At 38.3% G+C, this 144,179-nt stretch overlaps 1 protein-coding gene across 6 annotated transcripts; it reads right to left on the reverse strand.

Moving 5' to 3' along the window:
• Positions 1 to 57,126: 57,126 nt before the first annotated feature.
• On the reverse strand, positions 57,127 to 108,212 carry PTBP2 (polypyrimidine tract binding protein 2). 6 transcript variants are annotated; one of them, XM_018081747.2, is made up of 14 exons: positions 108,179 to 108,212; positions 106,572 to 106,602; positions 93,993 to 94,068; positions 82,863 to 83,035; positions 82,323 to 82,466; positions 78,603 to 78,767; positions 78,416 to 78,526; positions 69,363 to 69,558; positions 63,438 to 63,577; positions 61,955 to 61,988; positions 61,419 to 61,511; positions 60,828 to 61,044; positions 60,648 to 60,725; positions 57,127 to 60,508 (listed from the first exon to the last, which is right to left on the reverse strand). In XM_018081747.2, exons 1-14 carry the CDS (start codon positions 108,184 to 108,186, stop codon positions 60,379 to 60,381), a joined length of 1,596 nt encoding a protein of 531 aa, XP_017937236.1. In that variant the 5' UTR covers positions 108,187 to 108,212; the 3' UTR covers positions 57,127 to 60,378. The 6 variants fall into 6 exon arrangements, with proteins under 6 accessions (XP_017937236.1, XP_017937235.1, XP_017937233.1 ...); XM_018081746.2 differs by having other exon boundaries at positions 57,127 to 60,511; XM_018081744.2 differs by having other exon boundaries at positions 63,438 to 63,592.
• Between the last annotated feature and the right edge of the window lie 35,967 nt (positions 108,213 to 144,179).

Here is a 144,179-nt window from a genome sequence, read left to right on the forward strand (position 1 = left end):
AGGCTGCAGACAGTTACAGAGAGGAGATTTGCTTGGTGACACTGCTCTGAGCAGCCCCTGTAGCATGTTCCATGGTTGCTGCAAGGAGTAAGGATGAACAGCACCCAGTGAGCCCAGCCTTTGGTTTCTGTCATGGAATACAGACTTCTTTTAAGCTCAAGTCGCTCCTGGACTTGAGCTGGGATGACTGCCTCACTGCTAGGAGGGCTGTAACTCATCTGTGACTCACTTAGAGCCATGAATTAGGGACTGCCACTCAGGGTAGCCTACTGACACTCTTCAGGCAGAGCCCACACCAGCCATTTGTGGCAGGGCAGGAGGCCCACACCAGCTACCTCCTCTGGCCCAGCCACCCCACCACCTGGAGGGCTCTGCCTGTCCTGACTGGCAATTCAGCCAAAGCCTTTGGTATTTTCTGTGCTCACTGCTTACTAGACTGAACTATAGCAATCCAGAGTGTGTGGCACAAGTCACAAGAGAAGAAGAAAGCATCAAAGAAGGCTTCCTTCTTCATTTTATTTGTTAATTGAAAAATATCACTTTGATGCAATAACAGCATACGTAGAATGAACATAAGAAGCTGGCAGTAACAGAGTGGTGAAGCCACTCTGTCACTTCTGCTTTAGCATTTTGGATTCAAATGACTGTGTTGTCAAACGACTTCTTTATAGTATTTATCAAAACAAGCTTGCAGAAAGGCTGAGGCACCAGTGTAACGTGGCATGTCAAGGCCATAGAGAGTGTGAATGCCAAGGACTGCAGCAGCAGGGTGGAGAAGACACCAGCTGTGATAGCACAGGGAGAGGATGCTCCCGAAGGAAGGAACTAAGGCACACGCCAACCATTTGAGAATTTCTCCTGACAGCCAGCTGAAAAGATGCAGAACTTATTTCCCAGACATGAGTGCTGTAGATTTGTTGAGAGCTAGCAAGTTTTAATGTTTACAGATGGCTTAATTTGACAGTCATAATCATTATAGGAGCTACTAATCCAATGGGACTTAAAGACTGCCAGAAGAAAAGTATGACAATTAGAACAACACCCCATTCCATGAGTGCTCATAACTTAGTACCATTACAAACACCATCAGGTGCCCTAATGCATAAGCATCAGGTGTTTGGTTAATTGCACTGCAGTTAAAGCAAGCACCAACACAAAGGAATAAATGGACAGTGAAAATCACACCTTCCTCTCTCCCTCCCCACCCAGCTCCTTGGCCACACAGCTGGCATGACATCAGGCTCAATTGCTTTTAATCCATAGGAAGAAAGCAACACATGAAATAAAATCAGTAGTGAAACACAACACAGCAGAACATGCCACGTGAAGAAATATTCACAGTGTGCATTTAAAGCTTTTCATTATTCCACATCTTCAAAACCCATAACACCTGTGTCACCCAGGGCATAGTCACAGGATTAAGCCTATTACTAAGTCAAGGAAATACGCCCAAACTAACCTGCATTGCCTGGCATTTGCTAAAGATGTGCCTGTGTCCAGCTGCAGAGAATCATCTGATGTGCAGTACCTGCTGTTCTCTAAAAACTCCTGCAGGGGTGCAAAGCCCAAGAAGCAAGAGTACACACACAGATGCACATGCAAACCACCCCATTCCTTGCTGTTTACTGTTTGACTGTTCCTCAGCTAGTACACTTGCTGCCTGTTTTCTTTTTCCAGAGGCTCTGCACTGCTGGATATACTCATTTTGAAAGCAGCTTCAGAAATCCTGTATTGTCCATATTACAAGGAAGTTGTATTTTTCTTTGACGTAGCCCTGTCATTATCTGTTATTCCCGCTCTTAAAATCCCACCTACAAGGTCTGCTGCAGAAACTCCTGCTGTCATGAGAAATGCTGACTGCTAGGTCACTTAGTAAGGTGGTTGAAGGCCAGGCAAAATACTGCTGCTGGGATGATGCTGGACATGCTGGACTGGGACATTTTCAGGGAACTGATTTTGCTGGGGCAAAATCCTATTTTGCTGAAGAACCTTTCTGAGGTTCAAGAGGGGTTTTTTGGAAGAAAGAAAAATACAGTCTGCATTTCTCTCACAAGTGTCCTGAAAACATCTGTTAAGGATGGAGATGAATCAAATTCAAGTCAAGAGCAATGTATCTCACTGCAACAATGAGCTGGTTCCTCTTTGGGGGGAAATGTTGTCTTTTAGTCTCTCCTGCTATTCTTACTTCTCTGTACCAGGAAGAATCATAGCTCAGCTTAGGCTCAGCAGTCACATAAGAAGTGAGAGACCTTGATGTCTCTTTGCCAATTAATAGTTAATTAGTGATAAGGGGAAGAGCTACAGTAGTCTATAATGTGCATGAAATACAGCATTTGGGTGGGTCTCCTCAGAGAGTCAGTATCAGCAAACATATATTTTGAACAGACATTGTCAGGACTCCTCACTTCAACAAGGCACAGTGTAGCCAAAAAGGCTTAATTTCTCTTGCTTTTGCTAGAAGATGTTTCCATCAGCAAAATGGGAAAATAATTCTTAACCACAGACTTCAACATAATAGTGGCAGTAACAAAACAGGCTCCATTATTAAACTAACTCTTGGTAAGAGCCAGATGATTTCTACAGACAATTTTGCATGCAACTGCTAGATGTAATTTGAAGAGTGAGCGCCAAATTGCCATACTAATTATTTCTGGGCTGATGTTCCCTCTGTGACATAGTGGCATTTGGAGAATGGGGACTAACCAACAAGTGAAGTGCTGAAGTGGGAGATCACTAATAGTGTTTCTGAGAAAGAGAAATATAGCAAATACCAATCTTCCTCTTCATATGCTCGCTCTCAATTTGCACTGAGACAATTTAATACGCTGAACAGTTCTGTCTAGTTCATCTATGTTTTTGGCACCCTTCAAAGCAAACGATGCTCACCTGGCCCTGGGCCAAGGGCAGGTACAGCTGAGCGGGGCCCCAGGCGATGCTGGACATCAGGGGATGACCCCGGTGAGGCCTCGCCAGCCCTGAAAATCTCCCAGACGAATTTGTGTCCCTCGCTACATGCCTGATGTGTGACTCACGCACACACGCTGCAGGACGTAGCTTGCTTAATTCTCTGATCTGTAATATGCTGTGGGGGGAGGGCTGGCAAGAAGCTCACTTAATCTGGGTCTGTGAGCAGTTTTGTATCTGCTTTCATGCCTCCTCTCTCACTAGCAGTTTGCTCTGAGTCAGTTTTTCAAATTGGATACTTTTGCACACTGCGTAATGTGAGATGGAAAATAAAAGCCTTCCCGGCATACTATGAGTTTTTTTGCTTTACGTTCATTTCTCTGTCATATTTTCCTTTTTTGTTGTTGATGCAGTATTTTATCAAGTTTAAGCAGCATAATTTTAGTCTGGCACTACATACATTGTGTTTAGTGAAAAGCAAAAGGAAAAGAAAAGAGTAGGTTGGCTTCAAAGATTTTTAGGTCATATTTTCTTCTGTTAAAAGAAAATTTAAATGTGTTAAAAAGATTAATTACTGAAAGTAGAAAAACTATTTTGTATTTGATTGGAAAAAAAATTACCAAATTTGTTTAGATTTTGAATATCAAAAGTTGATGGATGACAGTGAGATTTGGCCAAGGAAATAAAGGGTCAAAGTGGCAGGAATATAAATTATGTTTGCTAAAATGATGATCATTTGCCATTGCCTTGTGTATTACTGTAGCAGAGACTTCAGGCTAAGGGAGACATTTGGGCTATTCCTAGCAGAACAGACTGGATGGATAACACTGAGCTGGCATGAACCCACCACCAGATCAGTTCTGCATTGGAACAGCTCTACATGGACAGATTTTAATTTAATTGACACCAACATAAGACCACAGAGATCTAATGGATGGTTTAAGTGTATGGGAGGTCAGAGTCAGTGACTTAGATTACATCAGCAAATACAAGCATGTCTGAGGCTGGGGCTGCATAGTGCATGTCCAGCTCTGCCCAGTGGTACTGTGCCTCCAGTGGGAACACCCCACATCTACCCTGCAGAGGTTTGGGCCTGCTCTCCTAAATCCCTGTTTGGGTTTATGCCTTTTGGTGCTGTTTTCTATGTGAGGCCCCTCTAGAGAAGCCGTATGCAACACACTGAGAAAATGATGTGGCAACGCAGGACTATTCCTCTGAAGAGGACTGCCCTTTTTTTTTTCCCTGTGCATTTTCACTTAAACTCATAACTAATTTAATCCATCCCAGATAAAAAGTCTGCTTGTTCAAGGACAGCACAAACACATGCTGTCAGGTGTCTTGTTCCAGCTGCGTTATATTTAAGGCTGCATTAATTCCCTTCCTTGCCCCACAATGACATTTGTTTCATGTACCTCCAGCCAATACCCCCTCGGGAGGCTGCAGGTCAGTGCCTGACACCCTTGGGTCACAGGGGTTCTACACACCCTGCCCCATCTCCTGCTCCTTACGGGCAAAACACAAAGCTCCCACCTCTCTCCACTCGTGCCCCACCACCCAGCAAAGGGAGCAGCTGGTGACAAACCTCCCATTTCTGGGCACAATACATGGCATCTCACAAATATTTCCAGCTGTAACTGCACTCAGTTTTCACCAGAGATGATCCTTTGAAGCTCATTACATCCATTTGCATGATATGCCTACAATGATGTACATTACTTGCAGCCACACGTTACCTGCAACAGCTGTCTTTCCATCCAAGGAGAAGCCACTATTTCCCAGAACGCCTGAGACAGCCAGCACCACTTCAGATCCTCTCTAGTGCTACAATTGCTTAAGGATTTCCTCAGACCAAGATGAACTCATCAGTGGTTTAGTCTGTCCAAGGCTAATCTCATTACAGATAATCTTATTTACCACATGTACTGGCCATAAAACAATGTTAGCTGTTAGCTCTTGCTCTCCCCACAAGCCAGCCTGATAGAGGCACAACCAGGCTAGTGCCTGTACTCATACAGAACATCATCTCCATTCCTAACTCTCACATCCTGACATCATATCTCAGTGACAGGTTGTCAACATCTTCACTACCAGTGTGGATGCCTTTTGTGATTAAGGTTAACCCTGCTAGGCTCAACGTAGCCTCATATGAAAGGAGGACACAAAACTTTTCCCCACTGACATCTTAAAAATGAACCTAAAACCCACCTCCCAATTGCCTTCTTCACTTTGCTTCCACAGATTGATGCAATTATTTTAATGTGAAATTCCTGTGTCACCCACCTTCTCCCCGCTGTGGAGCAGCTGTTCCGAGACCTTTGCCCACAGCCGGCAGCACCAATCACAGGGACGGTGTCACCCTCTTCCCTAGCAGCTTTCAGTGTGGCATGGCCTTCCCTCCAAACCAGCACCCTGTTCAGTTATTGCAGGCAGGGAAGAGAAAGTAATGGTCTGGTGATTTCTCTTTGAACTCTGGAAATAAATGTTCCCAGGCTACGCGAATACCAGCACCCTCACTGCTGCCTTGCCATGGATTTGTCCATGCCCTCAGCCACTACTAGCAAGTATTTCATAAATATTCCACAAGACAACCTGCTGCCTTCTGCACTGTTTCCAGAGACAGTACGGTAAGTTAATTTCCATCCATAGTATTTGAAAATACCTTAATTATGAACTTAGCAAGTCTGCTTGCTAATGCAGTTTTCCCTAAATTATTTCGTGGTTGAGTGAGAATTCAGTCATTAAAAAATAGTAATGAACACATAGAGTGAAACAAAGTTGAGACCTTTGGAAGTCTGCCTTGCAGAGTAATGGAAGGAGGGAAAGCTCCTGTCTCTTTAGGACAAGGTCTGATCTTAAGCTATACATCTGGTATTTCTAACATTGTCTATAAATAAGAAACTCTGTCTCTCCCTAGCTCCAATCTGCTCTACTGCTGGTCCCTGAGCACTGCACAGATCTTACAAGCACTCTGCACTGGGGATTGCCACCAGACTTAATGCCATGCAGGATATTACACACTGCAGCATCAGGAGCTGGAAGGACATACATAATCCAGAGCACCAAGAACCGCAACTGAGCAATTTGTGCTGTGGGGCTAATGCCCAGGGCTGGGGCAGTGGCCTCTCACACAGTGCCATACACTTGTCCCACCTCTCTAGACCTCTCCTCAGGACAGCCCCCTACCCTCCTTTCCACATTTGGATGTTTTGTCTAGGATAAGTCCCAAGGGTGGTAGTCCCACTCCTTCCTGTACAACCCATCAGCTCTCCTTCATGTCTGTAGTTGCTGGATTAGCAAGATCTTCATGTGTACTAGCTGGGTCTCATACTATCTTTCTCAAGCCCTTCCCTCTCCCCGATCAAAGTTACAGGTAACATTAAAGGGCAGAACACGAAATGTCACATATTAGACTGTGGTCTCTGGTTGTGGTGGGGATGTTACAGGGAAGAAAGTGGTATTCACATACACAGGTCCACGCTTCAGGCCTGCTCATCATCAAGTCTGCATCATTTGATGCAGACCTGTAGTTCTCTCCAAACAGCTGTAAGCAAGATATGTCCCGAGTGTAAGCACGGCCAGAGGTCAAATCCACAGACCAAATCCCACCAATCTGTATGAATTAGTGATGGAAGTTTAGCTGTAAAGCCATCCTACAGAACTTGCAGATTGAAATTTAAAGATAGTTTGGCAAATGCTGTTGTCTTTGAAGAATGGAGACATCATTCTTTATACTCTGTTTTATGCCTTTGTATGCATCAGATAGTAACATATTTTATATATTTTTAAGATGTCATTCTAAAGGAAGATCAGACTCAAGGATGTATCTATGAGATACCTTGGGGATCAACTGTAAGGTATTGAATAAATTGACAAAAAATGTTTTGGTTTGTATATAAAGGATGAAAGGATGCTACTGCTACTGTTCTAATCATCCATCCAACGGAGACAGGAGACAAGGTTCAAAATTCCCTCAAAACATCTGTAAATTCAGCGATAATTTTAAGTTCTGGAGACCTTTTTTGCAGGAGAAAAGCATTTAACAAGCCCTGTGCATATGTCAAAAAAGTTATTTTCTCTATAACAAATGCATTGAATTGAATTTGTCCCCATTTCTTTCCTTCAGCTCCAGCAAGGAACTTAGATCTGCACAGAACTAGAATCAGTAATTCCTGTCAAATATCAGTTAGAAAACACCAGCATTTTTCTTTTCCCATATTAGCTTTATCTATAGTTTTACATATATCTTGGTCTCCACTGACAGATTTGAAAAAAAATCTGGGTATTTAAAGCAATAACACTGGGAACTACTATGCCTTTTCTCTGCAAGTGTTACCTCCCTCATTCACTCCTCGTTTGTTAGCTATTCCGAAGTAAGCAGTCAACAAACAATAACAGAACTGGCTCTGGCAAGTTGCAGATGAGCTCAGTACTTAGCACTCACCACACCGATGCCTTCCCCAGGTGGAATGGGAAATGAAGAGGGAGTGATGGACTTGATTGATGAGTAGGGCAAGGGAGAGGATAGGGCTTGCTACACACAACATTTTCCTTTTAGAAATTAAGAAACATTTCTGCACACTGACCATTCCAGCCCTGCCACGTGGTATGAAATGACAGTTTAGAGACTACCAAGTGAGAACAATTTTCAATCTTAAAAGGACTAAACACAGACAGGGAAAAATTATCTACTATACATCACTACCCTGGTATCCCTCATTCATAAATGCTTGGCCATGGACTGTTCTTCTCTCAAGATGCCTGGTCAGCATTGCAGCCCTGAAGAAAAATGTGTGAGAAACTACAGGAGTAAACCTGGAACTGATGGCAGAGTCAGGGAGTAAAAACGGGTGAAATAAAAGAGACCATGGTGAGATTCAAAATGTAGGCCAAGCCTATTCAGCTCTTGCAATCAAGTGTTTACTGTCTGCTGCAGCATCATCTGTTCCCATCCTCTTCCCTTTTCTTCTGAACAATGCAGCGTTTCAATCTTCTTTAAATTCAAGGACACCAAGTCCCCGAGTGCCCTGCTCACGAGCACTGAATAGGAAAACAAACCTGCCTGGCCTTAACAGCATCTTCGCTTACGTCAGTGATGCAGAACATATTGCTTCAAATGCATACTCTTCTAGGGGTGCCATCCATCCACGCTGACAAGAAATAGAGCGTTCCCTCCCTTTATCATGTCTGAGAGAAGGGAATGTGTGAAGCAAAGCTAAATGTGTGAAATGCAAATGTAAGTTGCTACATTCTAGTAATACATTTCCTATATTGTCTAGGAGAATTGCAGGGCTCCAGCTCGGGGATGCTGATCTCCCCAACAGATGGCACATCGTCCCTACCTACGTGGAAGAGACAGGCTCCTGAAAAAGCAAAGAGGCGGGAGCAACGTGAAGCATGTGAGGGGGGCAGAGCCATTGCTCCTATCCTCAGTGTTGCATGTCCAGGCTGGAGATCACAATGAAAGCTAATGGAGCTCTATCACAGGTGTTCTATCAAAGAAGATACAGGCTGTAGGGTTAAAAAAAAAAAAAAAAAAAAAAAAAAAGAGATTCTTGAGATTTTTTTAATCTGCAAAAAACTTTTTTTTATTTTTTTTTTTTTATTTTTAGTAGAATGTGGAGATCTGCATCCACATTTGCTTTACACCCAAACACTTCTGTGTGTATGTATAAGATAAATCTCATATACAAGAAAAGCTTGCACCTTACACCTAGGCTTACACCTAGGCAAGGCAGAAACACACAAGTACAGCTGGTGCCAAAACAGTTCTATTCGGATATCTTGTTTTCAGCCAATCTTGCTATTTCTCAATAATAAATAAGACCTAATTGAGCCCTATTCTTCCTTAAATACATGCCTTGGGCATGGCATCACTGCATCTATTTAAAGCAAACAAACAAATCACGACTGAACTGAACCAGTGATAAAAACTTGGGAGCTTACAGAAGGCCTAATCTGAACCAGTTGTACTTTCTAGAGGTTTCCAGCTGATGACATTATTATAATGCATTCTCTCTTCCCCAAAAGAATTGAAAACCCTATTGAAGTACTGTGTATGACTTCAGTACTGCGGGCCTTTACAAAGACATCCTTAGCCACCTGAGAAGGCATCACAGAAGAACAGCCTGGACTCCTTGCTTGGGCCAGCTCATGTGTATCCAGAAAAATGCTTAGTGAGGCAATACCAGCCTCAAGAGGTAGCCACGTGGACATGGTCTATTCTTCTGGAAGTCAATAAGGTCTCTTTGGAAAACAGGTTTTCATGTGTGAACGAGTCATTCTGGGAGTGGCAGGAGCAGTGCATGGAGTTCACACCTTATCCCCGGGTGCTGTGGTGCCTCACACAGCTCGCGCTCCAGCCAGAGCCTTTCCCAGGGCTGGAGCGTCACCTGTCCCCCTTCCACATGTCCTGCTGCTGCAGGGTAACTGTAAAACCCCCCGTCCCTAAGTGATGGCATTGAAGATCACCACAGAGCCTGTGGTAATTTGGTATTTTTGAGGTATTTATACTGTCACACTTACTTGAAGTTGGTTGGTATAGTTGAAAAGTCCAAAAAGAAGAAAAGCTGTGAGTTTACATATCTGTAGCATGAATGCATAGATTGAGTTTCCTTGGGAAACTCAGTAGTAGTACCACTATGATCCCTGAAGAAATTGTATGAGGATAACATTTATTTTAAGGTATTTGGGAATTCAAGAATTCTGCTGGTGGCAACTTGAGAAATGTCAGTAATTTTATCCAGTGGACAATACTGTATTTAGTTGGTGAATGAAAAAAAAAATTAATGACACTGTCAGTTCTTTGTGAAATTTTTCTGTGATATGTTTACACTACTTAGTGCACATATGTTTAAACTACTTAGAGCCAAAAAATCCTGGTGCAACCTTGCAATCTATAAACAACTGGTAAGAAACAACAGATGTAATGGCCAGCCCTGCTAGAAGCTCAAGAACCTTCTGACAGAGTCGACTTGATTCATTTTGCCACAGACAGTTGGTGAGGTCTTTCTTACTAGTTCTTACCCTGACTTGAAAGTATTACAGTGCCAGCGATCTGCTTGTGATGTATTCTCTGCATAGCTGCAGTTTGACCAATCCCAAATGTCCTTCCACAATCTCTCAGGCATACTAAACAAGTATAACACTAATTTTATTACTAAAAGCTACTTTCCTAGTAGATTAAAAAAAAAAACAACAACAAAAACAACAACAGCAAAAAACTCCCCACCAAAAACGAAAATCAAAAACAACACAAAAAAACCCCACTATGATTTTGGTAATCCAAAATGTAAACACTTTTTGATTTCCCAAATGTTGTTAATAGTTATCTTGCATTGGCCAGCTTGTAGCCTTTGGGATGCTGAGCTACAAAAGGGAGGGCCAAGAGGCAGGATACAGCCTTAGAAGCACATTGCAAGTAGAAAAGTGAATGCCAAATTCAAAACTTTAAGGAAAGTTTTTTTTTCATCTACAAGATAAAATGAACAGTACAGGACACTTATCTTCCAAATTTTTACTGATTTGTAACTGCAGTCTGCATCGAAGTTAACCTAGGAAAAAGGGTTGCACTGTCTTGGCTGGATTAGAGCTGTCTATCCCAAACACTTTTATTTATAAACTAAATTTATCCTGTTTTCACAATGAAGTTTATTCCTGAAGTCCAATCAGTATAAAATCAAGGATAATGTGTGGTCTTAAGCCACATCAGAAAAATTAATCATCAGCATCATTAAAATTTGGACTTCCACAATGGTTATAGGCTTCTATTACACCTAAAGACATTCTCCACGAATTCTTGATAAGAGCTGGAAAACACCCACAGATAATATTTGTGCTTTAAATATTGCACTGATCCCCCATCTGCTCTGGACTTACCAGGATTAAACCTGTGTAGCTGTCACTTGACTCCTCCTATTTCACTCCAAAACTCAGGGCCTCCAAACCTCCTTAAGTCACTGAGTAACACTGAAGGTGGCTCCTGAAGTTTCACAACAAAATTTTTAGGCATGAAAAACTGTTTTCTGGGTAAAAAGCCACCCCTGACCTACCAGGTTGTGGAGTAAAACATGTAAAATTCCCAGAATCCACAAACCAGTTTTTCCGCCTGTTCTATTTTGAAGAAAGCTAAAACATGTATTAAGGAAATTCTATACAGAAAACAATTGGCACGTGCCAACCTGCTTACAAGTCTCTTCTGCTGCTCCTAAATGCCATCAGTGTCTCAGCTTCATCCAGTTACTGCACTGCACAGCTTATCAGACTGACTGTTTTCTTTTCCACCTTTTCTTCAGAGCTGAGCCTCATTAAGGGGAAATATGACTTGTCCAGTCAATGTTAAATCCAAACTCTTCGGTTAGTTCTGTGTTTGGAGGCAACTTAGGTTGAGTGAACTTTCATTCAACACAAAAGCAGCCTCCTGCTACTCACACTCTTTAATGGATTTGTACCATTTATAGTAGTTCCATTTGCCATATTGTTTTCCTCCCAGATTTTGTCACTAATGAAGATTAAGATTTATATATGTGTTTGCACATATACATATTTCTGTGAAATGTCTTTCAGCACCCCGGTAAAACACCAGGAAGATATTTTTCAATGGATTGAAAAGATTTCTGTTTTTTTTTTCACTCTGCTACTCCAAAATGTCAGAAATATCAATGTAGTGATGCTCTAGCTGAAAATGCAGCAGTGTCCTATCTTTAAGCTTGAATCATTCCAGACAGAGGTCCTATTCCTTTAAATACTTCCTGCCCTTCAGTTTTAACTCTCTTGTGCAGCCTCTCAGACATATAACAGGAAATAAGCTATAGTTTTATTTCTCTACAAAAGTATTTAAGAAAAATTAGTACTTTCGCTCCTCTGGGTCAGAACATTCCTCTGTAACATGTCAGCATAAACATAGAGCAATGGCTTACATATTAATTTAACTCCTTGTTTGAGATGTAAAAGACTTGCACAAGCAATGCACTTGGCATATGTCAAATCTCTAGTGAAGCCCAGCACTCACTGCCTTGACCACGGCACTTTGCTGTGCTTCTCCGCAGGGAAGCCCTCTCCATGCCTGCCCCGCCAGCACCCCACTGCTATGGCAGATCCTGCCTCTGCTCAATGGGGCTTTATTCACCATCATTGCCTTTCATAGCCATCCCATACACCCATCTGTCTCCTAGCTTTTTCCTGATTTCAAAAAGTTTCAGTTTTCACTAGAAACCTGCTAACTGGTTTTAACTGAGATTAGGATATAGAAAATCACAACTTTTCTGGTCCCGGTGAGACCACTTCTAAAATTCCTCTTGAGCCAGGAGCTCATTTAGCCCAGAATGAGTAAAAGCAAAGCAATGAGCTGTAGGACCTCAGAATCATTGAGCTTGATCCCCCAGGCGGGGGCTGAGCATCCACACTGCTCTTGGGTGCTGGTACCAATGCTTGAAGGAGACCCTCCTAGCTCAGCCCTGCAGCTCCAGCTGCCTTCTTTTAACGAGGCACATGCAGAGCACACACAAACACACACACCCTGCTCTCTAGGAGCCTTTCCCTAAATTTTGAGACAAGCAAAACATAATTTCCAGCACTACAAGAGAAAGGGATCTGGCCACATACCCTTGCAGAGGGGCTTGCCAAGGCAGAGCAAAGTGTGACTCTCCTCAGGGAGGTGTGGTAGACCTTCTGTCCTTTATACCTATGAGAATCTTTCCTTCTATGATGAGGCATAGAAGCTAAACTGGGCACTGCTTTATCACAGGTACTGCTACTCAAGAGCAAACGCAACAACAGGAAAAATAACACACACAGAAAAAGAAAGAGGCTGAGCTTTTCCCACTCACTAGTTTTCATTTCAAAGCAAGCAGCCAAACAAACAAGCACCTGACAGCATGGGCACTGTGGCATGCCAGCTCTGAGAGGACCCCAAGGTGCACTCGGACAACATCTCCACACACCCCATGCTGTGCTGCTCTCTGTGAGGCAGCCTCACACAAAATGTTACCGTAACTTCCACAGCAGCCACTGCTTAATGAACCATGGCTTAATCCATCAATGGAGCTGAGCCAAAACGAGTACAGTCGTGCTCAGGGCACATTTGTCCATTTTCTGGTGTCTCATGAATCCCAGCTGGGGGAGGACAGAGCAAAGCAGTTCTTTGACAGTGGATTCAGCCTTGTTCAGGCTGCAAAAAACCAAAGTCACATTACAATTAGCAATTGCACAAACCTTTCAGGAGGTGTGCATCAATTTGCAAAGTGTGCAGAGAACCTCTCCATACTCCATCCTAATTGCTGTCTTCCTTCAAAAAAATAAAGCCAAAGAAGTTAATACCAAAGTTCACCAACACTGGCACGAGCCTTGGCCTACCAGTTTATATATCCTGAGTAAAGAGAAGGGTTCATTTCAGAAGAACCAGAAAAGCCACAGTCTTTTATGGGCACTAGATTCACTTCCTAAAAGGAGCTCCAAGGCCCACCATGACTTGTGTGAGGCAAACTCCAGAAGCAAATCCCAGGGCAGAACACCTGAGTGCAGGGAGGTGATGCCACTTGAGAAGAGAACAGTCCTCATTGTAAGGGACTGATGATGCTCCCTGGGCTCAGCCTCTCATTTTTCTTCTCAGGGCTGTGTTTGGCAGCATTGGCCACTCTTCTTGCTACACCTGTGCCAGCTCAGAAGTCTGCTCCCTCTACCGCTCACTGCCCATGGCCAGCCCTTGCCCACATGGCTATTGGCTGCCCTGCCCTCTACCAGAGCAGCCAGCACAGAGCCTGGAGCCTGGCACTCACAAAAGATGCTGTGCTGTTCCCTGACTCCTCACCATGCCTTATGCAGGGATCAAAGTTTCTGGTAAGAAACTGCCCTGTACTCCCAATATCAGGTGCACCAGTGCACCCCTCAGTGCAGCAATGACATGGGTAATACCTTCGGCTTTGTCCATTGACAGGATGGCTGGATGGAAGGAATTTCTGGGCAGTACACAGACTTTCTCTGAGTTACTGCTGAGCTGATTAAACCTATAGCATGGCCATCATGCTGGCATTACCCCACACTCACCGCATACATGGAGCACAGCACCTTCCTGAAGCCAGCACAGCCACAAGGTGTCTAAAATAATAAAATTAATTCAAATAAAGCTATAACTAATAAATATTGTGATCCAGAGTTGGGCTTTTCCTTGTCCCTGGGAACAGCAACACAGGAAGGAACTAAGGAGCTCTTCAGGAGTCATTGTGTGGCTGGATAGGCTGATTAGCCTTGGCAGAGATCCAGCAATGCCAGATCCAGCATAATTTTCTATACAAATGGAAACACAATGCAGGAAGCCACAACCCATCTGTATGAAAAGTTAGGCCTGCAGAGTTTATTAGTCTGGGCTTCTGGCCACAAGAAAATACCTAATTTGCTTCTGGACTGCAGCTAGCCCTGGAAACCACACGGGATGTTTTTGCTGGGCTATGTGTAAGCAGCGAGTAGGTTTCACCTTGATTATCCTCTGTTATATATATATATACCTTTGAGGAGGACAGGCTATTTTGTACCAGTAGCTATCATGATGTATAATTACTGCAAAGAAATACAGGATGAGGTGTACAAGTCTATTTTATATTTATTCTTACATAGATGAGCTGTAACTTCAACTGTAATCCATGAAAAAAGACTTGTGTCCAGTCAGACAAATAGCTGGATCTCATGGCTCCCTAGGCTGGGCAGCCCACATCAGGCTGAAGTGGAGGTGCATGGGGTGCTCAATGGGACCAGGGACAGAGGAGGCCAAGCTGCTGTTACCATGTGTGGGCTGGAGCAACCCACACCAGGAGCAGAGGGAGCCCACACTAGCAACAGCCACACTGGTGCACAGGTCAGGGAGATGTCCTCTCTTTTATACAGCCTTGAAATTAGCTGCAAAAAGGCAAAGGAGGGATTATTCAACATCCTGCCACAATTCTGGGAAAGACAGCACAATTCAGGTTTGCTCCTCCCTTCCATTAGTATGCTGGGAAGGTGGAGAAAGGATTCAGAGCAGTCTGGTCTTGAAGGGATGAGACCCAGATTTTGCTGTCATGGAACATTAAGGAATTGGGTTCCTGTTACAGGTGAAGGAACAAGTTAGGTAGCACACTGCTCAGCCCTGACAGGACTGTGGCACTTCTAAACATGACCAGAAGCAAGATTTCAGACACCATGGGAGCTTCAATGTCAGAAGTGCAGGTGCCTACTAATTAAGGCTCATCAAGGGTTGAGCATCCGCTCAGTGTGTTTTTAGAGGAGCACAGTTTGATGGAGGTGCTCAAAGCGGGACTGAGGTGTACAGGAAATCCGGCAGTACATTTGCAAGCTTCACCTTCGTGCACGTCACTTACCTGAAGTTCATTTTTAAGCTCAAACACTCCAGTTTCTCCCTGTGGTAGAATTTGAATGATGTAATAGCAATAAAAATCACACAAAGCAAACTAAATCAACCAAACAAAAAAATCCCAACAAAAAAACCTCAACACATGCACTGCAAAAATGTGCATTCTGCTTTTTGTGAATTTATATGTTCCACCCAGCTATGCAACAGAAGTGCCAGCAGACATACAAACTCTAGCTTTGCAGTCTGGGCATTTGCTATCCAGTAGCAGCAGCAATCTGGAAGTGGGGCAGTGGCAAGTTTGCACCACTGATGGTATTCAGAAAATGTGCTTATCAGACAACTTTTTAAAATCTTTCTTCTAGTTACTGCTTTGTTTCTTACCAGTGTGCCCAGTGCAGTCTGTGCCATCACTGTGGTGCTGCATATCACAGCACTGATCCTGCAAGGGCCAGAGCTCCCAGGGAAGGTGGACAGCTTGCAGGGTGAGCTGTACCATCTATTGCCGCTCTAGACAGCCTTTTGCACCCTGAGTTGCCTGTATTTCCCAAGCTGCTGATCTCTGTTCACAGCCTTGTATGTGACTCCAGGCTGCTGGGGGCAGAACAGTCACAGCTTTCCTACAGAAACTAGTGCAAGACTTTTTTTTCCACCAGAGAAATTTTGCCGCTCTTTTACACTCTGCTTCTAAGGGAAAGCATGCTTAAAGCTGTGGAGAGTGTTAAGCACTATCCCAGATTACCTTTAAACAGGAGAGCATCACCCTCCTCTTACACCCTTCTCTTACTCTTACACTCCTTAGGAGACCTAAAATTACTGCTGTTTGTTGTGTAGCAAGGCAGAAAAGCTGTGTCTCACATAGTGATGGACTAGATTACTCCGCTGACTTTTACCTTCAGCAACAGGCTCCATGTATATCAGGATACAGTTTAAAAGGAATGATCATCTTTTTAATAGATCACATACTGAGTCACAAGCTACATATTCAACAGAAAATCAAGCTAATTGCTCACTTCTTCTAAGATATCCCTGAAGGATAATCGGCGTCTGCAGAGCTGTTTCTTAGTTGGAAACTAAATAATTAAGCTGAAGAAATGCATTTCTCTTTCAAGTTTTTCTCTGTATTTTCTTTTATTCTTCTTTGTACCAAATACATCAACATGAACATAAGCTATTGACTTTAATTAAAAATTAAAATTAGCTCTAGTTTTGTTTTGTTAAACTCACAGCTGAAAAACAAAAGAGACTGTCAAGACAGGAAAAGAAAACATTTCAACCTTCCTGCCAGTTCTCATCCCTACCCAACATACCCAGCAAATCATAAACACGCCGTGCATCATCTTCTTCCTGCATGTAACTCAAGAGTCTTCAGGAGGATTTACTGCACTTGGACTTCAGCTTACAACTGCAACTGTGTGGAATATAAATAAAGAAATGGACAGTACCATAACATGATAGATTTGTGAATTCCCAAAATTTGATAGGAATCTTCTTTATTAATTTAATCTATTACTGGCTAATTGCTTATGTACTGTAAACCTGCAAAGGTCAATCACCAAACCATAAGAAGGTATGAAACACTAACAAGTCCTAATACAATAAGAATGTAAATCAATAGTCTAAATGAAGCCTTGTATTGCCAATGATGCATGAAAATGTATTATTGTTAGGGACTACAAGCATGGGTTTCACTGAAAGCAATAAAAAAAAAGCCATGCCTTTTGAGAGAAATACACTCTAAGCAGCACCTGTAAATACTGACCGTACAGTGAACTTTTTCAAAAGGGCAACTTCAAGGAATAAGCCATTTCACTGAAAGATACTTTCTTGCACAAAAAGTAAAAGGAAAAAAGTGCTGATGCAATAAAGAAATACTTGACAAAGGCTAATTCTGAACTATATGGATGTAACTGAAGAACAAGTTTATATATACATTAAATATTGCATTTTAAACATATGTAAATAAATATTTCTATACATTAAACTTTCATAGACTTGCTTATAAACCTGCAGCCTCATCCCAGACAGAATCCTATAGCTAATTCCATTCAGCCAGTTGTGCAAAGAGGACAGTTACTGCAGATGTTCACAGCTGTAGGAGGAAGCAGATTCCTTACCTGGAGCCTCTCTCCACTGTCTTGCTTTATGCCCATTTAGAAAATTCCTGCCTTCCTGAGTTTCTAACTGGTTCAGATGAATGTTAACGAAAAAGGCTATTTTTAAACCATCTCCGAATTCTAAAAGGCTGCAGAATACTGTTCTGTTTGTAGGAGCAATTTAGCTTTAAAAAGCAGCATGACATGGACTAAGTGAGGTAAGATAAGCCTTGTGCAGTGTGTTGCAGCGGTCAGCAGCAGCAGAAACCAATCAGTCTAGAACCTGATTACTGAGCTGCACTGGCACGCTGCAAGGAAAGGTGTTACACACACATCCACCAAACTAGACATCCCATTTCACCTCTCCTATTACTGAAGAAATTTCTCACAGCAGCAGAGGTTTGGCAAATGTACTTCTCAAAATATTTTTGTGTTCCTCCATTTTCATTAAACCTCTATGCCAAACTGTCAGTTGTGAAAGCTGTTTCACTTGCGTGGCATTGTTAGAATATATTTCACAAGCAATGTAGACAGCACTTACTGTGAAATCTGTATTTCTTATTTTCCTGCTGGTAGGAAAATAGAATACTTAAAATCAGTTGGGAATCTAAAGAGTTAGATGTGCTACAGGCAGGTCTAAATTGCTATTATAAAGAGGTCCATTAGCAGGTTTGATCTGAGCAAGGAGGGTGTGCTAGTTTACCATATTAGTCTGATTTCTTCCCAACTAAATTCTGCTCATGAATTGTAGCAGTATTGAATTAAAGGAGTCTGGTTTTAAGGCCAGGCATGGATACTGGAAACAGTCATATAATAATCTACTCTTATGGTTCAGGCAGAAAAAAAAAGGAAGCATTATTCTTTCAGAACATTTCCTTCCTCTTTAAATCTTCAGATACTCTGCTTTTGCTAAGGTCATTGCATGAATTTAAGATACACCATTCTGGAAACTAAATTAGTCCTCATTTACTGGGAAGTTGAATGCAGCCAGACTAATGGTGGTGCAAATATAATTGGTTCCCAACATGTGTCAGTGTGTATACTCCTCAAGCCACGGAAAAGATGCATTATGGGACTAATTTTTAAATGTTAATGGATATTGGATGTTTGCCAGACACCCAGCTGTGCACAAAACATTGAGATGGTAAATAGCTCTTGATCTGTTTAGAAACAAATTATAATGGCTGTTTGGATTCCACATGACTGAAGGCATGGTAACCAGCACAGGCTCACAGACTGACCCTATTAACTGCACTAAGGGGAACGAGCTGATTTTTAAAATCAAAATAAGAGACATAAAACAAGGCTATTAAGATGCCATTTAAATTATTTTAGATTAATATTAGGCAAACAAAATCTCAGCAGCAACCCATAGCACCTGTTACCATTCCCTACATAAGCGAACTTATTTAAGGGACTTACTTTTTGCTAGGTTTCTTTGAGAGGGGGTCAAAAAGAAATGCTTTCATCACACAATTAATTTGATTCTAAAGCTGAGATCTGAGTGAAGAGCTTACCTTATCTGAGTGAAGAGCTTACCTTACTTATAGAATAAAATCTCTCCTGCCTCATATCATCAATGGGTCTCACTGAGATGCATCAGGGAATAAGACCTCTTTTCATTTGATGTGTAGTTCTCATAATTTTAATTTAAAGTATATGAATATCAGTATTTGCAGGAAATCCCCCACTTGAAATGTCTTTCTAATTGTATTCATTTGGTCAGCAAAGCCCAACAGGGAATTTTTAATCAGCTGGATTAGGTGCTTTTGATTACAATACTGTAGCATTAGCAAAAAGCACCATTTTGCAAGTGAAAAGTGTACTAATTGTCAGTAACACAGGAGAGCTCTTTTCCATAAAGCTGTGTGTTCAGCAGTTTGAGACTCCTTTTCAGAAATAGATAAGACAGTCACATGGATATTCAGGAGAGCTTCCCCTTTAGGATTTTGCTGCAGTTTGAGAAATTCTGGGGGGAAAAAAAGCCTCCATGTCTAGGACATGATCAGTCCCTATCAAAATTCCTCCATAAAACCCCACCAAAACAGTAGGCAATTCCAAGCAGAAGAGCACAATGTCGTTGGATCAATGGGGAATGACTCAAGACTGCCTAAGAGCTGACTTTGCAATGTCATTAAAACATAGCCTGTCAATAATGCAAAATTTGTACTCCCCAACTAAGTTTCTGTCTTGAATTTGTGCTTCTTAGCATCTATTCTGTAGGCTGGTTTTTAACTGTGTGCTTTCTGCTAACTTTGGTACCTTACATAGCTTTTTCTCTATGATCGAAAATACACTAATGTATTAGGAAAGGAAGCCTGAGAGTTACTTCTCAGAGTTCTTCAAAATTCTTTTCTCAAAAGAATGTTGCTTTCAGCAAATGTAGGACATCTGTGAAAATAAAAGCATCCTGACCATCAGGATGCTATTCTAAGAGGCACCATTAAAAGATGTCAAAGGATGATTTTTTTCTCTGACAGCTCAAAAGTCTTGATCCATTCTTATAGGGTAAGTATGGAACTTGAAGAAATGTTTTCCTTACTGACAATTTCAAGTGCAAAAAAAAAAAAAGACGACAAAACCCAAAAACAAACCACAGACATCCTGCAAGCTGACAAGCCATGAGACAAAGTCTGGCCCCACAGAGACAAGCCCCAGGCTTTCTGCCACTCCACTGAGGGCAAGAGGGCATTGCTGCCATCCTCAGCCCTGCACAGCCCTGAGTGCATTATTTCAGTGGCATCAGGACACAGCAGAGGAGTTTAGCTCTCCCCAAAGAGTCCAGGCACTTATGGGTTAGGAATCACAACAACAACTTAACCTCCTGCCTGCCAGCAGAATATGAGAAAGTCACAGCACTGTCTGCAGCTACAGGAATACTGGTGAAGAGTCAGGGTTTGGACATCTGAGCTTTGTTGGTGAATTGGTCTCAGAACAGGGAAGCTGAGGTGGTAACCAGATCTCCTCCGAGCTTCAGGAGGGGGGACTTTATGCCTCTGATGCTGTGCTGAGGAGATACGCTGTGCTGCCAGCTCAGGTTTCCTCCACTGATGTCGACAGGCAAATCACAACTAGCTGATGTCCCACAAGAGCAAAAAGGGTAAAAACAAGCTTGTTGTTCATTCCTCATCCTGGACGGGGGTCTAGGAGTGCACCCCCAGCCACGTGTGTTTCACACCTTTATAATGTAATATCGTCCATCCCAGCTGCAAGCAAACAGCTGGGACTCATGTCTCCTAGTAAATCATTGATTCAACATCAGAATTCAGACAGCACAACTACTTCAAGGACCAAGCTATACCTTCAGTTATGTTAGCATAAATCTGAAATAATTCCACTAAGACTGGAGAATTTATTCTTAATTTTCAAAAGCAAATGAGAACAGTCTGACCAGCAGCATTCAGGGTTTAAATGACCTACATACAAAGTGTGTTTTTGCAGACGCAGAGTAATTTCATTAGAGTACCCTGCAAAATCTTTTACTTGCATAACTTGTTTCCATTTCTTTTTAGTGTAATGAGATTTCATGATGAAAGCCAAATACAATCTAGTATAGCAAAAGTGCATGTTACACTGATCCTAATAAGCCCAATGAAAATCAATAATGCTGCTAGTTTCCCTGAAATCAGCCTACATAAGCTCCAAGCGCCGTGTTCTGCCTAAAGCAGAGTATTAGCAGCTTATATAAGACAGATATTTCCTAGTGGAAAATCTCAAAAGAACCACAGTTAAGAAAGAGAAAATAAAGCAAATAGTTGTTACAAATACCAAATGTATTTGTTGCCTCCTGTCCTCGAGGTGTGGCTAAAAGATCAGTTCCCTTCCCTTTTCATCCTGTTGCCAGCTGCTACCAAACCACTGTGTTGACTGCAGCCTGCACAAGGGTGAGTCTCCAGGCCCTGGCTTCTCTGTCCTCTGCAAAAGAAAAACAACGTTGTCCACCCATTTGCTAAACAAGGATGAGAAATTTTGCTCTAAGAAGCCCCATTTTCACTGACATAGAAATGAGGAATATAATAACACTGGGAAAAAAAAAAGTCAAGCACAGTGTATGAAGGAGTGTTATTAAAAATTCAGGCAACCCGATGCAATGAACTTTGCAAGGATGCATGCATCATCTATCATATTTCATTCCTTTTGCTTGCAGCTTGCCCTGCATTCAGATATGGGAAATGCTGAGTTAAGAGGGGAAGAGAGGGCAGGTTTGAAAGCAAAGACAGGAACGCACAAACGTCAGAAGAGAGAAAGCGACAATTCATCTATATGTTTAGGCATATACTGTATATCTGAGAGCAATAGCCAGCCTTATGTAGATTTTTACCCTGCATGTATTTCAAATAAAATCCTTCTTTGAAGTTTGCCTCTTCTTAAACAAGCTAATAAATGTAGGAAGCTTAAAATATAATTTCCATTGCATTAGCAAGCTATTTTTTATTTGCATAAGAAAACATTTCTCTGTAATGATCTACCTTACGAATGACCTGAGGAAATAATTTCAGGTTGCTTTAAAATGCAACCATTTGTTTCTTATTGGTGAGTTCAATTTCACTAAAAGTTATGGAGTGAACAGCAATAGCCTATTTGCAATATTGGATAGCCAAAGGTGCATAATTATTTCCAGTTTACTATTAAAATAATATTTAAATAATTCAGCATGCAGTTGCTTTTTTCTTTTAATGGTGTACTATTAACAGGTTGGCAGATTTGCAAGAGTGAGGCATTTTATGAATTTTTTGAATTAGGAAATTCTTACAGAAGCAAATGTAAGCACAAGCTTTTATTTTTGTGTAACGTTTGCATTGGAAAGTCTTCCCTCAGGACAAGAATAGATTGAATTTCTGCAAGTGTATAACTTCATGTAAGTAGCATATTTGTATTTAGTTACCAAATATAAGTAGGGTAATTCTGAGTAAAAGGATTGTATATATGGACCACACACAGGTAGCATATAGAAATACATGTCACGGATACATGAGAGAGATACTTCTGCCTGTGACAGGGGGATGGAGCACAGCTCATTCTGCCTAGTTCAGAGGTTGTAACAGCTTCTGCCTGTACATCACAGGTATACAGTACTGTTGCTATGGAGACTGGCTCAAACGAGCAGGAAATTTCATTTTGATAAAGTTCTATTCTTGGGCAGAGGAAGAAGGATCTATATTCAGCATCACATATGGCATTTTTTAATGTTTGAGACACATGTTCTATAAACAACAACAGACTTGGAAAAAGCGAGTTGCATTTTCCCCCATGATGCTGGCACCTGCAAATAACACCCTGGAAGCAGGTGGTGAAGTTGGGAACATCCCTGCAATGCGGATCTGCTCTTCACACCACAGAGACCACCAGCACAAGGGGCAGGGGTGCAGGCGGCAGCTCCCGGGCACACACCGACCCCGCAGGACACAGCCCAAGCACTTGCTGCCCAGGGAATCAGTAGCACATGGCTGGCCAAAACCAGAGAAGCTTTATTCAGATGAAAAGTGGAAAATTAATTTCAGATGAAACGGTTCATTAATTTTAACTTATGTAAAAACATTACTATTTGTTAATCAAAGAACTCAGACTTTTTCAGATGGAAGATCTTTCCAACACAATCAAGCAAAACAATGTTTTGAAAGCAGTGAAATTGTATTTTCACTTTTTCCAGTTCTCAACATACCAGGATTTATCAACTCTATTGATTCACTAGGGCTGACAGAAATTTGCTAGGCGATTCTATAGACCAGAACCTGCATTTTTCAGGAGAAAGAGGATTTTACTGAAAGCTGCCACCCAACTCTCCTCACTAAGATCAAAGCAAAGACAATTATCACAGGGCTGGAGAGCATCTGAAGTAGTTGCCTCTTCTTTTCTTTAACCTCCAGCCCTCAGGAGCACCTTCTGCTATCCAGGGACACTGCACCATGTGGTTCCCAGCCAGGGAACACATGGTCACTGCTTTTCCCCAGAGCCTGCCCAAGCCTTGAAGCCTCCTCAGACTGATGTGTGTTCCACCTACAGAAGAAACAAAACCTGCTATTTATGGGCAAAGTCAACAGGGGGATTAAAGCAAGAGTTGGGGACCAACAGAGGTCTGGAGGTGGCACAGGGTTGCTGAAGGGCAATGTAGCCCCTTGCCGGGGGGCTGGGAGAAGACAAGTTCATAGCTCATTTGGCAAACAAGGATCAGGAGGTATTTTTGGTGTGGGAAATTTGTTGTTAGTTTTGATGGTTGGTTTCTGGTTTGTTTTTTTTTTCTTTTCATTTTAAATCACAGTATTTGAAAGCTCTTAGCTGTTTACATCTAGCAGCCTTATGCAAACAGATATTATACAAAGACCTTTTTGGGATCATGGGATTTTTTCTGCACTAATTTGTAATAAAAATAATTTAAATATTAAAGAATTCACTACTACTCTTAGACTTAGTGTAATGCTTGGAAAGTACAGATTATTAAAAGCCTTTTACCTCATAAACACCTTTCCTTAACATAACTAGTGTTTCAATCAGGAAAGCCATGGTGAAATCAATTCTGCTTCTGGCATATATTAAGCACTAGTCAGTGCTGGGAAGGCCTGTTGGCAAAACTGAGCCCTTAGCTATCACATGTCTTTTCCAAAACTATATCTAAATATATCCATAAATATCCAGTGAGGTGGAATCTTCTTTTGCACCTCAGTATTGTGCTCTTTTATTATAAGAAAAATCTCTTTTGTACCATATTAATATCACTTGCCACAATAAAATACAAGAATTTGCTTATCCTTCATCCCCTCCTGAACCAAGCACTTAGACTGCAGTAAGATAAAAAAAAAGCCAAAGAAAAATATCAATAGTTACACTGGTAAATTGAAATACTTACTATCTTGGGGGGAAAACCTGTTATTAAAATAAAAATACCTGAGATAGTGTCAGGCAGTGTGACAATGAAGATGTCATTACTAACCAGAACTCTTTGGTCCCTTAGCTGTCAATAATTAATACATTATTTACACTTGCACATTCTCATTTCCCAGCTTTCAAGATTTCATTTACACTCTGATCCTTTGCTTAGCAGCAAATTTAACATCATTGTGACCTTCTTCTTCCTGGCACTATACACCTATCAAGCAGAGAAAGAGAGTAACATCTAATATGTGCATTTATTAAAGCAGAAAGCATCAGTTACTGGTAGAAGTGACAAATGCCAGTGTTTGCCACAATAAAATGGAAGAGAACCAAATTGTTCCCAAAGAAAAATCAATTAAGAAACCATCTTAATAATACCATTTGTGGGAGCCTCAGCACTTGCATGTTTTAGGGAAATGTAGCTGAAGTGTTTCTAATTAAAACCCAAAGGAATTAGCAAACTTATGAAAGTCAGGCCACAAATTGCAGACAACCTTATGTTAAAGATACACCATTTTGACTATCTGAAATTAAAATATTCTGTTAGGTTGAAATAGCATTTTCCCCATCATGCTGAGGGGATACAGCCATTCCTAGGAGAAACAATGTCAGATGGTCACATGAGACGTAAATCACTGTTACATCACAGTGTACATAAATGTACATATTTATTTAGTATAAGGATATGCAAACTATCAGCATAAAATTTAACATATGTTAAAACTGTGCTGTAAGCAAGGATTGCCAGAACATAGATGACTGGGATAATTCTTTTGAAGTCAGTGCCAAGTTTCATGTTAAAGTTAATTTTTCTGTTTTGGAAAACAAGTATTCTGGACATATCCTGGCACACTGAGGCCAGACACTGGATGATTTTGAACTGAGAAAACCACATAACTTTGTAATTTGGGCTCTCAGGAAATTTTTGTGTTGACTTCAGTGGATTTTGGAGTACATCCTCAGTGCAATTAGAAACTATAATGAGTAAGAGCAGCAATAATCCTGCTTCAGTGGAGGAAGAGCTGGGAAAAGGAGATTACTCAGAGATGCTTTTCCCCATCCAGGCATTCCACCGAACCATTAAAAGAAATGCCAAAGAAGTTACTTCGTAATTTTTTTGGTTGGATTGAGTTTACGGGCATTGTTTAGAAGACCCTCTAAATCTATAGAAATCTAAAGCTCTGATGTTAATTTCTGGTAACTTTGCAGAAGGTGGGTGTATTCTCTTAGCCAAGCAGGTGCTTCCTCCAGCTGGAGTTTGTCTAGCTGCCAAAGTAACAGGGTTGCATTAGGCAGAAGAGATGATTTCTACAGAGTGACAGCTTCAGAGTTAACCATACCATTGACTTTCTTGGTCTCTCCAAGCACCTCCGCAATTGCCACAGTTCTTGCTCTTCTCTGTGGTGGGGATGGCATCCTTGTTAATCACACAGAGCCCTGGCTGGATTTGGCACTTCCTGAAATTTCATCTCAGGAGCTGTATTGAGAGGGAAAACACAGACACACTGGTCAGCTTCTGCAAAATACTGTACCATCTGCCTGACCAAAAGGAGCACTCCAGCCACGAGGAAGCACCGAAGTGATGGGAACATGTAGTCCTATCTAAGGCTGGGCTTTGCCACTGCGTTCAGGCACTGAGGAGATGGAAATCTGTCTGAGAATAAAACTTCAGTTCACCTAGGCATAAACAACACAACAACCAGTCCAACAGTGCCATAAAATAATTGCACTGATAACCAGCTTCCACTTTCTTCTTGTATAGCCAGCATTCAGCTATCACTGTTAAAACCATGTAAAACGGAGAGGTCTGCATTAAAGACATTACTATAACCACCCCAAAGTTAATATCTCATTAATTGATTTACCATTGCATGACATATTGACTCCAGTTTCTACAGCCCTGTCTCTTCCTCTTCATCAGCTGGTGATCTCCAGTTGGCAGTGGAGTGGGCACATGCTGTTATTGCACTGTGGTGCCTGCTGCATTCTACTGTCCCTCTCTTTTCCCAGCCAGATTTAGAACAACTGATTGCTACAATGCTGTAAAGAGAAAAAATAGTTAACATTCGAGGAAAAGGACTTCATGCTTTATTTTGCACTCTGAGAAATTAGTATCATTCGTTGCAAACAAAAATTTCCAGGATGAATTCTTGCATCCCAGTTCTTATCCAGGAGCACAATATATTGGTTGAATTGTGTTTTCTTGTTAGCAATAGAGATTTTATAGCAGAAGTCCTGGCACAGTCTTTATGATGGAGGAGTAAACACTATTGCATCCAATCTGACATTAAAAGTAATAATTTCTGGAAGACTTTAACACAGTGAAAATTCCAGACTGTGTACTGGAGTCAAATTGGTGAATACCCAAAATATGCCCAAATGCCACCCAGTTGCAAGATCTGTTCTGAATTCCTGAGCTATTAGGGGAATACAGTGTTTACAAGACATGCCAGATTGATGGCATCTGCATGTAAATTCTTTTTTGCTTGCCACACAACAAATACACATGGAAATCAAAGAGTAAATTTCCCTCTGTTGTCCCTTTCTGTAAATAACTCCTCGACAAGTAATGGATCAGCTTTATTTAATGGGTTAAGAAAATAGGGTGCTCTCTCAGTACAATTGTTCTTCATTTCTATTTGCTTTCATTTTTATAACTAACAGAAATACTAGTTATTTAAAATGAAGAGTTTTGCAGCATGAGTAATTTGGAAGAAATTTTGTTAACTCGTGGACTACAAGGGGAAAGTCTAGCTCTCCTTTCATTACTATGCACTCCTTTGACTACTGATGGCTTTGTTTTCCCAAATGCTGACCTAGAAGTCAGCCATGCAAAAAAGGACGTGGAAGAGCCCATCACTGACCAGGAAACTTCTTTGTCTTTCATCTTACCTGCCAATACATTAAACATTCCTTAAGTTTGGTAGGAAAAAAATCAGATACAATGTTTACTTCCAATACGGCAAAATCATCCATAGTCCATTCCCTCCAGGATATATTTGTCAAAGGTGGGAGACTGAAAAGCACAAGACAATCAGCACTGCTTACTTCTCATTCCCATAAGGGCAAAGAAGAACAGACCAGAGAAAAAAAAGCAGTTGTGATTTGGTTTTTTTAATTGTTCCAGCATTCTCCACAAGAAAAGGAGGACCTATCTGCTCTGTTCTTCCTGTATCTCATTCCAATTTTACTTTTCATATGTGCACATGGAAGAGACCCTGCTATTTCAGAGACCAGCCAGAGCAAATCCATGCAAAGACAGTTCCAGAGTGGCTGTGCAGATGAGCAGCAAGTGAAATCCTTGGGCAAATGGCAGAGCTGAAAGTAAAGCCTTCACAGGATGCTTTGCATCTCACTGCCCTTCTTGGCTCTCCCCACTAGGACAGCAAGGACAGGGTGAGTGCTGGCACATCCTGGCTACTGAAGGCTGATGCCACTGCAAGAGGACAGTCTTGTAAGTCTAACATGAGATTACTGTTCCAAAGAGTGACCTGAACACATCTGAATCCTCAGCTTCTTAGGCTCAGAGTAGGAGATAATACACCAGACAATTCTGAGGACAGAGGTCTGACTGGCTATGTTTCTGCTTCATAGCATGGGAGTACTACATGCCACAGATGATTTCACATATGATTTGGAGGAGAAATTCATTAATCTGTGAAGTACTGTAAGGACCATGTGGTTGGGACAGCCTGGTTCAATGGAGTAAAGAGAGAAATGGAGAAGCTATTTAAAACAGGGAGGAAGAGAAAACATTGATGAGAACAGAAAGGAAACAAAAGCAGGAGTGTCAGGGAGAGACCAGGAGACACCCAACACCGGGGCAGACAACTGCTCCTCTCATGGGCCCAAAGAGCCCAAAGGACCAGCTATGCCAGAGGCACCTTGACACAACTGTGAGCCCCACTCACAGCCCGGTGTCTGGCAGCTGAGCAGTGTCTGTGACAGGATGGGACTGGGCTGGGCCACTCCCAGGCTGGAAGTGGTCAGGCAGAGCCTGCCAAGAGTGCCCACACCATGGCTCCCCGCTTCCATTCCCACAGCCAACATGTGTGCATGCCCACTCTGCCTGGAAACATGGTACAAAAACACTGCAATAAAGTACACATGTACATACATATGTGGGGTTATGGATTTAGTTAAGCAGAGGTATAAATAGAACTAATTAATAAGAGGGAAGGTCTATTAATGTTCTTCTCCAAGTCATAGGCTCTTTTATCTTTTTTTTTAAAAGGTTTTGTCTTGAAGCAGCTTTGGTTTTATATGATCAGGCTTGTTGGTTTTGATAGTTTTGGAACAGAGTTGCTGATACATTTAGAAAATACAATTTGGCAGTGTCAGCCCACGCTGTGTGTTGGTCTGTCGTGTGGGGGTGGGTATGGACAAGGATCACAATGTGAAATGTGAACTGTGTGTAAAACCACAGTAACTTATCTCCAGAAGAGAAGTTTATGTAAATTACCATTAAAGCCTTTACTCTTGTTTGCTGATAAATTTATAGACATTAGCATCAAGGTAGCAATCAGGATTCATCAGCTTTACTTTTTTATAACCTGTTAGTCTCTGATAACTTCTCTCTTCAAGTGACATACTGTAACGTTGTGCAGTATTAAATGATATGCACAAATAAGTACCTAATGGTAGATTTAAAGATGTTGCAGCAGTCCAAGTTCTTTCATTTTCCTGATTATAATGGCATTTGCATAATGTATGAATTCAAACATTATTGCTGTTAAATAATGCATAAATATTCTCCCAAGCTGAAATACATCTATTTCCTCTCCATGAATTATTTTGAATGTATCATTCAGTTGTTTTTCTATTTAAAAATGTAGTTAGAACTCTGCATATATCAGTATTATGACTGGAAGAAGTATCATCACAAGTAGTTGGCTAACACTCCAAACTGTAAATGAAGTATACATTATTAAATGGGCTATCTCCTTCCTTCTTCAGAAAGCATTATCACCAGAATACAATATTTAGCGTTTCTGAAATGTCAGAAAGAAATGCAGGTACATATTTGATTATCTGGCAGGTCCTAGGAAAGAAAAAAATAAGAACAACATTTTGCTCATCAATCTGAAGGGAATATGAACGTGGTCATATATAAAGAGATAAATCTGTAAGAGAGGATTGTGTGAGTTCTTGAATAGCTCTTTGTGAAACTAAGCACCTTCAACACCCATTGACTTCCAATCCCATATCCCCCAGATGATGGACCCTTTTATTTATATTTGGTTCTATGAAATGCGCCATCCAGCAAACTCTTAGATAAATTCTGTCAACATTGTCACAAGTCAGTTACATCAATGACAGATGACAGGATGAATAAAAGGACTTCAGGATTCAAGTATCTAGAGTTCAGCACAAAAAAAATTTAAGTCTGCACAACATTCAACAGTAAAAATGCCAAAATGAAAATAACATAAAATATATTTCCCTCCTGGGTCTATAGCCCAGATGAAATGGTCAAAGAAGGTAAAGAATGCAATAAAACCCTAAAGACTCAAAAATATCCTGTATATATGCTTACTTAGAAATGTGCAAGTGTACAGATTTGCCTGCTTCTCCCTAGTGTCTTTTTCCCCTGCTTATGCCACTGTATCATCTTTTTCATTAAATATCTGCTTTTTGCAATTGCAGTGTTTAAAGTCAGATTTCAGTATTGACTTGTAATTGTATTGTCTCTCTCTTTTCCCTCCTCTAAAATTTGTGACTTTTTTTTTTAATTACTTTTTACTTACCATGTAGACATGACTTAGTGTTTCAATTTGGACTCTAACTTGCTGGATTCTATTGTCTCAGTCAATTTTCCATTTGGTGAAGGTAGGAAATAATCAAGTCTCCAATAAACATCATCTATTTTTAAAGTGTGTCATCTTTTACAATTTGTCATTATAATGCTAAAATGTGTCTGCATCAGGGCCATCACCATTACTTTACCCATATAAACCCACACACCTATATATACATACATGCAAAGAAACTATTTATTCTGTCAAATAGATTTTCTGTTACTGCTCCTCCCTTTTTTCCTTTACTGCTTTTGATGGTATAGTGGAAATCCACTTTTAAAACCTAATAAACTGATACAGTGGTAAAATGAACATATTTTGCTTACACTTGTTTAAAGTGAGTCTGCATAAAATGGAGAACATTCTGAAATAGATTTGATCGACTTGAAACTATTGCAAATAAAGCACAGAAAATGTCATATCTTAAATTCAATACACTTGTTAACCCAAGTAAAATAACTATGAAAATTCATGTCAGTTTCTAATGCATAGACATCTCAAAAACAAAAAAAAAAAAAAAAGAAAGAAAGAAAAAAGAAAAGTTAATGCACAAATGGTTTACTATAAATAAAATCCTTGATTTACAAGATTGGCTATTATTACGCAGATTGGACCACCTCATAATACCCACCCAGACACTGCCTAGGGAGAATTAACTCTTCCCTTCCCAGCATCTCCCAGGTAGCTGAACATTTGGTTAAATTTACCCAGACTAACAAGTATCACAATTGGGGCTAAGTTTTCAAATCCAGTTAATGAATCTGAGTTACTCTCTCGGAAAGAAACATCCACAAGACTAAGTTGGAATATTCTTTTTTTCACCTGTTGAAACAAATTGTGTCATTTCCCAGCATACAATTAGCAAAAAGCTGACGAGACAAAGGGGCTGCCCAGAGCAAAGCTTCCCTATGTGGTATCTGCTGGACTTCAGCAATTTTTGCAAGTCATAAAGAAAGAACTAGGCAGGTGGAAAGAAATACACTCTAGTTAAAAACACCTTTGTTTGATTCACAAATGAATTAATGAAGTATGAAACTCACCTCCGTATTTTGTTGTGGGTTTGCTGTCAGGAGCAGAGATGTATAGTTCACAACAGTGACAAAAAAGAGCAGCAGTGTACATTTGAAACACTACTTCCCATGGACCCTGTGCCTTTGATTTCTGCCTTTAATACTGATAAGAAGTGACAGCAGTTGGATAAAACAATCAAAATTGGAGTTGAAGAGCTTATAAACCTCCTGACACTTCAATAAGCCAAAAGCCAATATAAACTTTAAAAGAAATCATATCTCCATTTTGACTCTGCAAGGCCACATAAAGCAGAGCTGAAACACACACAGAGGGCTAGAAGTTTACATCCTGATTTATTTTACTCTAATTTCATTAATTTTAATAAAAAATAGATGTGAAATTCTACATGGAGAAGTAAAATCTTTTATAATCTCTTAGACAGTTACTGCCAGTTCTCTGAAGAGCTTTATGCCGGCTGCTAAATATCTACAAATCAATATTTAATATTTTGAAAGATGAAGTCTTAATTATCCATCTCTCCTCTAAACATCAAACCAACTTTCAGTGAAAATACAACCATTCACTGGGCGATGGACTAACTGCTGCTCATTACCACACCTTTTCCTGTAGTTCAGAAGGGAAAGGCTTCCAAGCACATTTCTTGTTTGCATGACTTTAATTTCACCTGATTTTACTCATCTGTAAGTTGATCTCAAATGGTTTCTAAAACTCCTGCAATGGCACCTGCAAGCACATGAATCAGACTTAGCCCCTGACCTGGTCAGAGTTGCTTCTCTCCATAGGCAATAGGGAGCAGAGAGCCTGAATTATATAACCAACATATAGACAGCAGAGACTAAGCAAGAGGCAAACAGTTAATATATGAAATCATGGCTGCATGAAAGTAAACATGAAAATTAGAGAATTATATTATTTAAGTATTTTTTTTATTTGCAGTCCAGACAAATCTTATTGCAGAATATATTTTTCTCATTTGCAAGTAAAATGGTTAAAGGTGTGCTAAATTTATGTAAGAAATTCTGAGGAAGGCAAGAGTTTCAGACATCTGGGCAACTAAGAATTTTGATGCCTCAGCACTCAACCATCCTGTGATTTAAAACCTTGCTCTAAGCACTCTAGGAAGAGATCCACTCACCTTCTGTTTAGTAGAGGTTGCAAGAATGCAAAAAGCACAGAATCCAGCTCACTCTGGATCTGGATCCTTTGAAATTGAGTTACATATCAAACTATTCTACTTTCGATACCCAATTTCCAGTTTAGAATCTCCAAACATGAAGACTTTTAGTGGAGCCAGAAAAGAAGTTCACTGAAACTAATAGGAATCTTTCAGCTGAGTTCAGTGGAACCTGAATAAGCCTAAGAAGCACAAAATCTTTGCAAACTCAAATACATATACTCCAATTAAGTAGAGATTTTGACATGGGAACTATCTGTTCAACTAGAGCTGAAAAAAACATATTTTTCTAATAGATGCTTCTATTTCAGAAAGCCATTTACCTTCTTCTTTGTTCCTTGTGCTTGATCCTGCACTACAGTCCTGGACTGTATCTGTGGCATTACATTTATTTCTCTGGCAACTGATTCTGAGGTCACAAACACAAGAACTGTAACTTCATTGCAGAAGATGAGTATGAAATAAGAGAGCTAAATTTCAACATAAATGAAAAATATATTTCAAATGTCAATATAACACTGAAAACAAAATGTCCTTTAATAAATTTAAAGGTTTGATGTAAATGCAATTTTGTTGCTGTTTTTGAAAGCCCAAGAAAGCATGCTGTATCAGACCAAAGGGTTATTAACACAGCATCCCTCCTCTGACAGTGGTCTATATTTGATGTTTACTGAAGAAATTTCAGGATTAAAAAAAAATACAATTATACCAGCTTCTCCCTGCTGTTAAACACTCCACAGACTGGCAATCAGCACTTTCCCTTTGGAGTATATATTATAGCAATATTGAGAAATATCAGAAGTTGCACTATTTGCATATCCAACATCTGTGTTGTCAAAACACTTAATATTCAGGTAAAAAACCCCCCACAAAACACAACAGAATACCAATGAGCCCACAATATTCTGTTCCATATCCTATTAAATCAAGTGCAGGTCTCCTTGTGTCTGGGCATGTGTGTGTGAATATGCACACTTCTGAACCAATGATGGGCACAACAGGTTACGTCACATGAAGACTTACCAAAGAGTCTGGTACAAGAAAGGAAATCTCAGGTGCCAATATAAATCAGATTAATGATGTGGGCAAATTTTAATCCTGTCACAGAATTTGACTCTTTGGGGTATATATACTGCAATCTCACTTTGCCCACTGCGTTGCCCAAGGAATATTCTGACACCATGGCTCTGTTTCATTTTGAGTAGTATATATTTATAATAGAAACTTCTTTTAGAAGATGACACAATATCCATCAGGAAACCTCTGTTTTGGGTAAGGGTGTTGTTTCAGGTAAACATTATGAATTGAGATTTGCTGTCAGAACCCAGTCCCTCCAAATTAGCACTTAACCACACACTTTTTCTTACATGTGCTTACATGACACTTCCCACAAGCATTTCCCTGCAGATCACCCTTCTAAATGTCCAAGGCTTTTGTATATGAATATGTGGCCTTATGCGGTCAACATGTATTAAGAAAGATTTTATTAAAAAAAAAAAAAAATCCCAACTCAGGGCACTAGTTCAGTCTTGCAACAGAAAGGCACTGAGGATGGGCTTCATGGTGGCATAGCCATGACAGGCAGGCACCCCATTAGAAACACTCAGGTGCAGCTCCCAGCCAGCTCCTCCTACAAAGCAGAGCTGCTCCCTGGACTTACCTTTTGGCAACCTCAGATCCCACTGCCTGCTTCTCTATGCCATGTGGAACACATTCCCCAGCTGTAAGCAGCTGCCTGCAGAAAATGCTGATGCTCTGCCACAAGTGGGAGGCCGTGAGACAGGATGGTGTCCACAGCACCTGGTAAGAACAGAGGCACGTGGTTACTCAAGACCAGCTGGCGAGTGGCATCCTGGCTGCCTTTGAAATGATAACCCCTTGGCAAGGTCTTTCCATGATCAAAAAACATCTGAGACACCTCACAGGGAAGAAGAGGGGAGGATGGAGTCTTCAGGGCATCATGCCTTCAAAGAACCCAGCTGAGCAGCCTGGCAGTCTGCCTAGTGCAGGGACTGTTTCCCTGGCAGTTCTGTGATGTGCATACCTTTAAGTCTCCAGCCAGCTATTTTTGCAGTGGCTTTAGACAACTGGAGAGTATATCGAAGATGCAACTCTTTAGCAATTGTCATTTCTTTGAACAGTTTTGGTGGAGCAGTAACAGCTTTTCACCCTTTCCTATTTCATACTTGTGTTCAGGCATTAAGAGAATTCCATTGCATAATTCAATGACAATCACAGGTGACAGCCATCAGTGCAGCTCTGCTGAATTCAAGAGCCCCATGCTGACTTACTCAACTTTCTGGCCACAAGCTACTTCAGGGGATTTAATTTACTGCACAGAAAATTTCTTCAAAAGAATTTTTTTTCCCCTGGATGGAAACTGTCCTCAATACCATGAGTGCACAGCAGCTGTATCAAACATTTGGTCCACTAATTAAGAGAACTAGAATAATCAGCTTTGAAGCTCTAATACCCATCTCTAAATACCCCTAAATGAATTGAAACTCATTTTTAGACAAGAAGTAGTGTGTGCTACTTCTTATAAAGATGTGTCATATTGGTATAACCTGAAGCACTGTTACTTTTTCTGGTTTTATTTTTTGGGGGGCAATCATTAGTGATCTGATCCTGTCCACTTCAGGTTAAAAAGGAGACTTTTTTCTGGCATGAGTAGAAGCAAGATCAAGCCCTAAATACATGCCTTCCCTAGAGGACCAGGATATGCTGATGTGAGAGATTGCTTCAGCAAGTAGAAAAATGAGCTGGAACTTCTACTTTTGCTTTGTCCTTTGCATTTTTCATACTCTGTATTGACAGCTTCTAGATGTGTAGCATTCTGTGGCTGGTGAACCTTCCCACGCCTATGTACTTTGCTGTCTACAACCCTATTAACCTCAGATTTATTAGCTAGTTTGTCAGCCACTTACACTGTCAACTTCCCAAAAGGCAAATACATCGCTATGTGAAGATGCACCAAAAAGACAGCAATGGGAAAAAGTACAATCCATCTCATCCTTTAAAACTTTAAAAACATTTAAACAAAAAGTCAATATTCTGCATGTATTCAACAAAACTTTTAAATTTAAGTCAAGCTTAAAACACATGTAGCAAACTCCAGTATTCCTCTTACCTTCAGAAACTATAATTTTTTTACTATTCTTTATTGCTTGTGGAGGGAGAAATATGCTGACATACTGAAAAAGATCACAGTGGATATATGATAGGAAAGTAAGATATTAATAATGAAAAAGATATAATAATGAAAAGATAGTTTTGTGTGATTAAGCCTCAGCTATAAAATGTCTCAAAGGGGTGTTATTCTGACTGTTGTGCATGAGACTCCGTACAACAATGTGGTAAAATTTAAATGGTGGGTGCAGTATCTGGTGTATGGACACAGATTTGCTTTATCACCTACACAGGGAGATGGCTGTGACACCAGTGCAACATGTAAGTTCTTGAACCTCATAAAAATCTGGCTCTAAGTGCTAACTGGAGATTGGAAATCAAACCAGCAAGGGTATACAGGAGAGCCTATAAAATATTGAGGTAGAAACACGAAGGTAGTTTTTTTGGCTCACACACACGACAAGCAACGAAACTTTACTAATAGATAACCATCACTTTATAAATTTTCTCTGTGTAAATCATTGAGGACTTATTCTTTTAGGCATGTTTCTGCAGTTAGGATACATTTGAAAAATAGTGAGTTCACCTGGCAACATAATAAAACATCAGTTGCCTAATGTTGCTGAGGCTATTTTTAACAAAACTCCCTCCTCTGTTTTCCCTGATGTGTATCTTGGATATTTAAGTGAGGAAGTGTTTTTATATTACCTTGTGAAAAAAACATGGGAATGCATGTAAACCTGTGTAAAAGGGAGGCAGTGTGAGGAAGGATATACCAAGAATTTCAGAAACTAGTGCTGAGTACCTAGCCATCCTATGTTTTATCTCCTCATGCCATCAAGGACTCAGTGGTATCTATTGCACTAAATCCAAGTTGCGCTTGGGACAAACCAATAATTTGCAATAAGCTTAAATGAAAGAAAGTCAGACAAAATGGATTTTTTTAAGTGGCATGATAAAGTACAGCGAAAAGTTTAGCCAAAATAAAATCCATGATGGATTATTGAAGCAGTCTATTTCACTTATTGAACAAGTCCATTATTTACTGAGAAAATAAAAGGAACAGAAAAGAGAAAGTAGAAATACTGGAAGTTTTACAGTTGTTTACAATGATTGCAGTTTAATTCTAACAGATCTTTTCTCAATCATATATTTTTATCTCAACACAGTTTTTCAAATAAAATGAAAAAAATGCAAACGTGCTTGTATGAAGTAACGGCTATGCTTTCTTTCCTTTTTTTTTTTTTAATTTTTTTGTGAAGATGTTGAATGCACCAAGTCTCATAAAATGCAGAACAGTACAAGCTTCAGAATGTGATAGTTGGTCAAGGGTACCTAAGGTTATTACAATGATGCCTATCAGTAAGTTAGAGTTTGTAAACACAGTCCTCACAAGGAGTTAGGGCAGACATCATGCCCCTTTAGAGACTTAACTGGAGACTTTTGAACTGCAGGACTAATTTGTAGGAGTATATCATTTACGGAGACTGCTCGTTAACACTGTGGTTAAGTGCTGCCAACAGCACTGTGGGTGGGCCAAAGAGGTCTGGTGACGAATAAAAGGTATAACTTCTTTTCTGCACTTGGTCAAGAGAGGCCATATTTTACAATAAACTCTTTGGCCCATCACAGAGTACTACTAGGGTTGTTGACACGCAGGAATGGGAACATAATACTGCTGACACACTGCTCTGGTCTGACCCAGTGCTGCCAGGCTTCCCCTTGGGCTACACTAACAAAGTCCTCATAGACAAATTCAGCTAACACCGCAGTAAATATGGTGGACAAACAAGCACAGCCCCAGAACAGGCTATTTTGATTTCACACCTCAAACTTTGCTTCACTGGAAACTGAAAAGCTGCTAGTTTGGGTCAGAATTACCAGTGGATGAAAAGAGCTTCATAAGCTCTTCAGTTGAGAAAGCTATGGAGAAGGGACTAGCTGGGTAAATTTTTCTGACTTTGGGGAATAAGGGTGAAAATATTTTCAGACAGCATCTTCACAAACTCACAGGTTATCTCTGGATGATATACTGGAGCTCTGTTTCTACAAATGTATTTATATGTAAGGTTTTATGAAGTGTAGAAGACAGAAAACCTGTGCTGGAGAATGCTATTTCTGTAAAATAGCTTCTTAAGACAAGGCGGCCCAAGTGTTCCACATAAGGATGTACACAGGCAGATATTTTTAGGTGCTAATTCTTAAAAGGCTTCTCCCTTTGTTTATAAGGTTTTTAAAATAAGGTATTTAAAAGATTTCATATAGTAAAGTCGAGCCCAGTGTTTTTTCTGCAAGGCAGACAGATGTGCAGGTAGAAGGCAAGACCAGGGGAATTCTGTTACATCACATCCACACATTGTTTTTCTTTTCTTCTACCTATTCTACATAGAAATCTTTCTGATTATAATATGAGTAAAAGTAATTACTTTGATTGGTGCTGTTCCACTTATGAGCCTTTTTGTAAGATTTTACCAGGCTGACTCCTTCATAATAAGGTTGTGATATAAAAGCATTCTTCATTTCAAAAATCAAACACACATTATCAATTCTGCATGTTAATTTGATGGTCAGTGGTGATAACTATGCAAGTATATTCTACTAAAAATAAACAAATGTACTAATCCCAGTGTTGTCAATGTATTTCTAAACACTGTATTTGACATTTGCAGCTACATACTTAAAACCACTTACTCTTCACTATTGTGTTTATTGATTGAAATGCCATTCCTTTTTGTGCAGATAAAAAAGAAATGTGTCCTAGCCTGTTTATTAAGATGTTGCAAGCAGAAATTTCTCTTCATTTTAAAAAGTTCAGATAACAGTTTCCTTGCATTTGCTTCATATACACAGTTGGAAATTCTGAAGAGAATTATTATATAATGCATTCATTTACCTTCCGTTTAGCAGAAACACTTCTATCAGCATAATGGCTTCTGCAACTCCCTTTGCTAGTAGTTATCCAGTTGTTTACATACTGTTTGCACATGTGCATAAACTGTAATATTAGCTTTAACACACCTAAAAGATTAATTGAACAAAAGAGAAACACAAGGAACTCAGGAATGTTAGAAAATTGTAGAATGCAGCTCTTTATTCAAACGAGTTCATCAGGATGTCTAACTTGAAACCAATCACAACCTCTTTAATTGCTAAGGCTAAATAGGATTCATTCTCCTCTAGTGATTGAGAGAGAGGATATAAGACTTCTACTGCTACTAGATAACAAAGCGGATTGAAGTTCCAATTGCATGGCTCATACCCACTGATGACATGTAGTCAAGAGATAATTTTAAAAAATTATGTATTTTAAACATTATAGCAGAACTTCCCCCAAGGAGAAAGTATCATAGTTGTGAATTGATAAACAATTCTCCTGGAATGTCTATATGGATATAGAAAAAGATGGGTTTTGATATGGTGAGGCAAAAGCAGAGGATCAGAGTCACAAAGGTCACCAAAGTTGAAGACAAAACCTACAATCCGATACTGCAAAAAACACAGAAAAATACTGAAATTGGGAAATTATTAGTTGAAACCAATAAGTTTCTGTATTTTTCTACCATGGTAAGATTTTTATGTAGGTTAAAATTATCAGAGGAAGAGAATTTCAGGAGTGGAAACTGAGGGATGCCCACTGCCTCACAATCAAGACCTCCTGATGCAGAAGCAGCAGCATCAGGACTTCAAAGCACTGCCCACAGCACAACCATCCTGTGCACAAACTCAACAAACCAAGCTCTCACAGAAGTAAGCTACTGAAATGACTTTCCCATTACCATAAACTACTAACTTGAAAGGAGCTCTGGTGTATCATGGGATAAATAATACTAAAACAAGAACTATTGGAAATGCTAATATTGCTTTAACTTCAGATGGATTAAGCAATATCCATAACTGAGTTAGAAATGGATCATGCTGTTTATTTGTGTATATCTACAACATTAGCTATTGTGTACCACTAAAAAAGTTTCTTCTTAACCTGCTTTTTGATGCTCAAGTTTAACCACAGTGAATGAGACAAATGATTGTCAAATCCCAATCCTTTGGAAAGTTAAAGTTAGCATAAATCCCTTGAGATCCATCCATGATTTATTAGAAGTTTGGAAATGAGTGGTTGCACATCTCCTTCCTCCATTTGCTATCTTCTGCCAGCTGTGTAAGGACTCAATAAAAGAATCATCCATCCTCTTTTGTCAACCAATAGTTCTCTAGTCTCAAGCTATAAATGAACAGCACAATAAATTAAATGTTTGACAGGGAAGATGTATGGCTTCACAATACTCTCTGATCTATGTTTTTAAGGAGAAAACATTGAAACCCAGAGCTCCAGTTATTCTATTGATTAGTGGAAAAAACATGCTTAAATAAAAAATAAGGAACATCTCTTCTTCACCCAAGCTTGGAAATTATTCCAATTCACAATCAAGAGAAACAATAAAAATAAGAGGAACTGATTCAAAATTATGGCAGCAAATACAGTTTGGTGCTTCAAACAAAGACATTTCTTCATAATTAAAAGGAAGGGTATTGATAGCTGAAATTGAAAAGATACTTTTGGAAAACAGAGTAAAGGATAGACCCTCCCTTGCCTTGCTGTCTAAAGTCACAAAATTAAGTCAGAAACAGTGGAGAAAAACAGTCACCTCCAGAGATGACTTAACCCCTTATCTCTTTTAGAAACCTCTCTTGACACAGGTACCGTTAAGCTGCTTATCTCTGATGACTAATTTAGATACTATGCTAGATGACTGGTTCAGATGAGATGTCTAATATTTAGGCAGCTAAATTTAGGGGAGATGAATCAGACAGAAGAGCTGCTGTTAAAAATCAATAGCAAGATAAATTTTATTTGAGCAGTGCACTACGAACGGCAAACTGGCCATTTTAACAACTCAGTCATGCTACTGTCATGCTGTAACACACCATACCAAAACCCCTAAGTACTGAGCTCTTTGAAACACTGCAAGATGCCTCTAATCTGGGTTAAGCACAGTTTTCTGTATTTATCATCTGGTATAAATTGCAGCCCAGAAAACCACCAATGTGGGCAGTTTCACTGGGTTGTTAGAATGTGTCTCAGACAAGTAAAACAAGGAAAGTTTATGTTTAGTCATCAAAATCACTAAAGCTGTAGAGTCCAACCTGCATTTGGAGGAACCTTTATCCATGATATATGGACCTATTCCTGTGAAACTGGGGTACCTTAACACCACAACTCTGTGGACAAAAAAACAGCAATATCCACAGTGTTTGAGAGAGAGGTGCCAATGGCTGCATTCAGGAATGAGCTATAGTTCCAGGAACTCAGGAAAAGCTGTCCACTGTAGTACTCTGCCAGCCTTTAGGTGGACTTCAACACTGCTGGAAAAAAATCCTGCTCTGCATTTCAATGTCTCAAGGAAGACAGGCCCAGACTGAGTGTAATGTCCTTTTCAGTGAGCATCAGCAAGTCTAAATTAAGCCAAGATCACAGGTGCACGAAAGATAACTACCCCCAGCAGGGCAGCACAGGGATGTCTTTTGTAGATTAAAAAGTCTGTTATTTCCATGTCCATCTTTTCTTGACATATGAACTTTCAGCATCCAGTGCTGTGTGAAATAACTGCAATTTTCCTTCAAGCACCTATTAACAGTGATGAGCTGACAGATGGGAAGCACATGATCAGCCCACTCATCTTTCTGCATACCTGCCAAAACAATGATGCTACAGAATGAAACCTGCCCTCATCTTTAGGTATTTTCTGAGAAGCTGGAGTGAAAACTTTTGGAAAATCTGTAAAGTAATAGGAGAATCAGTAGCAAACAATTTGTGAGGTGTCAGCCTGACATTTGTTTCAGATAGTACCTAAATAATGAAGATAACAGAAAAGTAGATGCTTTCTGCAATTTAAAGTTTATGCAAAGCATAATTTTTTAGAAACTTCCCTCTACCAACAATTCACTAATCTGTCCGTAGGAGGCAATTTTCAAGTACTTCCCACACATAGACACAAAGATTACAGGCCTATCTGACTACTGGAAACCTTAGGCTCCTTTTTATTGAGCACGTTTTTCTTGTAGAAGGAACTACAAGAGACTGAGTAATCCTGTGTTTTAAAAACAGCTTTTTAATCAATTTAGTTATCTGACTGAAAATAGTAACAGAAAAAGAAAACATCTCAGCCTGAGTTAACTTCTCCACCAACCAAAATTTTTTCGGAAGTTCTCTCTGAAACAAGATTCAAGCTCACACCGGACACTCCAGGAGAATACTGAAGTCCTGCAAGAAAGCATGACCAAGTGCATTGGGACAGGATAACCTCAGCCTCACATTCTGCACAATATTTGCAACTGAGCCACTCACTGTGAAATGCTGCCAGATTCAGATCCAGACACAGAATTTGACATCCACTGGACATGGCTGCAAGTGAGGAAGGAGTTAAAAATATCATGGGGAATTAACCACTTAGTTTTCTTCCTTCCAATGCAATTCCTAGTCCAGAGCCATCTATATACCCTGTTTGCACTACAGGTTTGTACCAGCTTTTAAAAAGGCCTAAATACTGTGTTTCTGCATGCTCTCCTATCAAGTGCAACTAGATCCTTTTTACAGTCAGAAACTCAGTGTTCAAGCCTCTACACAAACTTAAGTAGATATATGCCATCCCACAGCCTTCACCATGCTCCCCAAAGTGGAGACCCACCAACCTGATGTATCTGACAGTATTGTTGTGCTCTCTTGGGCCTGCTTGCTCCTACCCTCCTGCAAGAGCTGAGAAAAGACTGCAAGTGCTCCTCTTTTGTTGGTCTCAGCAGCACATGTCGTGTTCAGCTGGGTCAGACCAGGTTACCCAGGTACAGGAACGTGTGCTATGTGAACAATGAAGGTCTTGCTTCTTTCTCGTACTAAATATGAATTAAAATACCTTAGTTTAAGGTCAGTGCAGACCATGCCACCACTAGGTCATGCCACATTTGCACAGGTGGGATCAGGTGGTAGACACAATTCAGTTGCAGTGGACAAGAGCTCTGAGCAAGGTAATTGCCCTGGGCTTAGCTGCATGTTGCTCTTGCAGCTGAAGCAGCCTGGTGAGTGCTCACCTGGGTGTCTTGGTGCCACACTTCAAACTGCAGGGGGAAAGCCCTGAAGCTCACCTCCTCCAGGTTCACCACCTGCATAATTTCTGTTCTCACCCTGCATTACTTAAAGAATTATTGGTTTAGAGTCATTTCAGTCAGAAAGCACTGACGCATCAGCACGAAAATACATTAATCCTCCAGAGTAGCCCTCTCAATGCTCCAAAGGGTTTTTTTTGTAATCAGCTAGCAACACAGGGGACACTCATCTCTGTTCCTACACTGCCCCACAATTCATGCAGTATAGTCCTTGTTCTGAGTTTGGCAAAGATACGATAATTTGCCCCAGGTCCTACCCTCACAAAAGAAATCATAGGCCATGAATAATGTACAGACCACATGCCCATCCCACAGTGCTTGCATGGCCTCAAATGTGTTTGCTGCTCAGCCTTCAGCATCTGGTGCATCTGATGACCTCAAGACACGAGAGCCTACAGTTCGAATGAGGTTCATCCAGTGTCTTCAGACAGCTGGCAATTAAAATGGGGGTTTTTAAACAGTATCTGGTTACCTGTTTAGGTAAACCCTCTCCTCTTATCCTCCTAGAACATGCTGTTCATAACCCAGGTATTCATCAGATCAGGGGTTCATCCAAACAGCACCACTGGGCCTCAGGAACTTGTTTGGTGGTAAGATGACAAACAGTTGGTAGGATATATGTAACAAGAATGATGATAGTGAGATTCCTGGGGAAAAATGTAGAAGATGGTGTTTGCTGCAATCCACGAGTCCACCGCAAGCTGCTGTTGGTATCTCTGCCTGTACTAGTGGGGTTAAGAGCCAGACAGATGTCCCACATGTAGACTGTCCCTGTGCTGTATAAAGGTAACATCAGTGTTTCCAGAAGAATTGAGCACTGCTTAAAAGATAAAGTAACCACCATCTCATGTCCTACAATAGTAACCAAGATATTTTTCCCTGAAGCAGAGCCTAGAAACCACAGTGAAAAGAAAAATCAAGATTTAGAAATGGAACCCTAAAAAATTGCTCCTTTGAAGAGAGCTCAGTAAAGCTCTCTAAATTAGCTTCTGAATAGCTCTAAATTAACTTCCATTCAGGACTAGATTAAGCCAGTCTAGGTTCAAAGGTGCCTTATGAGAGAGAGCCACCAAATGATCCTGCAATCATCCTAATAATCCACCAGGGATAGTCAGAATGACTGAAAGTATAGCTCAGGCCCTTCATCCCTCTCAGGAGCACTGCCCAGGTCTGATCTCTTGTCTGAAGAATGGAAACCTTCATTACCAAGAGGGTAGATTAGTTCTGGTGGGCACATGGGTGAGACCTATGGCACTTCTCCCCCTCTGTCACTCTACAGTCTCTCACTGGTATTCCAAGCTGGTGCTTTGACTCTGGTAGGCACTCTGATACTTTCTGCAGCTTCAGGTTCTGGGGAAGCAGAAGCAGCTCAAGCAATGTCAAGCACAGGCTACATTTCTGATATCTGCTTACTTATTGCTTGAGACATAGCGGCACCATATGCCTTTGCACTGAAAACAAATTTAAAAAAAATATTTGCCTATAATATGGTAATTTCTTAATAGCTTGTTCAAGATTTCCAGAGCATCAGTGCTATTTTTAAGCAGAATTAGTATCACCTACATCTGAACTCTCAAATAATTAGATTACTTTCACTCTAGAATATTCATACTGTGTTCAGCTTCCCAAGTTTTTTTGTTACATCTTGCAGCTCTTATATTTGGAAGCGATTCCTGTAGCCTGCAGTAAAATGGAGAGTTTTGCATACCTTACCATACCTCTTTCCCATTATTTGACCCTGTTTTCTCTGTCTCACCCTCCCACAAAATAAACAACCTGCCTCCAATGACTCTTCCCCTCATTGGTGCCAGTTTTTCTGATTTCTGTGCCCTAGGTTGGTTTTCTGACATATTTTTCTAGGCAATCCCAGCCTGACATGGTATGATTGACAGGGTTACCTAGCTGCTGTTGGCCTTGCCAGACTGTTCCCCAGCAGAGACAGTTTTCAAAGACAGGGCCTGATCCCACTTCCTTGCATCCAGTGACTAATTTCATTATTCAGAAGCAGTGATAAATATATTGAAAAGACATGATAACTGTCAGCTCTTTGAAACAAGATTCACTTTAAAATTGAAGTGGTAATTTCAAGTATCATATCATGTGACTAAGGTTTGACTCAAGGAAACACTGACTAAACACCACACTCTACATTTGCTTCTTCTGCATAAGAAATGGACATCTCTACTGCACAATTGAAATCGTTGAGGACTAACAACGGTAATTAATGACTGATATTAGAAAACCTTCAGCTTTAAAAAGGCATTAAGGCAATAGCTTACCCCCACAGAAAATTACCTTGGCATAAAAAGCATCCTGACTTGTTAATATTTATACATGGATGTGAAAGTTTGAAGGGCTAAATACCATACATGGTCAAAACCTGCAGAAATGCAAACTTTCCATAAATATGGGTGGTTCCAGAAAATTTTGGTTTGTCAATTGACTTTTGCTAAAACCATTTCCTCTTTTGAGTATGAAGAATAAACACAAATGCCTTTTGTCAAAACTCATAACTGTATCATTTATATCTTTCCTTTGAGTATGAGTTTCCTGTTGAGGATAGCAAAAGAGACAAGAAATGGAATTCATGTCTTAGCAGGAACTCCAAAATAAAGAGGTGGGCACCCACGGTTTTTCCTCTTTTTCATACCTTGTATACCTACGCCCTTCATCAGATATTTAGGATGTTCAAGGGCTCCAACAAGACCATAACTGCAGAGCCTATACTCCTTCATTATAAGGTTAAGCATACATAGAGATTTTATTCCTTATCTTAATATTTGGTTTCTGTTTTAATCCTACACAATTAAATAAAAGATATAAAATTGCAAATACTCCTCTTCCATTGCAGAATTTTACAGTACTCCCTGATGACTTCAGAAATGGTAATTCAGTTTGAATTTGAGTGTCTTAAACCAGTGCCATTTGTAGAGCAGAGAATTATAGCACCTTATATAGTTATACCTTACCTCAATCTTCCAAGGGTTTTAAAAGATATAAGTTTCTCATCACAAAGCACAATTGTATTACATAGGAGTAGTGAACTCGTGCTAATCACATTTAACCTCTTATTCCAAATAATGTACAGAACAGATGTGAGCAGGAAAATAGGGTAAGCAATCAACAGGTCTTAAACTTGGCTTCTATGAAATAACCCAGTCACCAGCAGCCCAATGTTAATTTAAAAGACACTAGACATGCCTTATGTGACAAAGGAGGAAAATCTCAGCAAACTTTTAGCTGGGGAGATTAAGAAGGAAAAAGGTCTGCAGAATGGTATTTTTAATTAGCACCTTTTATGTTTCCCAGCCAATGACCTGCCCAAAAGTAATGACAACTTTCATTTACCATGTGCTGATTTATAGGAATCTTGGCCGTAAGGAAAGAGTGAATAACTTCTTCCTTTTACCCTGACACCAGTTGTAAATATCTCAAAGTAAAAAAAATCCCAAAGGAAAGCATCAGGCACTTGGAACTTGTGTTTCTCTCCTGCTCACACAACAATCATCTGAGCCTCTGTGAATTTTCTCCTGTTTCTTGCTCTGCGTTTTTGTTTAATTTTCAACAATTCTTTCTCTGAACCTGAGATCCATACCACTGCAGTTGATTATTCTTTTCAGATGGTTTCCTTCACTAACATCCTGAGACTTAATTCTTGTTACAGTCCTCTCCCTACCCTGAGGAGCAAATTTCCTATTGACCAATACTCAGCTCAATTCTGATTATAATTGTAAAGGCACTGCACTGAGATTAAACCTCCTACTTCCACATCTCATGCACAGCAATCTGAGAGCGTTATTAAAACAGACTCCCTTCTGATCATCTCTGTAGACATTTTAATCTTACATTCAGTGTTTTTATAACCAAACCTCGGTCCTCACACACAGGAGGGAGGGAATTAATTGAATTGAGGGGGAGGTTGATTTTGTGGAGTCCATTGGAACTGAGCAAAAGTATCTCTCATCTATTGAAAAGCATTTACTCTGAATTCTAACAAAATAAGCCCATTTTTAAACTGCTCACTTCAAAGGGAAGAGTGGGAATTGTTTGTGCTCTGTCTTTCCCAGCTAGTGTTTCTATTATCATTTTTCTTAAAAGCAACACAGGCATCTGGGAAAGGATGATACAGCTGCAATGTATGGAGTGGAGCGTGGTTGTTGTTTTTTTTCCCCTGCTAATGTTATTTCTAATACAGAAATGTGAAAGGCCTTTCAGTGGAGTCATGGGGTGAGAATGGACTGAGGGAGACAGTGAGGTAGGCAGTTAACAATACTTCATTTTCTCTCTCTTCTCACTGCATGAAAGCAAACAGCCTGGATCCCTTGCTGATTTTCTCACATCTTCTCGTTTATATGTAAAGGACACAAAAAGCAGCGACAGCCGAAGAAAGCATCTGCCTAAAGCCTCCGCTCAAGACGTTAGGGCACAGTGCAAACTGGAGCTTCCTCCTGTTAGGATTGTGAAACTTCCCATAAACCCCAGCACCTCCCAGAACATAGTGTGCTTTAAAGAACAGACTACAGGGTCTGCTTTGGAAAAGAAGAGGGTCATGAACTCTGAGCACATTGGGTGTGCTGCTAGGTTTACTCTCATGACCCGTCAGCATCTCTGGAGAGATGTGTTCATTAGGAACGAATCAGGATTTGCAAGAGTCAAGGAAACGAGAATGTGTAAGTGTCCCATATGCTGCCCTCACACTGAGGATCTTCAGCAAGAAAGCAGAATATGTGCTGTGAAGGTCAGGGAGAAGGACTAACACTAATATTAAACATAAGGATATTCATGTGTCTGACCCCCAAGTTTTCAGCCAAGGCTCAGAAACAGATCTGTTAAATCCTAACATCCTTTCTACCTCTTTCAATAACCTAAAGCATGACACAATATTACAGTACTTTAACGTAACATGGACACAGTGAGCTCAAAATCTCCTCTGCTTTCCTGGGCCATGTTAGGACTAATTAAATACAAGCCTCTACAGAAAGTCTGGGTACTTGCAATCCAACTAGAAATCCTGGGAGACAAGACCTTATTTTCTGCTAAGCTTCAGTGGTTAGTTCAGTGTGAACGGCATCAAATGCTGAAGCACAAAGAGGCCCTCCAGGAGGAATCAAAGTTCTCTAGCAAGTAACAAGGAGTCACAACTTTGTGTGTAACTTCAGGATCATCAGCAGTTCTGTAGCCTTTTGTTCTTCCTTATGTTAAAGCTCTCCTTACTTTTATTCAACCTTCTCACTATTTTCAATTAATTGCTTTTATTTACCAGATTTTACATCTGTTAATCTGATCAATATCAAATTAACCTCACCTTCAAGGTCATTAGAGAACATGCTGAAAGAAACTGTTTTAAGAAAACCCTTGGAGCGGCACGTACATCTTCTCTGCTCAACACTACCAATCACCCTCTCTCCTGTCAATTGATCCTTTCTCATTACTAGCCCTTCCTTTAGTATATCAGTAGATTTTGTGATCTGAAAAACCCAACCTAACTAGCAATTCTGCCATATCCCATCAGTACCTTGCCTGAAAAACAGGAACAGGCCCAGACAGATGGGAAGGGAGAGGATCAGAACCCCACAAAAGGCCTTATTTTGCTTTGGACATCAATAAAATGGAAAGTTCTGGAGTGTGTTTCTTGAAGTGTTGCTACCAGCATTATAACACTATCCAGCAAGATTTAAGGTCTCATTTCATCCTGTATATACATCCGTAAAAAACACATCCTCAAACATTCCCACCCCTCATTTCAACATGAAGATGGTCCCCATTACCTGGACTCCTTGCTGGTAGATCCTGCGATGTTCTGAACAGACACCAGGTTTTGCTCAAGTCCCCCATCGCACAATTTCTGATGTACTTCTAAGTAAGGTCTCCTGAGGCCAGTACTCCATAAACAGGATGGGAAGGATGAAGATGGTATATCGCAAGGCAGCATTCTCTGCATTCAGCTTTAGATCCATGCAGTCCTCCCAGATTCAGTTTTGGCTGCAGAAGACAAGCAGTTTCTGAAGCTGCTTTAAACCCCCCGAGTTTCCAGCGTGCTGACACCTCCAGATGGCCAACAACAGCATTTGGGTGCTGGGTTTGCCACAGCACCATTACGCCTCCACCAACAAGCAAAAGGAGCCCAAAGCAAGTTCACGGGGATCATTCACAGGGGAAAGATGGTGCACAGAGGACAAGGACGCAGCAAAATCAGGAGAATAAGGTACAGGGATGAAATGTTGGATGGAGAAGAGATCAGGAGAGCAGCTGTCAAAACCAAACAGAATGTAAAAAGTGTAAATGCTCCAAACTTGGGGCAGGTAGGGCAATGACAGGCAGGTGCTAAGATAAAGAAAAAAATTAATTTTATTTAAGGTTTGGTGCATCTAGCTGGATAAGCTCGATGGGAAAGGGAATAGAAGACATGATAGAACAAGGGAGAAAGAGGTGTGCAAAGTTTTGGAAAAGATGTAAACTGAGTCTAGCAGAACTCTTTTTTTTAAACTTAATGTTCAGTCTGCTTCAAGTCTAAAGAACAGAGCTATTAATACACTTCAGAAATTTAGTGCAAAAACTAGTCTACAGCTACCTTTGCAGCATATAATCAGCTGTAAGCATGACACACCACCTTTACTTTGTCATTGGCTATAAACAGAAATATTGTCTATATCTCAAGAATCTCCCTTATTACAGCTTCTTAAAATATTCCCTTAGTACTGAATCAATTTGGTAAAACAGCTTTATTTTTGGCTCATTTTCTATGACATCCAGATCTGTGTTAATATACATGGCAATTATGTTCTAAGTAGAAATGCCACAATATTTTACTTTATTCATTACTACATAAATATGTAGATTTATGTGCATGGCTCGTAAGTAGTAAATATTACCAATATCTGTCACCATAAAAGTAAAAGCCTGGCTCATGAAACACCATTTTTCTGCCTTTCTCCTCTTATACTACAGTGATGAGTCAAAAATCAGAAGTGTTTCTTTGAGAATTCTTATGGTCTTGTCTGACACCTCAAAGTAAAAGAGAACCTTTGCTTTAAGAAACTTAAGGTGTAAATGTCAGCCCAACTCCATAAAATAAAAGCAAACATCATTCTCAGCATGATTAACAAGGAACTAACACACTGTTTCAAGAAAGCATGTCTGGAAAAAGAACAGAAAGTTCCCACTGAGATAATAACCTTGACTTGAAAAGAGCTGTGCCTGGAGAATCCTGCTCGGACCTAGAGCAGCAGTTAACAGAAACACAACAAGAGTGGCATGATAGGCTAAAGGCTGGGGAGAAAAACACAATCCCCCAAAACAACCCATGCAAAATAAACAGCATCCCACAGATCATCCTCATTAATCCACAATTACAAGTATTTTTTCCTGTCTCACTGAAGGAAAAACACATTAAGAATTTAAATAACATTACTTAAGCAAAACATTCCACATAGTCCATGAAGCTGATGCAATCCACTGCTTTGGCAGCGTGAGGCGAACCATTTCATTAGATGTTCTTGTAAAGTGATGTGTTTATTATGTTATGTTACATCTCTGTATAATATATGGTATTTTATTAATTATTAATATCTAGAAACTAAACAGACTGATATGGGCACTTAGGCCAAAACATCACAGTGTGTATTAGCTTAAGTCCTAGAGCTACTTAAAATTTCCACCTGTATCTCAAATACATGCCAGTCTAAGCCTTTAAGGCTGGAACAATTATATCAGCATAAAGTGTTTTCAAGATGAGATTTTGTTACATTTTAGCTGATATTTGACTTTAGCTGATAGCTGAAGCAGGCAGTGTTGTTTTCCCGCTCCTCCCAGGAGTATGCTCCATCCACTGCAGCATTTCTCTAACCATTCAATGACTAGGTTCAGTCCACTAAAGGACAAAAAAACCCTAATACCAAAAAGTGGAGAGGGTAGAAATCAAGTGATAAGTTTGACTTTTTTGGTAAGGATGCTGTCAGTTTAGCAGGTTGAATCATGCAAATTAAGGGCAGGAAGATAGCAGGCATGAGAGCTGGCAGAAGATCCCAGCCAAGAATGGCAGGAGCAGAACTAATCCCTTTAATAGCAGCAAGCCTTAAGAACAGCCCAACTGTAATTTGAAAGCACCTGCTGAATGATTCCTGGCTACTTCTGCAGTGCAAGAGGAGCATTTGAAACACCTTCCTCTCCTTGAAAGCCACATTAACAAAGGGATAGGAGAGAAAAACAGGTTACATTGTTAGTACCAATATATTTAAAGTTATGTACCTATTGTGTATAACTAAGTCTTTCATATAACATTGCATCTTGTACAAGGAATCATGGCAGACTTTAAAATCTAGTTACAATTTTACAAGCATTAAGTAGTTTACTTCTGACTTCTACTTATCAGCTCCTATAATCCCATCAGTTTCACTAGTACAAGATGCACAAACTGGCCATTTTTCAACATTACTGAATCAGCACTTATGAGAACAATGTTTAGAAGTTTCAGGTGATAGCAGTCTGTGACCTTCATATAGATAAGTAAGGGAGAAAACAAGTACTACTTCACTGGATCACTCGTCCTAAAGATCAGTCATAATATACTACATATATTATGCATGAGGAGCCACTGATGTTTTAGTTACTGATAACCTAACATCAGCCTCTAAATACTCAGAATGTGGATATAACACTGCAAGTCTAGGACTGTTACATATCTCCTGGCAATTTTATCAATGATTCATTTCCAGTGATAATAAAGTTAAATTTGATTAATCTATGTCCAGCACAAAGAAATTCACTACAGCAGTGAGGCAATGTTAGGAACTATATTCTAAGTGCAAGCAGCAAAAATGAAATTTAGAACAAAGATGATATCCAAAATATTTGAAACTTGTAACTGTTCCATCTTCATTACTGCTTGAAATGACTGAAAAAGGAGGCGCTTAAACATTTACAAGTGTAAGACATTTTGACACTTCTAAAATTGCCAAACAGAGGGGAAGAATAAGTTGGTAACAAACCTGGTAACTCATACAAACCAAGCACTTTAAAACATCAGCTCTTTATCAGTGGAAGGAGTAGTTAATGTCTCTGAACAACAGAATGATAGTAAATAGGCATGCCGTTACCTGACAGAGAAAGGCAACTTGATGTACAAGTACTTACTCAATAAGGGATTTTGCACAATAGATTATGGCAGCCCAAAGATCAGGGTTCTATTTGTGACAATTACTACTCTGTCAAAGACTTTAATAAAATCAATAGTCTGTGAAGTTTCAGCTAAACTCAGTGTCTTAGATTATTTCCAGTTTTAAGTGAATCACACCTGGCCTCAGTGACATACAGCTCACCTCCACAGTGCTGCTTGACAAATTTAAAACATCTCAAAACACTGCAACTTAAAGATTAGCAAATTCATTTTGAAATTGAAGAAGGAAGAATAATAATTCTTCCAAAAAGGGGTGCAGGGACATAGGCTGAAAACAGCTGAGAAAGTGTACAACTCCAGGACCACACGCCCTGCCACCTTTCACCCAGTGTGTTCAGAGGAAGCTCTCAGCTACTGTCTCATCTCTAGAGCGCTGAAGTTCTTGTATAGCAATTCACTATTTACATAATATTTTCTCAGTTTCCTTTTCTTTGTGTACTCAGTCACTACATCTGGATGAACTTTTTCTTCTCCCTAGGAACATGGTTTTGGCAGGGCAGATATCTGCAAAAGAGAGAATCTCTGCATTCAGTAGTGGTTGCCTAGATACCACCAACTAAATGCCAAAAGCCTAGAGTAAGTTTTTCCAGCACAAAAAAATAATGCCTACTGTTCCAAGTGGTAATCCTACTGCAAGTTCACCAAGTTCTACATTGACTATTGTTAAGTTCTACTAACATAAATGTAAATTACTGACTTCCTGACAGACAACACTGAAAAAAATTACAAAGTAGGGGACAGACAAGTATAACATTCTTGCTTTAATTACTAAAGAATTATTCAGAGCATAACATTCAGTTCCTAAAACATTTCAAAAAACAAGAAGCATTTGAAGAGCTTCTGTCTTAGTGTAACAATGATGTTATTTAGGATTCAAGCAGGTTGCTAAATATTAAGTGAAGCTGAAATGAATATAACTTGTAAGATCCAAGGATTTCTGATGATGGAAGTGTCTCAAAACAGACTGGAGGGCTCCTAGATTTTTCTAGGGCTACTCTTAATCCAAGAGCCTGAAGTGCATATAGCCCTAATTTCACTATACAGCATATACCCTAAAAGTTCCAAAATCATGAATGCAATTTGCTATGGTCATTGAAGGGTCTCAGAGGTGCTGAAGAGTCCTACAGGCCACTGAATCTGCAAGTCTTGAATTCCTAAAAACCTCGCAGCTGCAGCATATAACCAGGTCTGGCTTCAAGTGTGATGTCTCTCTGAACCAAGATTAGCATATAAAATATTGTCCAAATATACCAACCACATTATATTTATTTTCCAGTAAATCTCTCTGGAAGCTTACCAAGCAGTTCTAAGTGTAGAAGGCAGCTGGGTAACTGTTCCCAACATAAGAAGGAGGATCTCTGTACCTTTCTTTAGCTATGAAGGAATATGTCAGGTATGTTGTTTCAAATCACCTTGAAAAAAGATCTGTTTTACACAATTCCCATCTTCAGAAACTGAGGAAGCTGCTATGGACTGACAAAGGATGGGTATTGAGGAGTGTACCACTTCAGATCAGCAAAAATCCAAGTTTTCAATTGGCTCAAAACTTGCAAAAGCTGGAATTAGAAATGAAATGAAATGTGGAATCCCCTTCCTTAGGAGAACCTATTCAGGAGGTCTATGTAAAGCTTATAGATCATAGCCTATACAAACCAACAGTCTACATTCATGTTAAAAAAGTTCTCTTTAACATGTTTGCTTTGATAAGGGAAGTACTTTAACAATTTCCAGGTATCTGTATGAAACTGCAAATAAATGTTAATACTGATCTGTTAGTAACAATACTTGCATTCTAGACTTCAGTTTTACTGAGCAACTCCAGCCACTTGCTAATGATAATGGGTGGTGATGTGGCAATTCTTGCATCGCCACAACTGAGAGCACATCCCTTGGTGGGCCAAACATGCTGCACACCTAAACAAGGTATGCCACATAGAGGGGAAAAAGCTAGAGTTCATCCACAGCAATGCACAAGTGTTTGGTATTATCATTCTCTAATCAAAAGAACAATTTATTCAAAGTACACACATCTCTGTGTAACAAGACAGCATCACAAACACCTCTGTTTTTAAGAACCATTTTGAGTGAAGAGCCATAAGGTCATCCACCATTAACCATATATTCTGAAGTAACTACCCTTGAAAGAAGATGAGGGTTAGATACATCTAACAAAGGAATTTGAAAATAACTGCTTTCTAAAAACCAAAGTGGATTTAAATTGCAGCCAAAGATTCAGGTCAAGAGTCTTTTTTTCTTCTAAGTTCTATTAGTAAGCATGGCAATGCAGTGATACAGACTGACTAAAGAAGTCATGCAGTTTCTGTCATCAGCTTAAACAAGTCGGACGCACTTCTGATCAAAATGGTTAAGGTTTACCAGAATTTGCTTAAGAACTGGAAAATTAAGGTGACTTCTAGTTTTTTTTCTACAAACATCATCAGGAAAATCTATCTCTAAAAAGAGAGGAAAAAAAGAAAGAAAAATGCCCCACACCTTGAAAGACAACCCCTGTTCACAAAAAATTTACTTAACCTTTGAATTGAATATTGAATTCAAGGTAATTTAACGTTTAGGCATCAAAGCACAGCACACTGAAAAGTGTACTTTGTTGACACAGCACCATGACTATTTACTAGCTGAGAACTGTCAATGTTTTAAAGCAGCAGCAAGGCCGGTGCCCCACCATACACTGCAAATCACTGGTGTTTGTCAGACAGAGCTGCCAAGAAACCTTCCTTGCTTCAGAAAAGAACAGACTAGTCTAGCATTATTTCAGCTGAAATCTTCAAAGGGTGTTGATGCTGTCAGAGGTAAGCCCAAGGCATTAAGGAACCAGAGGGGATAGGGTTAGCCCAAAGGATACTGGTGTACCCTTCCATGGAATACAGATGGTTAGAAGTTTTACAGTATACATTTTTTATCAAAAAATGCCAGTGTCACTTGATGACTCTTCTAACAAATCTCTTTCTAGATCTCACTAGCTCACTTTATCTAGCTCTTTGGCAAGCCATCAGTGTCAATCATCCTAAACTACCCTGACATGTAGCCTATCCTAGGGCTAGAGGCTTCAGGCTTTCAGTCTCCCTGGCTTCCAGGAATGATCAGTACTCATCCCCAGGAAAACCAGCTTCCACAGTAATCTGCATGCAATTGCTAAGTTTTGACACCTCTGTACCTGTTGAACTGAAGTGAAAATACATTACATTTACCTCACAACCTGGACCAATTTTGACCAGACTTGCTTGTAAAATAATCCTACAAAATAATTCAACCAATACTTCTCACCTTGTCAACATTTTGTCTATTTATGCGTGAAAACAACTGAAAGAAAGCTCTTGAAACTTCCTCAGTGCTCCTGTGTCCACTACTGATCCTGTTGCAGAACATCCCTTCCCTTCAATTTCCCATGTCCTGTACCCAGTATTCTCAGGCCCTGCCATGTCTGCTACCTCACAAGCTGCCGCTTGTTAGAGAGGGAAAGAACTATGTCCATGCCTGCTTGATAATTCCTGGCAAAAGACAAGGCAGCGGATTTTTTCCTTCCCTTGCCCATAGCACTGAAAGTCAGGACTTTGACCCAGCAAGACAACTAATCATAAGGACAGAAACAGTAACACCTTAGTAAGGGAGACCTTCATCCCCTCTGACAGAAAGCCAGCCAAAGGCAGCAGGAGTGACAAGGAGGAGTCAGGGGTTATCTCAGGAACAGTACATTCACACAGAGACAGTGCAATTACACATGCCTCATTTCCTTATGAAACTGGGATAAAACTCATAAAACATGCAGAACTCTTCAATAATAGGAGTGCTATTTTGAGCTAATTTTTTTGAGACATTTAAGTCAATCTGCATTTAATTCACATTTTCCCAAGGAAGAAAAGTTCTTTGCTTTTCCTTTGCTGCCTGCATGCAGAACTAATGAAGAAAAATATAGATTTTAAACATTACATGCTGTAAAGCTTGAAAGGGAAAAAACAAAGCAACATAATTCTCTTCCAAATTTAGTTCTTGATCGGAGGAAAATTCAGTAAATTCAGAAAGTAACAAAGGTACAGCCAGATGTAAAAATTTTAAGGTGAAGCAGAAACTCACCAATCTCATTTCGTTAACCATCCAGAAGAGACCAAACACATGCACACATATGCACAGATGCACTGGAGAGAATTTCAAAGCTCAAAATACTCAGAATTAGAGTATTCTAAATAAATTCTTACATTAAAGGAAAAAAACAAGTTAAAGAAATTCTCTAAAGCTTCACTACTGTGGAATATAATTCCTCAGCAAGACACTGGTTCTAGCAAGCCAATGGTGGACTAACAGAATAATTCATAATGGATTATCATTCTCTACATTTAGATTACTGCAGTCTACTGATTAACTTTACCAAGGCCCATTAAGTAGAAAACAGCATGCCAAATCCCATCATTTTGGAAAAATCATTCTTTCTCCTTATCCTCTGTGTGGACAAGAACCACACTAGCAGGCTCAGCTCCCCGAGAAACCAGGAAGGTAAGAAATACTGCAGATGTTGCCATACATATTAGCCTTTTTACATACACCAGAACTAAAAGAGATGGGACATTCTACCTAATTATTTAACAGAAAATTTGTTGTTCACCTAAGTGAAACTTTTAAGTTCACGTTGCCTCAGTGTCTGGAACAGAATAAGGACTTCAGCCTCGTCCCCACCTTACACAAACCTTCTGCAGAAGCCTTGCTTACTGAAAAACATTTAATACCAGGACAACCATTTCTTGAGATGCACTAGTGAATTTATATGCTGGTTTGCAGAGAAAAACATAATTTTTTTTCTAATGTTTCAACAGAAGTACATATTCACAAAGCAGAGAATTGGACAAATTATCTGAAGTAGACTAAAGTTTGAAATTGCAGTGCCTTAAATCCTGCAAATAGCTATCTGATTATTCCTGCCACGCTGTAACATACTATAAAACATAAGGAAACTTATAATGAGTCAAAGGAATTGTTTTTGTAAAATGGCTTATAAAGCTGAATATTAATGTAAAACCTTAAAAACGGCAATCTACAAATAATCATATGAGTTGTTATTTCTGCAGGGGAAAAGGTGCCTTTCATATAACATGTTAAATCACAATATACAGAAATACTTCTAAGTGAATTCATTTAACTTCTAAGTTTTGCCACCATTTTTAATCAGAATGCTATCAGGTTTTGGTTTTACTTCATTTACGTGCTGTATTTGTCAGTGGACATTACCTGATCAAAGTACCATTTTTGGACTTCTCCAACCAATTTCATTGCTCCATTAAACAGCTCACAAAGAAAAAAAAAATCAGCAACTATCTTCTGTCAACTACCCAAATTATTTTAAAAATCTGAAACTGAGGAAAATCACCATGTCTACAGTAAAGTTCTACTAACGTAATCTGAAAACTCGCATTCCATTGAGTGTAAGAAGTTATTCATGAACCTTATTTTTAGTAAAATTTTAATGAAAATGATGCTTTCCATTTTCACATTCTGACGAGCTAAAAATACAGAAACTTATTTACATTTTATAACAACAAAAATGTACAAATTACTATACAAAATGCAGTACCATCTCATTAAAAACAAGTTTTTGAAAGTTCTAGCAGTAAGGAGATTATTAAGCCTGTATTTTCTGAAGAGAAAAGACTAAGTATCAATAACTGAACAGTAATTTTCTTCAGGTTAATAAAAAAATGCTTTCATGACAATTATGACTATCAGTACTTTTAATTTTGGCTGATACAAATATAACTCATAATAAAAGCTGCTGAATTTATAACAAGTCAAAGCCAATATATATTCTTTCCCTTGAGGCTTTCGCCACAGAAATTTTCACAAGAAAAGTACAGAAACTTCTTTTTAAGGAAATAAGCTTGGCAAGAAATTAGTAAGTTACAGTTTTACAAAACCTCTGTATCTGTACACACTCACTGCAGATGTTTACAGTTATTTCAAAATGATACATATGGCAATCACTGTATGCTGACACAGATGCTTTAGAGTGGAAATGGTTCAGCACAAGCTGAACCCATGGAATGGCAAATTTCAATTCACACTTCTATTTGAAACACGCAAGCTCATTCTGAGCCACAAAAGGAAATCTCACACACTTTAAAAAACTATGGGCTGTCATATTGCATAGACAAAAAATCTACAAGATCAGCTCAGCCAGACCCTTAACTACTGCTTAAATCGATTGGGATCTAGTCACATCTATGGACTTGAGTGCTTGAGTTGTAAAAGGATGTTGATTCAGTCTTTGTGTATGGATGAATCTGATTCTAACAGCATTTCAGACTGGGTGATCACTGCAATACCTGGAGTAGAACTTAACTCATATATTGGGTGTAATTCTGATAAAACAGGACGAATCAAGTGCATTTTATTTAACATATTAAGACTACTGCAAGCCCTACGTTATACCATGACCTTTAAAAAGCCGATAGCTATTTACTGATTTGAAAGTCAACCCAGAGAACAGACATCAGTTCACAAGGTATTCCAACATCAGTATATCTACAGTGGTTGTACTGGAGAAGTGACAGAAAAATGCTTTGATTTGAACATTGACAGCTTTTACCAAATGCTCCAGGATCATACAGCTACTCTTTAATGGAGACTGCGTAAAATCCTATTTCTAATCGAAGAGAAAAAAACCCACAACAATCAGTTCAAAGTAATATAAAGAAACACTATTGAAGTGTCCAAACTGTTTTCGCATTAATTTGAACCCATGGCTCTGAAAAGGTGAAATATCCTGGTCTCAAATATGTATGGTCCACTAATCTCATGTTAAATTTTGTTACTTTCACCCATGAATGTACCATATGATTAGTAGAAAATCTTTAGCAGACACAAAAAAAATGAAAGATGAAACTTGCAGCAAGAGAGCATGGCAAACCTGAGAGATCTATTAGTGCATAAATTTGCTTAAAAACTAAAAAGATAGAAAGAGAGAGCTAACAAACTACAATAAAAGTTATGTCTTTAAAGCAGTAGGTTATAACAGGGTGGGAAATGTTTAATATGCACATATACCTGCAAAGGGGTCACTATCTTTCTGAAAATAAAGAGCTGATATTTGTCACAGCATCAGATTTATGGTAAAAAGCCATAAAGAGTAGTTTTTAATATTATGCTTTTCCCACCCTGGCAGAGAATAAACATGAATTTAGAAGCACAGTAGAAGTGAAAAACAAAGAAGAGGAGAGATAGAAAGCAGCAGAGAAAGACAGAAAAGGTGAATACAGAGCTACAGAAGTGTTTATTGAGCATGCTACAGAGGTAAGCAGAGTACACACAAAATGAAATTAAACAACCATCAAACCTCCCAACTTTGTTAGAAAATTAATTTTTAATTGTGCCACTTCCAAACTATACTGAATTTTACAATTCTAAAGATGTAAAAACTCAACTAATAGAAAATATACATGACCTTTTTTTCTCTACATAGGTAACAGAATCTATGAATCTTGAAACTAAGTACATCAATTTCAAAAAGTATTGGTCATTTAAACAGAATCAAGATAACAGTTCAGACTGACAGAGAACTGCTTTCAAATTAAGTGGATCTGCAGATTCTGAGCCATGTTTATAGTAAAGTCAGATCAATTTCTAAATACAAAATATTTTGAAGAGATTTATTAAAACTGAATATTACAATGCAAGGTAAATTAAGACTAAAGGCACATAAACTTTGGTCCCACCTGGTTGTCAGTTTTAGGAAACTGCCACAAAATTTCCTGCAAGCATTTGCAGCAAACTTTCTTCATCATTGAAAAATACATGCACCATTTCCTGAACTAGCTTGACCAGTCTGTACATGCTCAGAAATCCACAACCATATTCCATACCTTAATTACAAACTAAAGATGGCAATATATATTGAAATGCACATAAGTCATGTCAACTTCAAAAACATCTACGAAAAATATTCAGCCACAAACAAGACATTACTTAGTGCTGACATTTATATGATACATCCCACAAGAGTGTGTACAAAAAGGTTAAGATTCCACAATGCTTTTCACGTAGGGCTCAAAGTCACAGAAGTCACTTTTTGTCCTTTGAGAAATTAATATTCTGTACCTTGTTAATTTTAACTAATGCCTACATTCATAACTGAATCTAGACCAGAACAATGTAATACAAAAGGCCTTTAAAAAAAAAACACAAAGCAAAAAGTAGCAAAAAATCAAATAATGTAATTTTACTCTGTCAGCATAATGCATCTAATCCAATTAAAAAGAAAAATAAGTGACAAGCTAGTAGATAAAGAAATCAAGCAGGAGAAACAAAAACTTAACCTTTTTACACACCCCTGCCTAAACATATTTAAATTATCATGTAACAATGTGCCCCAGACAACCAAATTTGCTTTTTACTAGCTATGCAATTCCAGCAGTACTAGTTTTCCTTTTTAAGGCACGTACGTCAACTAAGTTGAAAAAATGTGGTATTATCTTGAAATCTTTTAAACAAAACAATGGTTTATCGAAACAACAGTTGACTACAGCAGTTAATATCACTGCTTTTTATTTTTTTAATTTTTTTATTTTTGAAAACAATCAAGGAATGATAACAGCATGAAAAAAAATAAAAAAACAGAAGACAAACTCTGGTCCCCACTTTCCTGAACAGTCAATAGGTGACAACACCAAACAATGCAATACACCTTCATTCTCAATCTGCCTTTTTTAAATAGTTGACTTAGAGAAAGAAACTCTCAGATGGTGACTTTCTCCCAAATTGTAATTGTGAAGATCAATCAAAGCCTGAATAGCTTCTTCTACTGTTGACATCTGAAGAAGTGCCATCTTGTGATCTCTTCTGAAACAAAATAACGGAATTAGGAACTTGAATACCACAGCGGTTGCTTCTAATGTTTGCTATCTGATATGTGCTTTTTCTTAAGATGTGCTGCAAAAACTCTTCTGTTAGAGCTATGTGCAGAAAAGCTACTTACTGAAAAAATTTAAATGCTTTCACAGTGCCTCCAGTGTTAGCAAACAATGTGCGTAGATCCTCTTCCGCTACTGATGGTCTACAGACAGAAAGAAAATAAGCATAAGCAGGGAATCACTAGTCAATTCAGTCTGTTGTGAAGCACATTAATATTACTGGCTTACTGACAGTGGACACTTACGGAATATTGGACAGATGAAGTGTTGCAGAAGGAGGGAATATATTTTGAAAGTTCTTTGAACCAGGTTTCTTGAAGCGATGCAAAGGTGAATTACCGAAATCTTTAGTCAGCCCTTGGTCATCAAGTCCCTCTCGAGGTAGTTGTACTGTGTGATGTTTAGAAAGGGTAACCCGAATAATCTTTCCATACATTTTTTGTCCATTAAGATGGCTCATGGCTGAAAAAGACAAGTTTACTCAATTGAGTGTTACTTCCAATAGCTTGTGGTACATCACACAAGCAAGAAAAACACCCAAGCAAATCAAAAGGTCTGTTATGCTAAAAGACTGAAATCAAGAATTAGGTCTGCAGACGCTTCAAGAATATTCAATTTTATTTAAAGATAATAATGTGATTCAGCTGTTGAATTCATTTAGGATATCGTGCAGACCTTCTGGAACACAAGTGCATGCAATAAGATTTTGGATCTGGTGGGTAACCAGGATAAAAGACAAACTGACGAATATAAACACACTTAGTTCACCTGATCTTAAACAGCCTAGTTTCCAAATACTTAGACTAAAGAGAAAATAAACAGAAAACTAATCTTACCCAGCTGTGACTGGTTTCCATCAGCCATCTGTATAAGAGCACTATCTTTCTTATTGTATAAAATCTTCACGCGCTGCACATCACCATAAACACCTTTTCAAAGTCAAAAGTAACCCAAAAGAAAAAGTTCATTTTAAAGCCAGTCACCTAAGTAATATATTTTGACATATCAATGGAACATTCAGACAGCAACAAGATCACTCACTCAAACTCAACACACTCACAAATGAATAAAGGAGATAAAGATTTCGAATAGTGAATTTTGAAAAGAATAATTTCTGAAAAACCCTCAAAGCTATGTGAATGATATTAAATTAAAGATCATGCAAAATATATTAGCATGCATTAAAAGAAAAACTGTGTCTATGGAGAGTTTTAAACAGCAAAAGAAAAATAGCAAAAGATTTACTATTCAACTTTAAGCCAAAGTGCTAGCTACAAATAAGAATTAAGGTGAAACAAAAAACCAACCAAACAAAAACCATAAAAATCAAAATCAAATCAATAATAAAAGTATAGTGCTAACAATAACATACCGAAGAGGGTAAACAGACTTTGGGGCGTAACCATCTTTAGAAGGAGAGAAGAGCAAGCAGCGTAAGACAAGAAGAGAGAAGAGTCGAGGAAGAGCGGAGATGAACAGATCATCCATAACGAAGGGTGGTTCCCGCAGAATGGTGAGGTGGTCATGGATCATGGTTTCAAGGCGGTTAATTGGGGCAAGTTGGTCCGAGGAACATTTTGTTCAAGCACAGAAGCATGAACATAGGGAATGAAGACAGGGAACACAGACAAAGACGAGGAGAAGGGCAAGACAGGGAAGGGCACGGGGATTTGGGTAAAGACAAGGAACGGGAAGTTGAACACAAAGGGAAAAGGATGAAATGGGGGAGGGAATACAGCAATGCAGAAGAAAAAAAAATAAGGAAGTGGGGAACAAAAAAAAATAAAATATAGGTCAGTACATAGGAAATGCAGGAATTTGGTCAGAAAATGGTTGGTTTATGTACTGTACAAGAAAAACTGAGTAAAATGTAGTCACCCAAGACAAATATGGGTAAAGTACATTCATATTAAGAGTAAACTACAGCATTTCATCTCAACATGAAAATAAATTAAAAAAAGCATGCAATAGAAATTTTAAAATTTAAACTTTAACTGCATAAGCATGGCTGGTTATGAAATGCAGGCAAAAAATCTTTCAAAATGGCACTCTGATCTAAAACATTTTAACATGCAAGACTGTGGATGACAAAATAGTATCAGATGATAAATAAAGCTTCATGATTTACAGTGACAGAGGCCAGTTAAAAATGGAACAGCTAGACTGATACAAACTTCCCACATTTCATACCAGCTTTCACAGCCATCAAAATAAATGTAAAGGACAGTAAAAATGCAAAACTAAATTAATCCCTTTAGATTTCAGAGTTAGCAAGAAAGATATAGTTAAGGTGAAAATGCTTTGCTACCACATTTCTTTTTTAAAGACAAATGAGTAACTGCAAAGAAAAAAAATTACTAAGAGAGACTGGAAGAGTGCCTCGTCAAGATCTTTGGGAGAACCTTCAAAGAAAAATGTGTTAGAGTAGTTTACATAAATTAAGACCTCAAAATGTGAGATAAAAGCATGAAATGAAACAGCAAACAATTAGAAACAAAACAGAAATTCTAGTTTACATGATTATAATTGCAAAAGAAATCACACTTGCTATTTTGTAAAAATAAAGCTTTTGATTCAAATGTCAAACATGCAGTGGAGTTACCACATTTTTCTTAGGAAAAAATAGGTAGCTGACTATGAAAGGATATTTTAAGTTGTTAGCTACCAAGGAAAACAAATGTATTTAACAATAATGGCTTTAAAAGTAACTTTGGGGATTATTAAAAAAAAAAGAACAAAAAATACTTTGAGCTTAAAATCCAAATGTAAGAGGACGAATGCAAAGAAATTATAAAATACTGACAAATGAAGTGTGACTAAAGAGTGGAAAAGAAAAGTAAAATTGTTTTACTGACCTCTTCATTTAAATTGCTAACCAGGAGGACTGTATTGCCACCAGCTGCAACTCCAGGCATTCCTACACGACCAGCAGCAGCAGCTGCAGCTGCAGCAGCAGCATTTGGAATAGCCAAAGGACTCAGAGCCCCTGGAACAGCTGCAACAGGAAGCCCTAATTTTAAAATAAAGCGTATTTTACGAAACACACACAAGTCGTTTAAAAAGAAGTTCCTATATCAACACAAGTGTTGCATACAACACTCTACACAGCAGACGATTCCACTCTTAAAGTAATTCAAATGGTTGTAAAATGGGTTGCTAAATTAACATAAGAAAGAGAAATGTGGTGTTTCTTTAATTCAGATCAAGTCCACAAAGTTATGAGGTGTAAAAATACTTTCTTTTCAAATCAACATTATTGTGCACCAAAACAGTTTCCATTGCACTCCAAAATGCTTCAAGAATCTAGTTTATCAAAGTGGTCTAAAGTAAACGTTGATTAAATCAGTGAGAATAAACACTAATTGTGTTCTCTGCATCATGACATCTTTCTTTTCCATCACCCTTTGAGAGACATTCCTCACTTCCATTTGATGCTTGACTAAATATGCAACACCGCAGGTGGCCACATAAAAAGGTGTATGTATCTCTCACAGCCTCAGCATAAAGGTGAGGAGGAAACCTTCTAAATTCAAGATTCAAGATGCTCCATGGCTTTTGTGATCCAATTCTCTGAAGAAGCACATAACTATTAGCTAAACCTTCAGTTGTGCTTTCATTTTTTATTCTTTCAAGGAAACTCGGACCCTGTAGACACATGTTTGTTTTGTCTGGTCAAGTCCCTGGAGTACCAGACAAGTGTGTCACTCCCAGGATTCATGAAAGGTTCTTGTGATAAATATGCACTATACATAGTTATATAGGAACAGCTTTATCATATTTGATCAACACTGTATTTGCACATCATATACAGTCCAGTAAAGGGGCACTAATTTAGCAAAATATATTTCCAGGACAGTAAGGCACGACATGTCCACCTGAAGGAAAACAACTGATTTTATACTAGGTCAATAGCAGTCACGTAAGTTTTAGAAAATGTCAAGCTACTATGTCCTACTAGAGCATATCAAATCTTCTAGTACGTCTAGGCACCTCTCCCTAGCCTTAGGAAGCTTTAAGCCAGTCCAATATTTTTAGAAATAAAGGAATCTAGAGACGACTAGTGAAGTTTTAACGGTTCTTTCCCTAGCTGGGCACAGCCTGGTTGAGTAATTCATACTTTAAAAGGCAAAATTCTTCATGGAATTCAAATTCTTAATTTTCAGTTAAAACCAAAGATTAATTTAACACTATTCCTACAAAAATATTTTGAATTATTATCCTTCAAAATGATTAGTAAGAATCTTAAAAGGGGCACTAGCTGAAAGTGTTAACAAGGAAAGCCAGAGATGACAGCAAGGGATAAAGATGAACCCTAAGCACAACAACATATTTCCAGCTGTAATATTAAACATATATAAACTGGGGGTAAAGTATTGTTTCTTATCAGTATTTGTGATAAGTAGTTCTTACATAAAATATTTTCTTTTTCATGGTTCAGTATAATACAGCTGTTGTTTATCCGAAGGTTTTTTTATGTAACATCTGTAACTTTTTTGGAGGGAATGAGGAGGGAGAGTATAGATAGATTTTCATATGTGAGGTACAAAACCAGAAAACGAAAAAAACATCGCTTTTGATAATTCACTTGCAACCAGCTCATTTTGTCCACTAGTAATTCTCTCCTTCTTTCAAAAGATAATTAAGACTCATTGAAAAGATGTCCAATTTACAGTCTCAAAGATTTCTGACACCTTATTTCATCACAGCCAAGGATGTAGTAGATGAATGAGTAATGATGCGTGTGGGTTAGGATCATCTATTTGATTGATATGTTTCTAACTGATTACATAGCACACATAGATCTCATCTCTCAGAAAGGTCAGACAAATTACAAAGCCACAGCAAACAATTCTAGTTCTGTAGACTCCACTGCACTCTGATTTGCCATTCTGATTTAAGCAAGTCAAAAAATTTTAATAAATAAGAACAGCTTCTATTATGATTATTAGTCACAATGTAACACACTGTTTAAGATTTGAGGACTTATCTGAAACTACTTAGAAATGTTAGCTACTTTGTCAACATGATCAACCAGTATTAGACATCTTTGTCCCTAGCTTTATTTTAGCTTCCAACAACTATAGATTACAGGTTTTTGTTTTTTTCAATATATTAATGAAAACATACAAATATTATACACCTTTTTCCTCAACGAAGTTGAAATACATGTCACATTATTTATCTCCCCTCAGTTTACCCTTTTGCATTACTTCTGAAATGCAAATTAGTAATGGCATTTTAATAGTAGGCAAATTAAAACTAAACTAAAGATATAGTATGAACTTATGTGAAAACCACAGGAAGTGGTAGTCATATCAATGCAGGTAAGCACAACTGTGACTGAGAACTGGATTTAGTCCCTGGTCCTGTTATGAACCCTTTTTGTGGCTCTATGTCAAGTAACTACCATCTTTTTGTAACAGATTCTCATACTTAGCCTGAGTGGTTTTGAGGAAGATAAAAGGTTCTTTTAAAATCTCTGCATAACAGCTTACGAAGCTGCAAGTGTTACTACACTACATCCTAAAGTTACCTTTACTGAAGAGGAGAGTTAATTCTATCCAGAAGGAAATTGAGATATGTAATGGTTTAGTATTAATGCAGATTTAAACATCAAGAGTAACAAGATTCACATCCTGTCACTAAAACTCAACTCACAAAATTATGTTAAACCTAAATCTCACTTTTGACACGTGAATTACAGTATACTGTTAAAAAGCCAAAAACAAAAAGGCACCCAAGTTTTGTACAAGTCTCCAGCATATATTAGCTTATTACAAGCAAAAGGCAGAAGTGAGTCCTTACCACATTTACTGTTAGTGATCTCATTATATACATAGAACAGCTACAGCAAGCATTTTTACAAGAATGCCACAGGTTCAACTCATGGTATTCATTTTGAGCATGCAGAAGAACCTGAAGAGCATCACATTAAACTCAAAACAGAGCTTGGCTCTCTCATGGGGGAACACGCCCTCCGGGAATCACATATGAATAGGGCATGGCAGACACTGAGTATACACTGAAGACATCTTTATCAGCATTATAGAAAGAAATTCAACATTAAGATAAAAAAAGATGAGGAGGAAGGTCGCTGCTATCTTTCTGCCACATTTCACATACCATAGTTCACCAACCTCCATCTTTTATGACTCTTTAAAGTCTTCCCACCCTTCTCCTTTTGAGATCTGAACAAAAACACAGCTATAATTTCTACGCACAAGCATATATTTTCAGGTTTTGAGTTTTTCTATCCTTTGTCCTCTTATTTACATCACTTACATTTTGTGCCTTTTTACACAGTGAGCAGCCCAGAATGAGAACCCTGTTCTTCCATATTCAAACTGGGCCATTCCCATTCTAACAACTATCCTAAATTACTAAGGCACCAACAGTATTGTGGAGTCTTTTTGTGAAGTTTTTCAGCTGCAGAGCTCAAATTCTGTAAAACCAGCAAAAAATGCCATCTAAAAAAATTCCTCTAATAGCTATCCCCATTTGACAGAGGATGAAGAGTTAATACACCAAGCTCAGTCAACTGGCAAGGAGCAGTTAGAAAATGTACCCAGCTCCCTTAAGTCTCTTTCAAAACAATGAATGCTTTTATAGAAGAAAAAGTCAACCATGATATATAATCTCCACTACCCATCAAAATAAACATGACTGACTTCACTGATGATCTGAAAACGGTTCACAGCTGCAATGAAAGTTACTCATGTCATGTACCTTTTATTTTCCTGCTGCTTGGAAAAACAGTACATTTAAAGAGGTGCATCCAGAGAGTAAGAAATAAAATATTTAATTAGTTATTATGACTGTCATATTCATAATTTTACTAGAAACTACCTTTAATATACACAAAAGAATGAGTGATTAAAATCAAAAGGTTAGAGAACTTGTGTAGTTTTGCAGACAATCACAAAAGCATCTAGGTGACTTTCAGGCCTAAACCACTAAAAAATAAAATCTGCTAAAGTCACTTGGATAACTGGAGAAAGTACAATAAGCCCAGCTAAACATATCTAGAGTAATGCAATGATCCGAGCATCCTCTGAGTGTGATTTCACTATGCCAAGTAAATTAAACCTGTTAATTTGATGCATACTGTAAGTATTATATACAAAGAAACATGTAAGTAAGTCTGAGGCTAGAAAGCAACTTCTCGGGATTCAGGAAAATGTCAGAATTAAGAGTTACATAAGTAGTGCTGCATTTGGCACTGTTTTATAACTCACGAATCTTTACTCTCTCCTCTCCTAAATCAGTGCCTTACAACACCTAGTATTACAGGTCTCATTTAATAAGCATCTTTATTTTGCTTTTGTCCTCTTACTACTCATACTGCAGCCCCATGCCTACGTTCTAGTCATTATGCGCTGACAAAAGAATTACTAACTGCCTCAAGGGTTTTTCTACAGCACTCATCTCTATAGTGTCAAACTTCCTCACAAACACTCATCTGCTTTCCCTACTGAACCATGAAATGAGAGATTTTAATATTTAAACTATGGGAAGTTAAAAGAGAAAAAAAAGAAAATAAACTTTAGCTACATGTTTTTCTGAGACTTTGGATTCCTAAGATATTTTTTTACTTTCCAGAACTTTTGCTGTAGCTGCAAGTGATACATTTTGCTAGTCATACTGGAGATGTGAACTCGAGCACTTTGAAATTTGTGGGAAGTGGGTTTGTAGGTACTTTACAACTAGATATGAAAAGTATCCTTCAGGTAAATCTGATTTCAGAAAAGGGGAAAATACAGCACAGCATTCAGTAGCCCTAACTATAATATTCATCCTCTTCCTGGGCTTACATCATTCACTAAGCGTCTTCTACCTTTTGCAACATACCGAGAACAGAGGCCCCTCTTTTCTACATTAACTCAGACTTACTTGAATTTGGCCCAGCCTATACAAAAAACTATGAAATCTATGTTATTCTGATGTTTTCTTCAGAATAAAAATGGGAAATTACAAAAGAAAAAAAAAGAAAAAGACTAAGTGGGAAGAACAATGATCACAACATACTCAATCAGCTTTTATGGAAGTAATGATTCTTTATCTGAGTACTATTACATTTTAAAAAAGTGAAACGTGTTCTCACCAAAAAACAGCAATTTAACAGAAGTAGGAGTATGCATTGATTATTTTGGTAATAGTCAGAAGATAAGATACATCTGTATTTTTCCCAGATCATTTCACCAAGTTATGATGAACTCAAAGGCTTACAGAATATTAGAACTCAAGTACCATAGCACTAGAAGTGCAACTACAGATTTTTTCCTTTTATTCACAAAATCCACAGATTTAGCACCATAGTGTTTGGGTTTTTTAACCAAAGAGCATAATCTTTCCTTATTGAAGGTAACCAACAAAATCTTATTTTCATAATCTGATATTACAAACATTTGCATGAAGGAATCACACAAATCATGTTAAGTCTCTCTAACAAAGTTGGTGGGAGAGTGAGCAAGGTGGCCAGTAGCAACTGACAGGAACATACGAAAGAAGGACAGACAGATTTGGGACTAAAGTTGTACTACTTTGACTTTTCCTAATACTTTTTGCATTTCTCATTTTGTAATGCATTCTCCCATTCATTTTTGCAGAACTTCTAAGACAATATAATTTCTTACTATAATTCAGACTGCAATATAGACTGAACCCTGAGTGGGCCTTTGGATACTATTGCAATTTAAGATCTTTAGTTGTTAGAAGGATTAATAAACATTTTCATCAAGTGGCTTTGCAATACAGAAGAACAATAAATGTCAGCATCGTACCTAGAAGAGAGGTCTCCTTTGCAAATGCTGCAGCAATAGCTGGGTCCAGTGTTGGCTGTCCATCACCAGATGGAAGGTCAGGACGAGTGTAGTCCCTGCTTTTGTCGTTGTTGTACTTGACATTCAAATTCACCAATTTGGAAAAATCAATCCGTAGGGTACAGCAAGCATTATAAATATTTTGACCATCTAAGGCCTGTAAAAAGGATCACAATTTATTTAAAAGACACACAATACAGGTTGGTTGCACAACATTTTTTTTTTTAAACAGGGTGAGTGTATAGATGTTTATCCATCTTGCTGTCTAGTTTAAGACCGATTAAAACACATTAACCTCTCAAAATGATTCCAGGAAGGTCGATGTTTACCTCTTTTACCTAGAAACTGATTATGCACCACAAAAACAAACATTTTAATGCTGTGGAACTTAAATTTTGTTTGTTGAATACGGCTAATTAACCAGTGCAGCTTAAATTCAGACAAAAGGCCAAATAGATTTCCAAAGGGGAGGGGGATAAAAAAAAAAAAAAAAAAAAAAAAATTAAGAATCTCATAAGTACTCAATAATATGGAAAGTTGACCTGAGGAAAAAAAAATAAAATCTTGACTTGTCTACCATGTTAGACAGCTATCTGTTAAAACAGAATATATACACTGTTCTTGCATGCTTTCCTTCTCCTACTAAAGGTAATTAGTGCCAAAATGGAATGACAAGCAACTTTAACTGCTAACCTAATGTTACTAACACTTTTTTAAAAAAATCCCATTTTCACAATTGATGAGTACTTCTGAAATGCCTATGAACAGTGAAATTCACATGAACTCTGAACACACCACCACTTAGAACTCTATGAAAACAGTCTCTAAAAAAGCCAATACAAATGTTTTCTCCATCTTCACTATATATCATGCAAATTGATATACTTGGATTTTAGTCCATTTACATTTTGGGCATACCTTCCTTTCAGTTGAAGCACTAACATTAAATATTGGGAGATTTAAAAAAATGGAAACTTTTGTAACAAAGTCAGTTTAATTCTTAAAAAATGCTAGAATGTGAAGATACAACTCACCTTAAGAACTAGCATTCAATCAAGACATTATGTTAGCTATAAGACAACCTTATATATATACACATGGTGAAAAAAACAAATAAACCACATTTTCAAATACAAAAATCAGATCTTTTATTTCTCTACATTAATGATGGACTGAAATATATCCCTTCTGGACCCAAGCTTGGTTACACCTGCAATGTAGTTTCCAATATGTTCAAGTTATGGTAAGACTTACTATTTTGAGCTAAGCACTGCACAAACCTAGTGTGCCTGCTGTGCCTGAAGCAACATAGCTGTTTTCATACAGTGATACATCTGGAAACTGAACATCTTGAAGACAACCCTCTGCTACGTCTGGGCCAGTAAGGTTGTCCCTACAAAATGTATTATCACAGCTGACATCTCCAGGGCTCATGAAATCACTTAAAAGAATTACCTCCATTAGCAGTCAATGGAAAAAATACGTAAGTCCACATAATAAGAACTTCCAACTTATGGGAAAATAAAATCATACAGAAAAAAGTATAGAAACTGGACAATGTACACTTCATTTCAAGAAATACTTAGCAATTAAAGAGAAACTCCTTTAATTGAAATTTAATTGCTTGAAACTCAGCTTAAAAAATGCTTTATACAGTATTGGAAAAGGAAAATCTATTGTCCTTTTTACAGAATACAAGCTGCATTGTTCGGGTGGTGGTGGGTACCACCATTACAGCACAGAGAATTTGCTAGCTCCTTTATACAGAATCCAAGCCTCCAAATGCTGGTATTTCGGAAAAGAATCTCACCTTAACACTTACACCTAAAAAAGTATATACTGAGAATCAGTCATCACTATTAGAAGCCTCCTTATCTTCTAAAATCCACTAAGATATGGATTAGTTCAGTTTACACAGCCAGAGTTTATATACTGTCAGAGACAATGCCATTGCCATCGAGGAAATACCCATTTCACATAATGAAGAAAACAGGTACATATGAGACCGACAGGGAGTATCCTTTAGCTTTGTCCAAATAACAGGACCGTGACAGAAAGCTGCAAGTCTTTAAAACACAATCAAGATTCATACTATACCTCTGAGTGGAGTCTGCTGACTTATAGTTGGCAGAAGACTATTAAATTGATGAAAATATTTTAGACTTAAAAAGTAGCAAACCAAGATATCCCTGTGTTAGTAGTTTCCAGAGTAGTCAGTGTTTAAAAGGAGCTCCATAAGTAGCTAAAACTTCCACTGAAACAGCACAAACTCCTCTTTCTGATAAATACAAAGAGACCTAAGTACATACAAAAGGTACTGCAGAAGAGAAATGCCTTGTAGTTGAGACACATATAGCCTGAAAGAACATCCTGAACCAGAAAGGAAGGAGATGCACTCTTAATGAGCACTGTACTCACACTCCAGGAAAGGTTCCAAGCACCAGATCAAAACCAAAAAAACCTCACCCCACCCACCTCTACCAACAGCATCACAAACCTCTAACAACATTGTTACCATCCAGCATTTTTTTCAAGATTAACTGTTCACATGTAAATTCGCAACTGTGAATGTATAACCTGAGCTCCTTCTTGTATAACAATAAAACAATGTGCAACAAACCCTCAAACCCTGTTCCTCTCAGGCAGACATCCTGAAAAACATGAGAAGGCCAGCCATACTGTTAGTGAATGTACATACAGACATTATCTCAAAGATCTCTATTTATGCTAAGAAAATTCTTTCTTTCAGTATTTATGCATACATCCACATGGGACACCATGCCACACCACACACATGCCAAATCAAGGAGATCAAGTATCATGGGACCCTTCTACAAATCTGAGTGTCATTCTTTATCTTGCCTGTGCCAGCAAACCCAAAACCAAAGCCTGAACAACGGAAGTATCAAAACTTCCGTAATCATACAATACTAGGAGTGTAATGATACCCAAATAATTTCTAGGCCCCTGCCTAGAAATTTTTTATTAAAAAGTACCCTCCTCTTGGACTTTCACAAAGGGGAAAATGATTCTGATGAGTTGCTCATCAAGAATCAATCAAGAATTGCCAACAGCTTGTCAGTAGACAATGGACAGATTCATTTAGGAGCTGTAGTACTTAGGAGCACACAAACTAGAAGGCTAGTAAGCACATGCAGAAAACAAATAGAAAACAGCAATTTAAGAACAAACAAAAATCCCTTTCTCAATCAGACTGACACATAATCCAAAGAGAAAGGTATAGGCCTGAACGGACACAAATACCTCAACTCCATAGTGCAAACACAGTCATCCATACAAGTTTCTCTATGGCCACTTAGACTGTATTTTGGGGAAGGGGAAAAAAAACACCAATACAAAAACCCAACCCAACAAAACCCAACCCCCCTCCAAAAAAACTAACTCCCAAAAAACCAATAAAAACCCCACACCAAAGACAACTCCTAATAACCAAATATGCCCCATGGCTCTACATCAGCCATAGAAATGAAAAAAATGAGCCAATCAGAAATAATGAAACTCACATTATCCAGTACTAGTGAGAGTTCCAAAATAGTGGAATATTCCTAGTATTCCTAGACAACTACTATAATAGAAACATTCAAAATATTCAGAAAGGGTCTCAACAACTGGGGTTATACTCACAGAGAATCTATAATCTGCTCAGGTCTCAAGGTAGCACTTTTTACTGAAGGCAAGGATAGGCAAACAAGGCCTAATACAGAAAATAGCAGAAATAGCCTGTGGAAGTCTTAAGGATCCACAATAGAGTGCTATGACTGTCTGTCACAGACAGTAAAAAAGATTGTACAGGAAATGTCAATTAAATGGAGGTCTGCACCACAAAACACAATACTCTCCCAATTTCTTGAAAATAATGTCAAATCATCCTCTCTTTTTGCTCATAGCAATCAGAAGGATGAAGAGATGAAAACTGCTGAGAAAAGAACTGCAGACTAAGAGGTGAGACAAGAGACTGTTCCAATGGGAAAAAAAGTTAAAGGAGTTCAATAACTAATATTACAGAATTTTCTGATGCTGATGACACAGTCAACCACAACAGAGCTTTTCTGCAAAAGGACAGTAATGAATTCTATCTAGCCAACCTGGGCACATGACATTAGGATCTCTCATTTCACAACATGACTGTGGATGTTGAAAGAAGTGGCAATGGCAGCAAAGGTGATCTCAGAGGGCAAAAGCACTCTACAAAATTACCAAGTGTTGTAACACCCTGAATGAGTGATGCAGTTTTATGCAGGTAAGACTCAGATTTATCAGTAGGCTTCAAAGTTGAAGAACGTTCCTAGAATCATTACTTTCCTCAGGCCTTCCTCACCTAAATGAAGGGGTTTCTGATGCAATCAATGGAATTCATTGCTGCTCTTCACATGTTCAGGGTTCAAGATGCCAGAAAATCCTTGTGAAAGAAGGGTCCCTTGAAAAGTGCTATATTGATAGGAACTATGCTTTGATGAGCTTCTCCTAAGGCCTTATAGACCATCAATCTGTGGAATGAAATTCCCCCACAGGAGATGGTCAAAGTAGCCCTCTAAAAATCAGGAAGATATACTCTTTAGCTAATTCACACATGGTACCTATAAGACTGACAAGAACATAAGTCTGGAAAACAGAAAATGATTTGACATTTTAATATTCTTATTTCCCAGTTCAGAAACTGAGCCCAGAGACTAAGAAGGTATTTTTGGAAACAAGACTTCAAGCCACAACAAATATTGTATCTGCCCCTCACTCTGTCAAGCACTGCAGGTATCATTCAAGACCAGAAAATATATCTCTTTCAGGATGAGGGTAGCTGGAAAGCAATTACCAAGGTCCAATAAAGAAAAATCTAATTAGAGTGGGGAAAAAAAAAAAACATGGCAGAGAAGAGCAACACAACAAAACTACTGCCTTCTCTCCATAATCATGAAATAAAGGGAAAATTTAGTCCCTACTCTCTCTCTTCCCAAAGCAGAAAAAACGAAAGACAAGCTCTTTAGAAGGACATAACAGCTTAAGGCATAAAAAAAATAGGAAGCAATACTTACAAAATATACTCCAGCTCAAATAAGTATCTCCAAGTAACTGAAGGTCATGTGGTAAATATTTCTTGGGAGAAATGGGTCCCAAGTGCATCCTACAGATACATATCTGAATGAAATTAATTTCTTTTGAAACAAGTGTCTTGAATACAAGAAGTTTCTGTGGCTAAAAAGTCTATGTAAAATCATTCCATTCTCAAAAATTATGTGCAGTTCTTTGACTGAAGGACCTGTTGCTGCACTTCCTGGGCTTTCTGATACAGCACTCCAGCACTCTTCTGTTTACCTGAATGCTACTTATCATTTTTGAGCACAAATTGTGCTCCTCAGGATTAAAGATGTCCAAAAAAGTTTAATACAATAATAGTGGATAATAGCCCTGAAGTTAAGTACCTGATCTAGAGGTGTCCATTCTTCCATTCTGCATAGATTTTAGGGCAATGTAGCCTAGCAGAGATCTTTTGCATATCAGTGCAGAGCTACTCTGAAGCTGTAAGTCAAAACAACTGGAAAGATGACATCTTGAATGTACAGTCAAACCTCACTGGAATCTCTGCAGAGGTACTCAATCACCTATGGGCCAAGTAAGGTTCAACTGGCTAACTATAACAGAAACTCTCAATTAGACTAGTGATATTTTTAACCTGTGTTAAGATGACTATCATGCACTATGTATGAGTCTCAGTTAATCATCTACAGACGAGGCACTAATAACTGTTAATATCCATGATTTGGTAAGAATACTTTCAGTACACTTACACAAAAGCATCACTCTGAATTAGCCAGCTTTTCAGACAAACACCAGCACTCTAATCTTTCCACGGTATATCAAACTACTGATATTCAAATATTTAAGTTTGCTGCTTATCCTGAGACTACTCACCATTTACAATGAAAATGAGCTATTTTTAATGCTACAATATCTCCTTACACATACAGACATCTCCAGGACAAAACCTTCTTCATTAGGAGAAACAGCAGTTCAGTGTGCTCTACTGTTGCCATTATGAGTTCCTTCTCCACCCCTGGCTAAACTGCTGCATTACAGCTGCATTACACCTGAAGCTTGCAGTCTTCACCCTCACTTGCCAGTATAACGAACCTATAATGATCCAATCTGAGGGTGATGATGAAACGTATCAGTGTAGGCACTATCTACTTTTACAGGAAATGAGTTTCTCACAAAACAAGTGGAGCAGGAATGCAATTTTTCACTAGTTGCTCATTCAAATAGCAAAAGACATCCCACAGGGCTAGAGGTTTCGTACTGTACATTCTTGTCAGTGTCACTACCTTCTCAGAACCTTCAAATGCATAGCATCTCTCCTTGGTACTTACATCACTTGAGTTTTTCAAATTGCTCTTTAACTTCCTTAATAAGTCTTCAATTTCTATTAAGGCCACATTCTGATTTCCTGTGAAGAGTGCCAGTGGAAAATTAAATTTCCCCATTATCTTCTATAGTCAAAATGGATGGAAAACAAATTGAAAACTTTTTTAGTCTTATACCATGCTTTTAATTTTGAATTCCATGCAACTTAGGTGTAGCTGCCATATCCTCTTGCTTTTACTTTTACTGTATTTCCAGACATATTTAAACTGAAGTCCTATCCTCTGACTGCTTCTTTCCTTTATGTATTTTTGTTCTGGTGGCACTTCACATTTTATCACAGTAGCTCAAACATAAGAACTGTATTTATTTTACTCTAGGGTGAGGGCAGTGGGGAAATCAAACCTTCCTTCAAATTTAGCTTCCTTCAATAACTGCAGTTGGTATCACTCTTATCATTTTGTCTATTTATGTACAGATTGGTTAAAATATGAAACTATAAACGTAAGACCGTTTCAATTTGTCACTAAGGCTCTAAGATCACTCTGACAATGACTGTACATGCAGAAGTTACTTATTCAATGAAGTTTAGTCATTCACACGTGAGCTACCACTAATCAACAGGTACCCTAATCAAAACATGCAAAACTGGAGAAACAAATACATGCTTTTTCTTTTTTAATTATGACCAATACAGTATCCCACGAGTTAGTATCAGTTTGCCAGAAGTCAACAACAGCAAGAGATTCTTAGGCTCCTTTCATACTTTTACATACCTCACTCTTTAATAATATATTCCTAGAATTATACTGATAATTTTCAAATCACTACAGTCCATTCCACAGATGTCATGTTTCCTTTAAGTCTTCTGATAATATATGTAAGACTCAAAAAACAAAGTCAAAAGACTTATCATTTGATGTCACATTTTGCATCAAAAATGCACTTTAAAAGCAGCAATAACATCTACGACTGAAAATTACCTTTCCAAACATGAACTAAAATTGAATTACAACCTTCTGCAACAAACACATTTAGCAGCCAACTGTTTATTGAATATTTCAAGTATGAATCTAAATGTCTAGAATTGATTTCTGCAGCATTTGTAGGTTCTGTACTACTACATCTAGCTTCTGTACTACTATTCTAAACCTACTTAAAACCTGCAAGGTGCATCCCACCCATACAAATTCTTACGTAGCACAGTGACATATCTGCATCTCCTTCTACTCTGAGGCACAATCTAATATTTGATATTACTTCAATTCTGAAAAGAACATCCCTAATTTAAATTGTGCTCCAGATCTACAAGTATTTCCAGACTGCTTTTCAGGAGTAGATTATGCTAAAATAGATCACCATAATCAAGCTGCAAATCATCTTGTCTCTTCTCTCTTCTTCTCTTTGTTTTCCTCAATAGCATGAAAACTTACACTCTGTTTTTTGAAAATGTCTCATTTTTTGAGATTCCCTGTCCTGACCAGCTCACAGTTTTTTACTCAATGCCCAGTATTTCATTTGGTGATAAGGACAAAAATTACCATCCTCCACCACTTAATGAAGTCTTTATTTCAATATAGTCCTTATTCTTTACAACAGAAAATTAAGTCCATTTTTGTCTTTCCTCTATTAAGAGATATTAATTGCTAACTTAGCCTGAGGTGTGAGCTTTTCGCTTTTGCGAAATTCTCAGCTATTCTGTCATCTATGGGCAATAAGCACTTTCTGTGCTGCCAAGCAAAACTGAACCAGCACATCAATTTTAATCAGCCTTCCTAAAACCCAGACTGCATGTGAAGGTTTGAAAACATAAATTAATTCCACTTATCTCTTGAAAGTTATCATAATAATAAAAATCTAGCCTTCACCTTTGGTTTGACTTTCCTATTGCCACAAATGTGAACATATCCCATTCAATTAATTAGAACATCTGGTCTAGATGACATGCTGTTGATTTTTGTCATAATTTATCCATAGGTTCTCTCCTGCCATAATGAGTAAAACCAGTTACCTGTTCTTACCTCTCCTACAGGATAGGAGAATTTCCTATAAAACAAAAGCAAGATCCTGCTCATCCGTCACTGCTGCAAAGCTTCTTCACAGTCTGGTCACAGGCAAAACTGCACTCACTCTTCTGGGTATTTACGGTTATAATGGAGTCTAGATTATTTTTTTAGGATACTATAACTAAATACTTTCACAAACCTATAACTAATCCACAAAGCACATCTTTGTTTTGATGCTTAGAAGGTATCTAACAACAACCCAATGGGCTTACTGTATTTGCTGCTTAGAGTGAATTAATTATGCATCACCGTTAAATCCCACATTTTTACTTCCGGTTGACATTTTCACAATTGCAGTCTTGCATGTTATTTCATCTCTGTGCAGTCTTATTATAATATTTGTTCATATAGATGTATAAAATACTTTAGACACAGTATCTGTAAATAAACTATTGTGTGAAAACTGAATTCACACAATGTAACAACATTATATAATAACTCCCAATTATTTTTTAATCTCAAAAAATTGACCCAATTGGTGGAGGTGTATGACATGTTATTCTGTTAGATTAACATTTTACAGATGCTTAGAGTACAGGACTATCTCCAGACTTAAAAGACAACTATACTTACTTGTTTTGCTTGCTGTGCGTTTACTGGATCACCAAACTGCAGCAAAGCTTGAAACTGGTTATTCTTTGTGAATGTGATTATCTTCAATACAGCACCAAATTTAGAGAATATCTGCCAAAAACATCACAGAGTTTTACACATGCGTTCCTCTCAATCATAGTTTAAGTTAAAATGAAATTTGACTTACCTGATGAAGAACATCCAGGGTTACTGGATAGTACATATTGTCAATAATTATTCTAAGTACTGGACTCTGCGCTGGAGTCACTGCACTCTCACTAACAGTGGTCCCACTAATGGGAGCATTTGTTGCCTGCACAGCCGTCACTGCTTGAAGAACAGCTTGGGCCCGCTTTAAAAAAAAAAAAAAGACAGAAGAGAGATTAATATTTCAAGACAATAGCTTGAAATTAACTAGTAATATTAATATAGTTAACTCCAGAAACATAAAATACTCCACTTATTTAAAACTCAGAGCTACAGACATAACACAACGTAAGTGCAATGCAGTCTGACTCTGTGAGAAGAGACAACAAAAATGAAAACATCAATTAATCCTTATGTCACAGTAAGGAGGGGCTTCAAATGGCACCAATATCAGTCTTTCTAGTAGCAAGTTTATTGTTCTACTAGTAAGGATAAAGGAAGTGAGGATTTTGTAGGTTTCAAGACTCTTTATTTCCTTTAAAGGAAATAAAACTAAATAAACCCACAAACCAACAAACAAAAAAACCCAACCCTACAAAAACCAGAAGTATCTTATTTTTCAAAAGACTGTATCACAGTTAACATTTTACTGCCATTTTAATTACGTAGAGGGCTCTGATAGAAAAGAAAAATGCTAAACTAAACTTCCAAACTTCTCAGTTTTAACACAATGAAATAATAACAAGACTGACAAATGTCAGAAAGTAGTATCCAAGAGGTAAACAAACTGGTGTCTGTTATCCACTCTCTTTTGTAAAAAGAAAAACAAAATCCTCTCCATGTGTGGGGATTTTTTGGTTTTTAAACACAAGCAGGATTTTAGAAATTCAAAGGTAACCACAGGATGATATCACATGAACACACATCTATGTAACTACTTCCACTGCCAAAGCTGACAGTATCAGAAAGATTAGATGTCTTTTTCTGAGAAAGAAAAAGTGCAGAAAAAAGGGTTCCATTTAATACTTTCATTACAGTAGCCTTATGAAGCAAAACAATACAAAACAAGAGAGACAAGTGAGCATGCCAGGTAAAAATAATAACCACCATATTTTAAAGGTATTAGAGCTACTACACATTTTCATGTCTCACAACTTACATGATACTCCTCATACTGAAACGAATCAATGAATAAGGAAAGTGGGGGGGAAGGAAAAAAAGAAGACCTAGTGAACACCAGTTGGGAAAACAAACTTTACCTCTACATTTAACATTAATTACTGTAACTCCGCGAAAACATCTTTTGATAACAACACTTCTTTTCCCTAGCATATGAAACACACAACTTTCGAGCTGGCCAGATATTTGGCTGAGTTGCATAATTACTTCCTATTCTTCCTATAAGCACAGAAGCACATATGAGATAAAACACACTCTTGAAATGACCAGAAAAGTTTAGACTGTATAACCCAAGGAACCAAAACTTGTGAAGTCAAATTTAACATAAGACTAACTTGTCAGCACTGTCTATGCTTATACACTACATTTCATTCCACTAGAATCAATGTGAATACATGAAGGAATAGAGGACTTAGCAGTGGTAAATGATGAGTATTTTGTCAAACAAGTTAAAAATAACAACAAAAATAACATTATATACAAATAGCCGATTTGAAGACATACAAGTAGCATGCAAAGTTTTTTTTTTTTATTTTTGCAAAACTTAAATTAATTTTCAAAGATCAGATATACCACTGAAAGTATAACATTTATTTCTGATGTTGCAATGTCTATGCAGAAGGACTAAACCCATGCATTTATGACAGGAGGATGATTAAAGAGATCTACAGTTACAGAAATCATTCTATTCTCAATTCTCCTGAGTCTAGAAACTGCACAAAATAAAGTAAGAGATATTTGTTTTATATCTGAGTTTAAATGCTCCTCTTGGTGTTTTGATGTCTCACAGGAAAAGGATTTTCATAGAATTACAAACTGAAATGAAAACTTCAGTGGTCTCTTTTGAATCTGTTTATTCAGAACCAACTCATTCTGAGCATATAAGTAAAAATAATCTCCAAAGCTACTATTACTGAGTTCAGAAAAAGCTCAGTTCAATGGAACCTCTCCAGCCAAGGCTTGGCTGTCTAAAGTACCCCTTGGTTAAACAGGTTTTTTTTCTATCTTCTTTATAAACAACATACTTGCACCTTCCTCCAGTTTTTTTATCCTATCTTTCCAGTTACACATACTAACATTCTAACTTGTTCACATCTTCCTGCTTGAACATCCAGAAAAAGATAACTTCAAAATGAATCTGAGTTGATGAGAAAGCCTTCAAATATAGGTTAAAAATTTTAAGTTTTGAGTATCCAAAAGAACACCGGATTACACAAGTAATACCTGCACCATCTTTATTTTTTCTTACAGAAAAAAGAATATCCAACCATCTTATACTTTATAGAATGCCTCATGAGATACTAGAATACTTACTGCCAAGTACCTATTTATATCATTTAGTTCTAAATTAAACTTAGTTTTAAGTTCCCAAAGACTTGGAATATATGTTAAGACTGGGTATTAATATGTATGGTGGCATAAAAGCTGCTGAACAGTCAGCACATCCTATAGGTTGGAAAGGTGAATATGCGAAGTACGAAACCAGTGTCAGGAGAGAAACCAGAGGACAACATAAGAACGTTGCTTGGGGAATATGTCCATCCACTGTATGTGCAGACAGAATTCATCCTCTACTCCACTTTTTCAAAAGTAAATGAAAGTATTTATTTTTCTTTTTAACTGACAAGTGTTGGGTTGGGGAGTCTCGATTTTTAAAAAGCATTTTTAGCAGATAATCAAAAGATTCTAAGGAACAAGAAAGTTTAGAAAGATCAACAGGAAAATCAACACTGTACTTGATGTGAAACAAAAGGTCTTTCAACAGATTACCCTGAAATTGTTTTCAAAGGCAACAGCTGTAACTGTACTATTTACGTGTCCTAAGAGAAAACACAATTAACAGAAACTGTAACTTGGCACTTACACTCTTTTTGTATCATCAAAAAGGCAACACAAAAAATTAATCTTAAAATAACTATCTGATTTGTGGTAAGTTGAGTGCCTTTTATCCCTCTATAGTTTGTACGAAATGGTCACTATGTTACTTTTTCTAATTCTTATGTTCTACTAAAAACAGACATATGTATCTATATTTATTGTGAAGTAGGTCCTGTAGAGGCAAGAGCAAACTGTTTTTTGTTATTAAGTACATATGTCTCTAGAGTAATCATTATGGTATTCTTCTCCAGGAACAGCAGATCACATGAGCTGAGGTTACCAGTGCTACTGGAGTGATCATTAAAAGCAGTGGAATGTAGGCATTGGCATTAGCCATTACCACTGGGGAAATTCAAATCCGCATTGGAATCTCAGGTGTCAGAATTAAATACGTTAATTTTATTATCCTACAGTCTCTAAACTAAGACAATAACTTTAAAGTTATTTAAAGGTAAAACACCCCTCAGAATATTTTTACTTCAAGGGAAAATTAAGAAAATTCATCATAATGGAAAGATCACAGAGAAAGTAGAACCCCTTCAAGTGTCACAAAATGGAACGATCATAGTAAAGACTACAGTAGTGTTAGAATGTCAGCAAAACCAAACAATTTAAACATATGTCACATGAACCAAGAACACATGCCATGCCTCATCCTCTACGGTGTGCATTTTTTTCTAATACTACTGAACAGTAAATGTACCTGGTTAAGTGTGTTATCAGTCTTTAGTTCTTTATGATTGGAATACTGGATATAAATAGGTTGGTTACGAAGATGAGGTGTCACAGCAGAGTAGTAATTAACCATAGTGATAGCTGCCTCTTCTGTAGCAAGTTCCAAAAATGCCTGTAATGAAAACAGTTAACTTTCAGTATTTACAAATCAGATAATCTTCATATTAGCAGCATATTAAAAAAACACTGGGTTTGATAACACATTTTAACAAATATCAGTCTTCAGAAAATGTTATTCTCTATATACTAATGTTATTTCCTAAGCTACTTGATCTCCAAAAATTCATCTGTGAAGACACGAGAATAACTTTCTGCTTTAGTTAGCTGCCAACCATTTCCTGATTCACCTCAAAATTTACTAAAAGGTGGTGTGAGTTCATTAAAAAACTGAAAGGAACAAAAGTTCTTTTTTTTCTTTACTGCTTACTGTTATATGACTTATTTCAACAACATTTTAACAATACATTTTGAAATCAGACATATTAAAAAATAGAAAGCAACAAATTACCTGATTTTTCCCTTTCAGCATCAAGATGTTGGTTACTTTACCAAAGGGTAAACCTAAAGCAATAACTTCTGTTTCTGTCACTTCCCCAGGCAATTTCCTGATATGAAGAACACGAGAAGGAGCCCCATCCATTTTATCATCACCTTTGAATTTCTTGTTGTCATTACCATTAGCTGAAAGACATATTCAGACTGTATTTGAAAAGTTTACTGATATTATTAGTTATTTATTAAAAAATGCTTTCAATCATAAACATGAAGTTATAAGTAAGTCAGCTCTTTATTTGGTCTAAATAAAATTCAAGGGGTCAGAACAAATTCTGCAGAGATAAACATTAGTTTCATGAAAGGTGGACTGTGTGAGACTAACTTAGTAGCCCTCTGTAATAACTCATTTTCCAAATAAGACAAAAACCACAGCAAAACCTTCACTTTAACTGAAGCAACTCATATAATACCACGTAAGAATATTAATCATGACTCAAAAGGGCTCACATAAGAACTCTAAAGTACACTAAAAAAAAACCAATTAATGGTTTACCCAGAATTTTTTTGAAAGACAAAAAATGTTGGTGAATAGCTGACACAAGATAGGCTAAAGTGAAGTTTTTTTAAGAATACTTGCACTAAGGACCTGGATAGAAAAAGTAGAAAAGTATCAAAGCAAGACAGTAAGCCATTATTAACACTGGGAAGGATCACACTGGAGAAAGGTGATGACCCAGAGGACTGACATCCCAAAATCTGATGAAATCCACAATTTAAGGACAAACTAGAAAAATGCCCCTTAAGAACTACTAGCTTACTCACAGAAAAAGAAAAACCAATGAACCTGATGCTGCCATCACAGATGGGGGTAGAGGAAGAGACAGACAAGATTTTCCTACCAGAATCAGGGAAGTATTAATACCAGTGTACAAAGCACCAGACAGACATTATTTGGAATACTGTCCAGAATTCTTGCATAGAATTCCAGCAAAATTCCACCTTGAGTTCCTTTTTCTTGAACATATCTAACACCTAGCTAACCAGTTGGATGGAAGAAGTCTTGCTTTTGAATGTAGGCCAGAAAAAAATTATTTGCTTTGGTTAAAAACTATGCTAGTGGAGCAAGCATCAGAGAGGCAAGAGGTAAAGAAGATCAGTGTCATAAGATATACAGATATTAATGAATTAATCAATGCTGAAAATCAGCCACATTTAGATATGAACAAAGCAAGTGCAAAGACCTCCTTTTCTCTACTTTTGGACATAAAAAATGCAACATATTTAGATTTATCTAAATATAAAAGTCAAGATACTCTCTTAGTTAAAAATATTATGCCTTAGAGGCAAGGTCATGCTTTAATTCCACACCCCCACTCTGTATCACTACCCCTTCCCATCCCCTCAAAAAAATTTCCACAACTGAGCTTTCTAAAAAGTTCTTGCACTACAGAACACTAAGCATTTTCCAACTTACTACAGCAGAAAAAAACAACAAAAACCCAGCGACATTTGAAACTGGTCGAAATTCAGCTATAGGTTATCTCCAACTGACAGTGCTAGAAGGGTTCAAATCCATGCAATAGTATGTATTTTATTTTGGTCTGCTGCACAGAAAGACAAATTTGATGGAACATAGGAGAGTAAAATTTCAAAAATACAGACTGAAGTAGGATCTCAAGTCTATCCTTAGTCTGCATAATGCTCCAACTTGTATCATTTTGGAAAACATGGTGAGAATGAGCTTCCAAGTAGCCAGATTTTAACTCTTCAATATTATACAATACAATGCTTTGTCTCAAAGGGACAGGCAGTCAAAGTTTATGAAAATTACTTCTATTTTTCACCTGAGGTTCATCATGCAACAGTCCTCCCTAGTCATCAATTTAAATTTCTATTAAAAAAAAAAAAAAGGAAGAAACAAGGTGAAGTGGGATAGGCTGGACAATGCACTGCCAACAAACTTGCAAAAAGTAAAAGAATTACAGTGATACTAAAACTGCATGTCCAATGCCCTTCATACCTAAGCTTTCTCATAATTTCAATTCATTACAAGTTTCAAAAATTAAATATGAAACATTAACAATGAGAAATGAGAAAATGAAAATAAAGTTTTTTAAATGAAAGCATTTTCTGAAACTGATTAAGAAACCTCTGGTTTTATTACACCACCAGAAAAATATACACCATGAAAGCTCAGATCACTAATTAGAGAGCTGTTTTGTCTTTGGTGTGGTTTTAAACATACAACTTTGACATATTAACTTTTCCACAGCAAGAATAATTTCAAGAATTATTTTTTAGATGAAAGCTTTTATTTGAATTAGGTTTTAGGTAGTCCCAGCATTTTTAGTAAAAGTATCACTGGCCAGTATATAAAGACTCATATATATGCATATGAAATGTTCCTTTAAGAATTATTTAACACAATGATTTAATAATTATTGTATTATCCAAATAGATTGATTTTCCATCTATTAGCATTGCTATCCAATATTGGCATTTTACACAGTTATTCAACTTTTGTTGCAGTAGGTTTAAAGTTTAAAATAAATATTTTGTTGTACTAAATATATTTTTTTCCTAAAGAGCAGTTAACATCTTTAATTTAACTCGTGTATACAAATCTCACACAATTTTATCTTTTAAACTGTCTTAAACATCTACTAAACTATTCTTTAAACTTTTTTTACTTACTGTAAAAAAAAAAGCTATGTAGAGAAGTGCCTACGCAAAAGCGTCTATATGAAAAAGTACATAAATATATTAAAGTAGTATATACAAAAAGATACAGAATTAGGTACTAAGGAATGTATGGCAATGAGATAAATGGGGTGTGGAAGGGAAAGGATGGGGGGACTGGCAACAAGCATTCTCTGTGCCACGTACTTGCCCACAGAAAATTTTCAGCAGTTGGGCAAGTAACCATGACAAAAGCTCGTTATTACTTTTTGACAGGGGCATATCTTGTACAATGAAAGCTGAACATGTGGGGAAAAAATGAAGCCCACCATCCTTAAGTAAAATTTATGCCAAATTAAACAGTGGATTTTGGAAGTCGGAAGAAATTAACACATCAGTTGTTGAAAGTAAAGAGAACATGTACTTTTTCTACTTTTGATCATTCAGTATAGCCTAACACTAATTTACTGTTTCAGTAATGGCAGTAATAAAGTGTCATATACTATATACACATGCACATACACAAGTGGATTTTTCAAAACATTCGTGGAACAAATTAAATTTAGTTTTTAGAAGAGTTATTGAGAGTTTCTGGTACTGTATGAAACCTTTCTCCTTAATTGTAGTCTCTGATTTATCATTATAAATGGTAATTCTCAGCTGAAGACACATCATTAAACTGCACTTGGGAACAGAAAACCAGGTTTCCAACATGGGAACTCAACTTATATAGAGCCGCTGAAAGGTGAACTCAACTACTGTTGAAACAAAAATTTCATTCTCTAACAGTTGTATTGGCATAATCAGCATCCATAAAGGTCAAAAAGTAAGTCAAGAGGAACAAGGTACTTGAGGAATAACATGGTCTTTTGGTAGAAATGGAGTCTATGGCTAAGCAAGCAACCCAAAAGATCCTTCCCTATACAGCAGTTAAAACAAAATTGCTGAAAACTATGGGGAGGTCAAGGGATATTGCTAGGAGAAACCTCAAAAGCTGACTAATAACTACAGCTGAGAAACTGCTATTAAACTGGAAGCTTACTGGCAAGTAGTTATTTCATCATGTAGTTTGGCTTTCATCAGACTTGAATACCCTGATGCAAATCAAGCATCTTGTGCTAACATTTTAACAAATATAAAGATGCACTGAAAAGGACCACACTACAACATTTGGGGGAAAAAAGTTTAAAAAAAATCACAGTGGGAATGGCTAAAACACAGTGCTAGTATTAGTTCATTTACTAATCATGTTACAGCCTTAAATATATAGTTAAAAAAATATAATCAAAAAATCAGAACCAAAACCCTGAATCATAGAAACATTTTGGTTAGAGAAGACCTTTAAGATCGAGTCCAACCACTAATCCCGCACTGCCAAGTTGCATTGAACCATGTCCCCAAGCACCATATCTACATATCTTTTAAATACCTTCAGGGATGGTTATATTCAATTCAGACTACCAAAATTCCCCATGTTCTATAACAACCTCTGTACTGATCAAGTCCTCTTCAGCTCTCCACTAAGGAGAAGAAAAATTAGTTTTCAGGTGACATCAGATGTGTACTTCTACACAAAATCTCAGCACTACTAATGGCATTCAAAGCATTATTTTCCCATATAAATAGGATACTACAGTTTAAATATAATTGATATACAAGCACATCCCTGCTGCACAGTTCTTTCAATTCAGCATAAATCAACTCGTTGAAATTGAATGCTTACGAGCTGACAAAGCCTACAAATGGCTACAATCTGAGCAACTTGGGTCCTAATTTTCAGTTAGAAACTTCTATTTTATTAAACACAGAAAAACCTATATAAAAAAGCAACAGAATGAACTGCAATATACACAAGGCATATTTTAAGTCCAAGTCATTCATTCAAGCTATGAAGATTCAATGCTCCCAAGCAGTTTTTGCAGAAAAACTGATCTTCAAGTTCAGCATCGCTGCTAGGAAAGACTGAACAGTTTACTTCCTGATGACAACTATTTTTGAAAAAATATTTTTCATAAAATTTCATCCTAGAGGACTTTCTCTGCACAAATTTTTTTTTATTTGTTGAGAAATACACAAAGTTCTGAGATCTTTATTTTAGGTACTTTATTTTAGGCCTTCCTGGAACACTTATTTTGTTGTCCAGTACAATGAGTTTGTATGTAGTAAAGACAAGAAGCTTACTAACAGCAGTATTCTTTACTGATGCTAATGTAGAAAGTACTTCTTGTTTCACCTTGGCTAAATATACGAAATTTAATGTTATCAGCAAGTGGAACAACATAGGACACATATTAAGATAGGAAATAAGTAACTAAGAGAAAGGCAGTGGAATTATGAAGATATCTAGTTTACAGTTGTGGATTATGATCACACAGAAATATTAAATGTTGCACTGGCTACCAAACACAATCATCTGCCTCAAACAACCAGCTATGGAAACTGTAGATAATTGCAAATTGAGAGGGTATAACAGAGATCATGTGGTTTCATTTCTGGAAGGTTCTTTCCTTAAATATATGTACCCGGCCCTGATGTAAGTGACAGAATGTAGGAAAAGGAGACCTCTTGTCTGATCCAGTGACAAACTTCTCCACAAGTGTCAACAGGTTCCCAAAACCAAAAAAATAGGATCTTTGTTTTAATACACAAATCTTCAAAAGCTCAAATCAAAGATAACATCTGGAATTTAAAATGCTTGAAAGAATAAAAAAGGAGATACTATGCCCAAAAATAAGGTAGAGACACATAGAATATGAACTTGTCTGAAGTCTGCATTTGTTAATCTTAAAATTAGAGATTACATGGTCATTGTTAATTATGCTTTGGTTGGTGGGGGTTTTTTGTTGTTTACCACGGACATGGGTCATGTGCAAATGAAAATCTTGACCAATCAACTAGCTTTTAATACAAAGAATATTGCTTACCAGGAGTATGAGCTTAAAGAAGTAAACAAGGTGAAACAATTAAGAAATGTTAACTACACAGCTTTTATCTGGCACATCTGCACATAGGTTGCACCCCTATTTCAAAATCCACTGAGCATTATGTTTTCTAAGTAACGGTGATAACACATTTACAATATGATATAGTGGCTTTTCAGTGTTGCACAGCCTAAAACTAATACACTTCAATTTAGTCCTTAAAAATATATAAAAATACTACAGCTAGAGAAAAAACCCAACTGAAGTGGAACAACAATGAATTACCATGGCATAGTGATGCAGACAGAAATTACCTAAACTAATAATAATAGCCACATTAAATTTCTCTCATCCTGAGGTTTTTTTAATTTTTGTTTCTTAATTTACAAAAAGATTATATTGTTCAGACATTCAGAGCATTAAAATGTAGCTCATCTATGTGCATATCTGTAGAAAAATGTAAATTATACTATATTATTAAATTATTATACTTTCCAATCACATGTGATGTACTTCTTCAAATCTTTCCAATTATTATTAACTGTAATCAATTTACAAACTTCAGAAGTAAATTATCTATGTTTAGGCATCATTAATGTTAACTAATAACCAATTTTACTTAATGTGCTATCAAAAAATGGCACATCTATGTTTATTCCCCAAGTTAAACACAGCGCTTGAAATATTATTAGCCTGTATGCCTCAGTGCTAAGTATTCTGTTAATACAATGAATTACCTACCAAAGTCACTGCTAACATTCCCTGCTAATTAAGTAAAAACAAGATCAAGATTAATAGTATCATTTAAAGCTCCAGGAGTTTGGTGAGCTCAGTTGCAAAAGGATTTTTGGAATGTTTCTACTGATTTACCTTAAACACACAAACGTGAACAATGAAATTGGTGGCAGCTGTAACAAGAAAATCTGACAATTTCTCTGTTTCAATCCCTTGTCTTTGACAAGCCAATTTTCACAGAACTGTCATTAACATCTTTTTATCTACATCCCTTAAAAATGTTACATTTACAGTTCATGGCATGAGTAGCCTCATACAGGTAACTATTCCTAGAACTTCCATTAAATACTACTCCATCTGAACAGCAAAAGCCTCACAAGTTCAGCATAAAAGCAACCCATTACAGAGGAAACACCTTTTGTAGTTCTTAAAGAGAAGGGACTTTTTTCTTTAATTTAAAAGCTGCAGAATAAACAACTGCAGTTATGTATTTACTGAACATAAGCACTGAAAGGTAAAAAAGTTATTTATGTACAATCATTTACAATGTGCATTACTAATGTCTTCAAAAACATCCAGAGTCAAAAATATTTTTTAAATATCCTGGTTTCAGCTCTGGTTTCTCAGAATCCTGTTACCAAATCATTTTAGTTTACCCAAACAGCCTTTCCAGTCATTGTGCACCAACATGAAAAAAATTAACTCACAGATCTTTATGACAAGGTTATGTTCTACAAAGAGATCAGAATCAAGCAAGATTAAGATAGAAAATACAAATAAACTTTAAAAATATTTTTCAGAAAAGCTAAAGGAAAACACTAGTAGTAGTTCAAGCAGTAGCAGAAGGCCTGTAGTTCCGACAGTACAACTTCAACATATTAGTGTCAGCTGGTGTCAAAAAGGTCAGAAACTTAAACATCTAACATAAAAAAAGAACTTCTTAGAAAAGCTTGGATATTTGCTGACCTGGAACTTTACAGGTTGTCTTCCCTAGCTACAAATTCTAATCTAGTAGATGGGATCCTTCCCTCAATGTTCACAGACTGCTGTTCTGCCATACTATTCAAACCAGTTTAGGAAAAAAAATAAATCTTGTATATTTTAATACAAATGCTTATCTGAAATTCCACAATTCCACAATGACAGGAATCAAATTATGTTCAGGAGATACAACGGTTCTGAATTAAGTGATAAAAGAACTCACACAGGAGTCACGCTCATCGCAGTCTTTCTTTTAAGGCTGCTCTACGCAAAAGACACAGAAGGTACCTATCACAGTAACTTCACTTGTAGTGAATGTTAATACAACATATTGTCAATCTTCTCTTACCTGTACGGTCTTGAAGGTGGATACTGATGACACAAATGCTTAGGAAATGCCCAAGGATCAAGCCTTGGATTTTGAGCCATGTCCAACAGAGTAGGCTTTTCCTTATTTCATATTGTTTATAAAATTATGAGTGGTTCAAATAATCAATAAGAACACAAATGAAATGTTTGCCCACCAATTTCACATATTTCACAATTAGAGTAAGAGTATTCATAAAAGCATTAAAGTACTACAGTATTCTGACTGAATGGTAGCTGAATACAAAAAACCACTAATGGAACAGTTACCATGATAAAAGGGTAGGAAGTTGGTTTTTAAAAACTCATCTTCAGTCTCACCCACAATGACACAGCCCTCAGTTCTACCAAAAACACACACTTCCATAAAAAGTTACGTTTGTTTTATAACTTAAGCATTTTCGTTTAGGTTAATGTTTCTATAGCACAGACTTAGAAAGAAATGAGGCTGTGATTGACAAGGTTTTGCTCTAAGTTCTGCCCTGCTAGGGCACTACTAGCGACAACTGGTTTTTTGATTGTGTATACTTTTACCAATGAGGCTCAGAGGATTACAAACTGTCTCCTTCTTCTGTTGATCTCTGTATCTGCTTGAAAAAATATCATGGGATCAGATACTGGAAATATCAAGGTCAAAACCAGAATAGGTTTCTAGATACATCAGAAAACAATGGCCAGGTCTGATAAAATCATGACACCTCCAAACTCTAAGAATGAAAGGGCATTAGCCCTAAAAGGCATATCAGTTTTAAGAGCTACAGAATAGGTCGATTTCTACAATGTGTCTCATTTACACAGAACTTAATAAGTGATCACAGATCTCTTAAGCCCTAGAAAATCTGAGAAAGATTCCTCACTACTATGCCTTGTCTACAGCAAAATAAACTCTATTCACAGTAGTTTTAAATTCTTCTGAAGAGAACAGTAATAACAGAACTGAAGCAAAAGGAGGACATTAATTCAGACATAAAGAACATTTGAACTCATTGGGTTTCAGGAGGTGGTGACAGAAAAATTAACTCACGAGTTTCCATTTCAGATCTAATTAATTCTGAGTTTACAATCTGAACTTGTAAACTGTGCAAGTCTGGAAAAAGTACTTCCAGGTCCACAATAAGCCAGACAGCTACAGGAGGATATATTCAGAAATAATACTGAACTGTGGATTTATCCTACTCTACAGGGTTTTTTATGCTATTTAAAAAAGGTAGGCAGAAGTTAAATTTGAATACAATAACAAGAAACTGTTTTAAAAAAAAAAATCTCCAAACAAACTAGTCCCCTTTCCACTGACCTCTGTGGAGAATTATTTGAATTACAGGACTGTATTCAGAGTGTGGGGTTTTGTTTGTTTGTGATTATTTTTCCGCCAACCTCCTTTATGTACTACACAACTTAAACGAAACCTTTTACAACAATCAACTGCTACTACAGGAGCCAGGTCACTGCTCTGGCCGCTGCCGCTTGCTAATGAGACCGTTTCTTGAGAAGTCACTCATGGTTCTGGATGCAAAAACAACAAAAAAACCCCAAACAAAACACACACACAAAAAAAGGAACACACACACAAAACCCCAAAACACCCATACAACAAAGAAACTCACAAGAATAAAACCCAAACCCTAAATCAGCTTAAAATGGGTGGAAATAAAAACAAGATGGGAATGAACATCTGTATTTGTTAAATACATCAAACTCCCAAGTTAGCCTCATGAGATCAAAACAGCCTTTTCCATTTTAAGAACTTTTCACAAAGAGAAGAATTTCTATGTAAAGGCTGCTTAGACAAGCTTCTGCACTTTTTCTTCTGAAAACTCAAAATTATAATAATTCAATTATTTTCCTTTAGCCTTTTTTCCTTTGATAAATTAAGTTGCATTTAGTTTTCCTGAACTAAAAGTTTTTCTGAAAATATATGTGGAAAATTATGTAATATTTAGAACTTTGTCCTCATAACAGTGCTCTCCCTCCCCCTCCCACTGCCCAAATCCAAACTCTTACACATACAACTTGAACTCCTTTTCATTCTAGCTTCTCATTTAAGTTAAGAAAATTGCTGAAGCACTAATTAATATCCAGGACTGCAGAGGACATCAAGAAAATGAAAACAAGAGGGACCTCTTCCAGAACCAGAAGAAAGAAAGAAAAACAAATGTTCTGGTGGTTCAAAATGGCTATGAATGCACTACACTGCACTTTTGATCTATTCCAAAGTATCATCACCTTTTCACCTCTAATTACAAAACTGCCAATGGAAGTGGTTCTCTTCCTCCTCCCAACACTGCACTGTGTTTAGCAACTGTGCAATCACATGACTGATCCATGTGCAAGCACATGACTGCTCCAAGGGAAAACATCATTTTGTTAGTATAGTTAAATGCTGGATTAGCTTATTCTGCAAGTTTATTAGCACTCAAACAGAAGAGAGTATAGCAGAAACATGTGAAGTTGGGTGAGGTTTTTTTCTGCTTGTGCTAAGGATATAGGATGAGAAAGCATAGAGCTACCCATTCTGGCAACAGCTGCTACCACAGCACCCCAAATATAACAGGAAATTGCATCCTGAATCCCAATCTCTTACTAATAGATTAAATGGAAAGAGTCTGCTACTAAAATCAGTGATTATAGTGCTCAGCACATAAATACAGAAAACAAGGCACAGTAAAGCAGTGAACCAGGCAACTAATTGGAAAACCCAGCAACCCTCTGATACCATGAATCAATTCCTCCACATCTCTAAGGAAAAAAAAAAAACAACAAACCAAACACAAAAAAACAACTGACAAGATGAAAAAAAAACAAAAAAGGCAAGACCTCTAAAATAAGCTTTCCAAGGGAATTCAATGCACATTCAACATACAGGAGCATCTGCAAAAGAAGACATTTTAGTAAGTGCCAAAAACCTATCTGGCATCACTAGAAATTTGATTAAAGAATAACCACACTCACTTTGCACTGACATTCACCACTGCAATCTCAAACTGTAGGAGCAAAGTGAAGCTTCCTGCTTTAGCAGTCAATCAGAACAGAGGAAAACTCTGCTCTCCTGAATCCATACTGTAGTACGAAACTGGCACAGTGCTCTTCCCTGTAATGCCCAGACTTGCAGGTGTCTAAGTGTGAAAAAGTTGATGCTACAGAGGAGTTAAGCTGTTTACCTTTGCTTGGCACTTGGGATTCCTTATTTTAAAAGCAGCTGTACAAGACAAGTGTAATTTTTCATCCCATCACTCACCAACAATTTAGTGCACAGACATCTCAAAGTTGCCTACTGTTTTATGGGATTATTCTTCTCAGACACCCAAGGTTTGTGTATATATAAGGTCACTACAGTCTAATACATGCCAACAGTTTATCCCTCTATAGCACGACAGATTCTTGTTTCAGTGTTCTCCCCTTGTAAAAAGGAAATGAGTCCAAGTATAAATCATAGATTTCTCCTTTGAAAGGGCATCACTTACCAGTAACTACCATGCTGCTCATGTTAGAGTTCGGGCTATTGAGTACACTGCCTGAAAGAAGTTCGTCAGATCCTCTCTAAAAAGAAAGAGACAGTAAGAGATTTTTTTTCCTCTATTTTGTGATTTTTAAAGATGATACTTCCTCTTTTCAGATAAGTGCAACAACTTGAAATCTAAGTAAAACGGTATATTTACATGGCAATCTGAAATGAGAGCAGCTTAAGCACAGTTGTTTAACCCACCACTGAAATGAAGCCATCTCTAGACACAATGAGAACTGCTGAACAATAATTCTGTCCAGCATTTCAAACTAAATTATTATTATGATTAAATATAGTCTATTTCAATAACATTTAAATTAACTCATAGTTTTATACTTTAATACACATATATATTAAATTATTATATCTAGCTGAAACTACAAAGGAAATCTATACAAATCGAAATATGGAGTTTAGCTCAATTCTGACACCCCTATTTAAAAAAAAAAAGATTTGTCTTCACAGGAAATGATCAATTTTCATTTGGGGGACATCCATTTCTACTGCAAAACACAATTTAGGGCAGAGAATTACATCTTCATTGTAATTCTTGAAACATGACAAATATCAATTAATGAATGACTTGAAAGTGGTCTGCAAAAATCAGAGGAGGGTTTATACTGAAAACACACAAGATAAGCCTTTCTTCTCAAATTATTTGCAAGATGGGCATTTGATGTAACTGAAGAGACTTATGCTTTTCACACCTTTTTCTTTCCTTTTTTTTTTTCTTTTACCACCCAGCCCCCTTCATCCCTCAAGACTTAACCTCCCAAAAAGCCTACAAAATATTTACATGATCTTTCAATAAAAAAAAATTTAAAGCATCCTTTGAATATTATCTTTAATTTCTTGTAGGTTCTATCCCCACTTAAAAAGTATTTCCACAGCACCCTTAAGACTAATCCAGATCACAGCTAAAATGGAAATGATGAAAGAAAACAAGTTACTACCCATCTTTATAAAAATAAATATTTTCACCTCTGTTGTGGATACTACAACAGAATCATGACTAGTTAGTGAATATGTTTTACAGAGCACCTCAATAATGCACAATAAATTAATCTGAGGCTATCACCTTTCTAGACAGTACAACTGAAAGACGTATAAAAACCAAACCTTTACCATTTTATCATATTGCACTGTGTCCACACACAGAACAGTATGTTAAAGTTTATATAGGTATATGCACACATAGAGCCATTAAAGTTTATGTAGTTTTCAACATCAGAATCTTTATGCAATTTATTGAATGCTCTAAGCTCTTAAGGGTACGTAGCAAGTAACAAAGCCGTGCCTATCAGATCAGCAACAGAGTTCCTTTAAAATGGCATCGTACCTAATACCAAGATTAGGTAGGACCATGAGAAGGACTAAGGCTTGTCCTTTTCAATATAAGGATGCATTTTTAATCAGATATAACCAAGGAAAAATTTAGCTAGACAAAGCTGAGAAGCAAGATAGGGAAGTTATAGAAACTCTCTGTTATTCAAACCACATTGCTTTCTACCATAAATACAATACACTAACAGGGGCACCCACTGTGAGCTGAAACATAGATATTCCTTCTTTCTCTTTAATGTTCTATTTTCTAACGTAATGTTCAAGATTACTAGCAGCACTAGCTTACTGAGTGGTAACAGCAGTTTTTTCTGCTTGCAGCTACCCACCTAGCCTTGCCTGCAAGCCCCTGTCTGCAGCCTGGACAGCTCAACTCAAGAGGCAGAAGTAGCAGCAGAGACTGAATCTGTTCACAGTCAAGCTGCTTAACATAATTCAGCAGCATTTTTTTCCCCTCAATATGACAGACATTAATTTGCAATGGTACAGCAGTTACTACATAAACAGCTGAAGCAGCCCCAGTACCAAATTAATGCTCTTCCCAGAACATGCAGGAACTTTACAATTCTGAAATATCTCAAATTTGAGTTGTCTTCAGCTTCAGAAAGTTACTTACAAGAGCAACTGCTGAATGAAAGAACGCGAGTGTGACTGCATACACTTCTGGCTCCTAGTAAATCAGGCTTTCAAAAAGCACAAATTACTCAATAGAGTGGATATTCAGTTACTGTATTTGTGTTTCATGAACAGTTCTCTCTTCATTTTCAAACATATCATTTTACATTTCATGAATACCTTCACAGTCAATCACAAGATTCTAGCATTGCACTTGAAAGTTTTAACATTTTTGCTTCAGAAGAATAAATAAATAAATATGAAGTTCTTACATTGGCCTGTATCATAATTCTACACTTGTCTTATCCGCATAAATTAGTGTTCAAAAGTCTGATTCACAAATGAACGGATTCATATGTGGAATGTTCTTCCAGCCCCCCATGAAATCACAAATGTACAGCAACCCTCTGCTAACTCACTCCCATACATACTTGTCAACCTTTCGGTCAAAGATCTCTCTTATCGTGTGAGTAATCATCTTTACTAGATATACATGCCTGTTTTTCCTAATTGCTTCTTAAGCAGCCTAGTCAGCTCTATACTTCATTCAATGTGTAACTTTAAAACCAGCTATGCAGCAAAAGACACATGATGTACTTGGACACAGAATGATTAAATTACAAAATCAAAACCAGTAACTGCCTGGTAATTGTGATTTACTTCAAAAGGGTTATCTGAAGATGCTGGTTTTCTAATAAAGCAATTTAATATAAGTATCCCAAGTAAGCCAATGTGTGCTCTTAGACTGGCACTACTACATGACACAAGCGTTTCCTGAATTACACAGACATAAATACTTATTTTACTTACATTTATTCAGCAGAGATGAGATTTTATTCAATTTGTTCTTTGGGGTGCCTGGATTTGGTTTTATGTGCATCTTCTCTCAGAGGGTGCTAAGACACAAAGGACTGGCATCTTGCTCCAAGAGCAAAGCTTTTCATAACTCTGCTATGTCACAGACATAACTCTGCTACAAATTTCAAGAACTATAAGTAATTTTCGAAGCATCCTGAATATTTAATTAGTCTTATTTTCAAGCACAGCGGTTCTGCTAGTTAAATCATGCAAAACAAAGAACCCTTTAAACTAAATTAGGTAATTGTATTGAGTGTTTCAGAGGTTAAGGAAACTAAAGTCAGATTTTCGAAGAGCATAGTGAATCAGATTCAAGAAGAATGGAAGATTCAAGAGCAATGTTCACTTCATTTTTCCCCCCATCTGTGCAAACTGCTGAGTTTAAAGAATCAAAGCAAGCTTGAGGTTGTGTAACAATACTGAAGATCACGAACACATAGATGGCAGAAACATTCACATCCAAGTTAAAATAACAAACAAACAAAAACCACCACAATGATTTTATTTCATCACAGACTGCAAAGAAATGTTACTGTAATAGCAACATGATAGAGACTAATTGAATATCCATTTTAGCATGAGGCAAGGAGATTATAAAGGACAAAATAAGAAGTACAAACTGCTATTACACTATTAATAGGTCATCTTCTGACATGCAGTCCTCAACAGTACAAGTTTTCACTGCCTTGCTTCTATTCCTACGAATGTTAAGAAGATTAATCTACATTAATCTTCCATAAAAGCTAACCACTAACTACTCTTATCAGAGATATTTAGAACATTTCTTTATGAAACCAGCATCTGCAAAAATACTAGTACAAAAAAAAAATCTCAAGGGAATTGCCAAACTAACATCTTGCAGTGAGTGAACCTTGAATTTACTGCAGTCAATACTGTCCTTTCAACGAAGCTCATGTTATCACACCCTTGCCCCCATGAGGGCATTTCCATCCGTGGTGTGAAAACATCATGTTAATGTATAGCTTCAATCAATGGAATTATGTAAAACTGACATGCAGGACTCACTTTCAAAAAAAAGATAAAAAATACACCAGCTCACACTTTTAATACATAGTTAAAATGCAAAATTGTATATACAAAAATTATTTTATATACTGTAAATTGAAGATACCACTTCGGCATTTTAGTTGATTTCCCTAAATGAATAGTTATTGTATATGCTGTCACTTCTAGAATTTACAAAATCAAGTATACAAAGAAAAAGAAGCCCCTAGCTTAGCAAATTATTCTCCCAGCTCCTTGCTTTAATAGTCATAGCTAACCCAAAATCCCTCACTACACAAGCTGGATTTACATAGAAGGATTTCAGATTTTGCCCCCCGCCCCGAAGAGACCACTATAAAGCTTCATGCTATCACAGGTTATATTAAGTAGCTATGTAATTTCAGGAAGTCATTACAGGCATACTATCCTTCCAGGCTAATCAAAATTATACTATATAGAAGTCTTTGCCAACTATTGTCCTCACATGCCAGATAGGGTTTTAAATATTTCAGACATTGCCCAGATTTTATTACATCCAAGGTACAACCAGAGAGTAACAACTTTGGCTTGAGAGTTACTAAAGTGATTTAGTCTTTTATGCATGCAAGTACTTTTTGAAAACTGTTTATGACCAAGAAACATGAGCTACTTTCCCAATAATTCAGGGCTATGGAGACGGATCAGCAGTTATGGCTGAACCTAACACAGCAGTGTATTACAGAAGGCATATTACAAATATGTGTAGAAGCACTACAATACTACAAGAACACTAAACCAATACTATTAGAAACAGTAAAAAAGTGACAAAACTGCACTTTGTTAAGAAGTCAACAGTATCATCTAAAATAACTTCTGAAATTTGCACTGGAAAATATAAAGACGACACTCAAAGATATTGAAAAATACATTTTCTGATAAATCCTCTCATTTGTGGCATTCAAATTTGTTGATATTAAAAACCTTTCTCAAAACACATGATGCTTCTGCCCTCCCCATTTCCCTCTCTCCCCCTTCTCCCCCAGCTGAAAGAAAAATAGGAAAACTTTAGTTGCACTGCACATTTACCACAGTCATTCTCAGCCTACAGGCACAAATTTCCCAAGGGGTATGACAAGCCAGGAGACAGATCTCATGATTTAAGGAAATCCAACAGCACTGTAAAATACTTCACTTCTAACAATATCTGGGAACAATTTAAGAGCGAGCCAGAAACCTGATAGTATGGGAAAGGAATAAAAGGACATGACAATTTCAACCAAGACATTAAGCATTCCCCTCTAACAGACACACCTGCAAACACACTACTTTAGTATCTGAATTAACTTTAGGGACTGGACGTTGGAAACAACAGAACAACACATTTTAAACCCCCCAACACAACATTTATAAACTTCGTTGAGTTTACATGTGTGATGGATCAGAATTCAACGAATGCTTCATTTTTAACACGATATATTTTTAATGAATCCCTGCATAAATGTATCCTCACATACTCTTTGGTGAAGAAGAAACACCTGATCTGCCTTATGCTCTGACTACATGCACTAATATAGATTACCCTAAAAAATTTGTTGCACCTCTCATATGTACAGGATCACAGAAGACCCGTTCAGGACAAGACAAGCCAAGTCCAAATGCACAATCCAAAAGAAACTCCATGCAGGTTCATAAATACTTTACACACTGTTTAAACTTTAAGCTTGTTATCACTTCACCAGAAGCTTACACGAAAGGAGTACACCTACTTGATTTTTTTTTAAAGGTTACACTATTTAAATATATTAGCATGAAATCTTATCAAATAAGGTCATGCACTCCATGGGTGCTTAATAACTCACTTGTAACTTAATACTGAATGAAAATCCAAATGTTAACTGGATACAATATAACCACCTTTCCATACTTACTGCTCTCCATATATTTACTTTTTCACCCTACTTCAATTCTTTTCCATACTCTTCTCAGCCAAGCATATATTGTTCACACAGCCAAACAACTAACTTTGCCATTTTAACACTCTCAGTTTTTCAGTAAGAAAGGATCTAGGAGAAAATTAAGCTTTTATTCTTGCAACTATTCACATAGTATATGCTATGTACCTCATTCATAAAAACATTAAAAGTTTGTAGGAATTGAGAGCAATCAACAGAATTTGAAAAGTCTTTAAGATGGAAAGGAGACAATTCTCAACTCCCCTGAAAAGAGCCAAATTTCTCAAAGCACCAAAAGATCAAGATGGACTATTAAACCAAAAAGCCAAAGAGTAAAGAATTAAATCTCCACTTGTACCATGTCACACAGCCCCATCTGGAAACCTCCAAACTTTCAATTGTAAGGAAAGACGCCAGGCAAGAACCTTGTTTCAAATGAATCGACACTTCAAAGATCAAGGAGAAAGTACGCTAACAAGATCATTTATTCCAGCATTTCAGACTTTCTATTCCACTTTTACCAGGAAAGAAAGCGTTACTCTCAAACAGCTGTACATTACTGGTAGTAAATTAGAATAGGTGAGAACAACTTACTAGAGCTATGATCTGGATGTTCTCTGCTTTCCAGATAGAGAATCACGGCACCCAGATGTACAGATTTGGTCCTTGAGTAGCTGTTTCTACACCTCAAGGTGGGATCAACATGGAAGGTATTTCCTACTAAATTATCTGCTATTTCCAATAATAAATTAAAAGCACTAGTGCTAGTTTGTCTGTAACTCAATACTCATGTTAAACATTTATAGAACTGATTTTATGAAAAGCTAAATACAGCTGTATGTACTTGCAGCTATAAAAAACCACCCAAACCTCTAAATCAAACATCACAGTCCCATTAACAGCTTGTGAAACCACAGCCTCATTTGAACCAACTACCATCAAATGCAGCAATCCTACCTTCCCCCTTGCCCCAGCACTTGTTCGCATTCCGTCCTTCCCAATTCTCTATTGCTACAAGCACTTATGCAACCACACGCTTTGGTACAAATCTGAGTAAAAAGATGTAACTCACTATTGTGTCAGCTTAGCTTTATCCTGGTTAAGTTCCCAAGAGAGGTCTGTGAATTGGCTACCTAAACATCTGTTGCTCAAGTATTACAGTGACAGAAAAAACTGGAATGAAGCTTGATTCGCTTGTGAAAACATGGCTCAAAGCTTTAAGAAATGGGAAAGGTAGTTTCATGCTGGTATAAGCTCATATTTTTCAGATCACAGAACCATAGAATATGCCGAGCTGGAAGGGACCCACAAGGATCATGGATTCTGACTCCTGGCCCTGCACAGGACCGTCCCAAAGCATTTCTCTTTGTACAACTCCCCCATTAAGATGCAAACATAAGTGTTCTGTTACAAATAAAGAATAGGTGATTTCCAATTAGTGACAGACATTAAAACACATCAAATAGATACAGTAAATCTTCCTTACATTGATGCATACTTACTACAGAGCACAAACTAATTTTCAACATTCTTCCTTTCCTTCCCCTTTTAGCTCTCCTTATTTTTTCACATATATTACAGTGGTAGAATGAGCATTAAAAAAAAAAAAAGGTACAAAGAAAAAAGAATTGGAGTAAACTGTTCTGAGAATAAATACAAAAGCCACTTCAAACAGGGTCAATTTATAAAAGTTACTGCTACAAAGAGAGCAAATATCTTTCACTGTAGGAAGTTATTTTTTGTCACCAAGGACATGCCACTGCTGAAGAGACAAATCCAGAAGCCAGTTCTAAACTTCTGAACATGGTCACACCATTCTTACTTCACTGCTATAATGTTCCACACCTTTTTTTGCTGTCTACTGCTACTATCACGACTAAGTATCATTCAACACAAAAGTTGTTTAGAAATATTATCCTAGCTAACGCAAAACAGTTTCTCCAATTCATAAAGTCCATTTTTCTCAAATCACTGCCTTTGTCTAATCTACTAGTAATTATATTACACATGAAAATATAGCTCAAAACTATAATTCTAATATTTTAAATACAATAAAACAGACAATCACATGGCATTTGTCTGTAAGAATGAATTAATTTTTTATCCTACCACTTCCTTCATTTTAAGTAGCCAAAATGACAACAGCGAAGGCAAAAGACTTCAGAAAAAAACTGAAAGGAACAAGCTACTGAAACAAATTTTTCCACTTCTTAAATTTAGTCTTCTGACAACTTGCTAGAATTTCTGACTTTTCAATACAAATTTTCATTATACAGTGTACAGATGAAATAAGTCACAAAGTACCCACAGTATTTGTTTCCACCATGAAGAAACTCTCAGTTAGTAGTAGCAAAAAAGGGTCAGTGTTCTATAATTTTGTAAGAGAAGATTATCCCTTAGAACTTGAGTTAAAAAAACCAAAGTGGACAATGCTTCAAGAGTACTTTACAGATTGCTACTTTGTGCTCTCTCCCTCAGTTCCTATCTCTCCTGGTTTTAGCTGCTGTCCTTCTCCCATACTACTATATTCCTCCATGTTAAGTTTCAGCAACCAGGAAATAGGGGGACTTTGTGATCCCTTACTGTCTGGAAAACTTAAAAAATACTAGGACAGTGCTTTTGAGCATCTTCTACCCATCCCTAACATAACCGACTAAATACACATTAGTTATTCCCTCTCTTCTTAAGGGCACTGCAAAGGCTAATGCCCTGACTTTGGGAGAAAAAGGCCATCCCCACATCTTTAAACATTACAAAATTATGTTTATTGGAATATGAGTTTTTCCATCCTAGCTATAATTGGGGCTGTCTATGCTTGGCAACTGAAGCTCTCTGGTTTTGGCTAGTATAGCCCAAAATATTCTCAACAACATCAAAAATTCCCAAATGCTGAAGCCAAACAACGCATCCATGAAGAAATGACTGCTTCTTTTCTCCTCTCAGGTAGAAGCACACCTCAGCCATTCTGAAACATGCATTCCATATATACAAAATGAGTCACTCAATTGTTCAGGCCCCATTTACTGCACAGCTACACGTCATCCAGGAGAAAGATGATACATTAGAGGGAAGTGGAACACACTGAAATACAGTAGAAGAGATCATCCTCAACATGCACCCAAAATTCACTTAAGTTATTCCCTGTACCTGTGTGACATATATTCTTTACATCGTGTTTTACACCCCTCCAGAGTCTTTTAATTACTCCAGAGAAGAGATACATTATATACTTCATACATGGCTCTACCACTCCAAGCACCTAATCACTTTACTTACAAGATTAAAGCATTGTAACTGCAAAGAGAACACAGGAGAGCAATTCAAAGTACAGTTATTAGATGCTGATTATTAAATACTCAAATCTATACAGCTAGTGAGCAGTGAGAAGATTGAGACTAGTAGCTAACTAGCAAGACATTTTATTTTTAGTAACTAAGGATCTCATGTAATAAGAGCACAGCAACTGTGATGTACCTTTTTTAAACAAAAATGCAAACATTTCATATAACATGGCAATTTTTAAAACTGTGCATGAAGAAATCCATCACATGTATAGAACTTCTTCAAGAAACTGAAATTTTTAAAAAATTGAACTATGTAATATACTACCATTACTGGAATTCTTAGCTCTCTTCTATTCAAGTACACTTTACACAAACTGCTTATATACAATGTGAGTTCACAAACTAACAGACAGAACTAAAGTTCATTCTTTCTGCATTACTTTGTAAATAGTAATGTAAGGGGTGAACTGTGTGCAGTGACACTTCTTTGCCTCCATGAATTCTAGGTAAGCAAAACAAGACATTACAGACCAAATCAGAGTTATTTCATATGTATTTACAAGATGACTGGGTTTTAACATGTTCTAATGCTTTCAGAAATTAAAGCACGCTGCTCCTCTGACAGATTTTAGCTAGGAAGTGTGCTCCCATTACATATTTTGAGTTGCACAAATCCCCACATTTACTGTATGCAAACCAAGTTTTCAAATAGTATTTGTCATTTTTTTTCACCTTCATTCCAAGTTTTATGTTTTCATCCGCTTTTGGTGTTATTTTCTGGTGACTCAACATGTAAATAAAATGAAGACTGAACATCAGATGAAGAAAAATGTCTTAAATCAAGTGTACAGCACAAATAAATGGCAATAGCTTCAAATTTATCAGTTTCACTTGCAGGTAACTGAGAATATAAATTTCTTAATAAAACATTATAAGCAAGTATTCTTTCTACTATATACTTGCCTTGCCCATATGAAGTCCTCAAAGCTCAAAAGCCCTCTTTTAATTGAAAAACAATACCCACACTACAGTAGTTAACTCCTGTTACTCTTTTACAAATGGGTTTAAAAATATAAGTAACATGTTCACTTTTCTGTTTAAGAGAGAAACCAGCCAGACAATAGTTAATAAAATTTTCAAATTTGTACTGACATGACTGATGATAAAATAAAGCAAATTTTCCAAACAGAAGAGTCTTATATCACAATTCATTTCTCTAAGTGTAACTGAATATATCACAACATGCTGTATAACTGACCAGCATATATACTGTAGGTGAAAAATCTCAAGAAAGCATTGGTTGAAACTAATATCCTGGATAAGTTGATTTCACACAGGTAAATCCCTGCTCACCTCCAATGCCTATCCAGCCACAACAAAAGTAGCATTGGAATAGCATTAAAACTGCTGATGCAATTCCTTAGATTCAAAACTTAATGTCTACACATTTCCATAGCACTCCAAAGAAAAGATAACAGCCAAGGAAAGGCCAGATGAATGATCCCAGTTGTTTATATACACCTACAGTAAAGCATTCCTCAACTTTAAAACTTCAGTGCATCAAGGGCAGTGAATAGAACAAAAAGGAAAAATGTTTCACATGGCCTTCCACAAAAAATGACTGAAGCTGGCATTAAGACTGCTACCTACACTGTATATATTAATTAGAAAGAAATTCCATTTTCCATTATTAGTATCTTGAGAAAATTAGAGAAGCTCCAGAATACAATCCAGTTTACTCCTCCCATATTTAACAGCTTTTTCAGAAAATCATCACCTTTATTTATTCCCACTACTTCCATGCACGGACTGTTTTCTTTTAAAATCTGAACAGCAAGTCTATTTTTACAAGGCAAAGAGCACAACTTTTTGACACTTCCGTGTCTTTCCTTGTATTTATTTTAATTACTGCCTTCAATACACCTGGTTTTCTTTCTTTCTTATATTCATAATATAACTTCTATAATCTCATAATATAACTTCTATAATCAACAGAAAGAAGCAGTTACGTCCTCTGGAGTGTCTTCGTTTCACAGTCTGGCTAGTATCTGAAAGAATGGTTCCAAAATTGCAACATATTTCATAACACTCAAATTCTCATAAACACTCAAGTTGCTCATAGTAAAGAATGAAAGGAATACTGAATCCATTTACTTCTCCTGAAGTGAGAACGTCAGAATCCAAGGTTCAAGTAATACGTGGTTTACCTGAAACTGCTTCTTCAGTAGATGGGACTGAGGCCCATTATGGATTTTTTTTTTTTTTTTGCCTCAAAGCAAATGATCAGTTTACTTCAGAAAAACTTGGAACTCTTGGAACTTCCTTAGGTATTCCTCCAAACTACTAAATACATTCTTAAACTTTAATCAGTCCTCCCAGGCAACAAAGAAACAATCATGCCAGTTCATATTTCTATTGTGATTAGCTCCCACAGAAGTGCTTTAATAACTACACTTGACTCACGACTCAGAGAGTGATTTTAAGCCTGTCTCCAACACTGCATGAACATATGGAGCCAGATGGGTCCAGAGACCATATAACTGACTTCTTATAGCTCTTCCTAGAAGCAAGCCTGCTCAGGAACATTATACAGGTACATCTGACAGAACAGCTGCTGTATCTATAGGTTGGCTGTATTACGCAGGAACTATCCAAATCCAGCAGGACTGATACTGAATCTGCGCACCTGAGCCTTACTAGACAAATCCTGACTTAGCAAGCAGTTAACACAGATCAGCTTCAGGTGAAAAGTTAGGTAAGTAACACAAGCTAAAAAGTCCCTGACCACATGTGAAGAGTTAACTGTATGCACTAGTAAACTTTTATGTTCCTACCACTGAAAGAATTGCTCACAAGCATTCATTAAAGTTCCCTTGTCTCATATATCTTTGCTTTCTCATTATTTCTTAGTCTGCTACTATGAAGTAAAGATCTAATTCCTGAGACAGATTTGAATAAAAAAACTGAAATAAATAGTAAATTAACAACCCTTTTCCTTGCTATTAAAAAAAAGATAAGTTCATAACCAAACTTGAGAAACAAAAAGTAAAGCAAAGCAAACACCCGCTTCTGTGTCTACATAACAAATTCTACCTTCCATATTTCTGAGTCCTATTACAGGCAGTCACTTCTTTTTTAACTTCAGCAGTAACTGTTTTTAAATAAGGAGGGGGAGGGAGAGAAGAAAACACGACTTTTACAGGCACCACGCAACAATTAGAAAGTGTTGTTTGAAAAAAAATACGCAAAACTAAACTTTAAAATAAGAAGCTGACACCACTACATTAATCTAGAACCACTGTGTACAGTTCAGTGCCTAGAACGGTCTTTTATGTAGAGCCCTCGATTTACCCCTGGGGATTTTTGGTTAATAAAGCATATACTGCTGACTGGATATCAGCTCACAATGACTAGCTAAAATCTTCCAATTTGCAATACTGATACTCAAAGTAGTTAATTTTGTATCAACAGTTTGCCCCCTTATTTGTTAAGTGTACATCCTACCTTCACACCAACTGCAACATCAGTGACAATGCTGTAAAAAAAAAAAAACAAACAAGAACACAAGTTAACCAATTTATCTTCAAATTCAACTTTTCAATGTATTGCAATGACAAAATAACGAGGAAACAAATAGCCAACAACTCTCCTGATCAAGAAACTGTGTTCCAAGAACACAGCAGGACTGAGGGGAAGTACAAAAGAAACCTACAAAAGCCACTGCGCTCCCCCAGACTACAGGTTTCTCCAAAAGAGTACAAAGTTTCAAGTAAACATCACTCCAGTGCAGCACTGTCAGGAAATTTCTTTAGGAAACTCGGGTCTCCGGACTACACGTGGACCACAGGGCGGAAATAAAATAATTTGAAAGCAAGCACAGAACTTTTCTCAAACATCTCTGCTAACTAGACAGCTAATTCAGCAACACAGCCTGCCCTAGAGATCTTCTTAAACCAGAAAGCAACAAAAACATTTTTTTTAAATTAATTTGGAAAAAAAAGGAATGCATTGGCAGTTACACTTATATGAAATCTAATGAGGTACACCCATACAAAACTCTGCAAGAGGTATGTCAAGGTCCACCTTTTTCTTAGAGGTTATGACATCATCACTCTGTGTAACACAATCCCAACAAAAACGTTAAGTCCACACGAAGAAAAAAAAAAGAAAACAAGAATATATGAGAGCATTCCACCATGTAGTACTCATTAGTGACAAGACTGCTCAGACAGGATTTGTAAAACCTAACATTATAACCACAATTAACTATAAAAAGCCTTTAGAACTCTCACAGTTGAAAGGTTATATGCTTTAAGCATACCAAAGAGATGGCTTCTCTGTTTGAAGTAGAGTAAACAACTTAATAGGAAATGCGTGAGCTAGAAGTTGTTGTATTTACACTGACGAGGGCTACAACCAGCAGCCCCATTTTCCAAATCCAACAAAAAGCAGGCCTTGTGTGTGGTGCCTGCCCACCCCAGCCCTCGCTGTCCCGCATGGTCGACTCCTTCCAACCTTCCCTTCTTTGGCTCTTACAGCCAGTCCACAGCATATACAAAGACATCTTTCTACCTGGGGAGGGGAGAAGCCAAAGGGCTTATTAGGCAGTCTCTGAAAACAAAAGAGCTCGACATCTGGCTCCCGCTGGTATCGCTCCTCCCCTCCAGCCAGCTCCAAAACAAACCCGAGCCCCGCAGCGTGCCCCTCGTCACCCCCGCCCGGGGGGAGACAAGGCATAGGCGGGAGAGCAAGAGGGAGCGAGAGGCTCTGGAGGGGCCGATGGGGGTAGATCGCGCTGCCTCTTCACGTTGAGACGCGCCGTATCGGGCACCGCACTGAGCAGGGGGCGGCCCAAATCCGTCGGCGACTCGAGCGGGGGATCCTACCGGGGGGTTACGGAGACGCTGAGCCCCGTCTTGCCCCGCTCCCAGCCTGCACGGAGATCTCAGGCTCCAGCCGTCCCCGCGCGGGCAGCCGCCGCTCCCCCACCCTCAGAGAACGCCAGCCGTCCAGCCAGCGAGGCACCGGACAGGTCCCAGCACCGACCGGCAGCAGCAGCGCGCAAGTCCCTCGCCCCTCACTCAAACAACGCCCCGGCCCCCCCAACTCACCCGTCCATTGCCGAGCAAGGACAGAGCGCGGGCAGCGGGAACTAGGAGCCGCGTCACGGGGAGGCTGCGAGAACAATGGCGGCACTGGCCTTGCACGGGAACCTCCGAGCGTTGACGAGTGCCGGGCTCCGCTCCGCGTCCGCCGTCGCTACCGCGCACGCGCCGGCCGCTCGCGCATGCGCTTTGCGCGCCGGTGAAGCTTTTGCCCTCAACCGCCCGGCCCGAGCCGGCACGTGAGGCGGTGCGAGCCTGCCCCGCCCGGGGCGGGGGGGTCCGTCATACACACGGCGGGTCCAGCACCCGCATCCCGGGTCCGTCACGCGAATCCCGAGGGGCGCCCCGCTTCGGGACTGCGGGGTGGGGGGACACACGACAGCGCCCAGGCCGCTGCGGGCGGCGGGGCGGACCCGCCCCGGGCGTTCCTCAGGCCGTGGCCGTTCCCGGCCGCCGGACCCCACTTGTTGCGTCGAGGGTTCCCGCGCTTGTTGCCAGCGTTTCCCAGCGCCGGGATCTGGTCCCGTGTCCTCACGGAAAATGTTCAGATGGCCTGGGCAGCCCCGTGCACCCCGTCCCCCTACAGGGAGCCCTGTCCCCAGCGCTCGGTGCCCTCGGCTGCGCAGTTCACTGACAGGGAATCAACGTTGACTATATGGCTGATCACTAATACAATTTAAAAAACAATTAAGATGAACGTACAAATCAACCATTGCAGTGAGCTGGGTTGTTTCCTCACAGAAATCCGCATCGCTGTGGTTTTCTATAAACTATCATAGCAGGGTACAAACTATTTGCTCTGCCTGGCCATTAGGAAATACACTATTTTTCCCCCTTATTTTTTGGTGGGTCTCAATGTTTCATCACAAATCTCAAAATGTTTGATACAGGGTTTCTAGAAAGAGCTGTGTGTGAGACAGTTCTGGATTGCATTCAAACAAAAAGTCGAACTAAAGGTTTTATAGCTATGAAAGAAAATTTGAAAATGTGATCCAAATGTTCCTATAAGATCCCAAACACAGAAGAATACTAAAAAGTATTTAAAATGTCTTCTGTCATTTTTATATTTTCAAAAATATGTTTTTAGGAAGTAGTCCCTTACTTGATTGCACTTTATTTTTTTCAGGTTACTGTAAGTGCCTTGGAGTCTGTCACTGAAACTATTACAATGAAGATGATAAAGAATTTAGGAACCAAAAAACTATGCATACCTCCATAACTAGAAAATTTTCAGTATGCTTTAATACCCCTGTATCCTTCTTCTCTACAGTGACCTCATGAATAGCTTAATAACTGACTTAACATTTGTATGTAGGAGTACATACAAATCCTCATTCTACTCTGTGACTTTTTGTTGTTCTGTTCTGGAAAAGTCACTGGTTCTCTGCAGCAACCAGTTTACTAGGTGGAAAATAGCTCAGTTTTATATTTGTAAAAGTACTAATCCTTCTACTTCTTAGTTATTAATAGAAAAGATGTCTTTCCATTTGACTTCTCTGTCTCACTGCCTGACTTGCTTACCTCCATTGCCTTTGTAGTAATGCCATCTTCAATCCTTATATTCTCTTCTGTAACATTCCTGTTTTCTTCTTCTTTCATGACACTTAGCAGAATCTATCTAATTGAGTGAGCTAATTCTCATTCAGTTTATCCTCTGAGTTAGATGCTCTTCCCTATAAGGGAGACTGAGGAGCTCCTGTTGAGTGTTTATAGCAGAAAAGGCACTGGAACTGAGTTTGCAATTTTGAGTTTGAAACAATGGATGTGACTTTATAGAGAAAAACTCTGCCCCTCCCCACCCAAACCATCAATAAAGGGATAATTAATCAATCAGGATTTTACCTTAACCATAACCCTAACCTAGAGCATTTAATTTTAGGAGGGAAAAAAAGATACCAACATTCAGTGTGTTACTAATAAAATACCATGACACTCTCTTGCTCAGGTGTTTGTGCAATGTGGTATTCCACTTTCCTCTTCAAGTACCTTTGCCTTTTTATACTATTAGATCATTTTAGTATGCTTTTGGGTGCCTGATGAAATGTCTGCCATATTTGGGACATTGTGATAGCACAAATAATGACTTGGTCATCTGTTTTCTCTGTTGCTAGAGTATGTCTTTGCTTTGTTTTTCTAATGTTTTAGAAGGTCAGAAAAAGATTGCTGCAAAAAAACACCCTCTTGTCCTTATGACCTGTCAACGTTCTGCTGAAGTCCTGCATCAGATATTTCAGAAGGCAGCTGAAATGTCCAATGGGACAATTATTCAGTAAAACACCTCAAGCAAAACCCTCCACATTCAGTTGTTACATTACAAAACATGAGGGCTTAAATCCTCAATCCATTTTATTCTAGCAAAAGTTTAAGCGTAGATACTTCTATAGGCTGTACAAAAGTTCCAAAAGTTTTCTTTTGAAATCCTAGTAATCTTACTGCTGTAATAATATTTTGTTTTCCAAAATAGTTTCCTTTGACTGATACACTTAGATGTTTCACTTTGATTGGTTGTTGCCTTTTTATTTCAAGAACAGCTAATAGCTGTGTAGTTCAATAGCATTATGAGTAGTTAATGCTTAGTGAAAGATTTTAGGAACTAGAAAGCACACAAAGATATTTTCTGCTGTATGTTGTCTCAAATCGAATCTCTGGAGCTACTGGGGAAAAAACCCAATATCTACATTCTCAGAGAATATCTTGTCCAAGAACATGTCTGAGTACTTTTTGACACCTGCAGCATTCTAGGGCAACAAATTATGCAATTTTGGAAATCTCTGTGTGAAAAATATTTTCTTTTGTTTGTGTCAGGCCCACTGCCTAATAATTTCCTTTGATGTCCACTAGTTCTTTTCTTTTAAAAAATAGATGTTTCCCTATTCACCTAAACATGCCATTCATGAATGCATATAGCTTCGTCATATTTTCTTCAGTTCTATTTCCAGAGTCCTAGTAAATTTAATATCTTCCCTATTAAAAGTCATTCCATGTTTTCAATAATTTGTTTTGCCTTTTTATACACCTTTCCTAATTCTGTTCTATAAGACCATAATGGTCATCATTATTCAAGTTTCAAATCCAATGGCTTTATATAGGTGCATAATGAGTGCTTTCTGGTTTTATATTTTTTTTTTTCTGATAATACCAATCTCATTTGCATGTTTGAATGCAACATGAGCAACATGAATGCAGCCATGAGCTGCTGTTTTCACACCCCCCCACAACTCAAGCACTCTTTGCTGTGTGGAAGCCATTCATTTAGATTCCAGGACTTTGCATATATATTTTGGCTTTTTTTCTCCCTTGAATATTACTTCCATTTTTCAGCACAGAATTCAACTTGCCATTTCATCATTCAGTCACACAGTATCATGAGAGCTTTCCACAATTCTTCACGGTCAGCTTTTGTTTTTATTACCATGAATAATTCAGCATCATCAGCAAACTTGGTCGCCTCAATAATCACTCTTTTTTCCAGATCATTTAAGAATATGCTGAACAGCACAGGTCCCTGTGGTACTCTACCACTGACCTCCCTCTACTGTGAAAAAAACAGACCATTTTTCTTGTCCTTCATTTAATATCTTTTAATAATGTAGTATTAATAACTAATAATTAAAAATTTATTAATATATCAAATAATATACCTGTTAATACTGTATCACCTTAGTTTCTCTTGAGAACCTTGGGCAGAGAATTTCAACAAACTCTTTTTTTTTTAATTATATCATACTGTTTCAATCAGATTATGTGAAAACTTGAACTTAGTGACTCCTTCAATGAACATGATACTTCTTACTATTAGATGCACTTGCACAGTAACCATTTTTCCCTATCTCCAAACTAAATAGCCCTGTCTATTTAGTTTCTCCATATTATTAACAGTAGTGTCATTAAATGGTGTTGCTTAGAACAACAGATCCTCTGGATATTATGGGAAAGGTTGATCATTTGGTGTACCAGTCTTTGTTACATTAAACCACGTTAATCTATCTTAAGCCAGTCCTTATCATCTTCATAAATTCCCCAGATGCCTTTGAGCAAAGTCCCAACATTTATTAGCAGCTATTCATCTTTTTGTGGTCCTGTAAACAATGTCCTTAATCAACATTTCTTCTCAGCAGTCTACATTGATTTACTTTGTTTTCTTAATCAAAGTTTTGAAGCTATTGTGTAGTTCTTACAAGCACAATGCCCCCAATAAATGTCTCTTTTTCAAGTTCAAGTCAGAACTCATCTTGCTGGTCTGAATCCCACAGGCTGCTCTACAGCATTTTATTTCTAGCGTCCTTGCTAGAAAGACAGCTTATCTTGGGCGGGCTGGGAGTGTAACTGCTCTCTACTGTATCAAACACTGAAACATGTGACACAGCTCATACTGTACGTAGGGGAATGTTCATATAGGTTCAGAGGCCTATATTTGACTCCGAGATTATTATCTGTCTGCCTACTTTCCCTCTCTTGCTTGTACCATATCCACCTGGAAATTTATTTTCCATAGCAAATTCACCTTTTTCTATCACTGTGATTAAATACATGTACATTTACTTTCTTCAGGACTGGAGAACAGTTTTACTTTTTATTACAAATATTATATGCCATTGGTGATTGCAAACATCTTTCATTCCATAGGGTTTTCTTGTTTTTTGTCTTAGCTGATTGGTGGTGGATTGAAGATCATGTTGTGGGTCGTGTACAGCCATGGCTGCAGCTCTGGGAAGAGTGCTGTTTTCCGTTAGGGAAAAGAAGTGAAATGAATTGTTGGGGTTTTTTTTCTGAATGTAAAGGTGTTTGTTGAGGTTATAAAACAAAAGGTGGAAGTTCTCTTCTTCTTGACCTAAAAAAATGTAAAGATCCTTCTGTTGTCACAAACAGATGTCTAAGTGCTGGCCTGGCGCTCTACAAGACACAGGTGAAATATTCCAACACCAAAGCCATGATTGCTCTCCAAGTACCTAGTAAAGAATTTAATGGGTAGTGAGAACCTAGTTGTCCCCTGGCCACAGTATGGTTGACCAGTACTGATGAGGGCTGCTCCCTAATGATGGTGCTTTTACCAGCCTGGATCTCTACATTGTAGACGGCATAGCTTTCCTGCCTACCAGGCTGTCACAAAACCCATTAAAAAAAAACCCCAAGCACTGTACTTTTAAAATCATGTGTGGGTTACATGAAAGACCCACAATCAGAAAAGATTTAATTCTTAGAGACTCCTTCCTTACTACAATAGCTTTTGCCAGCCAGTATTGCAGGTAACAAAGGTTCTCCACTTGAGGATCAGACAAGGTATAGATTTAGGGACTTCAAGATGATTTTTATTTTTAAGCTGAAGTGATGCTACCTAAATTTTGGCTAATGATACTCATGTAAGGGCATGGCTAACTTAACCGAGCTCAAGCATTTAGTCTAGCAATGCCCTGGCAAGCTGTTTGTGCAAATTGGTGCCCAGTCTGGCATGATGTCTCAGCAAGTAGGTGGTGACTAGTAGCTGAGAGGTGGCAAACATTAACCCCTCATCCAATATGCCTGCTGTTGCAGGGGGGACTTTTCTTCTGTTCCAGTGCAAAATCAATGTAGATCCACTGCTGCAGGTGATCTGAACTCATCTGGTTTGACTTTGCACTGAAGCAATCTAGACAGTCATTTTTTTCAGACAAACGATCTCAAGCCCCCAGCCCTCCTGCCTCCAGCTGCTCATTTGCAGTCTGAGAGCCTTTCCTGCTCTATGCCCTGCAGACAGGAGCAAGCACAGGCCAGAGGTTTCAGCCACAGCCCAAGTCAATATCCCCAAAATGGGCTTACATGCAAACTGAAGGGTGTACTAAGGTGTATTGTGACTCGCTCTCTATCTAACTCACAGACCAGCATCAGACAGAATACTTTTTAACATACACAGTGAGCCCAGTCTTGAACAAAATCTGAGGTTGTCTAGTTTTACAAACATAATTATGATCAGTAAAAAGGTGACAAAAAAAGTAATGGAAAACACAACTCTTTTGAAAAAACTCAACACCAGCAAGGAAAAGATTCCAAATCCCCAATAACATAGTAGTAAATTAAAGCAATACATTCTCAAACAAATAAAGAAAACTTATAGCAATTTCAAAGAATGTTCTTTGCACAGCTGGACTGAAATGGGACTTTTGCTATTGATTTCAGGAATACCAGAACTTGAACTCTGAACTCAAATGATTTAAAAGGAGTAAAAAGTGTCTCACAGTAATTTTTAAAAGGCCATATAAGTGACAGATGAGCTCACCTTTCCACTTTACTCTTTGATGTTATAAAATGGAATTTTTTTTCTACAGTTTTTCCAAAACTGGGCTCTTGCTATATCCCATCCTACAGAAGTTCTTCCAAATGCTTTTGTACCTTGTGTAAGAACACATTATGTTCCTCGGCTTTTTTGATAGGGATTATTTTATGGGCTCCTACAAGACTGTGTAAATTATCAAAAAGAATATCATAGAGGAAAAAATATTTCCAAGCAGATGCTGTCCATGGTGGCAAAAGATATTTAAAATGGAAACCTTTTAAGTGTTACAGAAAAATGTCTTCAAAGAGGACACCCCAGAAATGTGACTGTTTTTTAGGAAATGAATATCTTCAAAGCAGACACCTCTTTCTGTGAGGAAATCCTCAAAGGGGCATTCCTCCAAAGTGAGAATCTTTGAAAATGAAATCTCTTAACTGATCTGAAAACTTTGAAAGCAATAAACCATTCCTAAAACCAAAAGCAATATTTTCTTTGGCAGAGTATAGAGTGTTCTTAAAGAGAACTGCACCATCATTAACTATAGAAGTAATCAATGCCTACTTCTCTTACAAGAAGGAATAAGTATTATTTAAAATCCTTAACATCATCACAAAGTTATTAAAATAAATTTTTACAACATTTTTAACAATAAAAAGTATTGGTGGCAGCATACTCTCATCACTGGGCAGGCAGTTGCTGACTTAAAAATAGCTTCTTCATTTTTAAAGGTATAAGTAAGAAAGTCCATGGAGTGGAGCTTGTTGGAAATATTTCTGTGAATTATATTGCCATGGAGCAATACCTTTTTTTTTTTTTCAAGTAAGACAGAAAATGGCAGCTTTGCAGTATAATTTTCTAGTTCAGAATAGTATAATTTTTGAAATCTGGACTATTTTTCCAGGATTGAAATCCATTTCCCAGTGTTTTCCAGCTGGCACAGTCCATGGAGTGCTTTCTGGTCAAAAGCTTTACAGGGAAGTGATGTAGGAGCGTGGATGTGACAACAAAGTAAAGTAAATAGCCTATATATATAACTTAGAAAGGAAACAATGAAAAGGCAATTTGTTCATTTTGCCATATTGAAACATCATGGCCTTTAAGATGACTGCAGTTGAAGCACTACTTTGAGCAATGCAAGGAGATGGATCTATAGTATCATTTAAAGAGGCTGACTGCTGTGGCACTAGACAGGCTATTGGACTGTGAGTGAACTGCATTTGACCCAAAGCCAAGGGTAAGCCAGAATTATTTGCAGGATAAGACATTGGAGTTTAAAGCATCCTGGAGAGACACAATCTTTTTTGAATTAAGAAATTCAGAAATTAACAAATAATTGTGTTCCTCACAAATAAGTCTGTGTCCTCACACACTCCTCATTTCAGGATTTGAGTATCATAAAGACCCTTAGGAAAATGTAGCTAAGGTGATGCATTGTGGCATTCTGGTTTTTAATTGCTTTACTGCACGTACTTTTCCCACTGGTCTGTTTGTCTAGCAGCAAATTTAACTGGGATCACTTAGGCATCTTTCTATATTAAATATTCCAGATAAAATTATTCTTTCAGATCTACTCAGCTGAAATACTTTTTAGCATATCAATTTCACAGAACTGTGATTTCTGCAGTGTGCAGTACTGGGAGGTTCAATACGTATACATACAAGGCAAATTTGACCCAATCGGCATAGCCTATATGACAGAGTTCTTTAATAACAGCTTATAACTGGAATGTGGGTTTGAGTTTTAGAAAAAAAAAAAAAAAGACAACTACAAAAAGTAGAAGTTGTTTGCATGCTAAAAGGTACTGTGAATACTGGTTTTGCTAATAGCAGGAAAATAATCCAGACTGCAAGGACCAATTTCAGTGCTCAGTTGCTATTACAGTCTTTTCAGTTACTGAATGCAGGCAGTCAGTGCAGCTGGCAACGCTTGGAGAATTAAAGTAAAAGCTACAAATACCTTGTGAGACTGTTCGAAGACAATCTGCCCAAATAACTGCACGCAAAAACCTTTCTGTAGCGCTGCCTCTCAAAGCACCAGAACTCCCCAACTTGGCTGCAGGCTTCCCTTCCCTGCCCTCCTGGCCACTGAAGCAGAGAGCAGCCCACGCTGTGGACAGTGGACACATTCTCCACCTCTCTGCAGCTAACATGCAGCTCTCAGAGTTGCCTTAGGCTGGGACCTTAACTGCAGGCACTATTAAGCTTTTCTGCATCTAAAACTCTCTCAGCATTGTAGCCAGTGCCTCATATCAATCCATGAGAAAATAAAAAAGCCCCTTTCCCAGGCTCTTGCTCAAGCCCAGACTGGTAAATTTACTCCTGCCCTCTAAACAATATTTTTGGAGGGGTGTGTACCCCTGCAGCTGTGGTATGGCACAGCTACTCTGGTGAGCATGGAGCTGTGGTGTCACAGCATGAATGCCTGAATAAAATGAGACTTCACTGTCACAAGTAGAATTAGTGACTTCTGCTGTGCCTTAGGTTACAAGGCTAAAAAAGCATCAGAAAGCAATCCATAAACTAATGTTTTGTGGGTTTTTTCTATTTTTCATGCTCCACAGGAATTTCATGGTATGTTAGCTGTAATTTAAAGTTGACCTGCTACAGCAAACAAAAATATCACTTATGGCGAAGTACAGGCAACAGATTGAGCCATCTCAGTAATATTCCTTGTCAAACCTAACTCCTCTTGTCTTTTTAATTTGGAAATGACAGAAAACAATTCAAATGTTTCTGAGGTCGCAAATATTCCTCTCTAGACTAAATGATATTTTCCATTTGAAAATTGTAATTTGCTCTATCAACCATACAAAGCAGATACAGTTTCCATTCTTATGTAGCATAAACGGTTTCACAAGAATTAAGTGGTAAAAGGCACATCAACTCACTGGAAATCTGAAAATGGGTGCCGAGTAGAAGAGTTAAAGATTAGATATGGAAGTCAGAAATAATACTGTTCTTAAATTCATTATGTATCTAGAATGGATGTTATTCTTTTTTAAATTTCAGTTTGCCATCTCCCAAATTAATTAACTTTATAATTTTGAGAGTAATCTTCTGTGTAGTTTGCTGTCCTTTAGCAGTGCTGATGTAGCTGGAGAACAAGAGCAGCTTGTCACACTGCATTACTAACTGTCTATTTGCAAACTTTAGAGAATTTCTGGCCATGTGTGACATAATATCTTATTAACCTTTTGCAATATCTGAATCCAACAAAGATATCTGCATTTTCAGAATAAATAGCAGCTATCATCTCAACTCTTCCTATGAACAGCAGCAACTTTTAAGAAATATCATCAGTAGTATCATATGCAGTCCAGTGCTATGTTGTCTCTTCAAGGCTTAGACCATAGCAATCATCTTTATGTCAAATTTACATATCTGTATTTCTTTACTAGTTTCTTAGTTCAGCTATCAGTCCAATATTGTGCTTGTTGTCTAATGTGGTACTTAGCAGAAGAAAAATATGATTTTAAAAGGGCAAAATTGACAATTCACAACCATTGTAGTCACAGAGCATGTAAAGTAGAAGTCATCATCTTGCAATAAGTAATCAAAATACTGTATTGCTGCAGTCCTAGTGCAGGTTTTCAAAGGAATTGGAGTCAGGGTAGTCACATCCCTCCTGTTTTCTGCACAAGGGCAGGCAGAGTTAAGCCTTGGCCTCGGGGCACAGGAGCTCACTGGCTAAGTGAGAAAGGATCAAGGCCACTGACACATCCAAGTGCTTGTCAGGGTGAATGGGGTATTTGGAGGCACAAAAGATCTCCCGGCTCCAACCCAACCTGAGGCAATGCAGCTTGCTCCGATTAAAGGCATGCACTGCTGAACAAAATATGGCTCTGCACAAACACTGTCCTAAAAACTGTGGAGACTGTTTACATATCTCTAGACTCCTTTTTTCAGCTCAGTCTTATTATTTTAGTTCAGACAGAAATTGCCCTGCACTGATTTTCATTCTTCGTTGCCTTCAAAATGTTGCTGAGATCATCCCACACTTAAAGCTTAGGGACCGTCTTAAGGACCACCTTAAGCTTAAGGGCCTAAACCTTCAAAACTCTGGATTTTGATTGTCTATCAGTGCTAAAGGTATGTTCTTAATGGTAGAGAAACAGCAGGCCTACACGCTCCGTTGAAAAAGAAAGTTTTAGTACAAAACATGTTCTTATTCAGACACCACTTATTTTTATTACCAGTAAAGAGTATAGTAAAACAGCAGGCTATCATTATAGTATCCGAGGTATGTCTGCTCCTCAGCTTGCTTCTTACCTGCAGCATGCTTCCTCAGTCTGTCACTTTTGGAATTAGATGCGATGGCCTACCCAGTGCCCTGTTGAAACCATACTCATCTGGACAAAGCATTCATTGTGCAGGTTGAGAGAAACAAAAATGCAAAGCCAACAAAACTTCATGACTAATTTCCACAGTCTTCTGTCTTCACTTTCAGTTGGCTTTGCTTTACTTTTTTCCTTAACAACATAAGCAAAACAAAGCAGGCTTGACTGAAGCACTGTTCTGGAGAGGTTTGCAATAAGATGTTAAGTTTTAATAACACATAAGCACCTTTCATCCAAAGATCACAAATGCTATACCAGTATAAATTAAGTCTCACAAGTCCTCTGTAAGACATATAATAATTATTATTATTATATATTTTCATTGTTGGATGAACTGATTCATTTCAAGTCACAAGAGCAGCAGCATAGTAGCAGAAGAAGAAAAGAAGCTTTAGGGTTGAGCCCAAGACTCTCATTGTAATGGTACCTTCAAAACTGTAATACATACAGATGGATTCTTTGGTAACAGGATAGTCATGCCTTTGAATTTCATATCTGCAACAATAAAATACTTCATTCAAGAAACAAATTGAAATGTACATTTTATGGGACATACAAAAATTGTATTTTGAACTCCCCAAGTATTCAAGAATGCCCAAGGATTCAAGAAGATTCTGATTGGCTACTGGCTCCCTCCTCTGTGGTGGTATTACACTCTATATGCTCAGCTTTCAGTGAAAAATATAATTATTCCAATGGTCATAGTTAGAAAGATAGTTTTAAAACCATTTCGCTCCTGGAGGTACAGCCAGCCTGACATATTAAGCTGGCTGAGGCGTGTGAGCTGCCTTTCTAAACAAAGCTGAAACTTCAACTTTGCAATACGAATATGAAGATTTTTAACTGGTTTAGAGACTATCAGAGTATGTCTAAAACATAGGACATGAAGTCAAACACCTCAAATCTATTATCATCGTAAAATGATCCTAAAATCAACATATCATGCATGGGGTCTATAAAGATCCAGTAATAAGCCAGAAGCATTAATCTCCATAGGTTTTTATAAAGTATAACACATCTACAGATTCAGTGCAGATTTGGACATTATCTTACCAAGAAAGTATATAACTTCTCAATGGCCAATGATTTTTAAGTGGTCTCATTAAGTACAGGAGATTTTGGTGCCCAGTCTTCCAAAGGGAAATAAGCATCTGCGGAAAAGTGGGGGCCCTTAGTCACCCAGAACAACTTTGAAATTGCCTCCTAAATTAGCTAAGAATCAATAACACATGGAGCAAAGCAGAGGGAGAGAAGATGGTATTTTGAAAGATCCACTGTGCAGTCCACAAGACAGGGGAGAGGGAAGAAAAGGAAGCTGGCTGGCAGGCATCAGCTGGTGGCTCTCTGCAGCCCAGGATCTGAGGGAAGGCATGTGCATGAATTCCACATGGAATTGTTAGCCACCCACAGCCTGTCAGCTGCATACAGAGAAGAGAGGGTAAGAAGGACAAGCTATTAAATTTTATTTTCAGATAGGTGTACTTTTCTTTCTGTATTTGCCATCGTAACTTAGTCTATTTTGGATTTTGAAAAGAAATGCTTTGCTTTAACACAGTTTCCACTAAGAACAAGATTTCAAGGTTAATGGATAAATTCACACCATTCCATCTCTGTAGCTGTAATGATCCATAAATCCAGCTTACTGGAACCCTTTTGGAGTGCCCAGTCTCCATTTCTCTAAGTATTGAAAGCATTAAGCATCTGGTATTGTATTAACTGCACAATTTAGGCAATGGTGAGGCGAGAAGTTCCTTGGATGACCTGCATGAGCCATGCGGGCAGCAGAACGCGCAGAAAGAAGAGAGAAGAGTGCCAGAAAATAACTGCATTCTGGTCTAGTCTCTACATTTGCAATTGTCAATTAATAAAAGCAGGCAGATTTTAATTAAGCTGAAAGTGGTGTAGAAGTTCCAGTAAAGCAGCACTCTGGCTGCAGAATTTAAGTTGTTCTTAATTCTGAATATATATTCATTATTAAATGTCACAAGAGTGAATGTAGTTTGAAGGTGGGGAGAGCTGCTCCTACGTCCAGGTTTTTACTTAATGTCAATGTAATTGAATTAAGAGAAATTCTAACGTGCCTTGTAACTGAAAAACATTATACACTGTATTAATTTACCCTTCACTAAAATTCTAACAAAAACTAGAAAACTGCACTCCTGAAAAGACCAAGAAATAAAGTGACTACAGAAGCCCCACTGTGAAACTGTTATATTTATGCAATGGAATTTCTGATCCAATGAGAGGGAAAGCTGAGGAACAGAAACTTTCCACAATATTTCTTTCACAACCTGCTAGAGCTGCCAGAAGAAATTCCTGGCGGGTGTAATGCTGACCATAGCTGTGAGGCAGCAAGCTTTTAGTTACATACTTGTTTCCTGAGTCACACTCCATGGCAGTCTGGCTGCCATGCCTCAGCCTACATCCTTATAAAGAAAGAAGCAGTACTTAAGCACATCATCAATAGCAGCATGACATTAAGAGGGTCAGTCCCTTGCTCGTTGTGCATCACATTCCTCCCAGACCAGCACAGGACTTTCTTTTTCTCTGAGCCCCATTCATTTAATGTGATATAAATAGAAGAAAGTAGCTTGTATAAAAACTGTATCAGTTATGAGAATGAGTGTGCATGAATGAGGATATAAGCAAATAGATAAACATTTTTTTTGGTTTTTTTAATGTCTTTTTAAACCCACTAGTGCCTGATAACCTAATAGCCAGAATATTAGAAACCAGAGTCTAGAATATCATTTTTATGTGAGAAAGAAATAAAAGAAAAGTATTATTTCCAAGTCAAACAGGGCATTTAGTGACGTGCAAAAAAATTAAAATATTTACAAATAAGTGTAGGTCAAGAGTGTATATTACTCATCTTTGCATAGAGATAGAAATTGAAACTGCAGTGTCAGTACTGGCCAGTCCAGGCTCTTGCTCAAGGAGGGGTTCCTTCCAGAGTCCTTGGCATGTGAAAGAACCAGTCAGGACTGGAGAGTTAAAGTGACTCATCCAGCAAGTGGTAACACAGATGAGACTGGAGGCCAGCTGTGGTGACACTCAGCTCTGAGGAGAAGAGAGGTTCCCTGGCTAGGAGTAAACAAGCTACTTAATTAGTATCTGAATGCTCCCAAACAGTGGAGAACCTCCAGGTAGCAAGTGTGTGACCCAACCCAGGCGTGGGAGACGCTGCCTTCCCTATGGCTGCTGCCCCTGCTCTGTGAGAGAGGTTTTGTATGCTGAGCCATCTTTATTTTAGGTTTATTTTGATGTTCTGGAAAGAGAGATTCTCATATCTCTCATCAGGCTGGAACAGTGTGTATTACAAGCTTTGAAAGTGCAGAAAGTGTGATTTATTAATAGCATAGGCCAGGCCATGGTGTATTTCTTTAAGCATTGTTTATTCTAGTTTCCTAAGTACATAAAAATAAACAATGAAGTTTTTCCCATTAGCCAAATTAAAGGATAGCAAAATTTTAATGAATGTTGAGATGAGCACTTCATTACCAAACCTACAGCCTACACTGAGGACATAGTTTTGTTTGAAACAGCAGCTTGCTGGAGCTGTGCTGTGGTGCTTGCTTTTAGAGATGGAGCTTGCAGACAACTGCTCCTTCCTTTAAGTAGCAGTAACTTTCTCATCTGCCTCAAGCAATTCTTTGGGATGTCACACATCAAAACACAGCTTTTGTTCGTTCATCCTAATAGGTGGCAAAGAGTTCAGAGTTTTTAGGTTCAGAAGATGATGTAGTCTTGTTTTGACCTTTCTCAACATGCTGAATGCCCTCCAGTGGAGTGTGGCAAGCACAGCAGAATCCCCATCAATCTCACGAAGGGAAGCAGTACGGCTGAGCTAAACCACAGTTTGAGAGCATTGCCCCTATATATTAAAATCTGATATTGCAGCCCATTTGCTACAATGGTGCATGGCTCAATAGCAGCAGTTAACCTTGCTGAATATTGAGCAGCGGCTCTGTGTTTCTCAGCACTATCAGTTCACTGACAGCATTTAATATCTTTTAATTAAGAGTGAGTGGAGATAACCATATACCTTAACCAAATGTTGTAAATAAAATACTCTTTTATTTTCTTTTTTTGTTTGAAGTGAGAATGCCATTACCATCCCTATGGCACAAAGCATCCTTTCTAGCTATTGTATTCTCTGGTTAGGATGTAGATATAGTGTTACGCTTCCAAACCTGCATAGCCAACAGCTCCTAACTTCCCTTCAACTAATGCCAGGTGCTAAATCTACATGATAGATCATTGCAAAGCTTTGTTTTTATTTATAATGCTATTGTTCTCCTATCACTTGTGAGAGGTACATATCACTAACATCATTTGATAGCTCAAGGAGTTAAGACAGGGTAAGCTACTGTGACTGGCCCAGCAAAGGGATCTGAAGAAACAGAGCTTTTCTCATACCATCTCAAGCTTCTTGGAGCCAAAATCAAAATCAAGACAAAACATGTTATACTTCCAATTCACTGGGAGATTTTTCAGTGGCCTGCCACTTTGAGGTATGACAAACCTCAGACAGAAGAAGAAAATGTGAGAAGGCAAATGAAGAGTATATGAAATAAAGCAAAATGTGACCACACCGGGCTGACTGGACAGCTGGATGATTGGCACCAGGGCTCAGGTATCACAGCCACAGACAATACTGCTAAACAGTCAACAAAACACAATTTGCAGAGCAAAGTAGCTTATAGTTAGTGCTGCAGAGCTGTATATTGTTGCATGAAGAGAAGCTAAAATTTCTCTTTATAATAAAGTTAATGGTGTATGGTGTGTAAGTTAGTTATATCAACACCTCAAGCACTTCTACAAAACTTAATTTAATATTCCAACTCATTAAAAATCTTATTACAGAAACCACTTACAGGCTTTATAAACATATTTTCATATTATTAGGAAAAGATCTTGGTAAAGAACAATTTGAATGCAAAATGCACCTGTAGAGTAAATTGCTTGTAGTAAAACTAGCTAAATGAAGTTTGCTGTCAGCAAACCTCCTGACTAGTTTCTTTGTCTGAATTATAAATTGACTATGTTTTTGTGTATTTGGACCTTTTTCTACTAGAAAGAGTGGGCCAGAGAATTCAAGCACTTGAGATAATAGTGCAAGCATTGGCCATAATGCCCCCTCTGAGGACCAAAACATCCCAGGGCAGGCAATCACAAGCACATGCAGTTGATTATAGCAAGTGAGGGAACTCACATCTGTATAAATTTCTCTCTCGAGCTATAAAAATTTTTAATAGTGAAACTGAGAAACTATATTGACTCTTAAAACAAGGCTCGACTATAGTTCTGGTGGAAATGATGGTTTGATCTACGTAGAACAGTATTTGTTATGTTTAGCTACTAGATAATCTAGAGGTTTATTATTTTAATTGATTACCATACTGTGACATTGTGTGGTGATATACCAGTGAAATTACTCATTAAAAGAATGACCTAAAAGTGAGCATGTTTCAACTACATAACTGATTTTTAAATGAGGCAATAGAGTAACAGTGATTAATATATGATTTATCATCAGAATAGAAACCAATAAAGGTTTACATCACCTGTATTCTTCACTAACATTATTTGTAGTTGCTATTCATAGCATGTACATTTTAGAAGCCTATAATATTTGAATCTTATATGACATTTTTATACTTTTGTTTTAAATTTTGTGCACTAACAGGTTCAAGTAGGTAGAATTTTAAATCTTTATAAATAACTAAATTTGTTGCGTTCAATAACACTTAAAACATTAATCTCCAGATCCCTGTTTTAATGAATTTGTAGTGTTTTCTATGTACAAAATAAATGCAAAAGGTCAGCTTATTATCCTCAAAATCTGCTGTGAAGTTATCAGAGAATTAATTTCGTTATTCTGCTGAAGCTGCATGCAATCACCAAGGTTCATACGGGTGAAGTATTATTAAGTTCTGCTCACTGACACATACTGCAATACACAAAATAAGAGCTAAGAAGTGCAGGCCACTGAAATTACTCCTACATGCAATCAGATTGTTTTTTAAAACAAGCTTCTCAAATACTTTGGCAGCAGACCTGTAGGTGCAACTAATCCTCCAGTGCTGCTCCCTGTTTTTTCAAGCACTCCTCTCCAGCAGTGCCCCTGTGAGAGCAGGGGCGCCACAGGCAGCCCCCGGGCAGCAGGAATCACCTTGGTGTTTTACACTGAGTTGTAAACAGGCCATGTGGCCTGAGAGAGGGCAGGAATACCTGCTCCATCTTCCATGGCAGCAGGATAGGGTGGGAAAGGATGGGGAGAGGTGGGGACCCAGGGCTTCAGGCCCCAGGGTAGGGCAGGCTGTAAGATATATAGTTAGTGATACACTGCTGATTATGAAAATATACTCCCAGACATCAAGACCTGCAAAGGTGCCCAGGGCAGTGAGATGTGCACCCTTTCCCTTGGTAAACCCTGGGCAAAGGCAGACTGGGCTGGACAGACTGCCCTGATTTTAAACAAACTTTGGAAAGTCAGTATTGCATTTCATACACCTGTGCTATTTCATCATCCTCTAGTGCATTTGTTCATGACCCTTTCATTTATCACAGCAATAGGTCTCACATTTACAAGTATGGAGGACTTAAAAAGAAACAGGGTTTTTTTGTTCTTTTCAATATCCGTTCCATTGATGCTGCCCTTGTGGGCTTTCTGCTGCTGTACCTCACTCCCAATGCAAATGTCATCATCAGGTAAAAATAAACTTTAAGACTACCTAGCAAAGTAGGTTTGTTTGCCTTTAGCAATTTAATATAGCTTCAGCATAAAAGTTTGCCCACATGTGGATGAAAAAGCATCAGGGCATCTGTGTGCACTCCGGAGCTGACTCTTCTCTCTTCTGGGCCCATGGGCTGAACTGATTTAAAAGTGCCAGATCATCTTTTAAGTACATAGCCACAAAGTTCAGCCAAGGCTTTGTGGTTAAATCTTAGCTCAAAAGCCAGAAATCTGAAGTGGCAGCACTAAGCCTACAGCCAAAGTGCCTTTAACAGTTCTTTTTTATGGAAGCTGTTGACACAGAGTCCAAGAAAAGATGACAGAAAAATGTAGTTGTGATGTAACTATGACCATGCTCCCATGCTTTTTGTAAATGCCTGATATTTAAGCAAAATAACAAATATTCATTCGTTACCAGGACTTACTAATATAAGCCAAAGGCAGATTGAAATGTTGGGTTTTTTTCAAGCCACAGATGTTAGGTTATCTCAGGAAAACAACAGCAGGTTCTGAGGCAGAATGCTGAACTTTTTCACTGTATCTGCTGTGCTATCAAATAGGCTGTCATGATCCCAGTTCTTATTGTGATGTGCCAAAACCCCTGGTTTTATATCACTTCTTAGAGTTCCATAACGGGATGTTATTCACTGCTAATGCATTTTGGTTCAGAAAGAATCTGGGGCAGGTCATAGTGTATCACCCTGTTATTTTGAGTTCATGTACATAATTTACCTCATTCATTGCTACAGGGACTCCACAACTGATAGACAGAGACTCAAATGAAGTTAGAAAAAGAGCACTAGAATTAAAATCTGTACAAAGTACGAACCAGAAAACTCAGATTCAATTTAGGGGATAAGAGTTAGGCTGGAGATGCTTCACCTGCTTCTAATAATGTCATGAGTGCTATGCAAGCAAGTAAGTTACATAAGGATTTCCTTGTTTGATGGTGAGCATAAATAAAGAGGAAGAGTGCTCTGATGATGCAAAATTACATACCTCTCTTGAAATAATGGAGCTACAATGATCTAGAGCAGTGCCTGGAGACAGTTTAAGGGTACTGTTTTCATGTAATTTGGCAGGATCACTCAAATCAGTGAAATGAGAAAGAACTGGCAAATAATCAGAAAATATTTTGCCTGTCAAAATTCAAAGCTTCCGTTTCTGGGTTTTCTGAAAAGCAAAGGGTGAGCAGATGGGTTCTGTTTGCTCCTCCTTTAATTCTATCAGTTAAATAGCCAACCAGTGGACTTACAGTTACTGCATCTTGACATGACAGTTAATCTTTACTTCTTTTATGACACTCATATATTAAATATTGGGGATCAGGTTTTATTTACTACTCTCACTTTCTGTAATCCAATAAAATGAGTCTTCCCAGCTGCCCTCAAAGCAAAGTAAATCTTCTTTTCTAAATCATTTGCAAACAAATCCTCAGTGTTCACTGTCAGATCTAAGCTAGGAGGTATTTTATGTGACCACAAGCAGATCACTGTCAACAGAAAAATCAGATGTTACATCTCAAAATATTTTCAAGCATATTTCCACAGAGTAGCATACATAAACATCATATTTTTTGAAACAGAGAAATCTTAGCATAGAGTCCTACCATCCAGTCCACATAATGTATTCCACGTATTTGGACAAAATTCTGTGCTAGGGAAGCCACAATATGTAATTAATAATTACCATATTTCTCTCCACCTGAAATCAGGCCTATTTCCTGATTAAGGTACTGTTCTGCTTGAAAAAAAAAGATGCAAAATATCATGAACAGTAATGATTAAGTCTTTCTTTGGATATCTGTAATGCTCTGACTCCAAGAATCTCAGATCATGCTTCATAAACTTTAATTGAGCTGTGTATATCATGCCTATGACATAAGAAAAGATAATTCCCCGTGTTTAAAGCTAAATGATAGCAAGACAAATACAGAGACAAATCTTACCCACAAGCAAATGGTCATAGAGTCTCCTTATTGCCTTACCAACATAATACTACTATGCAAGCAGTACTCTGAATTTATTTTATAGATAAGGAACAAGAGGAAGATGCTCTAGCTTTCAATACTAAAGAGCTGGGATCTTCTCCAAGGCACCCAGAAGAAGCAAACAGGAGCGCAGTAAAGCAGGAAGCAGAGGTTCTGCAGCTGCAACCTCTACTGCACCACCAGCAGGCAGCACACAGGTTGGGGCCTGTCTCAGCAACTCCACAGTCTGAAGCATAGGATTTTCCCCCTGTGTGCATTACTAGACACCATGTTAGTGGCTACAAATGCATCTCTGGTCTTAAGTAACTTAAAATTTCCCATTTCCATATTTCTAAAGTTCTCCCCAACAAAAGTGAAATAAGGTATATACATGGAAGCTAAGTCTACTGTCTTGAAATTAAGATTTCTGGGGTAAGCCAAAGATTACAACTTTTCTTTTACATAGCTTCCCGTTTCACATCTTAAGCAGTTTCAGATTTTGTGCCATAAACACAGGCAAACTACCAGTCCATGGGTTTCCACTCTTCTAGGTTAACTTCTTGCTTAGATTGTGTGTTGTTGTACTTGTTCCCATTGCTGCTGCTTTGTGGCATCTCCTGGTGACCTGCAGACCCCTACTCCACAGCCCTCTGTCATTCTACATGTGCAGTAGACACTCAGGTGAAATACAGCCACTGCAAATGAAGAGGTCATTTACATAAAATAAGAAATAGGTAGCACAATTAGCTACTGGCAGGGGTGATGTTTTCAAAAGCACATGAAGTAGAAACCCACTGTTGGTAACAACTGGTCTTAGCCAGGTTCTCTCAGTGGTCACCCTCCTCTCTGCTGCCCAAGACTGTTATCAAACAAGCCCTACTTCCACTTCATGAATACTCTTGTCATTATCAGGAGGACAGGACAAGGCTGTAAATGAAACAGGATGCCCAAGTCATCACTTATTATTCAATTGCAGTACCACATAAACCAAGATGAGCAATGTACAAACAAAAGAATGATCTTGCACCACAGGATGGCATTAAGTGGTCTTAAAAACCAAGTAACAGCTTCATTGAGACAACAGCATTGTTCTGTTTAAGTCAAAGCATAATTCTCAAACAGGTATAATCAAGAGTAACAAGTCAAGTGTGACAAACAGCAGGATACAAAGCATTTTTCTTGGAAAAAGAAGGACATGATTTGATTAGTAGTAATTTTCAACACATATGACTGTCAGTGGTTTTAGCTGCCTCTCATAAAAAGGCATTTAAAACATTTTTACTAAACTAATATTGGTTTTGTTTCCTAGTGAATGTTCTGGTTTGTATTTCTGCAGGGCAACATCCTTGCTTTTCCAGCAAGCACTTGTTTTCTTTCGGTTAAGCTATGGAGAAAAAAAAGGTCCCAATCTCACCAGGAGAAATCACCTGCCTTTGTTGTTCTACTCACAACAAAACCATCTGCTCAGGTATTTGTTCTTTAACAGGGAAATAACTCATGCAATTACATTATTTTGATCCTCTTTTCAGGTGTAGATGCTCCTTAAGCTCTTTGCTGTTCTGACCCTACCAAGTACCAACTGGCTTTCCAGGATTCTTGTGCAACTGCTTATTCTGCCATTATGGGACATAAATACCTCATCAGAAGGAATATTTCTATGAATGGACCCAGTAATATTTTAACTCCAAATGAATAACTTGGAATTCCAGTTTCTCCAGAGCTCTCAAAGGTCACATACTGTTAGGCTGAAGCAGTATCTCTGACTGAGTATGTCTGAAAAAGCAGGAGGCAGGGCACCAGGTCAGGTATGGTCTCCAGGTCACTCCCGACTTTATGGCAGAAGGCTTCCTGACCTGGGGAAACACATTTCCTGTTGCTGCTGAGCTCATTTTCTTGGCATGTGCATGATAAGCAAGAAAGCAGATGAACTCTTAAGAAACAAAGATACTTTTTTAATGCAAATGCTTCCAGTAACTCAGAATAAGGATAAGGAAATACAGAAAATATAGAGTACATAAGCAGAATTGTTCTGACACAAAGGAACATTTAGTGAGACTTGCCATAAGGCAGCTGCATCCCTGTGAAGTCAGCAGAACTGTAAAATTACAACATCCAGTGTTTATTGTTTATAATTAGTGACTTATCTCTCCACTTCGACTTCAGTGGTCATGTTACTATGCAGAAACCCAGCTCAATTATCCTCATTTATGGATATTTTGAAAACTATCTTCTCCTAGACATTATAATTCAAAATGGTTTTGAGTATGCATGTGTATATTTAAAGGTGGTAATAATATTGGTAGGACACATACAATTTAAAAATAACATCCCTTCTCTAAAGGTGTAACTAAACTTTTTCTGGAATGAAAGTTTCTTGTTCTTTATATTTTAAAAGAATAGATTACATAGCTTCTCAATGGTGTGAAATGCAAAACCAAGCATGCAACCTTCTGATGGGCGCATCAAGTAGAAGACCAGGTTTGTCTGGCAACTAAGGATGACACACGAAGAAACACCTGGGCCTCTTTTGCAGAGAGAAAGAGCTCAGAAAGTGCTCACGGTTGACAGGAAAAATCAGCATGGTAGAGTGTTACACCATGCAGAGCTGAGATGGTTCAGCCTCAGAGACAGGAGGGCAACATGCGACACCTCCGCGCAAGGCAGAGGTTCCATCCCAAGCTGGGAAGCCCAGTTCTGACAAAGGTGTGACACTGCTGCCAGGAGAATACTCAGCAAACCAGTTTTATTCTATACAAAGCTCTGCTTTTCAGTCTTTAATTTTTTCATTTCAGAATGCTTTAGAATCTAAAATTTAAAAATTCCCTATGAAATGCAACAGCTGGTAGGAATGCTTTGCACATGAACAAGACATTTCATTTCAATGAAAACAAGATGTCTTCTGGTTTTGACCTTTTTAGCCTCTTATCATAGGAAATCATACCACACTGAGAAAAGTAACTTCACAGCAAAAAAGAAAATTAAATTTTTTTTCCTTTGAAATATCAAAACAGGTTGAGGGGATTTTTTTTATTCTTGTTGTCAATTTTTTTTACCCACCAAGAAGGTCAGGTTCTGACCGCTAGGAAATCCTTTCTGCTTTGAGGACAAGTGGGGCTGGGACTGGAAAGCTGTGCTGGCTGGATGCCCCAGTCTCAGTGGTGGGAATTGCTCCCATGGGCCATGCAGGACCTCTGCAGCTGACACTGAACACCGTGAAACAGTTCTGATCCTTTCCCACAACGATTCCTGTGCTTAGTTAGAAAACATCTGAGATGGTGTGTGATGAAAGGCCATGATCTTGTGACAGATAGATCATTATTACTGTGGCTAATTACCCTTTGCTGATTCCTGGACAATGAGATTAACATCAATGAGGCTGGGGAAATCTATCGAATGAAAAGGGACACAAAAGACAAACAATGGAAATTAAATCCCTTGGTTAAACAGAGCAGTGAGCCACTCCTTCTGAGGCAGACTGAAACCAGGGTGCTTCCTCTGCCTCCCTGGCTCGAGCAGAGCTCAGAGGAAAGAGTGACAAATTACAGCCCCTTTGGCATGGGGTATTTCACAGACAGGACCCCTTAATAGCCGGTGAGACTGGGCTGAGCTGCATGAGTTGTACCCTGACCATAGGCGTGACTTGGGAAGAGCCCAGCAGCTTCTCCTGGGACAGACTTCACTGGAGCGACACTGGAATAACTGATCCAGCGTCTGGGGATTAGCACATTGCAGAGAACAATATTGCTCAGGTTCCTGAAGCTGGAAGAATTTGAGCATATATGCTTAAAGATAATTATGTGCCACAAATTCAGGTCTTAAGACAGAAAAGTGGTGTGACATTTTTAGAAGCGCTCGGCAGTGATAAACTTCATTTGTATTGAGGTCAATGGGATTTCTTTCTACGTGTCTTAAGTGGGAACTGAATTAGGTCAGTGCCAAAGTGCTTTTGTAAATCAGACCTGTGTGGTAAGCAGAGGTACAGTGTTTTCCTTGCCCTTAATGGCAGCTTAGGGACATGTCCTCCAGTGCAGTGCAGCATGAAGTTCCTCTTCATGACAAAGGCACTATTATGTCTAAAACCCCAAGGTAGTTGTGTATATGTATGCAAAAGAAATTTTTTTGAAATTACCTTAATGGGTTACAGAATTACATATTTTAAATTTTAAGAAGTTATGGAACATATCTATTTCAGTTTCCTATTTTCAAATTCCGTGCCAAGTTAAGAAAAAAGCACACCTGCACTAAGACCAAGAATGAAAAGCCATCTTTCAGGAAAGCAGTCCGTTTGCAATGAAAAATTATTAACCACTAAAAAGTCAGGTAGGTTTGGAATAGAAGAGTTTTCAAATCCTTACCTTGAGCAATAATGTCCCAGTAGTAACGATACACCAGAGTCAAGGATAGGAAATGAGAAAAATATTCAGAAAAAAAGAATGACTTATGAAAAGATTCAACACACAAGTGTGTGTTGAATATGCATGCACAATTGCATGCTTAATTTGCACACCCAATTATTGCCATTGTGCATAAAATTGAATAATTACCCATGAAAATAAATGATTATGGTTATTTACTTCCATAATTACTTGATTTGCACATACAATCATGGTAATTAGGCACACAAATTAGTCATCACACAATTGCATGCCTAACCTTATTAAGAGTAAGAATCAATGCATTTATTTTAAATCGCCTTTGTCCAATTGTGTTGTACTAGGAATTTTTTTTTTATAGCTGGGTTTGGAACTGATGTATTTACTGGTGACAAGCTTCCCAATGTGCCTCTATCCTGGTGCCACCCTTCAGGCATCAGTGGAGCCCACAGAATGCCCCCGTGGCACAATGCTGCCTTCATGCACAAATGATAAAGGAAATGCTATACAAAGGAGAAAAATCAGTCGAAGTGTGATAAGAAATTGGAAATAACACACTTTTCAAGTAGTTACTTTCAATTTAGGAATGAAGTCAATAAAAAAAGTCTCAGACATTTGTGGGGAAGAAATGGAAGGTGTTACAGAAGAAAAAAACTTTAATAATGCTTTTCAGCATTAAAACTTTAAAAAAATTAACTGCTATAATTAGTTAGCATAATGTTTCTGAAAATACAGAAAAAAATAGGTAAAGCCAGTTAAGAATAGAGATGTTTAATGCCCAAAACTGCATCAGTTCTTTGCTGCACTGACAGAAATAAAATCCAATTTCAGCTTCCAGATTTGTGGTTTCACTTATTAGTCTGAATGTCTGCCCCTTGTACATGTCCTGTCTCCAGGTGCAGTAGGTGAGGATACCTTTATTAACTTTCCTATAAATCACATTTTGCTAGGAAACATAATAAAAGCCTGGGGAATTAGTCAATAAAATATTGCTGCTTCTCTATCACTTAATAAATGCCTGGGTCCTGCAGTTGGAAGTTGGCATGCTCTCTAATTAAAAAGAACAAATATGAGAAAAATACTGGCAACCTGAAATATTGAGCTGTTTCATGTTTGTTATTGGAGCCTTCTTGAGTACAATTTTCTAATAATTGCACCAGATGGACAAGGAAAAAAAAATTAGCATGACAGTTTAAACTGAGTCTATTACTGTATAGAAAGGATCATGCCTGACAGATCTGTGAATCTCCCTACATAAATCAGTAAAAGCCCTACTGTGTCTGTGAATATAATCTATATTTTTTCCCCTACCGGTTTTGCTGGTTTTGAGTTAATGCCAAGGTAGTTAATGCTGGAAGAAATATAGAGGTTAAAACATTTTGTCCTGAATGTATCTTTTTTTTTTTTTTGGTTGTTGTTAATTATGTGCCTTAATTTAGTTCTTGCTTAATGCACTTTAGAATGAATTGTATTTCTTGTAATTGCTTTATTATTACTTGACATTAGACCTTATGTTAAGCAATCAAAATGGTATGGCAGGATGAGAAGTAGGAAAAATTAGGAAGATCCAGTGAAGATGAGTTTGCATCTTTAAAACAATAATATAGTCCCCAACTGCCAGAAATGTTATAGGATTAGCATTACTCTTTATCTATATGACATCCTATCAAAGAAAAGAAGAAAGAAGGAAATCCCTGAGCAAGCAGATATTTGGCTTATTAGCTTGGGACAAATTTTTGCTTTGTGGCATCGCAAGTGGGACCTGTTATCAGCCTGACTCCTCTCTGCTGCTGTGCAATGAAACCCACCACATTTGGGAAGACATGGCCCAGGGTCAGGAGGGTCACATGGTGATGCAAAAGCCCGGTGCCACTATGTGTGTACGTTTGAAGCACCCCCAGAAAGTGGTGGCAAAAATGCCTTAATAAAAGTGCTTAATGCCACGATACAAGAGCTCTCTTCAAATCCCTTAAAATATTAGGTGTCAAAGCATGCCAGAAAAATATAGTACCTTTGCAACACAGGCCCATTAGTATTTTGTAGGCAGTAAGAACCTTAAGACTCCCCTATCTTAAATCCTAGGGAAAGCCATTTAATAGAAATAACTCAGGACTTCCAAAGTAAATGTTAACACCTCTTGCTAGTTTAATTCTTTCACAAGGTGATTTTTATAAATCACAAATAAATGATGGTTTAAAGTGTCATTGCAACCAGCCTGAAGTTAAGACATGAAGACAAATCCAACCCCAGGAGGTATTTTGACTTTAAACCATTCATTCTGCAGTGCATTGTCCTGCTGTATCCTGACAGCATATTGATTTGATGTGCAGATCAAGTGCCAGTCCCATGCAGAAAAAAAGTATTTATTTACATGCATAAGGCTACTTAAAAAAAATAAGTCTGTATATTTCCTGCTGCTAAGGGGGTATTTGTTTAGTTGATGTAATATTTTCCATAATGATTTCTGATTACCAAAATGCATAGTACAAATGGTAATCAGTGCCCCTTTCAAAGCAACTGCTGCTGCTGAGTACCTCCTATGAGTTTAATCACAGTGTGCAATTCACACCGTAATGTGTTATAATTGCCCCCTACAAAGTTGGTCCTGTTTCATTTTAATATCACTGGACTAACTACTGAAACTCAACATGACTTCTTCGAATGCTTCATTCTTCATTGAGAATTTTACATACATAATTAATCTCAAATAAGAGTACCATAAAAAAGATGAGTATTTTTAAAGAAATGCCCTTGGGTTTTAATAGCTGTAAAATCAGAGGTGGCACTTTGAAAAGTTCACCCTGTTGGACACTTTACTCTGAGATCCAGTTTGATTGCCATTTCCTTCAGATACCTTTACCTGTTTTGGCAGGGAAAAAGTAAATACTGATGTAGCAGTTTATCCTCATTTTTATGCACCTATGAACATCATTTACTCTGAGATGAGATGATAACTCTCATGTTACTTTTTAAAAGAACTCTTGAAAGTACCCAGGACTATAAGTGGCAGAAGACATGATGCTGCAGAGCATTTTGAGTCAAAGATCTAAAAGGGCAACTGGAGATCGAGCATGCAACTCACCTGCTGTCAAAGTCTGTACAACCCATTTCTAATTTTTATAGCAAATAGTGCTATTTGCATGGTCATGCAGCAAGTGAAATTATTCATTTTAATACCTTTTATTTTACTTATGTGTGAGCAAGTCTTTGGACATTCCTATTTAATGCATGTGCTGTTGAGAATATCAGAGCATTCCCCTAACGGTTCCTGTTGGTTAAAGCTGATTGCCTGCTTTCCCTGCCCACCACAGGGGACACATTTGGGGCAGCCCAGCTCTGCCACAGCTAGGGGAACCCCAGCCCACAGGGAGCCTGTCCCAGGAGCCTTCCATCTCCTCTGGGACCTGTCCTGGGGAGGTACTGACAGGGGTTAATGAGAGAACCAAGTGGAGGACAGGTCAAAGCCCATTTAACATTCCTGCTGTTTGCAACTGGTGTTTGAGCTTTTCCTTCACTGGATGAGTGAAGGTTTTAACCTGAGGAAGTGGAAGTAGAGCGTTCTCATCAAGGTGGGTCACTGGAACACAACATGCTGCCTGTTAACTGGCTTCATGACTGAAACCCGTCGTACAGCACTGCGTCAGCTGTCCACCTGCTCTCACTTCAGCTCAGATAGCCAAAGGCAGCACAAGGCACAGGTCACCAGTGCTAGAAACTCCTCTTGTCCCTCTGACACCATGCCTGCTATGAGTGATAAGACCACTTTAATTACACCAATTGCATAAGTCAGAGCTGCTGGTGAAATCACCAAGGGGAGCCATGGCCTGGGACTGAAACATCTTTTAATAACACTGATGAACTGTTCCCTTACTTTGTGTCTGACCCTGACTTCCCAAAGGGAATTACCAGCACACCACCTTCTTTCACAGCGGATGCACTGCCAAGCCAGGAGCTCCCACCTCCTCATTAACTGCAGCTCCTCTTGCTGCTCCCCTAATGAGGGCTTGCTCAGGAGCCTGCCAGCCCCTGGCAGCTCACTACTGCCAAACATCCAAGATCAGGCAGGAACCCACAGTGTTTCCAGCTCTCTTGGCTTTTGAAACCAGAACTTGGTCCCTTTTTCTTGAACACAATGCACAAGGGTAACCTAACACGTGTAGAGAGGTAAGGCACAATACCCTCAAAACTTTTTAGTAGCTAATGTTAATGGTGCATGGCTGATGACAACGTCTTTGGCCACAGTGCTTAATGGTGACTAGAAGGGATGAGAAGCACAGGTTTTGTTCTTTGCTTGCCTGCTTACTACCTCCATCGTTTCCCAAAACCTAAAAAATGCACCATCAGGCATTTCTTTGAGCCTTCATTGTTCAGCTACTAAGGGGCAAAATGACCAGATGTTGGTGACTGATGGTACCCAAAACTGGGCTGACCCTAAGTCAGCCTAGGAGATGTGACACGAATCCTTACTACTTGCCCTGCACCTCATGATATTTTCCTTCTGTCAGATCTCCTCTCTTTTCCTTCTGTCCTTTATAGCTACATCTCCTTGTCTCCTTGCCCTGTGACACTGAGCAACCAGAAAGACAGTTAGAAGCAAGAAACTCAACAGTCCAACACTAATACAATTTTTCTGTGGTTTAGACTAGTGCTAAAATTGTGTGCCTTTTTTGTTTCTATCCCTGCACCAGATTTATGTGAGAGACAGCATATTCCTTCTAATATTTTCTGTTTCCTTCCTATCTTCATTCCGGACTTATGTTGTACATGACAAAAAAACCCCCAAATCTCTGCTCCAAACCATTTCATTCAGTTAATACCATCCTGAAAAGCACTTGCTTATGTTGAATCCAACTGAAAACACTCTATGGAGCTCAATGAATAGGAAACAAGATATCCAGTTATTTCAAAAGGTAAAAATTAATCTTATATGTAAAATAGTCTGTACTTTTACTGACCTTTAACATGGGATGCAAATAATAGCATTTATGAAAAAAGAGATGTGGCATTGCTAAAGGTCAAAACTGCCCTCAACTGTATGATGTTGAAGCATTAATTGTTAGCAGGTTTTCTCCTGGGCTGAATTCCAGCCCTTCGTTGAGCCAGCACATCACATTCCACCCTGCTGTAAAAGCAGAGTTTAGACTTTTCCTTCTTTTGTGGAAGCCACTTTGATGTTTCAGGTTGTGCTCTGGGTGGACAGTCTATGAAGGACAGAGCAGCACACATGCAACAAAAGTGCATAAAGACGGTGTTTACATGAGCATTGTCTCAGAGACCTTTTGTCCCTGAAGCCTCTAATAACCTGGAACCACACATAAACACACCACTTTTCTGTTTGAAAAAAATCATGAATTCAATACATAACTGTACAAATTTTAGACCCAAGGACTATCTCAAATGTGAACTTCACAACGGATCTTCCAAAGCTATTGTAACTATTGTCAGGGAGCATTCATGTTTACAGAAATAATTAAGAAGTAATTAAAGCAAAACCCTTGCCAAGGTTCTCTGAACCTTATTTCCTGAGATGCATTGTTTGAGAGGGGGAAAAAAACACAGGGGGGAAAAAAAGGCAGCATGAATTGTAATTAATCAAAAGCAATGCAGAATAAAGCTACAGAGTAAATTCCTTCACAGTTGAACTCAACTATTTAACAAATGAAAACTCTAATTGACAAGTCTGTACCAAAGTGTAAATTTGTCAGGGAAGGATGCGCAACAAGTTTTTGGGGCTTTCTTTTTCTCCTTATACATCACAGTGAGTGCTGTTGTGATTTGGATCTATTACTTCTGAATATTGCATGAAGCTGACAAGCACTTGTCATTTAAAGACCACATGGAGGCATTTAGTTTTCCATTTAGACATAATAACACATTATGCAAATAAGCTTGCCAAGGAAAGCTGGAGGCTTACATGAAATAAACTGTCAAACACCAGTTGCTAATAAATGAACATTTCTTTATAGATTGTCTTAATTTGGGCAACAGGAAAATAAGCGTGACTGCATGGATAGACAATCTTTCAATATGAAATTCTATGGATCGTGCAGAGCAGAAATCTTCCCAGAAAATTGATGTTCCTTGCCTTGATGCAGTTAAGCAAACACAAAGAACTTTAAGCAACCCTGTTAAATATTTGCACTATATTGCACAAAACAATAAAGATTTTGAAATTGGCTCCCTGCATGGCAGATGCCAAGGGGAGTATTTCACTTTGCCGTGCCCAGAGCAGGGTGCCTCCCGCCGGCACAGCTCCCGGGCTGCTGGCACCACCTGGCACATCCTCCTGTGTCATCCCAAAGGGAGCCCTCACAGCCCTGTGGCACTGCCCAGGGCTGGTACGCTGGCATTTCAAATGGGCATGGCCTCCACATAGGTTTTCTCTGTGCCGTACACAGCATTCACAAATTCTTTCACAGAGACTCCAGGCTAACTTGTAATGGCGCAGCAAAGTCGAGTGTTTAAAATAAATCAAAACACAGGCAGCTCCTAGCAGTGAAGGTCCCAGCCTTTCCTATGCAGTTATAACCACGTAAATGGACAGCTCAGAAATGCTTACATGCATGGTTGTCAAAATTAAACACAGACAGACCTCTTAAAACAACTCTTGTCAACAAACAGACCACTATGATAGCAACCTCCCAAAAAATATAGAGGTTACCAGGGTCAAATTAGGGGTTTTGTTTGAGTGAACTGTTTTCCCTTGGCCTGATAACTTACTATCAGGAATCATGTGTTTCTTTACTGTGCTGGGAGAAGGGCTGTGGGTTTGAGCTGTTCGGTACCATCCTGAAAAATTCCACCAGAGGAAAAGGAGTCTCTGAATGCCAGAGTCTGCTGGGGAAGGATGTGTCAGGAGGAAAGGGTCACTTATCCACTCTCTAAGCAGAATGTGCTAAGAGAAGCTCTTAAAACGAAGAAGTAAAAACCAGCCCAACCAATCAATCCACCACCAAACAAACCAAAATACATCAGTAATCATGTTCTTCTTGTGCAAATTAAAATTTTAATGGAAGATATTGATTTACCAATTCACTCTGTGTAAAAATTGCCTAATTCCTCTACATGTTTTATATTGCTTTGAAGGGCAACTCAAACCAGTGTGTAATTCCAATGGTTAATTTACTATGTCATTCCTTGTTTCAATTTTTTAATAATGTGAGTAACATACAGTTATTTCTAAATTGGCATCTTTTCATCCTTTAGGAAACTACACCCAAAGTATTATTCTGTCAGAAATCCACTTTTAATTGGGCTAATCAGGTAGTATTTCCACATTAAGAAGGAAGGATTATAGTCTCATTTACTGAGAAGTTCATATGACAGTTGCAGACATTTATATTTGAGTAGCTGGTTTGGGATCTGTCCAAATCTTTCTCTTTTTGCTTCTTTTTAATTAATATTTCAGGCATATAGGATAGCTTCTTCTTTTTTGGAAACTGATTTGAAAGATTTGATTTGCACTGGGCATTTTGCCATTGGGGAAAAAAATAAAAAATAAATCAGAAGCCTAAGAAGGAATTCATGAAGTTTTGCTTTGTAACTAACCCAAAGTTTTTCTGTATAGGGGAAACTTTATGTGATGAAACCACACTGTCCCTCTGCCATACAGCATAACTGAGGAGACAGCTGACTTGACAGTTATTTTAAGACAAAGTAAAACTAGGAAGCTTATGCTTTGTGTGATCTGACTAACCCTCCCTAAAATGACCAAAAGAAGCTATATTCAAAGCCATTTGAAACTGAACATTTACATGTAATTTAAGAGCCTTTGCAAAACTTCTGACAGCTCAAAATCTCCCCATCTGCCAGGAGCCTGTGCAAACCTCACTCTACCTGCACTCTCCACAGAGCTTTAAGATTTAAATTTAGTTTTTAATAAAGCCTTTCAACTGCTTGTGGGTGGAACTGGTGCAAAGCAGCATCTTGGTTTTAGTCAGAATTTATCCCTGTGGCGTGAGAATGAGGAGGCACCTGGTGGAACATGGAGCAGATTCATTCACAAGAGGTGAAAGCAAGCACTTCCTTACACAAGAAGCAGTAAACTTCAGTGAACTGCTGCCACAGGAACCTGGTGAAGGATGATGTCAGCAAATGCAAAAAATGTTCAAACAAATTCATGGACAACAAGGTCCATAAACAGCTGTGTCAGAACCAAGACAGAAGATCGCAGCTCACAGGGAATATAGATAACCAGAAACTTAACTGCCAAATAGAGTGATGAGCATTCCAACCTTGTCCTTTGAGCCCCAAGGTTTACTGTATCAAGGTGTTGCTCATGCACCTGTATGCATGGCCCAGGGCCCCAGCACGCAGCAGTGGCAGCGATGCCTGTCCAAGCACAGAGCAGAAAGTGTTGAAATCAAAGCAACTTGTGAGAGAATCGTACAGTGTTGTTGGGGTTAGGAGAGAAAACAAAACCTAAACCCAAAGTAAACCCACTTTCCTAGCATGTATTCCCCTGTTCATTTTATGCATGTGACAGCTGATTTCAGACTACCACTAACCCTAATCCTCTGTATTGTGTAAATACTGCAGCATTGCCACATGCCAACGCAGGACAGCGCTATCGTTATCAACACTGATCAGCTGGCAGGAACAGGATCCTAGTAGCAGACATATTTTGGTACAGTCTTAGCACTACTGAACAAAACTGCTTTTGAATTTGGGAATTAGCTGATGTGATGTGGTAAAAACCCAGAACTACTGACTCTCATACTGGGATCAGACAAGGGCATCAGGGTAGAATTTTATTAGATTATTATTTCCTTGCTCTCTTCTAGACACAGTCAATCTTTCTTGCAGGGTTTTCATTAATAAATAATTACCTATGGCAAGAGACAGAGATGTATAAAAAGGCCTTACAAGTGCTCTCATACAGCAGGCAGCCTTTTAAAAAACAAAGAATTGAAAAGTTTCAATAATCCTAGCCTTGTCATCTACAATGCTGTTGAAATAACCCCCTAAAGCACTGTTGAAAAGCACAAGAGCAACGCATCAAGCAAGAAATGGTCGACTTCTAGATGATACTGTCTCGACTACAAGGGCATCCCTTTGTAGCAAAGATTAAAGGGAGAGTGCCTTTTCCTGAATGCTGTTGACTTATACAACTACCATTTAGCAGTTTGACTTTCTTTTTGTGGTCGAGAATGTATTATTAATGTGCAGTCCTTTAAAGAATGTGCTAAATTCCTCCTGCGTTTAGCACTTACAAAACATACAGAGGGGGAAAAATCCCCCACCAGTGGTTTTCACAGTCTAAACAATAACAAAGTGCCTCCAGGATTCATTTTAATGAGAAACACCAGTGTAGCACTGTGGAAGTCTTGAGATGGGCAACACACACCAGCAGATTAATTATCATTTAGGAGGCAGGAACTATGTGGATTTTATAACATGACTTCTAGAAAATAAAAATTCTGTTAATCACTGTGAGAGTTATACTTTCTCAAAGGTACCATTAACCTATAAATATATGTGCCACATACATTCAGAAGAAATAGGAAATGAAGGACCCTTTCCTCTCTCTCCTCGTCAACACTACAAGGTAGGAAATTTTCTTCCCTTACAGATACAAGCAGCTTTTTGACTTCTATTTTGGGTTGGTGGTTTTCTGTGTTTTTTTTCCCTAAAGTTAAGATTAGTATAAGTTTTTCTGAGCTTAACAGAGACTTCAGCTGGCAAACAGCATGACACTCACTAGTCCTGCACACATCTGTGGGACAGATTTATCACTGTTGGCATGCCATGTAAACGATGGCTTCAATTCCTGACGGAACACGCATTGACTTTCATGAAGGTTTTATGGATCACTGAGTCCAGGGGCATCTCCTGATACCTTTTCTGGACTTGTGGATAACATTTGCAAGGCAAAGCCCTCTCTCTGCCCTCATGCAGAAATTTGCTGCTGGAGAAGGCACTTCCCTGACTCCAGCAAACCCAGGTGGCAGCTGATGCTCCAATGGCTTCAACCTTCAAAATGGTAGGCAATAAGAAATGGGAATTTTAACAATGCAGTGACTTGAGTCATAACCTCTCTGAGCATATTTGATAACTACAGTCTAATTTCTGGTTGTAATTCAGAGGAGGACTGCATTGTTTTACAAGATAAATGTATTAATCCCTATTCTTCCGTGGTGGGTATCTAGGAGATTAACTACATTGCTGAATGTGTGAATTTGTCTGTGACCAAAACCTGACATGAATACAAACTATATGAACGATTTCTAAGACTCTTTTGTTAGGGAATAATCTCCAGACAGATGTCCATGATATCTGAGCAGTCAGTACCACGCTATCATTTATTTGGAATTTATACCCCAAATAAAACTGACTTTACTACAGCCTGTTTCATTTCTAACTTCTGCATATTTTAGCCAGTTTTACATTCTAGCATTCCCTGATTCACAGAATTTGGAGGACTCAGGCTCATGTTCAGCCTTTCAGAAACTACACATGTGATGAAATAGGTTCGGTACAGTCCTTTGAACGAGATAGTTTGTTTAAAGTAATACTTTGATAGCTTTCTCCAGGAGAAAGCGGTTCTTGTGAAGTGGAAATATTTTCCATGTACCAGTCACAAGAGTGCAGAAATGTACTTCTTTCTCTTACTATTTCAAATCCTGGCAATGTTACTGATCTTTACTCTCCCACCGAAATCTTTATCTTGGCCCCCAGTGGTGACAGTCTCGCTCTTGCATGATGCAGCTGAGTGCAGGTTGGGAGCACCCAGCTGCTCACATCTGGCTGAGCTGACAACCTGAGGCCCAGGACTTTGGTGTGGGCACACGCATGTGTGCAGGACTGCTGGCACCGAGAAACCCTTTCTACCTTGTTGCCATTGGTTTGTGACCCATATATTAATGATAATTAATTAATATTAACACCAATAAGAGTAGGGCTTGCTGTGCTGCATGCATACCAACCGCAGTGCCCACACTGAGCAAGTACTTTCAATATCCCAATATTACTTACAAGGTGACAGTCTTTTTTTCCTTGGACTAGCAATATGTGATGCTACTGGAGAGTTGTTAATTCTTTCTCAAATTATATTTTGCAACTTCTGCATTTTTCATGTATGCAGGCTGATTCTGATTCCTCTGAACAGATTAGTTACTCATAAATGTTCAGGTAATCCATGCAAAAAGATTGCAGTAAGGTTGTTTGTGTTTTTTTTTTTCCACCTGAAATGGGTACAGAATGTGATTTCTCATTTTTGAACAAGTTCTACAAGCAAGTGGAAAAAGTGAATAACAATAAGTAATGCATATTTAAATTAAATTTTTGAATCCATGTTAAAATTTGTGAAGCTTTTAGAATAAATGAGCATACCCCCGATTACTTTCAGAGAATGAACTCTCTGCATTTATAATTCAAAACACCCTAGCTGGATCCAAGAGTGGGGTACAGAGGTCATTGCATACAGATAACATCTTCAGAGGAGATGAAATATTTTTTTCTTCTGAAAAATGAAGGGAACAAAGCCTGCATCCCCAAGATGTCCCTTCCAGGTGTCCCTTCTAGGTTGGTATTCAGGGTGATTTGGAAGAGAGGGCAGAGCAGGGGCACTGTGGGGAGCCAAGATGGGAGCAGCTGCAGCACCCCCCTGCTGCTGCCATCACCCTCTCGGCAGTCCTGTCCTGGGACAGGGACAGCCTGGCTCCATATCTCCAGCTGTCCAGGCAGGGGAGCCCAGTGTCTCACCACCTCTAAGGCCCATGGCTCACAGATCCTTGGTTTCCCCTAGCAATTTTCCACCATTTGTTTATGCCTACAGCCAGCTCCATGGAGAGGAGCAGGCTGGATGGGCAGCAGTGCTTATCCACTTTTTATACATGTGTGGGCCCCACTGTTTAGGGTTCAGGGCTTGCTAATCCCCTTCAAAGACTCACAAAGCTGCTACCTGCCTCCATGGGTCCCTGTGTGTCAGCTGTTGGGTAGGGCTGGACCACGCAGCCACACTGAGCTGTGGCCAGCAAGTGCCCAGAGCAATGCTTGCCAACACAGAAACATCCTCCTAACACTCAGACAATGGTGCTCATGCCTCCACAGTCAAGGCACAGAGCCAGCATGGAAAACTGTACAGACCTACAGCATTGTGTGCACTGACGTGGCATAGGGGAGCCCTGCTGAAATCCCTGCTCTTGAGTAATGACTTGAACTGCAGCTCCTGTGCCCTGACTCCACTGGGGCCAGGCTATTAGCGGACATCTCCCTCCTCTTTCAGCTAATTGACTTTGTGCAACTAACTTCAAATTATTGGAATAAAGCCACAGACATACTTTCCCATTCTAAGGAAGTGACCAAAATATGTAACATCCCAGTCTGTTTCCATCTCAA

The sequence above is a fragment of the Manacus vitellinus genome, unplaced genomic scaffold, assembly GCF_001715985.3.
Source record: "Manacus vitellinus isolate BGI_N305 unplaced genomic scaffold, ASM171598v3 scaffold_56_pilon, whole genome shotgun sequence".
Classification (NCBI taxonomy): Eukaryota; Metazoa; Chordata; class Aves; order Passeriformes; family Pipridae; genus Manacus; species Manacus vitellinus.

Coding starts and splice junctions, on each gene's coding strand:
- PTBP2 (XM_018081743.2), bottom strand. Junction 63,593..69,362: donor AAAGGAGACCTCTCTTCTAG/GTACGATGCTGA, acceptor TTTTAAAATTAG/GGCTTCCTGTTGCAGCTGTT. Junction 60,512..60,647: donor AAAGCATTTAAATTTTTTCA/GTAAGTAGCTTT, acceptor ATTTTGTTTCAG/AAGAGATCACAAGATGGCAC.